Raw genomic sequence first — 144,179 nt, forward strand, 5'->3', positions numbered from 1 at the left:
AGTGAAGCTCCGGCGGGTATTTCGGAGGGAAAAGTGGTGATTTCAGCTCTGAGCGAAAAGAAGACCTTTTTTTTTTTTTTTTTTTAGTCATCCACCTAGCAATGTGGAGTGAAAAACGTGTTTTTGAGCTCTGAGCGGAAGTGATGACTTTTTTTTTTTTTTTTAGTCAACCGATCATGAAGCGGGTGAAATTTACCTGTTTTTGAGAATTCTTCTCCAGTTTTGCTTGTCTGAAATTTCTGAAAAAGTGTCCTCTTTTTTCATTTCCGAAATATGGTAAGCCTAATATATGAACGGTAACAAAATTGCGCATGATTTAGACCAGGTGTCGGCAAACCCAGGCACGCGTGCCGTTTGTGGCACGAGAGATGATTTTCCATGGCACGCAAAATGATTTGACCCAAACTATTGTAACCATGTTTTTGCAAAAAATGAAACAGAAGTTTTCAAAATGTACAAAGGTCGTAGGTGATCCAAAATTATTTTGTAAATCAACATGTCTTTTAGGGCAGGTTTTACTTATCTTGAAATTATTTTCTGCCCTTCGCGCGAATTACTGAACCTGATGTCTTGAATATAATGTGGGAACCCCCAGTAAATAATATATATATGGATATAGAAAATGTTTTTAAAAGCTATGCATGATGTACAGAAATGTGTCAACCGTATTAGCAGTTATGAAACAACGTCAACCGAATATCGCATGAAACCGTTTGGAAGCTTTAGGTCCCTATTCAAGAAACCTCACTCAGTGCGCAAACTCATTTTGCGTCAAAATTGCGAAACAATCGGTATTCAGAGAGCCCAACTCATGAATGAGTTTGAGCAGGACTGGTGTCGTACTTCGCGGTCTGTTGAGTTCGACTTCGAGCTGTTTGGTATTCAGAAACGATGCGCGGTAGCTGACGAGCTGAAAATTTGGCATTCGAGTGCGTATTTTCTGGGTCAAGCCTGGGGCAGTCTCAAGGCTTTACTCGAACGCTTTGCATTGACTTTTCTGGTAGTATGCTACGGGATGGTGGGAGTGTTCTAGGAGTGTTCTCTCTGCATCCTACGGGAGCGCAACTTATGAACCGGCATTCCGGCGCTGGGCATTTTCACGCTATCGAAGACACGACCTGGACATGAAGTTTCGGACAACATACGACCATGCGACTCCTGTGCGGTGTATGCGTTGCCAAAATGATTGTCGGCGATAAACCTTGAAACAAAATAACCGCCGTATGCTGGACAAAACGTTCGACATTGATATGTCCGCTGTGCAGGCGCAGAAATGACCAGCGCCAATAGTGCAGTGCCCGCAGCGTGATCCGCATGTATCAAGTATCAAGTGAGACCTGTGAGACGTGTCGAAATGCGAATTTGGAATTATGTTCGTCTCTCAGAAGGGGATATTCTCTTAGTTTCGACGGGTGACAAGCGATTCCAATATATCTGGAGCAAGGACAATCTTTACCTAGGGTTACAATATTTTTAGAATCTGAAAAGAGACTTACAATACCGCAGTAAAATTTGAAAGAATTGGTAAATTTGTTGCGACTTGTATTAAGTTGACTAAAAAAAAAGAAAAGAGTCAACTTTTCGGCTCAACTCTGGCTCAAAGTCCCGCCGGACCGTCACTTGAGTACGGATCTCCTATATCTCAGTTGAATTTTATCATGCATTTACCCAAAATTTTCAAAACGGAGAACAAATTCTCAAAAAAAGAGAACCTTTGCTAGTCCTCCGGGGATACTTTCAAAAATGTTAAAAAACTAGGACAAATCCTCCTAAAATAGAACGTATGGTAACCCCACTATACCGCGACCGTTGCAGACAAATCTATATTGTCACACCAACCGTTATGTGACACCAAACCGACTTGAATGATACAGGGGTGGGCACATTTTTCATCATCCTCAGACCATGTCATCGTGACAAGTGACAACACTGATTGGCAGAGGTGGTCAGTAACGAAGTACTTCTACTTTTTGAAGTACTTGAAGTAGATTTGGCCTACTCACACTACTTTTTAAGTAGTTATGATTTCAGACGACTTCTACTTCTACTTAACAGTTTTCAGTTTTGTAGGCAAAAATAAGCGTAGAATACCTACTTACTTACTTACTTGTGAACCACCACTCCTACTTCTACTTGAGTAGAAATTCCGGCGTTAATTCTACTTCTTCTTGAGTAGCGACGGTGACTACTTTGACCACCTCTGCTGATTGGCCTGTCACTTATTGGACATGCGACCGAACCCAGTGCACTTGGAAACGACCAAATCAACCACAGAAGATCTATCATGGTGCGACTCAAAATATATTACGTAAATATTACGTAAATGTAAGCGATATGGCAGATGCCGTTGTCAGCTGCAGAAAAACAGTTGATGGTATTCCTTACTTGAAACGTTCAATATTAATAAATTGAATGTTTGCCAGCAAGCTGGTAAAAATTTGACATGTTTTGACATTTTAACACGTTGCACATAAAAGGTTGGCAGTCCCTTTTTTAGACTTTATTATCTTTTAGATATTATATTCTACTGGCGCTGGCGATTACCGTGCATTGAGCAGGACTATGACTCGGGGCTAAGAAGGTGGGTCACACAACATTTTCAAACTAGAAAATGTCTCACGCCCAAAAAAAGGTTGAGATCGAACCCTTGGCCTAGGCCAAGTCGGGTGTTTGATTTTAAAGCCTACTCCAAGTCGTTTCGAGACCTTCCTGTCTTTTCATTGTATCGCAGTTTTGAGGTGTTTTGAAAAGATGAAAATAGTAATAAATTGATACTGATACTATGAAAAGCAGCTTTGTAATTTGATAAAATAGGTTCATAATCAAAGAGAAGCGCTGCGAGCAGGGTTCGAACCTGCGCGGGAATATCCCATTGGATTTCAAGTCCAACGCCTTAACCACTCGGCCATCACAGCTCGATCGACACACGCTCTCTCTTGATATATCAACATCACATCAATGTAATTCTCTCGGATTTTGGAATTTGCGTTGTTATAATCGTGCATTCTTTTTGCTCATTAGCAGTTTCGTTGGGATATAATCTGCTTATCGTTGTGCAGTACTATTACATTATTACTATCACTGTCTCGGTCTGCTTCTCATTGTGCAATGCTGCGAAATCCCAATTATTGGTCGTGAAGTCCTCCGATAACCTAACGGCTAACCGTTGACATCGCTGGCCAACCAATTTCCAACGCTAAAAATGTCAAATACCTTGGTGTATTACTGGATTCGGACATGTCTTGGAAGAGTCATATAGAATCACTCAAACCACGACTATCGAAGGTATATGGTCTGTTTCGCCGCCTTAGCTACACTCTGCCAGTTACGGTTCTGTTGATACTCTTCAACCATAGTGTCCTATACAGTAGGCTTACCATACGTCCTCTTTTAAGAGGATTTGTCCTCTTTTTTGACTTTTTTGAAAGTGTCCTCGGAGGACGCCCTTTTGTCCTCTTTTTTGAGATTTTGTCCTCTTTTTTGAGATTTAGAGCAGATTTAGAGCAAATTGCGAGTGATATGCCGCATATCAGCACAGAAGTGAAGCTCCGACGGGTATTTCGGAGTGAAAAACGGTGATTTTAGCTCTGGGCGAAAAGATGACCTTTTTTTTTTTTTTTTTTTTTTTAGTCATCCACCTGGCAATGTAGAGTAAAAAACGTTATTTTGAGATCTGAGCGGAAGTGAAGACCTTTTTTTTTTTTAGTCATCCACCTGGCAATGTGGAGTGAAAAATGTGATTTTGAGCTCCGAGTGGAAGTGATGACCTTTTTTTTTTTTTTTTTAGTCAACCGACCGCAAACTGGGAAAAATTCACCGGTTTTTGAGAATTCTACTCCGGTTTTGTATCTTGCAAATTTCTGAAAAAGTGTCCTCTTTTTGCATTTTCAAAATATGGTAAGCCTACTATACAGTATACTAGGCTGATTTTGGGGGGTTCCAGAACCATGAATAGAATAAAATATATATTTTCGTAATCAGTACAGCAGCAGCTTTCCATTGATGCCCGTTTTATCGAATTTTGCGCTCGGCAAGCCGGTTAAAAATGGCCGTAAAGTTGTCTTTGGTCAAATTGAAAGTTTGACGTAAGACAAATGCAGTGAGCCGTTGACTCTCGCTGTCTCCACACCATATAGGACCCTATGCTTCAACTCAACACTCTATTTCTATCAAAGTTACAATACGGAATTCTTCGTTGAGGTGCTGCCTGCAATAATATGATTGACTCACTGCAAAAACTTTAACATCGGATCATCCGTATCATTGCCAAAGCCCCACGGGGGCCTGGACATGCAACTGATAAATCGCTACTCAAAAGATTTGGTGTTCTGAACATAGAAGATATGAGGAAGCAAGAAATTGCCAAGTTTATGTATCAGTTCCATTGCGGTCAATGTCTCTCAAATTTCAACGACTACTTCACCTCGGAGTCAAAAGCGCACAAGAAGCCTACAGCACACGCGCGTCAACGAAGAACAACTAGCATCTGATCAGGACGAAATACAAGAAAACGTATTGCTATGCCGGACCCCAATTGTGGAACAGCATCTCGCCGGCTATCCGACAGTCGTCGAGCATGTCCGTATTCACGTCGAAGTACAAAGAATTTCTTCTGAATGAATACTAACCAGCCTTCAGGATTATCGGACAACGACCTAACATCGACCTCGCCTTCCGCCACATGCCACCTCATTTTGTCGCTTGCGTCTGATATTCTCTGCATTACTTTTTATTCAGTGTGCATGCCTCTTCTTTACTTCGCCTAGGGCCTAGGCCAAGATGGGTGTCCGATCCTAAAAACTACTCCAAGTTGTTTCGCCACAGGTTTGTTGGAGATGACCCTTTACGCGCCAGGACACATGAAACCACGAAGTTTTGGCTAACATGTGACTGGAAAATGTGTGGTGTAAAAATTTTCGGTGGCGATGAAAACTTAGCCCAAAATGACCGTCGATGGTTGGCCGAAAACTTCGATATTGATATGTCCATTGTCCACTTGCCCCGTCGTCAAAATGGTCGACACCGAATAATTCCGTTCTTGCAATGCGAGCCCCAGAGTATAATTGTGACCTACATAGGAAAATAATCCACCCCAACGTGAAATCGAGTGCGTCAAGCGTTACACATAGAACTGCGTTACGTTGCGTACAACCACCGCGTCAACACCTGCTCTATTCCCTAGCCTACATGCCCGCAAAATCTTAGGATAGGCCTACTACTTAGGGTTACCATATTTTGGAAATCCGAAAAGAGGACACTTTTTCAGACTTGCAAAACCGGAGAAGAATTCTCAAAAAACGGTTGGCTAAAAAAAAGGTCAACTTACCGCCCGGTTCCCGAAATACCTGCCGTAGCGTCACTTCGGTGCTGATTTACGGCATATCAGTCGCATTTTGCTCTAAATATGACCTAAATTCTTAAAAAAAGAGGACAAAATCTCAAAAAAGAGGACAAAAGGGCGTCCTCCGAGGACACTTTCAACAAAGTCAAAAAAGAGGACAAATCGACTTAAAAGAGGACGTATGGTAGCCCTAATACTACTAACATTAAAAATGCATCCATTACTATGTGTGAGTCTTTGGTCGCGAGATGCCGAAAGGCAATAAATCTTAGGTTTAGGGCGCGGTCTAAAAAGTTCAAGAACAACTGGTACACAAGATCTGTGCATTTACGCATACTGTGAGTGCATTATGTACACATGCCCTGGACAAGGAATGTACAGAAATAGCCTTGTAAGGCTTATATGAAGTTACATGCGCAAGTATCGCATGCTGAAAATTGTGTCGTGCTGAACCATCGTCTTTCCTTGCGTCATATGCTCAAATATCGGGCAGCCATCGTGTTCCAGCCAAGTCAGAAGTGAAAGTGATGCTTTTATCGCGAAGTTTCATCTTAGTAGTGTTTTGGATCAAGATTAAAGTCATTTCTAATTAGTGAAAAAATATGACGCTGGTTATCTGGAAATTAGTCAATATTGTTTATATAGCCTAGTTACAAATGGTGATGTAATTCACTTTTTCCATCCCTGTTTTCTACATTGAAATCGGATGACAGTAAGTGAACTGGTAATTGCCATTTTTATGCAACACTCTGGCATGCCCTAGCGGCTAAATTTATAGCTGATCTTGTTCCATTCGTGACCGGCAGATGGCGTACAAATGCTGCTGACAACTTCAGCAAATTCTCCATAATATCGCCATGTTGTGAGTCGTGACCCAGGTACAAGGTTTCGAGGGTTCGTAGGGTAGAAGAACCTACTAAGGCAGTGGTTCCCAACTGGGGGAGATCGATTCTCAACTAGTGGGGTATTTTTTAATATTTGGGAGGAAATCTGGCTTCAGGATTGTAAAGTGATAGAACTGTAAAGTATGAACCTATAGTTCTTTTCAGATGTCCCTCTTGGCTGATTTCGAGCTCGATATATGCCTAAATACTATTTGAAATCTTCGTTTTCCCGTCATGACCAAATTGCTCGCGAAGCAGCAAAATCATAGTGAATCGATCTCAACGAATGTGATGTTTAGAAAGTGCTTACCCTTCTCAAATAAACGTATTTTCCGATCGTGAAAAACATGCCAAATTCGTCGATTTACATCAAAGTCATCGCAAGCGAACGTGATGATATATTTATAGTCAACAGCTACCCGATCGTGACCAAAAAACATGCCAAATTTAGAGTGATGTTGCCGTAACCGAAAGTGAGGGCCTATTTTTTTTGGTATACTTATTTACTAGACAATAGTAGCCTACACCGAGTGGTGAGTAATTGAGACTGTAGTGGTCAGTGGTACCTTAACAATCTCTCATGCGGTCCTCATTAAAAATACTTTGGGTATCTCTGTCTTTTCGTTTAGCCTACAGATGCTTGCGCGGGAACGACGACCTTTTATAGTCACCCTATTGATTTTTCGTTGGGGGAATTTCAGCTCAAACATCGGTCGAAGGGTTCACGGGGTGAAAAAGGTCGGGAAACAATGTACTAAGCTTTTTGCGAGTGCGAACTCCTGAATTTTCAAGGACCGCATATATAACACGAAGCTGAATAGAAAGTTCGCATTTGCGCCATCACTAACTAAAAAACGTTTGCTATACTACAGAGGCCACAGTCCTACACAGAACATTATTGCACATTACCCGAACTATCTAACCCAGCGGTCCTCAACCTTTTTGTCGTCGCGGACCCCCAGTTTTAGTTCAAATTTCGCTCCACTACCGTGCAACCGTGGTCTGTCTTGTGCAAATACTACCTATATGCTAGTGACGAACAGCAACAAAATGACCTATTTAAGACCTATTTATGACACTATTTATGTAGAAATTGGGAAGACGTTTATTAATTCAAAGCGACTTATGTTGCTGCATTTCTTGAAAGACACTCCCGTGTTTCGAAAATCCGCGCCGTCGATTTGATATGAACGAGTGGCGAAAATCCATTAATTACCACAAAGATACGCGGTGATGAATGTAATAATAACGCGTAACGCTTCCAACTACACCTTTGGGTCTGATTGCAACAAACATGGCCCCATACATCATCATCATCATCATTTTATTATTATTGATGTAACGTCCTTCAGGGGCGAAGCAGCATATAGGCTCTCGTTGAAAATGCCGCCCAAATTTTGAAATAGTTTCAATCTATTCAATTATAGTTACGGTAAATCTTGTGTTCACTAAAAACAGGTAATCACTTCGCCTCAACTTCCGTACTATAATCCACCTGTTCTAGTGCTTCTGTAGTGTTGACTGAAAAAAGGTCATCACCACAAATCTTGCCGTCCATTATCAGCCTGCCACCCATGGTGCAGAGCCATATTCGCCAAGTGGCTGCTACGCCACTGCGTCCAGCCTAGCCATTTCTATATAGCAGCTCATCTTGGAATTAATCTGGAATAGCGGTTATGTATATCACAGCAGAAAATGTATTTTTTTTTCAAGCGAATTTTCTCCGAAACCCAGACAAAACATCTGTAAATAGCAATATGTTCCTGTCAGTAGGCTATTGGCAAGTTGACGATTAAAATGAGTTTGCGCAGTAGAATACTTCATCTCAGACGGCCATTCTGTTTACGTGAGTTCGTAAGTTTTAGCAGTTATGAAGCGAAACTGCTTCGTTATTTCCAGGGCCGTAACAGCACTTCGTCAGGCCCCCCCAAAAAACGTTGGTCTTGGGCCCCCCATAGGGCGATAAACCGGATTTCTGGGGGGCTTCGCCACCCAGACCCCCCTCAGCTTATACCAGTGGTTCCCAACCTTTTTGCACCCACGTACCATTTCGAAGTTTTATGCAGTGCTCGCGTACCACCTACATACGTTACGCGCGGTGAAAAATGTTTCCGTGATGTATGACGTCAAAATGACGTATTTGACCTATGCAAGGCGTAATAGCATTATCAGCCAGGGTTGGTGGGATGCATGGAATTGTTTTTTCACAACCAGTCACAAGAAGAACAACATAATGAAATAACAGCAAACAACAAAGTCAATTTATTTAATGCTATGGCTGCATCTGCTTATTTTCCTTTAGTTCAGCGGTTCTCAAACTTTTTTTAGACAAGCCCCCGTTTATTATAGTGAAAAATTTCGCGCCCCCCCCCCCTTATCGTCATATCACAAAATGTAACCAGAAAGCTATAGCAATTCCAGCGAATAATTTGATGGCATGGACGGGTATGACAGTTGATAAGAGAATTCTGAAATGTGCAATTAGGACTAGACACAGAGCCAAAACAATGAAATGAAGGTAAATCGCGCGGACCCCGAAAAAATTTTTCAGTTGGCCGCAGCTTCGCGCCCCCTTCAGATGCTTTCACACCCCCAGTTTGAGAACCACTGCACTAGCTGGTCGATGCGTGGCATCTGTTTGCTCACAGCTAACCGAAAGTCATGCATGGGCGCAACAAGTCGGTTTCGTTTCTTCGACTTGAGTCATCGGAGATTAAAATCCTGGCTCCTACGTAGAAGGTAAAATTAGCAGCTGGGGAATAGCATGAGAAGCTAGAGTCGAGTACGAGGAGGCCATGCTAAGCCTGAAGTTTATTGCAGAACAATCTTTGCGTTCAACCCCACCTGATCTAATAAACTCCCGTCGGTCGAAAAAAAAACAGAATCTATGCTCGCGTACCACCTGGAAGACCTTCGCGTACCACAGGTTGGGAACCACTGGCTTATACGTTGTTTACCGCTGCTTATCATATATATTCGGAGTCCGTTTATTTACTTAGCTTTTCTCGCATAACCGCGCGAAGCGCGAAAAATTTTCATCATTCATGATTGAATCGGTCAATATGATCGAGAATTGCTTATATATTGCTATCAATTTTTATCCTTTCTCTGCTCACGTAATCAGATTTACCGCTAGAGCGGAGTGAGGTGAGTGAACAGTTAGGACCACTCAATAATAATTAAATATCTTCGGGCGTATACCTGTTGGCAGGAACGAAACGCACTTCGTCAGACCCCGCAAAAAAACCAAGGTCTTGGGCTCCGATAGGGTGATAAACCGACGCTCCCCCCATCACGTTGTTTACTTTTATCGCGAAATTAGTTGTACTATTTAGTGAGCACGCGCCAAGCGCGAAATTTGTCAATATTTCATAATATAATCGGTCAATAAGATCGGGAATTGCATATATATTGCTATCAATTTCTTGTCCTCTCTGCTCGCGTTATCAGATTTACCGGTAGAGCTGAGTGAGGTGTCTTGGAAACTGTAGGGCTCGTAAATAATAGGCTAATTAAACATCTTCAGTCGGACGGACCCGTTGGTATGAATTCGTTACATGATGTTATTTCGTGACCTCCGCTATATCAAAAAATATATAATAGCATAAATGTACTAAGCTAAAAGACGCACACGATTTCAAATTGGTATTTCTTCACTGGCGTATAATATTTCTCTGTGGGATGGTATTTATCTTGTGAGGTTCAGATTGCTAATACAGGAACATTCGGCGTCGGTCATTTAGGCGCCTATGGGCACTTAAACCTATACCTATCAGCATAAGCGCAGTTCTTTTTGGCCAAGGTTTTCTCGCTGCCGATCATTCTAGCACGTTTCTCGGAGTCGCATGTTACATGGCCTAAAACTTTATATCTTGGTGCGTCGTGGCGCGGTAATAGCCAACGCCGATATGCCCATTTCTATAAATCTTACGTATTTTTTCTTGGGCGAAGAGTACCCAATAACCAAGATATTTGATAACTTGATATCGCGCGGAGCGCGAAAAATTTTTGAAAAAGCTGCATATATTTTGAAAAAATACTTTATAATTTATGCTAATTCACGAAATAATTTTGGGCCCCCTTCGAGCTCGCCCCCCCCCAATTGGGGGGTTTGGGGTGCGGCATTTACGGTCCTGGTTATTTCTCTAGTTAAAAAAAAATAGAAATTAGGATATCACACATTTTGCAAATTTGGAGGTCTCGCGGACCCCCGGTTGAGAACCACTGATCTAACCCCTATATGTAAAAATAATCATCATTCACACACATTTGAATATTTTTACTTTCGCAAAATAAGTTACGTTACAGTGACTAGAGATGGAGATTAGTGCCCCACCGGTACGTAAGTCGACAATAATGCCGCTACACACGATCAAAATGCAGAACTGCACATCGCAATTATGTCCAGGAATACATGAAACATAAAAAAGCGTGACAAAATGCAAAACAAAATAAAAACCTTGCTCAAATTGATCGCACTGCATTTACCCTCACGACTGCATAGGGAAATATGGGTCTGAATAATTTGGCTTACGTAGTTTGTCCGAAGCGGCACCGTAAAAATGCACAATCCAGCTATAGAATATGGAATAGGTGAGATCTATTACATATAACAATAGTGATCGACCAGGTATTCTTGAGATTCCTTTAACATTTTCGAATTTTTGACACTCCCAGTGTGTGTACTAACTGTACTGTACGTACACTACTCAAGTACATCGTTCGCCATTCAATCATGTGAAAACGTCTAACAGCTATACGAAAATGCCATCTTTTCTAGTATGAGAGTACGTAATAGGACCTGGTTTCAACAGAGGTAACTGAGCAGACTGTGCCGCACGCGCCCAGCATTGCTTCAGCGCGACAGAATTCTCCCAGTCCGATCCGGAATCTGTGTCTGAAGACGTCGTACTGTCGCAGAGGTACGCGTCGTCAAAGTTCCGCGACACGCGAGTCCATAATTTACGCTTATAATCTTTGCCTGCGTTGCCTTGCGCGCTGGAGTGTTGACCCGACTTTTTACGGTCGCCTGCTGTTTTCACTGGCCCCTCGTTCGAGGCCTCATTGCCCGAGCAGTAGCCTTCCGACTTCTCGGACGTTTGCGGCCTAGCGTTTTGATGCGATTTGCGTTTGTTCGCCAAGTACCTGGCTTGCATAGCGTCGTATCTGCGCAGGTAATGTCTGTGCCTTGGCGTAAGCGGCGGGAAGAGCTCGCACGTTATCGAGTCCATGCTGGTGGTTGTGTTGTATTCATCCGAGTCGGTACCGGTTGAATAATCATCTTCGTAAGTTATGCCGATGTCGTCTACGCGTTGAAACCCGATACGCGTTGAAAACCTATTGTCGATTTCAGATGTGGTAGGCCTTCTTCCTGTTTTGCTAACTACAGAAAAAGCGGAGACGGTAGTATCCGGCGAATCTTTGTTGTTGTTGTTGTTATTGCTCAGTCTTACGTTTAGCGGATTTACGGCGATCGTGTTTTGATCACGTGACGCTGTCTGGTTCAGAGAAACGTTCTCGTCGTTAGAGCGACTGAGAGATGAGTTGATATCCGTACTGGACGACGGCGGCCTGGAGCTTGCGGATGTGGAAAAATAGCGGAAGTCTCCTTTAGATTTAGATTTAGATTTATTCGCTTTTGTATTGCTCGACAGCTTTTCAACATTTGGTTCGCGTGATTTCGTGGGCTGTAACTGTATTATGTTTGGGTTGTTCGGCTGTCTGGTCTCAGACAAGGGGTATCCAGTAACTGCCGCTAGTATCTCCCCGTTTCCTTGTTTCAACACTGTTGTTTTGTATCGGAGATACCCGGTGCCGCGGGTATAATAATCCCAGCTGTTGCGGCCCATAATTGGCATGACAGGTTTATGGTACATGGCCCCGGCTGGGTTGTGCGTTTGGACTGTGAGTTGCTTCTGTGGGCGCGGGTGGTCTGCCGTGTATTTTAACGACGGCGTCCTGCCGAACGATACGTGCCTTGTGTATTTCCCAGTATCTTTGTCTTTCTCTGTACCGTCCGCCGTTTCGATGTCCGTTTGTTTGGACGCGTTTTCACTGGATTGCGTGTCGGTGCTAGACTGTGTGTTGGTACTAGATTGTGTGTTTGTAGTAGACTGCGTGTTCGTGCTGTCGTGCGTGGATTCGGATTGCGTCGTTTCGTCGCAGACGTGCTGGGAAGTGCTGGACGACTCGACGCTCACATCGTCGGACTTCGGAGGCCCGTGTGATTTCAGAGTGAGAGCTCTCGTGACTCTTTGAGCCAGGCTTTCCTTGCGTTTTCGTTTGTAACCGGTAGGAAAGTCTCCGGTGCTGTCTGTGTATTCCGAGTGTAAGTTATCATCGGAACCGCATACGTTAACCTCTCCCATTTCGGTAGTGATCATGCTGAGCTTGAACAACTTCGCTTTCGTTAGACGGAGCTGTTCCGTGACGGCCTTGTAGCGTCTTTGTTTCTGAAAAGCGGATAATTCACAACGTGACTAGAGCGCTTTAATTGATCAGGAAAGCGATGGCGCTCTACCTTCTCATAAATTCAATTTACTTCATAATGACGCTTACGTTAGCTATAATTGATGTTACAGACATCCGGGCGTATGCCCAGTTGCCCACTTGAGGTATATTATGATCTATCAGACTCGTGTTTCCATTGCCTGTATGATTATACCCTAAACGCAGTATCATACTCAAGTGTTACGATATGAATTATTATATAGGACTTAGGTCTTAGGTCTTATTTGCTTTGCGGACTGTTTTCTTCAAAATGATTTTTTGTGTTTCGCTCTTTAAAAAACACAACTTTCAACGCAATGTTTTGATCAATTAGCAGGGTAGGCAACCTGCGGCCGTAGAAGGAAATTTGTGCGGCCGTGACTCGTAATTTAATTAGTATGTGTTGGCGGCCGTCGACAGGCAAATTGAATTTACGACTCCCGACTGTTTTAAAGATTTTAATTAATCTTGAAATTTTCTTCGGCGCTACGCGCGATTCAATGCCATACTTCATTTTTCCATTTTAGTATAGTAGCGCTCTTTGCAATCTGCGGTTTGCGCCCCACAGCACCACAGATGCGAACAGCAGGGGGAAATGATGCACCCGATATAGAGATACCAACTTGGAATCGTGTGCTTCTCACGAAAGAAATTTGTTTCTGGTACGTTTAGGCGATTCCGATATATTTCCACTATAGCCTACAGACAATCCTGATGGGAGGTCAAGAAATAAAAGCACGTAACAAGGTGACTAATAACAATTGGTCCACCCAGATGCATCATAATGTGTAACTCGCCCTAAATTTCCGAATACATTGCCACTGAGGTATGCTACTTATTGCAATTCTCATACCTCATTGACCTCCTTGCGGAGAGACGCGTTTTGGATTTTCAAATCCCGTATCTCTTCTTCGCTATAGTCGTGCTGCTTTCGAGTTGCATATTTCGAAAAGCTTCGCGTCAAAATATCATTTCTGTTATGACGCCGGATGAGAATCAACTGAAATAATAACGGGAAATCGTCAACATGTCGCCATGTCCGTGCATCGCTTAGATATGTGATACGGTGTACTTTTTTATTATTGCAATACCTTCTACTTCTGGAAATGGACGCAAGGACCTGACTGGATCCAAATGTAAATTCTTCAAACCATGACTTATATCTGCTATTGCTGAAATAATTTTAATAGGCATAGAATTTTCACCAAGATTTTACAGAATTCAACTTGCTATGCGGATTTATTCGGTGTTTGATGATGCTCAATAAAGTTAGAGCTGGTATATGTTGACTTGGATCCGAAACAGCATTTAAAGTGATTATGAAATTGGCACCTTTGTAGATCGTCTATATCCGTGTCATAAATGAACAATGATTTCGATATGAAAAAAAGATTTGAAGACTTATTCGGATTTGGAGTTGGGATTTTTCTGAAGAATTCAAATTTCTAATAATATTCATTATATTATTTATATTGACTGATTTTCGTTCATAACTGGACTTGGACGTGACACCAAATGAATTCTTGGATCCGACTAAATAAAAATTGAGAAACGACGTTAACTATCAGTAACCCAATTACCTTGGGAAGAAAATGCAGCAGCATCACAGTGATGAGAGGTACGAAAATGGCAAGTGAAAAAATGATATATTGTATGTTCGGCCACCGTTCCAGCGTGGCGACCAGAGGCGCACCGATGCAGAAGCAAGAAAGAGTGGTAAAAATTCCTATGATCAAACCACCGGCGTCCTTCATCGACGGAAACGTGACGTAGCGCGTCGCCCAGGCTACGTATATGATATAATAGAGAAGGATCCCCTGAAAAGACAAGTTTATGCGTATTAGTAACATGCAGTTACAATGAGAGGTGGCCGGTAGCCGGTACTTCTACTAAATCGGAGTAGCCTACTTTAGTTTTCTTCAGAACAGATGCAAAACAATTTTGGCTCAATTCCAACTAGTAAAAGCGGAGTTATTTGAGTTTTTCGTTGATAGTTCTCGGATTATCCTTGATTGGTGAATGGCTGGAATCCGGGAAAAAAGGTTATTTTTGAACAACCCGGTCTGGTGATCGTGATGGTAATTACTTTCGACTTATATAATGGTAACCGGTTCCAATGTAACCAGTCTTTAGCGAACACGAAACGTAATATGACTTCAATCTTACCTTATACAAGCACAGTATCACCATCCACATCGGCGCTAGTTTCGATACGCATGTCAGCTGATATTCCGCGACGAAACTTAACGATGACGCGTCGTCTGTTTCCGCCGACGGGGGCGCATATGACATGAAGCCTGTGAGGAAACATTTTTATCTAATTGGTACGACAGAGCGCAAAGAGTTCCTAATTTGGAGCTGTTTCAGTACGGCTATCAACTACAAGTATACTTCACATATATGTGAGACGGACATTAAACGTGGATAATCTTCATGAAATTTGCAGGGCGCAATTTTCGGATTAGGATCAAGCATATACTGACCTGGTACTGTAGAGGTAGGCACGGCTTTACATCTAGGCGCGTCGACCCCAAACCATACGGAAAGAAATCCGACATCGACAACAACAAACAGCGCCACGAAGCAAAGCAACTTGTCGTCTTTAATGACCTAAAATTTGAACAGGAGTTTAAACGAAGTTTGCGGAAGCTTAGTTAGTCAACATAGTCACCAGAATATAGGTATATACGTGGTGTTGCATGGCCTACGTTTCAGTAGGCAATGGGTGTTACTGTGAAGTGGTGGTTCTTTGTCAAAAACATTTACGCAACGTTAATCTTCACAAAATACACTGATTTATGTTGATCCATGAAATAAATCTGGGCCCTCTTTGAGTTTTGTTTGAAAAGTTGCCTAAAAAGTTATGTATTCCACGATATTTTTCTTCGGGATCGTGATAATTTTTTGGAAGGTGATTCGCGGACTGCAGTTTGAGAATCACTGGTATAGAGGTTCGCGCAACGAGACATAGAAAAATTGTAACGCCAGTAAGTTATTGATAAAGCAGTGGGGTCAATTCATTGTTACATATCATTATTGAATCATGTAAAAAGCTAGAAGTCATTACGTTTGCGATGCCAAGTGGAACGGTGACAACACAGCATCCTTCGATATTTATTTCAATTCGCATTCTCGCTGCGCATCTAGCAATAGCGGTGGGTATTAAACTGAATATCGTCCGCAATCCAAGGTCCAATATGATAAGTGTCTCACCCTGCCTTTGACAGCGGCGTCACTGAATATTCGGTGCACTCGCCACGTTTTGGCGGCTGTCGGCGCAAAAAACAAAGTGAAGGACACGCTTCCGAGCCAAAGTCCAGCGTGCCTTAGCATACAGACCGCGTTCATAGCCTGCAAAGGTAGTAAACGGTTACCACTGAAATGAAACAAGTTTTACCGGCGTTGTAAAACACAGCGATCAATCGTAAAAAGGTCGCAGTATCCCGTTACACCTTTTCGTTATGAAGGAAGTTGGCCCGCATGCTCTTACCTCGGGTGAGGGATTGTCCGATAACCACGCCGGAGAGCCAAACAACCCAACAGTGATACACGATAGTATTGCTCCGCTCAGCATCACTAGATTTAAATTGGGACTTGTCATCTTCAACAGTCTGTAAATAAATTGTAAACTCAAAAAACGGATCATCAAACAAGCGTCACATCACCGATACCCATATGAATAAATATATGCTGATTCTGTTTGCAAATCAATTATATATACTTGTGCAATGTACATGTACTTACTTGTATTCGCGAAATCGAATGTTCGCAGCGAGGAACAGCGAAGCCACAAGAATCCCGATTACCGCCATCGAAGTGATGGCAAAAAATGTGATGTTGCCGATGTGAATTAACACTGTATTTTCTGGTAGGGGTTCCATCCAAGATTCTAAAAAACGCGGAAGAAAAATTTGAAAATATTACTTCAGTCATCGCTAATTCACCTTTGAAGGAAATTCTACAGCTAAGCATATACGCCCTGGTATGGTTTTTATTGTACTTTCTGATATTGATAACAATATATATGCAAGAACCTGGAATTTTTAATTCGAGTATTGGCACCGTACTTGCAGCACCCGCCCGTCGCCGGCGTGACCTAACATTGAACCAGACTAGACGATTGCGATGTTTTACATTGCTGATTTTTCAGAAGCGCGAAATCGATTAGCGCAGCATTCGTACAAGTTTCAGTTAGGATCAGCGGTTGTTGTGAAAGTTTCATGTTGTGATGTTATCAACTTGTATACACTGGCGACATCATCAAAGGCATTTCGGTAGCTGTCACATCACATTACTCAATCGTGATAGGGTTCACGATTTCGATGATCACCCGTCACGTGAGTCAAGCGTAGAGCCCGCCGCGCAGTGTATGAGGAAAGTACTCTATATTGCCCTCTAATGCAGGGATGGGCAAACTTTTTAGCTCGCGGGCCGCATTCAACATTTGAATCCATTCGCGGGCCGCACTATATAAAATTGGGATACTGAGCCACCATTCAAGATTGTTATTTGATCATGTGACCGACAACATGGAAATAATATATATATATTAGTATATTTAAAACAAATCAAACATTGATTTGATGATGATAACGGTTGCCCGACATATGAGCATGCGACACAATGGAAAACGACAGTTCAGCATGGAACACATCAGCATGCGTCACTTCAGCATGTGACTGTATAACCTAAAAACTTACCCTAACCCGAAACATAGCCTAACCTAACCTAACCTGGCCTAACCTAACCTAAAGCCTAACCCTAACCCAACCATAAATCCAACCCTAACCTACCCCTAACCCGTAATTTAACCCACATGCTCATGTGTCGCATGCCAAATTGTCGCATGCCGAAGTCTCGCATGCTGTAATGTCGCATGCTCATATGTCCACGGACCGATTATAACGTAGAAACGTCAGAAACATTGACGCGAATTGATTAGCTGATCGTCCTCATTGTCAAAATTAGGGAGAGATTCGGTTATCCCGATTCTAAGAATTAGATGTAAATTTGAATCCGTGAGCTGCGGTCTGTTCATAGATTTGCTGATACTTTTGATTTAACTCCTGGACACGCAATGCTTACATAACCATGTTCCCTTTAAATACGCCTTTACAATATATAAACAGTATAAATATAAATACTTCTACACATACTAAGAACGAATCTCAAATCACACTCCTTGTCCGAATTAAGTCATTTACGTTTCAGTTTCCGTGATGTTTAGCAATTGAAACCTTTCGAAATGCATGGGCCGCAAGGTAAGAATATAACTTATCATTATTATATTGAAATATATTAAGAAATAGTATAATCAAGTATACCCACAGTATTTTGAATTTTAGTGCGCATTTTATCTATATTTTCACAGCGTTTCTTCAGGCATTCGCGGGCCGTACGACACAGTGCTGCGGACCATAGTTTGCCCACCCCTGCTCTAATGCAACACGCGCGTGTAAAATACGGAAATAGCGACTTCGAAACACACACTCATTCACTGCGATCCCATATGTTCAAACAAGACAAAATGAAAATTTAATTACATTTGTGACTTTTCAAACATAAGTGTCAGCCAGGACAGCCTGTCATCACAGTGACGTATATATGCTTAACGTATATCCCATGGTTTACGTTGTTGGACTAAATTTCTGTATGTGGCCGACCACAATGACGTAGTTATTATTCCACATAGCACATAGCCTACTCCCAAATCAAATTGAACAAGAGGTAAAACACGCTAGATGAAAATAATTTATTCCAGGAAGTCGGTAATCTTTTAAAGGAGGAGCTGTTTTGTCAATTTAAATTCATTGTCCTCGATCACATCCACACTTCGTAGACGATGATCTCGTCTGGCCATTTCGCTTCACGTTGCCATAAACGAAATTCTCCACTCGTGTCGGGGCGTGAAGTTTTACGGTAATCGCGTAAAACTTGGCGAGGAGCCTAGAATTAACGTTTAATTTTCGTGTGAACTCTCGGTACATCTCACTCGACGAATCTGATCCATGCGCCTACGCTGAGGGCGCAGCTAACACGGCGATAACGAGTCGTTTATAAGGCGTATCATATTGGCACTGGTGTCGTTATCTAAATTTAGTTCCATATCGCCGTCAATTAAAGTTTATGAAAATATAATTGGTGTGAAAGCGGCCGGTGGATCAACATCTGCATGTTGTTAGCTGCCCACAATTGAGCATCAATGCGGCCTCATATAGTCATGCGCTTTGATACAGTTTAATAGATGTTATTGAAGCAAATGTCTGAAAACAACTTATATCTATCCCGTTCGGAATCTATTATCGGTATTAACTTTACGTAATGTCTCCAGATCTTACTGATAGCGCTGGATTGGGCTTGGTGATTTATGATTGATACCCAGTTGACATATATTCTGTTTCTATATTGATGAACGGAAATATATCAAATAATGGAGCGATGAAACGATCCGAATTTCGCGCCAATCGCGACCTAACATGACTCTTGTGGAGGTGCGAATGAAATAGACTTTTGGGTTTGCTTTTGCCAGATTAGGAAACGGTAACGCAATCTCGAATGAGGTGATACGTACGATTGGGTGCTGGTATGTGTCTGCAAAAATACACTAGCATAGTAAGAGCCGCTTGCTGACGGTACCTATGATATCGACTTAAGCAATGAATAGATTTCATTGGAATTCATTCATACATTCGACTTACTATAATATTATAATTTATCTCAAGTATGGATTCACGAAGAGAAATTCGAGGTATTATTTCAATACTAAAAGCAAAAGTCATTTCCGGTGCCCGAAGACATGCACTAATATGCCAATGTACCTTCGTGATGCCGATTATTCAACGTGACGGCGGCAGCACTATTTCAAAGCTGTTGCGGTCGATTGTGAAAGTAAACAGGATTTTAAGAATGTCAAAACATTACGGGTAGGCTATACAGAGTCAACTATTGGCTGGGTTGATTTCCTTGGCGACTGATGCTCGTTTGGCGATTTCTTTTTCGGAACATTTGACGCGTGACAAGAAAAACAGCGCAAAAAATACAGAGCAATGTTGAATGATATTACAGTACATGGCTCACCTGTTATTGTCCGATTTCTGCCTTTTGGTTATGAATGGTATTAATAGTATCAAAGGGCACCCGAAGTGTCAACACGGAACACTCCAAACTAAACAGATATATCCCTGCCAGGAGCTTTTGATTAGCCCACAGTATGTTGCGAGTCCAAATGATTCATTATCCCGAGCACCGGTTTGATTGAAATTCGTTTCAATGAATACTCCAAGAGTACTAGCACATTCCGCGTCTGTATATTTTACAAGTCCTAGATATATTAGTGCTCTGTAAAAACGATACAAAATTGGCGACCTTTGACTTCTGTTGATTATGCGACTCCCCAGGTCCACATCCCAGACAATTTAGAGGGTCCTGATATTTTTATTAGTTTATAAGACTCCAGCGTAACTGACTAAAGATTGGCTCAAGTTTTGCAACAGCTCCATACAAAACATTGGAACACGGTATGAAGCGCAAATATATGTACAGTCCCGAAGACTTGTTTTACCCACAGAGTGGTTGCTATAGTATACCAAGATGCTGTTTGCCTGAAAGATAAAACTCAATTTAACTGTGGTGTTGCCACTCATCCCCTAGCATTGTTCGCTATGGCGTTTCGCGTTTTTACGATATCTTACGCGCAATAAAAATCCCCTCAAAACACATCCGAACAAATATTCTCATGCCATCTTCTGTAATGTTACCACGAGTCAATCACCGGTCTGACAAATCCAATATCACAGCACAAGCACGCAGGGCACTTCGTGTATCTGCAAACTCACCTGCCTAGACACTAAACAAGTTGCTTGTATAAACCTGATGCAGGTACGCGTGACTATCAGTCATTAGAGAAAATATTCAATAAGTGCATGACAAAACAGCTCTTACCAATGTTGCGTGACCCACGAGGTAGCTACTGCTCGCTGATAATCGAGTGCTTTAACCCATTAAACAACCTTCGTGACTGCTTTGCTGTAGTTCGTAGAACTAACCTACCCGCAGAACCAATGTAATGCACATCAGGGACGCGATTGTCAGTTTTTGCGAGGTACGGACTGCACAGCATCGTCTCTGGGAAAACAGACGTATTTTTATGAAGTTATGAGACGTGAAAGACTTGATGACCTCGTTATGTTCACAAGGACGATTGTACCGCAGCAATTAACCCTTTTTAAACACCGCCCACCCAAAGTTGAATAATATAAATTACAATATCTTGGGTTTTAATTGGCTATGAAAATTGTCCGTTTCGTGGGGATTACGTCATTTACATTTCGACACTTCCGGTAATACAAGATAATGTTGGCAATTCCGATCCCTACAATATCAGTTGAGGCGGTCAAACGTTGTAGAATGAATACCGACTTTGTATTGCATACCGCAAATGTAGAATATTTCACGACCGATTATGCGAGTCTGATATGAAGTATAACTTCAAAGCTTGTCAATTTAGGACAAAAACTAGAAATTTCCCCCATTCCAAGCGTGATATTGAGATAAACGTTTCCAAACTAGCCAATAATCACTGCGCCGAGTAAATTATGTCAAATATTAAACCCTAATTATGACCCAAAACTGTATTCCAGATAATCAAGGTATGGGAAAGCACGATTCGGGAAGCTACAATATAGTATTACAGCATAAGCGCTCACCATTTCGAAGAACGCAATTTGTGATGAGGCATTTCAATTCTGATGCAATTTTTTCATGGTGTGTCAGTAATTTTGAAATCGCAATGTCAATTTTCTGCAGGTTTTTAAAGTACATTATAGCGTGCATGACATCATGATAGAAATGTAGATGCAAAAGGTTATAGTTACTCTCTTTACACGGAAACATTTATAAACTACGCGGATGTTGGTCGACCGTATTCAATTGTGTTTCACAAATAGATTATATAAGTTATATGGTATTAATCAAGTGGAGGTGTAGAATTTGAATTGTACTTGAATTGTTGCAACGGCTAGCTGCGATGCCCTAACTCCAAATGACTGGTACAAATACGACATCACAACGAGGAGATTCGGGTTGCATTCCTTTCATTTATCGCCTGGGTGTTGAATAGCGAATAAATGACAATATTTGGTTTCCATTAAAATCGTTACTGCAAGTCATACAACGCGACAAATTCCGAATCTCCCCAAAACAGGTTCATGATGTAACACGAACAGCTGAAAATATCCCCCCTACCCCAAGTTTAAAAAGTGCAAATTCAATTTTGACTGACGCAGCGTCGAACTGAGAGATTCTGTTTCTCGAACGGATCACGCGCTCTTCGAGCGAGGGATTATGGCAGATTATTTGCGGATTGCTCCAGATGTATGGCGATTTATCCGTGCGTTCCTCGCCTAATTCCACAAAGTCTGCGAGTTCAATGCGATATACATATAAACGCCATTAGTTTTGCACGAGATAACGCGGTCGAATTGTCACATTGACGCAGCTCAGATCGTAATCCGACAGCTTCATATCTCTTTGTGACATTGCAGCGCTAATGAGAAATTTAGCAGTCAAAAATGAATGAACTGCGAATCAGTTGCACTGATATCAACAGCTCTGGGTATATACTGGTAATTGGGTTATCACAGCACACCTATACATATGAATAGAATACTTGACTGTAAAGGGTATCACTCTAGTTACGTACGGGCATTCGAGCACCCGTCTGCAATCGCAGTCATGCTGATTACCGCGTTACAACACCTGTGAATTGGACAGGTGCTACCCATGACTAATACGTCGATAAAACCCTCATCGTCAAGGATAATAAATTAAATTTTAAACGCCGTGACCTTACTGCGGATTTCTAAGTGTAATCTAGTTGAAACGATTTTCAATCCATAACCTTGTACGTGAAGCACGCGATGCCGTCAATCATGATATCGATGATCGGAACTGCGTAACCAGCCACTAACCGGACATCCATCCATCCATATGCCTAATTCTAGATATCCCTGTGCGTAATATGCGCCGCAAAGCCTTGTATTATCCGAATAAATTTAATCAATGTATCTAATTTTTGTATTATCTATCCGAGCATTAATGTGTGCATGTGCAAATTGTGCATAGTATACAAAACTAATTATAATCAACATAGAAATAACTCTCGTCCTGTATTCTCGTAATTGCGATATGATCAAGATTACTGGCAACCCATTCACGGCATTTAACTCCCTCTTTGACATCGTTCTCTAAAACTAAAATACCCGGCGGGATATATAGGCTGAAAGTGCCACATTAGCCTTTCCACGTCTTTCTAATTGAAAAGACAGTCACGAACGAATGCAAAGCACTGTGACGCTATCATTATGCTCGAATGACTATGTAAAACATTGTAAATATGAGGTCTCCGTGTATAACTTGATAGATTTAGGTATCGAAACCTTTACTACCGGCCAAAGAGTAATTTACGAAACATCGCGATCCACGTCGACGCAAATTTCAGTACTCATTTTCTGCCTGTCCTTTGCACGTTTCCATCTCTTATGACTTGTATAACGTAGGCGCATTTGATATTCTGAAATTTCATGAATGCACGTTGGGTTGGCGCATACACTGTACGTGTACAGTGTCTATCAAAGCTTACTGTTTCCGATAATGATGCTATCTGCTATAAGCTATATGTAACCACAAATCACTTGACAATCTCGAGTAACGTCTCAATGCACCATAGTAGTAAATCACTAAATGCAGCACAGGATTATAGATTATACTGTGGAGATCATTGACAATTGAGTGATAATTATAATTACAATCGCGTACATGCAAACATTGGCGTAGGGGTGGAAGGGCATTTAGGGGTACCAGGAAACTTTCATTTTGTTAAATCCTGTCCGAAACAGGATGTTTCCTTTTCCCAACAACAATACGAATGATACACTATTATCCGTGCAATACCTCCAAGACAATAGCGATAACCTCAAAATGACCTCCGCTCGATTTTCTCCTAAATTTCTCAAATAGCTCTCTATTTGAATATAGTAAGATGCTTTGAATTCCAGTACAACCGCCTGTACTTCCATCCCTTAAACTTATGCCTTAACGCCACGTCCAGAGCTTAAATCAATTTCGGTTTGGCAGAGTATTACCCTGGTATACGATATAGATAATTATATCTTGGAGGCTATTATCCTTGAACGTGACGACCGCCAACCATCCTGCACATATGTTTCACAAACTGTTTCAATTCTATCCCATCATATCCAACTTGATTGTTTTGATTAGAAGGGAACGCAACCAGTCTTACGACAAATGTTTTCATTAATTTGTCCGCATTCCCATAGTTTGCATACAGTTGGGCTGCTATTACTGGTGTTTACTGTTCAATTATAGAGCTTCACATGTGCTTACGCCAAGCTCACAATGTCTTAAAGACTTAAACACAGTAATGTATTTATATATGATTATGTTTACGAACAGTGCATCGCACGTTAATTAATGGCATAGAGTCAGGGCGTGAAATATACCCCAATACGAACCACAAATAAGTAGTAGCGTTGAAGTCGGGTGGTTGTATTTTGTGCTATCATTGTGGTGATAATAGACACAGTATAGACAGCGCGGTAAATTATATACTGTCCACTGGAATCAGTATGCCTATATTGCTATATCTATTGCACGTTGGACAATAAAACATCTTTATTTCTAACTGTTGGATACTATGCTGTGACTCACACTACCGTACAAGGCGCACATGATTTCGTCTTCGTACGAATTACTGATAGTACTAAGCGATAATTTTACGTCGTGTATATATTTAGGGTTGTCCAAAATTTGAAAAATCTTACAAATCCCCCGTTGTAATGTCTTATTCTATAGATTATTGATAAAAAACGACACTGAGCCTGAAAGAAGCTCACAGGAAGGCCGTTAAGATTTCGTGCAAAGCGTTTGAAAGTAGCTGCCGAAGAACGGGCGTGCCACCGACCATAGAACGGCGAGAATACTAGTAATCACGAAACCACGGCTCTTGATTGGCTTATCGGCTATGCTTCAATGACCACGACAGCAGCAGCTTGCTGATTATGTGATCAAGGAGTCTGCTACCGGCGGCGATTCTGAAAGCGCATTGTATGTAGGCTGACAGATAATGATTTAGGATTGATTCAGGGTATGTTGAGGTACGAAATATATGATGAACAAACAACAGCTGCTTCTCAAAAACGTCTAAAGCATGACTGCTTTATTGTGAAGGAAGCCTCCGTAGCCTATATGCCTTGTTTTCAACGAGGGAAAGCATAGGCGCTTATGCAAGTGGCGACGGATTCCTAGTTTCAGAAAGGATATATAAGTATTGAATACATATATAAAGCTTAGCAATGACACTATAATTTGTGTGATCTTATTGGGCTCAGGTTGTAGTACATAGTTGAAGTTTTGAAAGCTCTAAGGATCGGCTGAATCAGCGGGTTATGTTAGGCACTTGTCAGATGCTTTATCAAACTGTATTCACTTGCAAGTGTTGTCAAAGTCCTTGATGATGACGCAGAAAAGAGGTGTAAAACTGAGCACAGACTATGCTTGATATGATATACAAACTATGCTGGTTACTGTGCACTATGCAGCATTGTCTGTGCTTACCTTTACACCCCTTTTCTGCGCGATTATTAAGGACTTTGACATAACATATCCAGCATAGTATGTGCTCACCTTTACACCTCTTTTCTGCGTTATCATCAAGGACTTTGACAACACTTGCAAGTGAATACAGTTTGATGCAAGCATCTGACAAGTGTTAAGCATAACCCGCTAATTCAGCCCATCCTTAGAGCTTTCAAAACTTCAACTATGTACTACAACCTGAGCCCAATAAGATCACACAAATTATAGTGTCATTGTTAAGCTTTATATTTGTATTCAATAATGATATATTCTTTCTGAAACGAGGAATCCGTCGCCACTTGCATAAGCGCCTATGCTTTCCCTCGTTGAAAACAAGGCATATAGGCTACGGCGGTTTGCTTCACAATAAAGCGGTCATGCTTTAGACGTTTTTGTGAAGCAGCTGTTGTTTGTTCATCATGTATTTCGTACCTCAACATACCCTGAATCAATCCTAAATCGTTATCTGTCAGCCTACATACAATGCGCTTTCAGAATCGCCGCCGGTAGCAGAGTCCTTGATCACCTAATCAGCAAGCTGCTGCTGTCGTGGTCATTGAAGCATAGCCGATAAGCCAATCAAGAGCCGTGGTTTCGTGACTACTAGTCTTCTCGCCGTTCTATGGTCGGTGGCACGCCCGTTCTTCGGCAGCTACTTTCAAACGCTTTGCACGAAATCTTAACGGCCTTCCTGTGAGCTTCTTTTAGGCTCAGTGTCGTTTTTTATCAATAATCTATAGAATAAGACATTACAACTGAGGATTTGTAAGATTTTCCAAATTTTGGACAACCCTAAATGCTTAGATCTTGTATATTTATCTGTTCTGAACTAAAATCCACATAATTATACCAAACCTTCTGACCTGGGACCAGGTACAGATTGAAAGTTAAGGTACTCAGGCATGTAGTCACATAATATATCGTAGAGTTACCATACCATAGGATTTGTCCTCTTTTGAGAACTTGTCGTCTTTTTGAGAATTTTGGTTAAATGTACGTGGAAATTGGACTGAGATATAGGAAATCATCGGCAAAGTAACGGTCCGATGGGTTTTCGGGACTTAAGTCAGAAAATTGACCTTTTTTAGTCAACCAACGGAAAATATATTAGAAAGCCGGAATTCGGGATTTGAGCCGGAAAGATGACATTTTTTTATTTTTAGTGAACCGAATACAAAGTCGGGAAAAATTTACTATTTTTTCAGGATTTTACTCCAGTATGATAAGTCTGAAAATTTTGAAAAATTGTCTTCTATTCAGATTCCCCAAATATGGTAACCCTAATACATCGGCACCACGTAGTTATAAAAGTAGTGGTTTATTTCTCTTGCGTAAGATTTGACTTGATCGGCGTTTTCAGATAAAAATTATTCAAACTATGCTGAAGTTCAGTGACAGGGATTGGTGCATCATCGAACAGATCTTATAAACGGAGAGTCGCGATTGTTACGTCATTTGCACAAGGCGGCGTCAGTCGTGCGTGACTAAATTGTTAACAATAAACAAGTCGGACGTCACCCATAAGCTGATATACCCAAAGTACATTGTGGATGATATATAGCTGCACTTCTGAACTCTATCTGTTGATAATCGCGGCAGTAAAGACAAAGCATGTCGCCGTTGATAGATATCAACCCAGACGTTTTCTAAGGTAGTCACCACGTCATTAACGGTGAATGCAGTAAATTATGGCAAAATAGCTTTTCAAGCATAATTCATCGGATGACTGTAGTCTGGTATTATTGATGGGCTTCATAATTAAAGACGGTTGCCAAGTGCGAAGCGTATACATTATACATTGTATCTTATCAACCGATCATAGAGATTAAAATGCGCGGGCTACATCTACAGCAACAATGCGAGCTGGATGTGATCCCAATAGTGTCTTCACAATGTCCTAATGCAAATTCTGAAAGCAACAAAAAGCGCGTTCTCGCACTTGGCTACGTCGGAAGCTGAGTCTGTTTCTGGTATCATATTTGATGCGCTATATTTCGTTAACGATCATTTTCGGTTTATTTACATGTGTAATGATATTTGCATCACCGAGCATTCATAACACTGAAAATTAGTACCAACCCGGCGAAAACGATTGGATATACCAGGGGTCGACAACTCAAAATGGATCGCGGGCCACTTTTCAAATTTCGTAGAGGCCGCGGGCCGCATGAATTCGATATCGATGAAAAATAGGCAACAACGTTCTAAAACTCTACTTATGTACAAGGGTGAGCTACCTAACATAGGCGATGGGCATATTGACCACAAAAGAAATTATATTTTATTAAAAGAATACAAATACAACAAAAAATCATTATAATCAATTTTATTTTATTTTGAACTGTGAGCTGTGCACGATACCTGGAAACGATTTTCAGCGACAGCGATATTGGGACTAGCGAGATACGTGACTAGCTGAAAGACCATCTTCACGTGAAGCTTGATCTTGTGGGGAAGCCCTAAGCCAGTGGTTCTCAAACTTTATTAGACACGTCCCCCTTTATGATACTGAAAAATCTTCATATCACAAAATGCAACCAGAATGCTAGCAATGCCAACGGCTAGTTTGATGGCATGGAAGGTTATGACTGTTGATAAGAGAATTCAATAAGATGAATTCCGGACTATACGCAGAACAATAACTAAGAAGTACAGGTAAATCGCGCAGAGCGCGAAAAGTTTTTCAGTTGAGCGCATCTCCGCCTGCCCTTCAGATGCTTTCGCGCCCCTCAGTTTGGGAACCACTACCCTAAGCCGCTTTCTGAGCGTCGCGCTCTTGGCAGTGTTTGGGCCATTGAAAGTCAAGACAGTATGCCCAATTGCCCATTGGTATCAGCTGATTCTCCCTCGATGGAATGTTGTTGCCAGCCCCACAGCCGTTTTACATAGTGACGAATAGTGATATTGGGCACAAGAGAATAGCTTATTTTGAAACAACAACATGTTGAAACTGCAGTCAATTTCAGCAATTCAAATTGGTTTTCTTAGCGTTCTTCCGAAATCTCAAATCAGGTCGCGGGCCGCAGAATATGACTTGGCGGGCCGCGTGTTGGTGACCCCTGGGATATACCCTCAATGTATTATTTTTGAATAATAATTTCATGGACAGATCTAAACCCTAAAACTGGTTCCGTGCATGGTGCAGTTGCAGATACACAGAAGAATGAAAGAAAATTCTGATATTTACATGCTCAATTACTGGAAATACACTGTTCAAATACATATTCTGTAGCTGCCTTAAGATACGAGTGAGGGGAAAAATTCAGTACATATGTTGAATATTCAACTCAGTTTTCATCCACTCGGATTAAATTCTGATCGTAAATTGCAATTTTCATCTGGCATATCCTACCTGTCGCACTAATCGAAGCTTCATCCTGCCGTCTAGGAGAAAGTTACACGTCACAATGATGTCAAATTGACAACAATCTTCTCTGCCTTACTCTAATGGCCGCATCATATTCTTATAAGATATTCAGACGATCTATCGTGAGGTGTTGCGAAAAAACTAGCTGTCAAACGCGAACAAATTGATAGTCTTCGTCTCTTTTCACATAGGTTAACGGCCATCTTTTTCTCATGATGATCGCTTAATAACGAATATAAATAGCTTCGTTGATATGGCGTTATGAACCGTATTTCGTGACTCGCATAACAAAACAATGCAGCGGTGCATCAATGAGATGCGTTGGCGATTACGGCGCTAATCGTATACGCTGAGACGCTCTAATCAACAGTATTTATATCATGATTAGAATTTCCTGTTTGAAGTCACATATAATCACCGCCACTGTATCTTTCCTGCGCGTTTAATCCTTAACATGGCGTAGATAGCAAACTATTACTAACTAACCAATTTACCCCACTATTTACAGCCAGCGTTTGGCGTCTAACCTCGCATGTTGTTACGAGATGAATCGGCCTTCCACATGCATGCTAATAATCATAATCCTGAGAACCAAAAATCGATGCTCAAATAAATCGAATTCCCATTAGAACGACACCCATATAAGTTCCAATATTGCATAATTGGATTATCTGCATCTTCGATTGTCACGCAAATCTATAATTGCTCAGCAGCGCCACATATCATATCCTATTTATGATCAAGTTTCTTACACAAACAATTACTGTCAACCTCCATCCAGTCGATATGCAAGAATATAACCTTTATATTTTGTGTATTTCAATGATTGATTTTACACAAGCAATCAGTTAACCTCTGGAATCTAGAAGTACATTGAAACGAAAGTCACATCTTCCCCCAGAAACACTTTGTCACAAAGTATGGGTAAAATATATCCTTGTCCCCCGCCTACTCGGCATTTGCGATCCTCAATTAAATTTACGATAGTATTAGTTACGTGTTTCCAGTATCGCTTGCAATTTATACACCCCAGTATGATAACTTCTAAATCCGGAGCGAAGGGGATGCTACCGTCGGAACGCTTGCCCGCCTACTGACCGGAGTTATCGTAATACGAAACGAGAGATGCGATTGCCCCGGGGTTACGATCTACAAGAAATTATCTTGTAAAATCTCGTCTTTTATATTCCTAAATAGACTTAAAGATCGGGAATCAGTGTTTGCAAACTGAGATAACGGATTTCGCGGAAGACGATTTTATTGCAGCGAACGTGTATCCAAAATTAAGTGGCGTTGCAATCGATTCGTCACAGGGACGAATGCGTGAAATTGCCTGCAAGAGAAGCACCACATGGAAGTATTTATGTGATAAGACCACCGATGTTTAGACTTTTGTCCCAATCTATTCCTCTCCAAGTATTGAAGGTAAAGTTGATTCCAACGAACCTCGTTGGCGGTATCGCACAGAATCCTAAAATGTAAGTAGACCGTGCAATAAAAGGCCTCGCCATCTCATCCATATAAGCGGTGTCTTATAAAAGCCTAGAAGTGGGCCGTGCTACAAGTCGGCAACTACGGAATAAAATGAAAAAGAAAATTGGCCTGGTGTAAATGACCATAGTAGTCGATAAACACCATGAATACCACAAACAACAACAGCAATATTTGATAAAACCGAAAAATGAAGTTGTGTAATGTGGTATACGTGCAATGGTGCATGAAGAGCAAAATGCATTCCAGCTTGGGTCCCCATTAATTGTATCCCAGATCGGCTAATTCCCAAGATATTATATAGAAATCTGGCGACTGATACCATTATTTTTCCAAATCATGTAAATATTGTAAACCAATGTTTTAGCGGTCGTCCCTTGAGCTACCACTGATTTTATCGAATTATTTCAATGTTATTAGCTTCCGTCGTTAATTGTACAATAGACAGGGACAGGGAGTACGAGAAAATGTGTCTAGAACTTACGCGCCGAACTATGAATGCATAGTGCACACACTAGAACAGTCTTGCAAGTTCCTCAACATTGACAGCACAAGACCAATCAGACGGTCAATTTACTGATGAGTTTTTGGTTGCTGTTTTTCGTCAATGACCATCATGTTGAAACGGGGTCTGCACTTCTTCGTGACATTAAAGTTAGCTTACTATTTTTTCGACCATACCCATGTCATTGCACTTATTGACACTGATGTGCGTTGATCATGGATTAACAGAAAGCAATTTCCACATACTTACATACAGATTCGTACTACATATTTTGGATGGCGTGATACGAACAATCGACATTTTAAGGAGTCCCGGATGGCATCGAAATTATAATTCTTGTTGATAACATAACTCTTCGTGGGAAGGGGCGTATAATTTCAATATTCAAAAGCATACGGTCTCACTCGAATCATTACAAATAATATGCCCGATTAGGATCCGAGTACTCGAACCGTGGTGACCAGGCCTAACGAAGTACTTGTTACGCATTCCAAATACTCCGAAACAGCGTTTAAGTTACAAACGATGCCTCAGTGTAAATCCAATGAAGATTAGAATAGGCTATTGGTAGCGAATCGAAATACACAGCATCGAAAGAGTTGAGAACACTAAACTTCGACCCCAAGAGTCATATGTGTGGCGAGATAGCGTAGTGGTATAATCCATAGCTGCAACACCAATGGGTTGTGGGTTCGAGTTCGACTCCAGAATTCCTACCCAAGCGTTGGAGGTTAATCTAGGCTCCTCCTCGCCATCTCATCCGCGTAAGCGGTGTCTTATAAAAGCCTAGAATTGGGCCGTGCCACAAGTCGGAAGAAACGGAATAAAAATGAAAAGAATTGGACTGGTGTAACTGATCATAGTAGTCGACAAAGACCATAACTACAACAACAACCCCAAGAGCCACACGAAGCCACGCAAAGAGCCGAAGGTCGTCCATTCCTGATCTATTCGATATTGCGTAATGTAAACATTTCGTTTAATATAAAAAGAATCACCATCTCCTCTGATTAACGTGAAAATCCTTCAAACGTAATCATCGTGATTACGGATTGAACGCCTTTGCCCTCTGAAAATTATAATCTTTAAACGCGTTATTGTGTTTGTGAAGCCAAGAAGGAACTATGACATCATCTATCCACCTAGATTTTCTTCAGTTTACAACAAGGTTCAACATTGTAACCCTAAACATATCTCGTGAGATCTTTAAGTGATTGAAAGTAATATTCCACGGGTCGCGAAAATCCCACAAAGTCATTTTCAAGGTTTTGCGTTCCATTGTGCCGTGTCGATAAATTTGTAACTTGATGTGCGAGTCAAAATAGGACTCTCATGACTAGGAAAGGCGATACGCTCTCAAGGTGGGATAATAAGGTCGTGAACTTTGTTGCTTGATCCCATAAGCTATTCAAGCACTTGACAAGCTCGATTCGACAAAACTTGAACTGATAAACTGTTTAGTCCTAGTATAGCCGACACGGCCACGACAGACGTCTGCATCATAAAGTTTCAACGGTAAACAGATGCCTGGTGGTACCGTCATTAGTAACAACATTCACTGTGTGAGATAACAATATCATGACTGAGGGAAAAATCATAATATGTTATTAAATTCCGCTAACCGTGTCTTTCCAGGTGTCCTATAATGTTACATATTGCAATGGTCCGTTGTTTGTCGGCGACTCTGACACTTCCATGGCGTAAATGTAAGTGGGAGGTACAGCTTGCCAGATATCTTAGTTCCAATATTTCTCCTCTGGAGGAGAACTGCGGAACATTTACCGACGTACTAAGTGAGACATATGAGTTATAAATACTTTACACCATAAATCAAGGTTGTGACCTGTACCTTATTGTAAGTGACCCCGAGACAAATTATAAACAAATCACGTGTTCGCAATTAATAGGGCCTTCCCGAAATGAGCACTTGACATATATCATTGCAAATATTTTGAGATGCTTCTGGATAACAACATTGCTCAAAACTTCGATATCGCATATCGGACTAACTTATTGATAATTCGAACGTGGTCACCACAGTGCTGTTTTCAACGAGCGCCTGACGTAGCCATGAAGACCGCTATTAAATGGATGCGAAAAATAACATGTTCGTTTGCGGCCCGCTTTTAGCACTGATTCGTACCTAACAGGTTCAATCACTACATTCCATCAGAGTAGTCGAAAAACAGCTTCACATATACATCACAATATGACAAAATCGTTACTCAAGTTTCCGAATCATGATGATATACCCTGGTACATAAAACGTCAAATATATTCTATTATTTACATTATGAAGTGTTGAAACGACCAACACAGTTAAAGGGAACCTACATATAGCTTCGCACGAAGTAAAGATCACAATTTCACCATTCCATTTCAAGAGGCGGGTTAGTCCTGACATGCATTGACATACTGTAGATCGGAAGCAAAGATTTTGAGAAGGGAGCTTCCCCTGTGGAAAACGACGTTCGATCAGCCAATTCGCTGTCTATATATGGTACCTCATACCAAATCAACTAGTTATTTCCTTGCTTTATTTTTCATCAACTTGTCTGACCTTTGGTCAGCTGTTGTCTTGTGTTGTATTCGGAACATCTCAGAACCATATAAGAGTTTCCAAAGGAGATGTACTTCAACACAATGCAGGCATAGATATCAATGAAGTGAATTTACCTCAATGAAGTTAAAGTTAAAGATGTAACATCTGATTAGGAACGAAGCGTGCGACACGGGCTCTATTCGGAAGCTACGAAGCCACGTAGCACGAAGTTACGACATTACCATATTTAGCTTTCGATAACTGTTCGAGTGACTATGCCTCAAATATTACCACGAATGAAATCTATATTTGGCCCAAAATTATCTCTCACTTTATGATAATGTGTCCGGTGATTTATCGTGCACATTTCGTTTCAGCTTCAACTCACTCTAAAATCTAGATTACTTACGACAGTACTCGCGTTACGATAAGTTAGACCGCCATCGATGATCAAGATCATTAACCAAACGATACATGCCTGAATACTTTCTGCATATGCTAAGTTGATCGCCTTGCTGGTACTTGATACATGGCTGATGCCAGATGAAAGTGATCGCTAATTAATTGAGATGAATTCGATTCTGTGGGCGATACGTAGGAACGTAACGTAGCACATGCTAGTTCTTCTAAAACAAGACTGTTTCTCCTTTTCTGTCCCCTCTTTCATCAACGCGCCCGTCTGATTATAGGGAAAACATGATGTCGCGAAAAATCTTAATCCGATTATAGATGACATGTGAGCTTCTATTCGAAGCTCGCTTTTTCGGAAGCAGCAGATAGATTACCATCTGATTATGCTAACTCGTGTTTAGATGTTATGAAAGTGCTCTGTCAATCTATGCCATTGTTGCGAATTACGATGCGGAATTGAGCGTCTAAAGTCGCTTACTGATGTTTCGCGTTGACGTGAGGATTCGTGAGATGATGGATGGTCGGAATGTTTCGTCTGCAGTGTATAGTTCTGGGCGATTCAGTGTGGATGCATGTGGAAGGAGAGCTTCCCGGAAATTTCATGAGGCGTACATGAAAGATATAAAAAAATCGGTAGTGCGTGTTGGCGCGCAACTGGGTGAGATGTTCGAAAACATATTATGCGTTATGACATCAATCAATTGACGTTGGACTGAGCTTTATTGTTGTTATTGTGGCTAGACCGGGCCTGCATAATACGTAACACTTAAGCCCCGGGGGTCATCATGTTATGTTCGCACGTCTTAAATATGACATATCGTCAACTTGATTTCCACTGAGTCTCCCTCTGTGTGTATGTGTGTGTGTGAGTGTGTAGTGTACTTTTCTACGTATACGCTTCCCTATTTATGGTCCATGGATCCACTTTGTAAGGGTCGAGTTAATCCTTTAACTAGCCATTCAAACAGTCACATGTTGTGGAGGTCCTACAATCCGATTCGAATCTATATATAGTGGGCTCAAGAACGTGGTGTCACCATTTCTCAATGTTTCGTCTGAATGGAAGCAAATTGTATGTTTGGTACGCACACATCGCTTTACGTACTGACCACAGTCTTCTTTAGAATCAGGTACTTGGATCGAGTGCTTAAATCATTGAATTACTGCAATTATTGCGATAACTCGGGGATGTGGTAATACCAAAAAGCGTCGAGACTCGAGTTGGTACTAATCTTCAAGTATTCTCGTAAAGCTTATGGTCGTTGACCCGATTTACCTGAGACATACAGGGAATTGGCGATTCTTACGCATCGTAGCGACAGATTACATGATGACATGTATGTATAGATATCAATAATAACATAGAACATTTTGAAAATGTTGTTAAATGCGTCTCCAGTGTCAACGAAGTCTGGGAAACGTCATACAATACAAACCAGTAAGTTCTTGCGTATAGCGTAGACTCATGGCCGGTTGTGGTGTAAATAGACTCTTGCGTAACGATGGCGAAGGGGTGGAAAACAGGAAGTCTCGGGACAATACAAACGAGCTTCGGAGTTCGTCTGCTCGTGGCTGATATTTTGTACACATGCAGCTTCAACGTGAAGAGACAGAATTGAGATGGGAAATTCTGAACCGCACGATTCCATTGTATACATCACAAACACGAAGGGCTTATGTTGGCCAAATGTCATTATAGGGGAGTGTGTGCTGCATCGGAGCATAGGGTTAAGAGATCTTAATTCGCTTGCTTAGACCAAAGCGGCAAGGCTCGTATGTGATTTGTGATATGGTACCAAGATGGGGATTTGCGAGCTTTCTCTCCATATGAACACAACTGACGGTCAAAGTAAATAATAAGTATGCATCTGAAGCTGCGTAATTTGCAATAACTGGAGATTGGTATTCTTCGGTTTAACCTCAATATGAATAGATATTTCTTTCGATTATTAAGCAATGTGAAAGGTTCTAGACCAGCGGTTCTCAACCGGGGGTCCGCGGACCCCTAGGGGTCCGCGAAGCAATTTCAGGGGGTCCGCGAGACCTCTAAATTTTTAGAATGGCTGATAACCTAATTTTTATTTTATTTTTTAATTTGAGAAAGCATGAGGCAGTTTCGCACCACAACTGCTAAAACCTCATTACTCATATCATCATAATGTTCGTCTGACATGGACTATCGTAGTGTTGAAACTCGTTTTGTTGGGGATTGTGGGAAAAATAAAAATATGGAGATAGTAACGTCAATCAGGGTGACTTCGTAATGTCTGCGAAACCTCAATTTGAAGTTGTCAGTCTCATCAAATTAGTGAACAGTCGTTTGAAATAAAAATTTCCGAATTATTTCCATAATTTGTCCCAATAATGCAGGGAGCAGCTTCTTGGAGGTACAGGACTTTAATACAATTGAATATTCGTATTGAAATGGACCCGAATAATTTCGGCTGACACTCGTCACTCGTCATAAATCAATTATCAATGATATAGGCCTACCTGCTCTTTAAGCTCGGCTATAAGATTTTGCGCATTCTTATTGCGGATGCCTTATCGACAAGGCTGATTTTTTGATGAACAAGGAGTGTTTCGTTGCTATCAAAGAATTACGCTCCAACCCTGAAATCCATATGACCAGTTATATTGGTATGCAGCCTGGTCTTGTTAATGTTCAATTGTTTATGGTCGAAAATGTTTGCTCGTAAATATATATGTAAACCCGAACAGAACAAGTCGTTTCATGACAGTGTTTCTCTGGTTGGAAAACTTGGATCGCATCCTTTGGAGCATAAATATTGTCTATATACTATTAGATTGGGATTTCACTTTGACGGTAGAAACACTCTGCGGGCCGATAAAAATGCCGTCGCGGGCCGAATCCGGCCAGCGGTCCGTATGTTCCCCGTCCCTGCGCTAGATGCTGGACGTGATATGTTCATAAAATATGTGTTTCTTCATTTTGGTGCCATAAATGTTGCAATCACACCAAAAGTATCGTCGGAAGCGTTATGCGTTAATATTGCATTAGCCTCCATCTATCTTTGCGGAAATGGTTTTCGGCACTCCTCGTTCATATCAAAACGAAGACGTGGATTTTCAAGACACGACCACGTACTTCAAGAAATATAGCAGCAAAATTAGCTTTGAAATAATAAAATCCCACCAATTTCTACAAAAATAGTATGATGTTATGTTCAAGAAAAATCATTATTTTTCCGTTAATCAAAGCCTACAGTTCATATTTGCACGAGACAGATGAAGGTTGCACCATAATAGAGCTAAATTTGAACTAAAACTTGAGGGGGTCCGCGAGGGTCCGTGGCGGTTAAGAGGGGTCCGCGAAGCCAAAAAGGTTGAGAACCACTGTTCTAGACATATCCATGAATTCTAGCCATAGTCAAGAAAACCATTGCATTGGTCAAACCGCGATTACAAAAGATAATATGTACCAGGGGTTGGCAAACTGAGGCTCTTCTAGTCTTTGATTGCGGCTCTTTAATGATTGCACAGTTGCACACACGCTTCGCCATTTTGATTATAAATTGATGCATTTTATTTCGTAGTAACAATATGTGTAGATTGCGTGTTGTTTCTTTCCTTATGGTTTTCGCAAAACTTGTAAAATTTAGGAAAAGGAGGCAGTACAGGTTTAGAAATTTGCAATTGAACTCGTGAATCGAGTTCACAACTGTTTCACCATAGTGTCCTATATGGTGTCGACACAGGCAAATATCACGCCTCAGTGAAATTGTATCACGTCACAATTTCCATTTGGCTACAGGCAATTTGACGGGAATTTTTGACCGACTTGCCGAGCATTAAATTTGGTAAAACAGGTATTGATCGAAAGCTGACTCTGCACTGATTACGAAAATATAAATTTTATTCCGCTCGTGGCCCTGGAACTCCCACAATCAGCCTTGAATTTTTCATTGTTATGGAGATTGGCATCGGGACGCAACAATGCTGTCTGGCAAACGACAGAGTAGCTCAAGAGAAAAAGAGCCAGTCAGCATTGTTCAGCATTTTTGCGTCCCAATGCCAATCTTCATAACAATGAAAAATTCGAGGCTGATTGTGGGAGTTCTAGGGCCACGAGCGTAATAAAATTTATATTTTCGTAATCAGTGCAGAGTCAGCTTTCGATTGATACCCGTTTTACCAAATTTAATGCTCGGCAAGTCGGTCAAAAATGACCGTCAAATTGCCTGTAGCCAACTGGAAATTGTGACGTGATACAATTTCACTGAGGCGTGAGATTTGCCTGTGTCGACACCATATAGGACACTATGGTTTCACCCTCAACAGTGGATGCCGCGTCGTCAATCAATGATAAATCATTGTATCACAACAATGAACTTGATAATTAATTACGCCAGTGTATGTCGCAATCATTTCCGGACTAGCAATGGTGAATACGGCTCCTCCATTTTATTGTAAAGGCTAGCATCTCATCTGCGTAAGCAGTATCTTACAAAAAGACTAGAAGTGTGCCCTGCTGCAAGTCAGCAGATATGGAATCAAAAATAAGGAATATTGGCCCGGTGCAAACGACTATTGTAGTCGGCAAACACCATGAATACCACAAACAACAACTGTAGTTTGGCCAAGAAAATGTCGTCGATATTACCGAGCTGTAATCATCCTTAAATTCTTATCCAGACTTGAAGAACCTGCTCCGCACTGCTCAGAGACGTCATATTAGCCGGATTTCAGACACCTGGCAGCCAAGGTGAGACGCACCGTGTCACCACACAATAATAAACTTCATTTCTTTGTGATGTCATAAATTAGTATTTTTGAATTTTTGTGTTGTGACGTTTGAAGCCGAGATTTTTGACATGAGGATCGCAAATGAAACAGGTCAGCCCAGTGCCCACCCCTGCTATATACTATTATACTATGATATTACGTCCAACTCTCAGTTGCCAGTGACGTATACAACAATCTATACAACTTTGTAGTTGCAAAATGACTTGTACTGCCAGCCCGATGTGATTACTGTTGACCACTGCAACTTATAGACGCAAACAAGATAACGAACAAAACCTCAACACGTACCTCCTCATGCTGCAACGCGGGCCCTGTTGCTGCCTATAAGGCCAGGCATATTTTGAAAAACATAAAATAAACTTTAATTTGAGCTAAAAAATCCCAAATGCAATGAAAAAACGCAAATAAAATCCGAATCTTGAATGGATCGCGAGTCGCGACGCACCACTCGCAGTAATGACACCACGATCAGCACTGACGTTAGATATCACTTTCATCGCGTAGAGCAGAAAGCCAATCTACAGTGTCATATTTAAGCCGTATATGAAATTCATCTCCTGGTAAAATGAAGAAATTATATATCTTAAGCTATATAGATCGGTAGCGCGACAATGCATGGTATAAAGGAGCGAATCGGTTTCTTTAATGGGATAACGTCATGAAGAAAATTTGAACCGCGTTGTACACAGCCAAACGAAAGCTAAACGAGAATAAATTAATATCGTCGACTCCGGGCAAGTGGATATATATGCTCATTGCTCACCATCAGATTGCCGGAATAACTGAAACGCGTGAAAGCAATCACCATATGCTGATTTCCGAGATTCGCCGAACGATATTGTCCCGAAAATGTTTCCACGAAAGAATGTAGCGTGATTCCGGGAAAATTTGCGGTTCAATTGTGGCACTATGGATTGAAAAGGTTCTCAAAAGGTGTGACCCTGCAACATAAGTATTGCTGCAAAGGTAACCTGATTGCTAACAAGGCTAGATCCTCGAAGTAAAACCATTGATATATCAAAACATAGTATATACTCTACATCTGTTAGAACTGAATGGTTTTGCCCAACTAGAATTCGACTTTTCGCAATCTCCGCTAACACAGAATATTAAATATACCCTCTGTCGGCAATAAATGTCGCCAATGGTTGTAGCATATAATCCCTTTACTCCGACTTGGATTTATCTTCAATTTCGCCACGCGAACCTAGTTAACCTTTTGCAGACACTCACTAATAAGCATAAGCAATAAGTATAGTGCAAAGCGCAGTCGGTGAGGTTGTTGTGGGGCAATACAGTAGGTTTGGTTATGCGTGTGGTCAGTTTTAAGTATGGCGTATTTGTTGATGTACGGCTGTGACGCGTAAGATCCCAGCGGGTGTTCTCCAGCATGATTGTATGTATAATGTATGCTACATACAGCGCGCCTCTTCGACAGGAGCCAAATCCAATGAAACAGATAATCCCCGCATATTACTTCGTGTGAACTGACATTTTCTGACATGCCGATGGCGACATCATTCACCACTGATGCGATGGGCGTTCTTGGCGGGCAGTCGATGACAAGTTATGTCAGATATGCTCAAGTGTTTGTGACGACAGACAATATGAAAATCACAAACAAAGGTACTGGTATGAAAAGGATTGACATATGTAGTGTAGGCCTACCCTACAGTGAGAGTGGTAGTCAGTTATGCTTAAAGATGGTGCCTTCTTCCTCAAGCATTTCGGCACCGCATGAACCGCATTGCATTTCAGCCGGTAATAACTAGATTACCTGGATTGGCGACAATATTTCTCGATCGTGGTTAGAGTATGGTAAAACTCTGTGAAAACTACGTAAACAGTACATTGTTCGAAATTAACAGTCAATAAATGACCGATTTCCGACTGGTAACGAGATCTTGATCATGCTGGTTAGCATTATCTATTCCTTATGCCAATGTATATAATTCTATATAGGACCATTCGATCAGACTTGGACAACTAGATAATTCTAGTTGTCTAATTTCACTAAATTAGAGCGAAATGCCAGTAATCTAATTCTAATCTAATTTGTGAAATGCTTCCATGCTCTAATTCTAATTCTAATCTAATTTGTGAAATGTTCTTATGCTCTAATTCTAATCTAATTTGTGAAATGTCCGTATTCTCTAATTCTAGTTCTAATCTAATTATTGTTTTCCTGAAAATGCCTCTTTGTCCGAGGCATATTGCACTATTGCAGTGAGTTAAAAAGAATATCCCTCTTGCGCAGGGAAATCCAGTGCCAAGCCGCCATCGCCTTACTTACACCGTGCAGTCATAGTAGATATTATGACAATTATAGCCTGCTAGAGTAGCTTGTAGTCTGCGAACAACATTCTAGTTACTAAAACTTTACGTTAGTACATCGCCATTCTGACTAACATGGGCGATGCCCACGGTTACCATAAAAGAAGTAATATTTTATTAAAGTATAGTACAAATCGAGCCAAGCTTGGTGTACAGAAGTTAACCATTCTCATGTTTATGGGAATGCACTGTTGTTGCTGTTGTTTATTAAACAAAACTATGTGGCGCTTATCGCCTCACGGCCTTTTGCACCACGCACTGTGATTTGATGTGAACTGCATTTTGCTGTATTCATTTCCCATATACAATTTCATTCAATTTCCAAGTTTTTGCGAACTAAGTGGCTCTAATTCTAATTCTAATCTAATCTGGAAAAACCTTAGTAGCTCTAATTCTAATTCTAATCTAATTTGAAAAAAGCTGTGTAGCTCTAATTATAATTCTAATCTAATTTGGAAAAACTGTGCAGCTCTAATTCTAATTCTAATCTAGTTTGAAAAAAACTGTGGAGCTCTAATTCTAATTCTAATCTAATTCAGAAAAGCTGAAAATTTTCTAGTTGTCCAAGTCTGCATTCGATACAATCGTCTCCCACTCAACTGCTTCATATGGCAATCTCTTTGCATGCAATGTTCTTCAATATTCTTGTCCAATTTTCTACTAGTTGCTGACGGTTACCCATGACAAGTGTCGGCCGAAAATGTTAGGGTTTATATCAACATCAATATACTATTCACCGTCTCTTTGTTCAATGGAGACATGATTCAGTTATATAATACGCTTGGGCCGTATACCGACCGTGGACTGTTGCTCGCATCCAACTCAAATCGCTTCTTATGTAGAGCGTATGATTGGCTTTACTAAAATTATTACATAAATTCGTGCATTTGTAAATATACAATTGAATAATATCTTCATGTTGAAATACACCACGATATTTCCTGCTGGCCCTCTACTAGTTGCTGACGATTATTCCTGACGAACGCCAGCCGAAAATATTCGAGTTTATTACAATAACAATATATTCTTCAATTCTATACTGGAGTTCTGTATGTCCAAGAGACTCCGAAAACTTGCAAATATCTATCTGTCTGTATATTTGCCACTGCGTATCACGACAGACACCGTCCCGCTGTAATTCTAACGAAGGACATAGTTTCCAAGTTCGTTCGATGGGTCTGGCAACGCGCAATGTGGGCGGAGATTGAGCAATACAATAAGAAAAATAATATTTTTTCAAACCATACCTGACTATTATATCGCTTCACTGACATTGTTTCGTTCCGTGACTAACGCGAAGGGTAACCCGTTTGATAGGATATGAATCAATCGGCAAGCTTTAATTGGAATCGTAAGGCCATTGACAGAATCTCGCGTCGTGGAGAAAAGCCTATCGATTGACCTCAAATGTTTTAGTAACACCAAGTATACTGCATAAGTAATATTAAACATAGTTATATAATTGTAGTAAAGTATTTTAAATGCAATTTTAGTTCGCAAAAACTGCTATTTGACATACTTTATGACATTTGACCAGCTCGTCACTTGTTGATGACTTTTTCAAGATTTAAGGTTAAATTTTTCAACTGTCTGACATTTCCTTGGCTATATACAACAGCTGTTCGTCGATAATTAACGTTCTGCGGGACGCTTGCGGCATTTAGCAGGGTATTTAAAACTAAATGCCCTTTGACCCATGGAATATGATACATCTATAAATGGTATAGGCCTATGTGAAATAAGAACCACATAGTGGATAGTACACTACCATACAGATAAAACAGATCAAATTATCTGGTTACGGTAGGGAGTATCAATTGTAATAATTAGATTCGGCCAGTAAGAATCTACCTTTCCAAGAAACGAGATTATACGAAATTTTCGGTTAGAGTTATTTTATCAGCGGGAAAATTCTTTTCTAAACTCCCGTCCGATAGTGAGAGCCTTCGAACTGGTCGTAACACAGCGCCCTCAACAAGTTTCTGAAGACTACCAGTATCCATGCACATTGCACACGATATCTGTGATCTACCCCAGCATTTTCTCAAAGCATCATAAATGAATAGCCATAATATTAACTGGCATGGTTTTTCTCGTGATCGAAAAAGGTACATATTTGAGCATCCTTAGTATGCCATCTATTATGACGTCACAATAAGTGTTTCTCGAATACTCGACTAGAAATTAAATCACTCAGGTACTCGATACGTCGCCATCCACAGATTATTAATATCAGGAATAGCTTACTTACGGTTCTCTAAGTGAATCAAGGTCTGACAAGGGTGCAACTAAGTATGTCTGCTGCCTGCTATGCAAATCATACATTGGTGAGAGAATCCTGTAATCGAAGGACAATTGATTTTCGTCCGGTTGAATACAGTGCGAAGTAATATATTACCTCCAAAAATGACTATTATCCTTTTTTGGTATTTCTTTTGATGAGTTTTGCATTCTTTACATCATATTTTTGTATTTCTTTTACCCGACTTCAAACGATCACGATTTGGCCACTGATAACGAGTCAGTTTATTGACTCAACAAAGCGTGCTTTTCTCAACCTCAAAATGCCTCAGTAGAAAGCGTTCTTTAAGTTTATTTTTTGAGAAGTCGTGCATGATGTCCAAAATACCTTCCTCAAGAAATCACAGATTTGTATTGTACCGAGCTCCAACTTTTTTGGCGACCGGAACGCGGAACTGAAAGTCCAGGCGGGATTATTGGGTTCGGGCTTGTGACTGAAAAAAATTTTGGATTCGAATCGGGCCTAACAGCGAGTCGCCGATCTAATTATATGAACTTTCCCCTAGAAGGGATTCATTTACTTTTACTCCCTGACTTTTGCCTGTTAATGAAAGTTAACAGTCACATAGACTCCCATGATTTCGATTCCGAATGAATCGGAAATATTTCTCGCGGCGGTATGATACCGAATATAAACCAACAACATCATCAAGACAAGGAGATGATATCGCAGTAAAATAAATATAAACAGTTGAACAGAGTTTAGGAAAAATATGCATTTGATACCATTTATCTTGGCGTTCGTGACCCATGGCGGCCGGTCAACTGCCTCGGCACAGTTTATTGACAATATACCAATTAGACCAATCTGTCAGTGCTGCACCGAAATAGTATCCTGAGAATAGCAACTGTTACATTAAATTATTTATAAAATCCACAATGTGTGGGCTGAATAGCCCTAAATATATAAACCAGCACCAAAGCGATAAGAATATAATTGAAGAGCCAAGTGTAGACATGGAGTGTACTGTATGTTATCGACTCGGAAACTAATTTCTACCATCAGAATGAGATACGATCGGTATGCAGCGATAATTGTTGCCACAATTTGCACCGCCGCCGCGAATTGGCACATCGAATAATATTATACAACGTAATGTGTTGTCTAAACTCGGGCTGAATTTCTGCGGGTCTTCAAGCGTTTCGCGCCATTCATGAAAGAACGGCTGTGCTTCTAAACGAGCTCTTTGATTTTATCGGGAGATTTCAAAACCTCTTTAAAATTTAGCCCGCTAGAAATCCCACGAGATAAATATTTTCTAAATCTCAACTATTTGTACCGATGCCGACATCTAATAAAAACAAGTTAATTTCGCTTGAAATTGCAGTTACAAATCGCGACAACATATCATATTCAATATTAAAAATATCTCATCATCTCAATCATCTCGACAACCTACCATAAAAGATAAGTCATAATGGTTTCTGATTGCATGGAATCCCTGTATGCGAGTTGATTGCTGGGGAACCATATTCCACATATTCGCAGTGTACTGTTCTACATTCTAGCCGCAGCCTGATAACGACGATCGTATATACGTCACGCGGCCACCACGAGGATGCCATACCGTTTGAAGTTTTAAAGCTTATGGCATGTGTTAATCCGCCGATATGTCGAAACCGATAACAAGATCAAAATCAAATTCACTGATACTTTCAACTATCACCGAACCTTACATGAGAATTCACGTGCAATAAGTTTGAATCACAGTGCGCTGTATTTACTTGAGGTATAGGTGGACAATGGACATGTAGTCAATTCTAAGCTGTCAACATGAAGCACAGGTTATACTCAACCTATACAGGGATTTTTGTGTAAGCGAATAAGCTCCATGTACTATACCAGTAGTGCCAAATGTGGGCGATATCTCCCCCAGTGGGTCATTTTGAGAAAGAAGGGGACGGAAATGCCTAAGGGAGGACTGAGGGGCGATAGGGGGGGATAAAATGTTAGAACGCGCAGTGAGATCTATTTAATTAAATCGGTCAAAGATGCACGCGACGACGGCTTTTTCTGCATAGGAGCCGTAAAGAAGGTCAAATCAGCGGAAAGTAGACGCGGAAACCAGTTTTCCGAGCTCCTACCCCATCGGAGTTGGACTTTTTAGTATATTCACCAGCGATCAGAGTTAGGTGAATAAATTTCCCGATTACATGTCCTCTTTTTCGGATCTGTAAGGTGGTGGGGGGGGGGGGGCGAAAATTTGTGTCGAGATGAACAACGGAGCGATGAGTCGAAAAAGGTGAGAACCACTGTACTATACAATGTACTGTACGTTATACAGCTTGGATAGCGGTGGCATCCAACACACAACTCCAACGATTGATCAGTGATTTAAAGTTGACCTAAGTCCACCACCCCACAATGAGTTTATACAGAGAAGTAACGTTAATACATAAAACACCTCCGTTTTCAATAAAAATGCGTCGACTAATCCTAGTGCAAAGCATGATGGATCATTGCGAAACTTCAATAGCGGTGGTTTTATACTTCATATCTGAAGATCATATCGAAGACGGCAATCCCCCGTTGAAAACTATAATCTTTTGTCTTATCAGCAGTCAGCACACGTGCTTAGGTTTATCATCCCGAATTCTGCGAAATTATGCTGTTACAACCGGAAAGTTTCAGCTGACGTCATATCTATTAGATATTGAACGGAGTGCGTTAAATTAATTCCTGGGGTATTATAGCAAGGTCATCTTATGACTGCGGTTTCAAAAACAAGCCATTCGCGATGAATACGCTGAGATTGGCAGCAATATAGTTGATAGTGTTTAGGCAGGGTTACCATACGTCAAGGGTGGCCAACCTTTTCAGCCAAAAGGCCATATTTGATTGACGAACTATTGCGCGGGCCACTTGCCGCGCCAAGCGCGAAAAGTTCAGAGGTCAATAATATTGTCACTTGACTATATTGCGGGCCTGCTGTATATCGCTGGGCTCAGTTTGCAAGGAATGGACTATTCCGCGCCTGGGCATATTGATATCGAAGGCTTCGACCAACAGGTGCCAATCATTTTGTGACTAGGTTTCATAGTCGACGGTGTTTCTGCGAGCGGAGACGCCAGGTTCCATATGCTGAACGACACTTTGTCTCGTAATCGCGAATATAGTTAGACTCAATCTGATACATTAGGCGTTCTTTCATTTTCAGAAAGGGGTAACAATATTAAAAGCAAGAAATCGAGTGACAACATGTTGCGCGAAGCGTGTAGAAAATTTTTACTTTTGATAAATCTGTCGCAAATTATTCTGCTTCAAGTAGTGTACGAAGATCTACCAAAATGTGACTGGCTCATGGATCTGCCAATGCGTCGGAACTGATATTTTAGTCATCACATCTCGAGTGTTGCGGCCAGACTAATCAAAATTATGGTTGTCTTTGCAAGTTCACAATTTGCAATCCATTTTTGATAATATTACTAATTTTGGAAATTACCTCGCGGGCCACTCAAAACCTTCACATGTGGCCCGCGGGCCTCGGACTGGCCGGCGCTGCCATACGTCCTCTTTTAAGAGGATTGTCCTCTTTTTTGACTTTTTTGAAAGTATCCTCGGAGGACGCCCAAATGTCCTCTTTTTAAGACTTTGTCCTCTTTTTTGAGAATTTTTATTAAATATAGGATAAAATTCGACTGAGATACAGTATATCAGCACTGAAGTATAACACCCCGGCGGGGTATTCCGGGAGCTGAGCCAGAAAGTTGACCTTTTTTTCGTCAACCAACCACACAGTGGATTTTACTCCAGTATTGGACGTCTGAAAATTTTGAAAAAGTGTCCTCTTTTCAGATCTCCAAAATATGGTAGCCCTAGTTTAGGAAACTACAGACATAGAATCATACCTCTTCATCGACTTGAAGCAATATCATTCCATATCATAATATGCCGGACAGTACGAAACCACTCACCATGTGTACTGTAGCCAACCGAACCATACATACATTTCGAGAAACAGTTATATCACTTATCGCTAATTGAGTATGGTAAATAGTGCTATTATGATTAGGTGAAATATTTCAGCGGATCACATCCTAAGTAACACGACAGTATCAAGTTACATGTTGCGGTTTCTTTGACAAGAATTTCACACTATTACGAACATATCATGTAGTTAACAGCACCGACTAATTGTTGAAACCGATATATTTAGAATCAAAACAAAGAGAATCGTATACAGGAGAATGGCACGCAGTGTTGGATTAAACTAGTCAGAAGCGTATATTGCCGAATGCATTAGCGAGCTCTACCACAACAAGCATTCTACGGATTCCAGCAGCCAACATAGGACCTTGAACATGGTATACTAAAGTGATCGTTATCTTTACATTACCTCGTATACCTGGTCTGCGTGCTTTGAATTCATCTTGCTAAATCCCTTGACTTTTCTCCTGTCAAATTCCAGAAAACAAAACTTGGTATGGAAGAAGCATGTTCTATCAGAGTAATTCAACTTGCCATAGTTGTAAAACTGATCCTGTTACTTCCTTAACTCACAAAGCCCACCGCCGACAATACAAGATGTGATGTTCGCAATCAGTCGCGAATAGCTTGAGAATAAACATGCTGCCCAATCACGCTCCAATACATTATTTGTCAACCGCGGAAGTCGTAAATGCCACTCAATATCGCGCCTTGCTCTTGAACATGACCGAACGGATATTCTGGATTGCGGTTAGCCTATCTGTAGTACTTTCGTTTGGGAAATGAATATTTCGATTGATTTAAGTAGCTTGATCCTCAGTTGACGAAGCGATATAAGGCTCGTGCAAACTGTTCACTGTGTTCAGTTTTCACTTACCAACTGGTCTGCTTATTCGTTCAATTTTTTGTAGTGACTCGACTGCTGCATCTATTAATTATAATCATTGATCATATTCATATGGCTTGGTCATTTTTGTGAGTCGTTGGATGCTGCCGGTTGCACGGCCTACTTTTTTTCTAGGCCTTTCAAAGTGAATGACGGGTAATCGAGATGATTAGCTATATCTGGGAAGATTGACTAAAATTACAATGCAAAATTGACAACAATAATCACATCCAGTGCTATGTATGCATATAGTATATTCATACTGTATACAGTTTGGGCGAACGGGCAGCATGTTGCGTTTGTATCGGTGTGCGTATTGGTTCACATAGGACGGCGCAATGCGCATATAATATATACCTTCATGATATCGCCTAACATACGTCGAAGAGATCACTTTATGGCAAGCTGATTTAGTCTTGTTGCTTGCGCGAAGAATTGCATTTAAGGCCTCTAATAAAAATGAAATGTAGAGTGACTGCAATGAGAGATTAAAAGGTCGATGTCATGCTTCCAAACCGAATTACAAAATGCACGCGGTTTAGTCGCGGTTTGCATTGATCTTAGTGAATATTACAATATTTGACTACCGGCTTGCATATACGCCGTAACGAATATAAACAAATGGGCAGTGGATTCACATCGATCATACTCAGTTATGACACATTGATATGCTACATTCTGGACTGGACTTACGTAATATTTATATTCGTAGCACATCCACTAAATTTAACACAAAAATATTACAAGCAACAAAATTACATATTAGATTACACATGGCAAAGGCCAAATATAGCGCAGAACCATTTAACGTGATACAAAAGTCACTATTAGTTCCAGTTTTAGATTTCATATACGTGGTGTGTTTGAAATAATTTTAAAGAAGCGACAAGATTCTATGATTTGTCCAACGGCATACAGATTTCAAAAATGATAGTAGTCATAGACCTGTCACGACATAGTATCGAGCTCTCGTCTCGTAAAAATACTCACGTGTATTAAGAACTATTATTCCACTCAAGACTTGAATTATTATGACGAAATATAGCTTAAAAGTAAGATGATTATGAACCATATCGGCTTACATCTCACCAATGCTAACTCAACAGCGACATCTACACTGTCTTAAACGATTGAAAAGCAAGCTCATTTATTCCCACGGATGGGCTGATGTAAATTCGAATCCAAGTTCGAGTAAAATGAAAACATGCTTCGTATCATATTATATCCTATTTCATGTCCGATAATTGAGTCTAGCTCAATTGAATATGGGAGGTAATTCTATAGCCAAATGCAACTACAGATCCAGCTCGGCAAAGCTGCAAATATATGATCCGTTCGAAATTACCAAATCCGGTATATTCAAATCCATGCGTATCGTGTTTCGACCCAATGCAGGACGAATACAACGAAGAGAGCCTGAAGAAGCCTCAAGAGAAAGACAGGTAAAAAGATCAAGATCGAACACTTTTGTATCAGGGATTAATGCTAGTATAAATCTCAATAGACCAAGGTAGATGTTACATTGATAGACCGTACTTGATCGTTTCGAGACCCTCCTATCTGTTCAGCACATCTAGGTTTGCATTTAAAACAAAAATCCATTCAAAACAAACAAGTTTAAAATATGACCCTTGTTTAAAACATGATTTCATTGTTTTTCCTTTTGTGTTTTAGCCGTGACGTCACGCATCTTTATAGGGTAAATATGGCTCCTTCGACGAAAAGGGCTTCCGACCACTGTCACAAACAGACCAAAAATATCTTTAACCAGGACTACATCGCTATCCAGCATTTTTACGGTCGGCGGGGCTCATCATCAGAACACCCATTCGGCACCAATGATCTATATCTACTTGCTATAACTGTTGAACCGACGACGATTTCGAGGCTTGCAACCAGTCCAAATCGTACACGTCGACTATATTGGTTGCAAATCGTCTGTAGGCTCATATTACTCGATTTTCGAAAGTATTTACACGATTATGGCATAATTAGACAACGTTTGGAAAAAAAACATTTTTCTTTGTTTGTTAAAGGCAAAAGTGGCAGATACCGTACAAATGCAACCATAATTACATCGCATTGAGTGTTCTTTATCGCATGACACATTGTTTGTCTTAGGTGGGTGAAAATGATATGATTGCGTTTACAGCGTAGCATAGCCCATATCTCATAATCTATTCAGAAAATTGCACCTATTTGCGTTTTGCGATTGTAGTTTTATTCTTCGCTATAGTCACTCACAACGATTACTATTTAATTATGAAAACTTTCAAAGATTGACTGCTGAACATATGTGACAAGCCCCGTCCAAAATTCCATCAAATGCTTACATGACTAATTATTATCTGATCTAAATTCCTGCACTGACTGAAATGAAATTTTTTGACAATTGCTACAGCAGGATAATAGAAATTTGTGTTTTTTTCTCATTCAAGCATAATTGGTGATAACATTGATGACCTCTACTCAAAGCACCCCGCATTGTGAATTATAAAAAATGTTACTAGCAGGCCTAAGTACCAAACGTCTCATCGCGACAGGCCACGAATCTACAACGTTTAGGTAATCGCAACAAGATTTGAACATGACATTTCTGAACTTTCGACTCTTCATTGGCGTAACAAAAATTGAATACAGGATGATATTTCTTCAACATTTTTGCAAAGCAAAAAACTGTGAATATCTAATTTTCAGAATTGTCCTCGCGGGTAGCAAGAAGTCACACGCTGGCCGTTAATTGGTATCATCGGCGGTTCTACGAGTTTTATCCGCTCCAGATAGACAATGTACAATGCGATACGATACAAACAATTCGATGGTATGCACAGATGGATGTTAAAACGACCAAGTGCAGCTTCTTTAATCTAGCCTCCATATCGGCATATTGCCAGATATAACAGTGTTTGTTCTTGGTCAATCTCTTCACCTGTCTTTTAGACGCTTTTTGTCACTGTATTCGTCCTTGAACGAGCCTTTTATCAGGATCTTTTTTGCTACAACAGCCACGCTAGCCATACGTCCGTAAGTTACTGCTCTGCACTGATAGAAATATACCTGTCGCTACTGTATAAGATATTCCCTCTGACTCTGAGAGATGCGGAAACGGCCATGCATCAAACTGACGATTGTAATTACTGCCAATGTTCATCAATCTCAATCCACGATAATTCCGAAACTACAAATCATTCGCATACCGCTAGTAAGTGTGTTTGCCATCGCAACTGCATTTCTAGCGATCTAGTGACCTGGCTGTCAGAGCATTAAATTACACAATATGCTTTGGATGACAGAAATTGATTTTATTAGTGCTTTACTATTCCCAAAAGATGCCCCATCCTATGGTCGATACAGAGAAGCCATATGTTTTCGACAATGTAGAGGTGCTTGATATCTCAATGAAGATTATCTCAAAATATCTATACTTGCGAACGAATGTAATCCGCTTTAGGGAGAGCTTTGAGACACCATATGTCCGATCTTAAGCCATTTGTTTTCAACAGATATTATACGGAATTCTGATTCAATTTAGACAATTTCGTCTAAACGAATTAATATTCAGATTCGGTAGTACTAAAGGCCTGCTCGAGCATATAGGCTCTAAAGCAGTGCTTCTCAACCTTTTTGACCTCGCGAACCGGCAAAACTTCGGAACATATAATGCGGATCGGTGAACCTTCAAAAATCAAAATTAACCCCAAATTAATTTTCGACATATATATGCAACTCAAACTAACTTCATTTAATGCTGCCAGTTTGATAAATATTCATACGCAGTTCTATTGAAGTTTCTGCAGGTCGAAGCTCGCGAAGTCCCGCGAAGTCCCACTAACTTAATTGCGATTGTTCGGTATCTGTTGACAGAAATGCGACCTTGCTGTTTGCTGTAGCCTCTATTAAACTGCAAACTTTCGTATAACTGTCGGAACTAAACCAAACACTGTATCGTTCCAAACTTCCAAATTAATGGACAAGCGTCCGACTTCGTGCATTTTTTAATTGAGATATAAAAGTCTAATTTGGCGGACCGGCAGGATACTTGCCACGGACCAGCGGTTGAGAACCACTGCTCTAAAGATCACACTCGGCCAACCCAATATGAAATAGTACATTAATAATAACTTCAAGAGGTTAGCAGGAATATCGGAACGAAACGACATATTCACGTTTTCCTCAACCCCAGTAAACAGGATACAGGTTTAGATGTTTTATCGATGCCAAGTCTTATTTATACATGCTGGCCTAATCACTATAGTTCAACACTACTATGATTTTAGAAACATATATCCTGTTGCCAGTAGCAATTTCTTGACAGCATCAACATTATTATTAAATTTTCCCACCTATATCTGCACAGAAATAGTCTCAACAACTTTCGATATTTTATTAGCATTATCTTGTCATGCAGCTGTAACAGAATAACGATTATTGACTGAAGGAATGAACGATACTTATACACGTACAAGATGATTTTAAACTATTTATGGCCACGCATGTAAACGACGTCCGCAAATATACGGTCGCCGAAGATTTAATGTTGCTCCGTTTCACACGCAAACACTTGTAAATTGCCACCATAGTCCATTATGGATTATCCATGGCTTTGCGCTCGACTTATATTGAAACGAACCGAAGTTCTGTATCTCCAAGAAGCTCTTCAACTTACATTGTCCGAAATTTATATATACCCTTAGTAGCTTACAGGCTACTTCGATTTCACATTACGGATTATAAACGATTTAATACTTTTCGAAGACATCGATACTTTTGCTCGGTTAATTTATACGGTGATTGGGACATTTCATTGTCATTCACTGAACCTAAAATATAATCGCAATCTTTTGATGTCAAATTCTTGCTGTGACACGTACCCAAACGTTCTGAGAGCTACTCCAAGTCAGCAATGTTTTGTCGCAGCGCGAGTGCGTGAAATAATTGTAATTGAGTAGCAATTTATGGCATTACCTCCACTTTAACTGTACTTCAAGAAGCAAAAAAGACTACTTCTTCCTTGTATAATTTATTGCAAATACCTTCAACTCCGTTAATAGCGTATAAGTGGTATATCTCGTGAACGGCATCGAGCTTTAGTGGTATAGCTAGATATCTAGTTCTGGATATCCCTGCGGTAGTAGTCAATTGGTGCATATGTTACTCACACGTCAGTCAATGTTATTTAGCGAAAGTTCAAAGGCTGTGGTTACATAAGCCTGGACAGTGGACAGACTATTCGTATATTACGATTGTGCCGTCAAAATCGCGCTATTCGGTGGCTTACTTTAAGCAGAACACTTAACGAGACACACGTATTCTCCAATAAAGAATTCACTGGACAAGAGATCGTGGTCAATGAACAAAGAATTATGTCTTGGTTTTGTAGATTGATCAACCATTAATCCCGTCTTAAATTCATAAATCTTGATGGATTTCATGCAATCCTACGAAGGTGAGATTTATATGCATTTCTATCAGTGTCGGTATCAAGTCGCTCCTTCAAGTTGCAAGTCATTTCGAGCTGCTGGCGACTTTGTGTCAAGTTAAGTCAAGTCAATTCAACATTTTCCACGCCGAGTCGAATCGCGAGTCAGGTCACGCAGAACGACTCTCGAATAAAGTCAAGTCATGTCATTTGAAGTATTCCAATATCGGGTTAATTACGAGTCATCAAATATTTAAGTCGCTTGAGATAACTAATACGCGGATGTAGATATACATATGCAAGACATATATAAGCTGTACCGCGTCAAACTCGTGGTATAAAACTTGGTGCTATGCTATTTCATATTTACTAATACAATACCGATCATGGGTTATGTGTTGGGCCGCGTGCACCGAGAGTGCTGAAGCTGAGCATGAACAACGATAAAAATCGCCTAATCGTTTTGAACGATTGCCTTACAAGCCGTGAAAAAATTTCCAGTTTTCTCGTTCTATTGAGATATTGATTTTCCGCCCATCTTCCCATCCGAATACCATCCGGATACCATCTTTTCCTATACAGATACCAACACTTGCTGCGCAGTGCGCATATCCTCGTCATATACTCGCACTACAGCCTTCATATATATTTTATAGTAGGTATCAGAGTTGGATCAATTACATTAACTCAGTTCAATTACAATTACAATTACTCCCTTGCATGTTTCAATTACTTTACAATTACAATTACTCAATGTTAAAAATATCAAATTACAGTTACAATTACTGTTAAACATGTGATAATTACTATCACAATTACAATTAATGTTAAACATGTAATTGTTGGTGTTCTTTGACAACTGTAGCGACGTAATTAGCAACAATCTCAAGCTATTCATGTTTCATTCATGATACGTAGAATACCCTTTAATTAAAAAAAAATCCGAACGTATTCGAACTATTCCTAATCATGAGTACTGAAAACTACAAACACAGAAAAAAACTTCGAGCGACTGTTAATAAACAAAAGTTTGAGCGACTAACAGCGAATAGGCTTTAGGGCAATCAATGAAATGTAATCAAATGATTAGGCTACTCAGAGCTGAGTGAAGATAATTAAATGTAGTTGGTAAGGCGTCAGCGATGAGGATGATACCGATAAGATGTGTAAAATCAAAATATATGCAGAAGGAAAGAACCTCCTGATAACTACGAATTACAACATTTTGGTTCGCATTTACATCTTCACTTGCTCGGAAACTGTTAGATTGAATTCGATAAACATTAGGGTGCGAAAAATTTCTGGCCCCAGTAAATGTGGCCAAGATTGGAGGTAAGATTGGGATAACATCTCAACAAATGCGTGATCAAGTTTGATGAAGCCTTGATTGGAACTGGAATTTCTTTTGGCAATTGTTGCAGCAAGCCTTGGTACTGATCAGAGATTTAAAAATAAAACTCCGACCGTGGTGTAGGAAATGGTTCAGCACAGGTTTCAGAAGAGTTTGGTTGCTGTTCATCCATTTTTGAAATATTAAGATTTAGTTTAGCCCACTGGTTCTCCAACTTATTTAGACACGCTCCCCTTTATGACAGTGACATATTTCGTGCCCCCCCCCCCCTTATCGTCATATCACACAATGAAACCAGATTGTTAGCAATCCTTACAGATAGTTTGATGGTATGGAAGGTTATGACTGTTCCTGAGAGAATTCTCCATTATGAAATCCGGACGATACACAGAGCAATAACTATGGAGTGGAGGTGAATCGCGCCAAGCGCGGAAAAAATTTCTGTTTACCAGAGCTTCACCCCCCTCCCCCCCTTCAGATGCTTTCACACCGTCCAAGGGGGCACGCCCTCCAGTTTGAGAACCACTGGATTGGCCTATATAGTAATTCACAAAGTTTTCTGTTGCTTTTGAAGTATGGGAAACAGTTTAGCATGGCTGAATTATCTAGTTATTACGCGGCACGCATAGAGCACCGATGTAAATAGACAAATTGTTACAGGTGACTACTGTGTACTAAGGCAATTGTACAATTACACAAAATAGAAATGCTTCAATTACAATTACATGAAAAAATGTAATTCATTACATTCAGCTCAATTACAAATTACAATTGATCCAACTCTGGTAGGTATACCGATAGGCTATAGGCTATACAATGCCACACATGTTGGCTTAAATTACTGAATCGCCATTACTCCAAGGACTTTATTAGCAAATTCATTTCACGGAGTTTGTTGGTCACAGCATCGGTGATAATTACACCAGGTAAATGATCAAGAATAATTGACATAAAAGTCAGAGAATTTTTAATCTTTGGTGAAAATTGCATGTTGAAGATCCCATGAATTGATATCATCACTGCCTATGCCTCATGAAAGCTGTGGATCTTCGTCACCTGCGTCCCATCCAAACAGACTTTCCACTCTTCCTATGCAGTATTGAAACAAATGATAGGGTATCCAGAGTTGGGTGTCTGTCAGTATACGAAAATGATTTAGGTCAATACACACACACATATACACATTATGGGTCTTCAAAAATGATTTTTTTCTCAAATCGTACTGGCTACTTGATAAAATTGTTAGGTTACCTAGTTTTAAGCATACTCACCAAATTTGGTTCAATTCCAACCAGTAGCCGCATTGCTACAGGAGAAGAAAGTTTCTATTGTTATATAAAAATAAATACCAAAAAATTTGAAAATTTTCTGTTCACCCCATGAAAGTGTTAGGTTGTCTATAGAAACGATGTTCAACAAATTTGGTTCAATTCCAACCATTGGAAGCAGAGTTATTGCCGTCGAAAAATTTGGATTATGAATAAAATAGTATTTACGGTGATCAATTCTTTAATTATTTATTATAGTACCGTAAATACTATTTTCACACTGTGCACTCTCTGACTGATCAACTACTCTTATAAAAGACAGCTTAATATTACTGGCAGCAGATCTGGGAGGCGAGAATTTCTCCAACATAGACAAGTTCAACTTTAAGAAGGCATCACTCAAAGTGACAGAGCTTGCTGCTGATGGACACTTGGACAGGCAGTAGACTCACGTGACTGCTGAATACATCCAAGACCATGATGATCTTCGCTCACCACAAGTTCTTCATTGTTATCCATCAGCATCAGTCCCATCGCAGGTACGCTGGCCTGCAACGTGGTGTGTTTGCGATATAAATGCATTCTGTAACTGTTGTATGTCGTGGCAACGTGATCGCACGACCCAATTTTACAGCAGTAGGCCTACGTCCGACAGGAACCATGGTCTCCGCTGCGCAAGTGACTCAGCAGGTGAAGGCGGCTAAAGAATGCCTTTGAAATGCAACCCTCAGCTGGACAAATCCAATCCATAATCCAAAAACATGCGCTATGGCTGATAGTATCCGCTGTTGTGCACTACGATAACAACCCAAATAGAGAAGAGACGTCTTTGCCTGTCTGGGAGACGCAACTTGGTTTTTGCCTTGCTAATTACCGAAATCGAGTTACGACAACACCCACGTTAGCCACGTATCATATTACAACGCAATTGCTCGTATTAATGACCACGCGCGCAGTGCGCATATACATAACCCAGTTTTAATAAAATATAGGTCCGTCGCACATTTCTGATATCACACCTCTAATTACAGAAAGCGAGTTGCGACAAAGTAGACATACATACAGCGAAGCATGAGATCTCATCGACCTCGGTTCGATATCATATCAATCAGAACCGGGGGGGGGGGGTACTACATGCTCTACGCACGAATAGAACTCTTAGGTATTCGGGAAATCCCCGAACACTTTTTATGATCGGTATTGCGTGCGGGAAGCAGGAAGCTTTCAGAATTGCAGCATAGATTTCTTGAAAGTATCCCGGCCATCTGAGAGTAAAGTATTGAGCGCATTTTGCGATTCAATGCTTTCGATAGCTCTAGATTTCATTTACAAGCCAACAAATAACATGGAAGTCGTTACAGCAAACCGCTGTATTAACGAACTTTATAAAATCTTAAACTGGCTTGCAGATAAACATTTGGGATCAGAAAGCGCCCTTACTGTTTCAATACCTGCTAGATAGCCGTGACGATGAAAACAATTACGGCATTGCCGATAGCGCAGGGTGATCGCCATGTCATAATCGGGCTGCTATAAGCAAAATTTTGAAGTCTCAAAAAGTCTTTGATTCGTTTCAAGCTCATAATTAATCAAGTCATATTAACCATCATTCCGCTCATTGTCTGGACTGCTGCTTGCACTTCAATATTAATTCCCAGAATTTGCTGTTAACAAATTTAGATGGGTAGTCATTAGTCAAGCAATCAAGGAATCCTTCTCAGTTCATTGACGTATGAAACTATGAAGAGTAAATAAGAACAAAGTGTCGGGAGCATAGATATCAATAGGACTGAAATTTATCCTCCCTTGAAAACTCCATGCGACCATAGTGTTTTGCATTATCCGTAAAGTTCATTCACACACGCATGGCACGGCTGAAAAACTTATAGTTCGTGTGACGCAGAATATCACGTAGCAGTAGCCTGCTCGACTCCATCGGTTGCAGAAATAGTCCCGAAAGATCTATATGCGTTGCTATAGTTTTGATATACAGAGGTTGACAAGTTTATGATTGCTATTACTGTGCGCATAGTCGCCAGCTTTACACATATTTCTTATAGTAATCCGCACGACAAATTCAGAGGTGGGGTCGCAGAACATTTTCAAATCGAAATTTAGGGTCGCGAACGTAAAAAGGTTGGGAACCTCTGCTCAAAGGAATGACATCTGATGCAGTGACGTGCGGTCAGGGGAGGAATGTGAGGCAGTGCACCGCCTGTCGTCAGGATGATGTATAAGTAAATTACGAAAACCTTCAATGGTCATGATATTTTCCGTCGATGTTCATGAATACCTAAATATGAACAATTTTTCATCCAACATCACCAATTTTCATATTAATTGTTAAAAAATACACCGTGAAAGAAGAGGAGAGGCACTAGTGAGGCACGGGCGGGTCGTGCCTCACCTGCGACAGTGCATTTCATCATAAACAGTTCCGAATTTATAATAACTTGTATTAATCAAATGCTATTGACGCACTAATCATTAAAATCTGAAAATAGCAATGTCAGAGCACCAAAGTCCCCCAAATTCGCCATGGAATGCGAAATTTCGCTTTATTACGTACGATCACAGCACAATAACCAGGAGAGGCACCATCGAATCTGCCTCTTTCACCATTCGCTAACAATTGGATAATCACAGAACAGTAAAACGCATTATCGATTTAGGAAACCGATAGTGTTGTATGAATCGTGGAGCTGCGGCGGCCAATTCGTAATGTAGAGCAAATACATACCCTTGCTGATGTAACTGTAATGTATTTCCCCTCCATACACGTACCTTACATTGTGGTATGTAGCAGTGTTGGGATCAAGTCACTACCTTCGAGTCACGAGTCATTTCGAGTCATTGCACATTTTGACTCGAGTCAAGTCAAGTCAATCGATTTTCGAAGGTGACTCGAGTCAAGTCAAGTCACTCGATTTTTGGAGGCGACTCGAGTCAAGTCGAGTCAAGTCAAGTCAAGTCACGAGTCAAGTCACAATTCAAGTCAAGTTGCCTTTTCGAAGTATGAGGCATGATTACGTCATTGCATTTTGCTAGCTGTCTGAAATACAGATTGAGTGGTCATTGATTCTGAGCCAATGAACGAATATACGGGTAAATATACATGCAAGAAGGCGCTGTATCGCTCACATATTCGTAGAACTGTTAAGCTACGTAAGTAATTGCCTAGGCTCAGTTTATAGTTTCCAGCCAAAATAGAGAATAGAGAAACGAATTGATAAGATGCAATACATTACCCATTTACAAATTACTATATTCGAATTCAATTTCAATAAAACAAGAGGTTTGGTTAAGGTAAAAACAGAAAACAGATATATTCATTTTTCTATTAAATTACTTTACTATACTAGTTTAGACATCGTACGCTATAAGCTTCGATGACTTAGTTTTCGGTCAATTTGATTGTGAAAGAATAATGGAGGTAGGCCTACAGTGAAACGCCCGATCATTGAATTAGTCGCTCTCACGGGTTACACGAGCGTATCGCGAGCAATCCGACCGTATGCAAGATACAATGATTTTTATCGACACCGATTAGTTGATGACTTGAAATTGACTCGTGAATTTTGCTCCCGAGTCACGAGTCAATCCACATTTTTGATACGTCGAGTCAAGTCAAGTCAAGTCATTTTAGCAAAGTGACTCGAGTCAAGTCAAGTCATACGAAAAAGTTGACTCGAGTCATCCCAACACTGGTATGTAGGGCGGCAGGCCCAACAGCTATACTTACATAGCCTGCAAAAACAATCTATAATCAAAAAACGAGCAACTTATCGCCCTATCTACCAATATGGGCTACTGAAACAGACACTTCGCCTCAGAGTGCAAAAGTGGTTAAGCCCGACGGTTACAATGCGAGAACCGACCAGTCACTATTAAGGCAAGTTTTTGTTGCACTAAACTCGCGAGAAAATTGCATTTAATGTTAACAAAAGTTGCAGTAAATAGTTGCATTTATAATTTTTGTTGAACTATTAGGGTATGAGATACTCGAAAGCATAGGCGCCGAGTTACGGGGTGGAACAGCCACCCCATGACACGTTTATGGGAGCGGCCACCCCATACACAATGCTTAAACGTCTGTTAATTAACGAGTCCATGACATCGCGTAAATCATCATCATTGGTTTATTAGCAATTTTATCAGTTCAATGCACCACAAAAATGCGATACAATGAAAAGACAGGAAGATGTCGAAGCGACAAGGAGTAGTCTATGGAATCTGACACCCACCTTGGCCTAGGCGATGTAGAGAGGAGGCATGCACACTGAATGAAAGTAAAGAAGATAGTATAGAAGAAGAATGCGACAAGAAATAGGGCGGCATGTCATGGGAAGCTAGATCGATAGGTCAGTCGTGGTCCCGTAATCTTGAGGATGGACTGTAAATGCCAACTATTTAACATTAACCGATATGCGCGCGCATAATTGAATGCACAGCTTTGTCGGCGACGACGAACTAGCGCTTAAAACGCCCCAATAAATTGTAATCTGTGATTAGTAATCACTAATCAGTCGATTTCGACATACCTGCGCTGAGAAACACCATCTCTCTCGACCAGACGAGCGAATTCACATTCTACTTCTCTTAATTAAATTGTATTTGCGCGCGTATTCGTTTACAAAATAATTCTTGAGTTAGTTTCGTTATAGTCCCTCTAATTAGATCGCAAAATAGGTCAGTGTGTTTGTGTATGCCTGCGAATTGAAAGTCATTCCTGCGCAAGGTGCGCATATTCACTACTCCAACAAGGCTTTGTTAACTTTTATCGGGAAATGCAGCAATGCAGCTCAAACGTCATTATAATGAGCAAACAGCTGTGGCGATGTCAGACTCGGAACCCCATTGTGATGTACGCAAGTAGAGGAATTGCCAATTAGATGCGCGCTTTCTCGTATGCTACCATCTGTAGGCTACTAATTCTTGTCTGTTTCATACACTCGTATTCCCTCGATGTCACTTGTCAGCGTTTGATTTGTTGTTAATACTGTTTTTTTCGTGCATTTTACGTTGGTATCGTTTGTTTCTTATTTATCTAGGATTAGTAATTACCGCCAATCATTATTTCCTCGTGTGTCGTGCTTCGTATTTATACCCTGTGTTCTGTTGTCTACTCGTCTTTCGTTTAACTGCACTCTGGATCGTGTCGCTGTCTTGAAGTCATACTGCTGATAATATACTGATTTCATATTGCAACCTCGTCGTATTGAGTTATTGTTCAAATAAGATCAAGAACATAACAAATACTGTGCACTGTGCAGTGCATGGCGTTGAATTATGTTGTCAAATATTAATGCAACGCGAGATTCTCGGTGGCGCACATTCTGAATTTATTCGATTAGTTTGAACGGACGTAGGCTATTGATTAGCGCTAATATTAAAGCAGGGCCGGCCAACCCGTGGCCCGCGAGGTAATTTTAGAAATTACTAATATTACCAAAAATGGCTTGCCCAGATTGTGAACTTGCATGTGGCCAACCAAAAATTTGATTAGTCTGGCCCCAACACTTGGGATGTGCCGACTAAAATATCAGTTCCGACGCATTGGCAGATCCATAGGCCAGTCAAATTTTGCTAGATCTTCGTACATTACAATAAAGCAGAATATTGTGCGGTAGATTTGTCTTGAGTAAAAATTTTCTTCACGCTTTCCGCAACATGTTGTCACTCGATTTTTTGCTTTTAATATTGGTACTAGGGATGGTGTGAACGTGAGGTTCACGTTCGCGTTCTGTGTGTGAACCTCGGAAATTTAGAGGTTCGTGTTCACAACAGAACCTTGGTAGGTTCTGCACTGTGAACCTTTTGATAAATTGTAATTTTCACTCCATTATAAGATCTTTGGCTCAAATTTATTGCATTTCAACTGCGGGCCACTCCATGCATGGTGCTGGCAGCATAAAAAATCAACGCTTAACGAGCGTGCACCATGCACCTCGACAACCTTAAAAGTTTTATTTGCTTTGTTGCAAAAATTTTCTCGGAATAACCAGCTTTCCGTTTGTGAATATTTAGTGACTATCTGCTGTGAGCTTGACCCGCAATCACACAACATCACGAGCGATATACGTAGTCAGCGAATGATGCTTATTCAACCAATCAATGACATTGATATCGTCTTCTGATGTAAAATATCGAACGGGCGTACGGGGTCAATCTTGACTTCATATCTTTACTGTATCATTAAAACCAAATCCTTGCGATTAAGGTGCTTGCAACTGCTGCATCATTTGTTGTTGTTTGTGGTATCGGTAGCGAGTATTGAAACCCGTTGTACACTCTGCTCCATATCAATGTAGCAATACTCTGACACCGAACACGTTGTCCGGTCTGGCTAAGACCGTTAAGGCGTAAGCTTATATTCCTTGGTAAGTCCTCGTCCAAATTGTTGGCAAAGCGACGGAATATAATGATTTTACGCAATTATTATATCCTTTGATTACCGCTGTTTGTTTGTTTTTGGGGTATTCATGGTGTTTGTCGACTACTATGGTCATTTACACCAGGCCGATATTCTTCTTATTTTCCGTAACTGCCGACTTATAGCACGGCCCACTTCTAGGCTTTTTGTAAGACACCGCTGACGCGGATGAGGAGGCGAGGAGGAGCCTAGGTAAACCTCCAACACTTAGGTATCGGAATTCGGAAGTCGACCTCGGTCGGACTCGAACCCGCACCCATTGGTGTTGCAGCCGCGGATTATACCACTGCGCTATCTCGCCACCTCGATTACCGCTGTTGATGATACACTTAGCGACGTTTAAAACGCCGATATGTACTTCAGCATTGTGGCATTATGTGGACCGAGTCATCGCTAGGTAAGGTATCGTGTATATTAATATAGGCTATCACTTCATTCGAAGATAGGGTTGGAATTAGCAATATGACGTCACGTGACGTCACGAGGTTCACGTTCGTGTTCACACAGAACCTTTCAAAAAGGTTCGCGTTCACACGAACCTGAACCTTTCAGAGGTTCACACCATCCCTAATTGGTACCCCCTCCTGAAGATGAAAGAACGCCTAATGCAGTGGTTCCCAACGTGGGCGATATCGCCCCCCATGGGGCGATTTGGCGGTCTAGAGGGGCGAAAATGACGAAGGGGGCGAAAATAGCAAAGGGTGCGATGACGCGTCATAACGGCTGACCTTTCTTTTAGTCAACCCACGGAAATTTAGTTGCAAAAGTGTCAAATTCGACATCGAGCCGAATAGTTGACCTTTTTTTTTTAGTCAACCCGCCGGTGATTACAGTTTGTATGCCCATTTTTCGGTACACAATATTTGGGGGGCGATGATCGGTGTTGAGCTTGAAAAGGGGGCGATGGGTCGAAAAAGGTTGGGAACCACTGGCCTAATGTACCGGATTAGGTCTAATTATAATCGCAAATGCGAGAGAAAGTACCGACCAACATGCGACCATGCGTTTGCACTCGCAGAAAGACCGTCGACGATGAAACATAGGCATTAAATGATTGACGCATGTTGGCCGAAGCTTTCGATATCGATATGTCCAGGCGCCGAATAGTCAAGTTCTTGCAAACTGAGCCCAGAAATATCCAGCAGACCCGCACTATACTCGAGTAACAATATTATTGACCAATAAAATTTGAAAGAATTTCGCGCTTGGGGCGGCTAGTGGCCCGCGCGATGGTTCGTCAATGGAATGTGACCCTTTGGCCGAAAAGGTTGGCCACCCCTGTACTAAAGCATCAGAAGATGTGTGTTAGGTCGAGTTATCATAAGATACGACAGGCCTGAATCATCTAAAATCGGTGCCATTACAGAACTGATCTTCAAACTTCAATCTTATTAATTTGTGAAATAGTTCGTCGTCACCGAGGTTGCGTATTCAATTGTTCGCGCGTGTGTTGGTGAATAGTGAATAGTTGATATTGAAGCGAGATCGAGGAATCCCTAATTAATCGCTGGGCTCGCTGGCAAGCTTATGCGCGCTTGTACGCGTATATTCGTCAACACGATGAAGCTTGCCCTAATAACCGTAATAAATTGATGCTAACTTGGTAAATTTGAAACAATTTCAAACCCCTCCCGTTTTCATCCTGCCACCACATGTAAAAATAAAAGTCGGCACCTATGCTCGAAAGGGTCCGCAATGCGGGAATAAATTCCCCAAAAGACCCAAACAGCATAGCGATAACCCCTACCTCTAAAACAAATCAAATGACACACCCCCAACCCAGGTCTGCAAAACTTGACCCAAGACATTTAAGAAAAATTCACTCTCGATGACTTTATCAAAAGCAATAGCATGGAAAAGGTGACACAGTGGAAATGTAATTCACATAATTAATAAAGCGATCTATTTACACATTGTTCGGGCATGGTCGTGCTTGGCAGGGGTAGTTGAACTTCTTGCTTGCAAGCCATTCTGTCATAGATAACAGTGAGATGCAGCTAACTCATCATAGCTCTTTGTTTTGCTAGAAATAGTTTATAGCATGTTATTAAATCATTCCTTTACATTTTAACGCAATATTTGATAAAAGTTGCAGTAAAAATTGGTATGAAAAATAGAGAAAAGTTGCAAAATGTTGCACTATAAAATCCCTCCAAACAGCTTAAAACATCATAGTGCATAGATTCTGCGTATCTAGGAAGCTGTCGGACGCTGTATAAAAAAGTTGCAAAAACTTACCCTAGTCATTATACATCTATAAACATAGTCGTTCATACGAGCAATTGCGTTGTGACATTATACGCGAAGACATCTTGCGCGGCAGGCCTATTACCGATGCGATTGTTCGTTCAGGCCAGCAATGATATCGTACGCGCCATCCAGATAAATTCATTAAAGTTAGCACTCTTCTTAATGACGCAAGCTCCATCTCAGTTATGTGTTCAACTCTATTCTTATACTGCCGCCGTGACACAAGCAGCGACAGTATGTCAACATTCAAGGACTTTTGATCACCGATTTTGAGATTACCTAAACCCTATGTGGGTGTAGTCACTGTCAAATCTCAGGTATAGATCTCGTTCTTGGTATTGTCTTTCTCGGTCGTGTCCATTCTCTTGACTGGTCTTTCTCGGTATTTTCTGTTCTCTGTATTGTCTTTCTCGGTAATGTCATTCTCGGTAATGTCCATTCTCCGTAATGTCATTCATGGTAATGTTCATTCTCGGTGATGTACATTCTGGGTAATGTCCATTCTCGGTTATAGTATTCTCGGTAAAGTCCATCTCGGTAATAGCATTGTGTTAGTATGGAACCTAAAAAAGGTCATCACTTCGACTCGACTCCAAAATGACCCGCTCGACTGTTCATATATTTCGCGGCATTTATGGCGTTTTTCAGATGACCGCATGCCCATTAGCCTAGCTGTCAAAGCTGTAAAGGAAGACGAATTTCCAAATAGGAGGACACTCAGGCGTACTCGGAGGACATTTTCGATTTCCCGAAAAAGCAGGACAAATCCTCCAAAAGGAGGACACATCGTAACCCTAGCTGTACCATATTTTGTTTCTATAGTTATAACGTTTCGTATTTGTATTGCTGTAAATTATTTCATGATCGTTAAAATGGACCTATCTAAATCATTAACTTTTGTGACTGGACCTTTGCAAAAAGTTGAGTATAGGCCGGATATATTTATTTGTTACTCCATATCCTCAATTCGGGACTTCGCTTGCGCGCGTCATCTTGCGTTGTCAATTACTACAATGTCTGATGGTTATGGCAAACGACACTAGTAATATACTATTAATTGAGTCATTATACGAAAATATTGCTGAACTATTAGCTGTTGTACATCCGGGAATCAAACAGCTCTGGTGGGATCCATAACAAAGCAATTAGGGAATAGTCAGTCAGTCGGTCAGTCAATGCCGTGAATATTATCATCTGTCTGTCGGAGAGAGGATCCCATGCACTACCTTATGTTCCAACCATCGATATAATAGACAGTGGTGCCAGAAGCATATTCAAATATTCTCATTGGACGAAACATGTTTCGTCTCCAAACCAGAGACTATAGCAGACTGGCGGCAGCTATTCATGATTGGTTACGACCCCTGTAAAGCGACGTTCCCGACACAGCACTGCTCATAAAAATATGACTTTTACTGGACAATGGACTGGACATGCTTTGCCGATGCATGCATGAAGTACATTACTAACTATGCCGCAATTATTTACGCAATTATTCGGCAAGTTTATCATTTCATGTGACAAGCATCATGGGTTGCAAATTGTTTGCAATTACTTATCTGCTGGCCCGTAAAGAGAAAAATATTAAATGTCCGTGGCATACTAATGTCGGAAACGGCAACCGAAGGCGTCACTCAAAACTACGTATTAATAATAATAATTACCTAATTATTCCACTCAATTACAATGGTTTTATAATGCCATTGATTGGCACGGTCGACAAATAATCTCTCTCTCTCTCTCTCTCTCTCTCTCTCTGTCGCTAAATTGCCCGTAAGTCTTGTGCAGAAATTCGCGCCTGAATTTCGTGATATAATTTCTCATCCCGGTTCCACCTAAAACCCTCCTTTATTTGTTAGTACTTCAGGTAGAATACAACAGTCGGAGCGTTGAATTCCAAAACCGTTGCCACAGAAATAGTAGCCTGAAAGAGCTTGCAAGACCACTCAGATAAGAATCGCGGGTTCTGCATGGATGCTGTTGTCTGTGGAATCCCTGCTGTTTTTCGACTAAAATGGTCAATGGTCATTCACGTCATTCTGCATTTGTCGACTTGTAGCACGCCCCACTTCTAGGTTTTTTGAAGAAAAAAACGAAAAAAAAATATTTATTTCACATGTCACGATTACTAAGAGGTGGTCAAAGTAGTCGAGCAAGCTACTGAAGTACGAGTAGAAATATGGATTTTAAAAGCACCTTAAATTGGCAGGCTTTAATTTATGTACTTGCGAAAAATTGTACGCTCTCATAGACTGTCAAGCGAACACAATGACTTGGACTCAGACTCGAGTCACAGCACTATGTCTCGGACTCGACCCTCAACTCCCTGACTTGGACTCGGACTTGACTCGGTGGTGCATTGAAAATGACTGGACTCGAGTCAAAACTATAAAGTGAGATTGACTTGTAAGTTGGGTAAGGCAGTGACTAAAAAGTCAATGCGACTCCAGTGAGAGTATTCCTATGTGATTTAATTGTGTATTCACAGCGATTGATTGGAGATATTGAACTTCAGTTTGAACTCAAAATTGTTCTACCTACACTACAATATAATCAGCTCCTCAATCATTTCATGCTCAGAAGTTTTACTGAATGGATTGAAAATCCGGTAAGGAATTTCTAATTGGAATATATCCTGGAGTCAAATCACCATGTTCTTGTGCAGTTTTCGAAGATTATTGATTTATGCTTCAAAATCGGGTATTCGAGCTGGACCAGTAGCTCACGCAAGCTTGAGAATTGAAACAGTTCACGTCTCGCAAAATTTTGGTGAAATATCACAGGCTTATCACTGAATCCAGACAGTGCCGTTTTCATCTTTATCAGCTTTCATATTTACTAGGAAGGGAAATATTCTACTCATAAATTTTGGAGAATATGCCCGTCATGGAGGCCTAAAAGGAAAATCGGTTTTCGCTACCGGAACGTCATGTCGACGGCCTTGGTCGCGTCACTGATGATAATCCACGATCGTTTGAAGCTGAGATTAAAATCGCGCAAGACAGTTTCTCTCAAAAAGCCACCACACTTTGCAGTGAGCAAGAACTGCTCAAATACTTCACAGTTCTTTCAGCACAGAATGAACCACACTTTCTAGAGATTTTGCCTCGTACAGAATTAGTCCATTGATGGGCAGGATCAACATTGTCAAGTAGCAATGGACTTTTCCAGTACTGCTGATTAAATGGACGGACGACTCTAGATTGCCCTGAGTGAATTGATTTATCATTTTACTGAATATTTAGCTGCTTTATTCATCAATCGTTTCAACACTACGCAACAGTTGCGTTCTAAACCTTCACCGCCCCCATTTGCTCTCAGCGCCCCCCTAGCGCGAAATTTCGTAGCCATCGCCACCTCCCCCCCCAACCGCACATTTCATGGCCAGCACCCTCTTCACGCTCGCGAAGGCTACCAGGCGCTGGCGCTGGCACCCACTTTGGGAACCACTGATGTAGCCTATACAAATGTTTAAAAGCGGAAAATATGTTCCACGTCTTTTGTCCAGAAGGCTTCCGCGGTGGTCTGCTAAAACAGAATCTCACGCTCAAAAGTTCTCTCTCTGAACTCATTTACTAACTTTTGTAAAAATTAAATGCTTGTTCGTACTCCGTGACAAAATTTCTCTCGGTCTCTCTCTCTCTCTCTCTCTCTCTTTCTTCTTGAAAAAATATAGTACTTCTACTTAACAAACTGTAAATAGCGTAAAGTAAGTAAGTAAGTATATCACAAACTATTACAAAGTAGAAGTAAAAGTATAGGAAAATAGATTTACTTGAGTAAGTTCTACTTATTGCTTTTAGTCGTAATTAGTAGCTCAGTAAATTTACTTATCTCTTGTTATGTTGTTAGTTTTTAACTATTATGTTTGTTCTGTTTAATAATGTTGCCCATTATTCTATAGATATTTTAACTATATTCCTACAGCTCGACCTCTGACCATTTAGTTTGTTTTCAACTTCATTATGACGGAGAGACTATTTAGATAACTTACCTACGGTAGGTTAGTTATCCATAGAGAAACAGTTTCAACTAGTAGCATGGCATTTGTACTCCACAAATAGAGCTGATGGATAATACGTGGGTGGGAGGGGGCTAAGGAAGTATTGTATTTTGATGGCGATTTTTTTATCAATAGACTGTATGTATGTCTCTCTGCAGTAGAATACGACAGTAGTAAATTACAGAGGTGGTCAGTAACGAAGTACTTCTACTTTTTCGAAGTACTCAAGTAGTTTTCCTCTACTTCTGGTACTTATTCAAGTAGATCTTTTTTCGCTACTTCTACTTCTACTTCGTAATATTTTGTGAACTACTTACTGACTTTTCGCTATTTTCAGTTTGTCAAGTAGAAGTAGTTTAATCCAACAATAGCCTAAGGAATTTCGTGGCTGTTTTCACGTAGTGGCAACATTTAATTTTCATAAAAGTCATGTAATACCCAGAATTTTCGTTGCTCTTCGCGCACACTAGATATGGCCACATTGTCGCCTACATCAAATATTTAATCACCATAAGTCTGGCCCCATAACGTTTGAAACTACCGTTTCGCAACCTAGCAATTACCTATTATACCTAGCAGCCCATGACGTACGGGGAATTTGACTTTTTTTTAACGTTAGACTTGTTTTAGCAGACCGCCGTTGAAACATTCTGGACAAAAGACATGAAATATATTTTCCGCTTTTTAGAAGTAGTATTTGTATTTTTCTTTCAATTACGAGAATTATACGTTGAGTTCTAATTATAGTTTCAGTTCTTTTGTTTGGAGAATATACATGTTGAAGTATAAAAGCAAGTGTAGTAATGCCTTATATTTTCAGAAAATAAAGCAATACACTATATGGCATTCTTACGATCTACCATATTCTTAATTAACGTATACTAATCCCGCAAAGTGTTAAAGCCGTATCAGGCACAATTTCTCCGTATTGCTCTTCGACTTTCCATTCGAACGAATTACGATCGTTTTCACAACTACTTACTTACTTGAGTTGATATAAAGTCAGTCAATTCTACTTCTACTTCAAGTATAGTTTTAGGTTGCTTATGTCAGAAGTACTTCTATTCGCACTTGAGAAGATTTTTTCCGTCGCTACTTATACTTCTACTTGAGTAGCTTTCTTGACTACTTTGACCATCTCTGGTAAATTAAGAGTTCAACACCTCTAGCTGTGGGGTGTGAGAGTAGTATTAGAGTAAGACAACTTGACGAAGTAGGCCAACATGTATTGTGAGCGTTGCGTTGTGTTTATTGCGAGTTCCACCCTTTCCACAGTTATATTTGGCCCGCTATTCAGTCTTGCGACCGACATTTGTTAATATGTGATCCACTCTTTCCGCCGCCTTGATTTGAGTGGTTGTGTCATGGTGCGACAGGTTCTCAGTTCCGTAGTTTCGGTTGGTCCGCCGTTTAGTGCTCTTCTATTTAGCGTTAATTCTGGGAGGAAAATCCCGAGAGGTAGAGTGGTTTGAAAATGCATACGCGTTGAAAAAATAAAGTTGATTGATGAGCAGAGCGGCCAAAGAACTTATAACTTAAGATGCATTTCTAGAATTTTTTAATGGTATATTCTTAGAATCTTAAAATGTGAAACAGGTCATATATTTTAGCGCACGATATGCTCAGTTTAGTGTATTATTAAATTTTTATGCAATCATTACCCACCCCACAAGATTGCGATACAATGGAAAGATATAGGAAGGTGGTGCCGAAACGACATGCAGTAGTCTTTAAATCGGACGCCCACTTAGGCCTAGGTCCTAGGTGAAGCAAAGAGAAAGGCATGCACACTCAATGAAAAGTATTATAGAATATAATATAGATATAGACAAATGAGGTGGCATATGACGGATGGCGAGGTCGATACATTAGATCGTGGTCCAGTAATCTCAAGCTCTGTCTAGTATGTTCATTATCTTTGTGTTTGTCAACCACTGCATGGAACCTCCCAAATATATGCTATAGCTTTAAAGGCGACTATAACAATCTCTATGCTGCATTCAATCCGTGCCTATATAACCTGCTTTGTGTTGTTATTGTTGTATTGAATGTTTTGCTGAATTGATACCCTTTTCAGTGTTTAAGTAAACATTATGGATTATGGCTGACCAATTCCAATACACCGTTTTCATATTGGAGTATCATGTAGAACAATTGCAATGAATGGTAAAGCCGCAGATGGGATGAATCCCGCGTCAAAAACAACATCCGATGAATCGCTACTGCAAGCTGGGATTTTTATCAGAGAGAAATGGAAGATAGTTAGTATTTTCAAATTATTATGGATTGATTACAAGTAGGCTACTTTGACTGCAATGAAACAGAACTCCCTTATGATGTTATACTTGTGCTAAAGTTTAAATAGGGATGACACCAGCGAGTGAAAGAGCCTTTATGGTATTTCTGCAAATAAGAGCCATGCACACTGAATAAGAAGTGAAAGAAGATATGGTAGCATGACATTAGGGTGGAGTGGAAAAGTTGAAAAATTTCATTTTCAAGAAGTAGTCTTGATATATGGTGCCAAATATAAAATGAAATAGGCATACTTCAGGCATGATTTTGGGCTCATGCACCCTCTAGGAGCTGTGCAAATTAACCGATCGAGCCGAAAATAGCTAATTCTACCACATCTTGACAACCGCTTGCACTACGCAAAGCTAGTTTTGCATTTGAAAAATGTGGAAATAACATGTTTCTATCACCTCCATCTCGGCATACCAAGCTTAGGCTATAAGAAAGAATTTATGTTATGCACAATTCTTTTTTATTCAATCCCGCAAACGTCTTTAAGGGCTCTTTGCAGTTGCATCTAAAATGACTCGAGCTAATATGTTTTTTTACTCCTGCAGACTCGTAAGATTGGCGGAGGAGGCTTTGGTGAGTATCAAACCTTGAATCAATTTATTCTGTACATATTGTAACTACTAACTAGTTCCAACCAATGTGGGTATTTTTGGTGAATCTGTGACACCTCTTGCAGATCAATATATTGACGTTGTACATTGCTCTGGAGCACTAACATCGATCATCCTCCAAATTATTGACCCATAGAGAGTAGATATGTAAATTAATGGTCCTAAGGGACTGCAAAGTGTTGATTGTGACTGTTGATAATTGAATATTATGTAGATATGGTCTAAACCAGTGGTTCTTAACCTGGGGGTAATTACCCCCAAAGGGGTAATTTACCAATTTTTGGGGGGTAATAGACATTTTTTTAAACTTGTAATGCTGCACTGAAATGTTTTGAAACGTAAATATGAATGTAGGCTAATTATCTTTCTGCGAGCTTGTATATATTTTGTTTCACTTAACACACCATGCCTGCTGTGATATCATATTAACCACTAGTGATTATGAATAACAGGATCGAATGTAGTTTAGTATAGTGCTAGGTAAGTCCAATTTGTTTTGCAGTAGTGGGGATCATATATTGTTACGCATGCTGGCAAATTGAAAGACAACGAGGGTCGTCTAAGTTCAGCTTTACACCTATAATGCAGTAACAATATCATAGAAATAGAGTTATCAGTATTGAAAAGTTTAGTGGTCTAGTCTAGTCAAAGAAATTAAGTCTAACATCATCACAATGCCTTCGAAGAAACGAGGCAAGATATTGGAACCTTTTGGGTTCGCCTTCAAAATGAATAACCAATCTTCGTCATCATGGGATTGAACTTTCTGATTGAATTTCATTCAACTTATTGCCGTGAAATAGGCTTTTCTGCAATGGTATCTATCAAAACAAAATATCGAAATAAGTTTGCGATCGACAATTACAGGAGATGATGTCTTTTATCCTCCCCTTTGTCTAGATGTGACCACCGAATAACACAAAAACAGCCTCCGCCTTCCCATTGACATGATCTTTGCAACAGGCATTTGAGTGTACATTATGACGTCACGTTATGATGTAATATTATGATGACGTCACGTTATTTTTTGAAAAGGGGTAATTGCATCCCATCATTTTCTTCTTGGGGGTAACGATATGAAAAAGGTTAAGAACCACTGGTCTAAACAGTGAATACATTTTGCTAGGTGATGCGAGAAAATTCATATTACTTAATTCCTTGATTGTTTTGAAGAATTTAACCTTGAGTTCCATTAAAACAATTGCTGATTGATTATTAGGCCTACCGAAGTAATCCTATTTCTTTTATATATCAAATGATAAATTGCCATTTATTGGTTCACTTTTTACTATGACGGTTGTGGAACAGCTTGCAATACCATATAATCAGATTTGCCTGTAATTATTTAAGAGATTTGTCCTTATTTTGAATCACTACTTGATTTGTCCATATCGACCCACCAGCTGTAAAGGTTGCCCTCCCTTGACTTGTACTGATTCAACAAATAATCAGTAGGATGTACTACAGAATAATGATACCTCCCTTCATTACATTATACTTTTGTAGGCGAAATTTACGAGGCTCTGGATACCACAAATGGGGAGGCAGTGGCTGTCAAAGCTGAGTCTGCCAGACAGTCGAAACAGGTTTGGCTATTGCTGGTGTAATTGTAGTTATATGCAAAGTCCAATGCCTGATATACAGGTCCTCAAAATGGAAGTTGCGGTCCTGAAGAACTTGCAAGATAAACAGCACATCTGCCGGTTTATTGCGTGTGGCAGAAATGAAATTTTCAACTATGTTGTGATGTCGTTGGTGGTAAGAGTATTTGCTTGTGCGGATTTTGATGTTACACGTGACAGAGTCTGATCTTTCTTGCCAAGTTCGCCATTAACAAAATAGCTTGTACCGGGCACTTGAAACATCTTGTGCTTTTGATTGAATCTGTAATTTTTTTGCTTCATTTTGCTAAAAGTACTGGCCTCATTTCTTGTGAGATCTAGATAGGGAGTCCCACTAGTGCAGTGGTTCCCAACCGGGGAGGAATTCCCCCCTTGGGGGGAATTTTGCAATTTTGAGGGAGGAATTCGACTTTAGAATTGTAACGGATTCCCCAAATTGTTCATGTTCGAACTGCCATGCTAGTCAACCAGTTATATCCGAACGTATGCTCCTTATGGCTGTTTTTGTTTGCTGAAAGTATGTTTAAATGCTATTTGAAATTTATTTTTCACATACAAATCCCCCCCACCCCTATTTTAACTAGTTCAGATGTGCTGCAGTTTGCAAGCCAATTTTGTAGGCCAGCGACGGCCTCTCAATCAAATATATCGTAAGCGAGTAAATGTCGTGCCGAATCCATCACAAAAAGGCCTCTATTGAAAGTATTTATCTTATATTTTCAAGTCAACATTTTCAGACAGTGACTAAATATTCCAACGTCATCGATTCAAGTCAAAGAGATCGCTAGCCTTGCTTTATTCTTAGTGAACAGCTACCCGATCGAAAAAAGACATGATAAACTTGGTGCAATGTTGCCGAAACGTAATGGGTGTCCTAAATTTCAATGAGCTCCAACAGGGAATCTGATCACGTGTATGTTATATATCAGGGCTGTAACCCAGTCACGAGGCTCCGAATCACAAGTCAATCTCACTTTCATAGTTTTGACTCGAGTCAAGTCGAGTCATTTTCAATTCATCATTGAGTCAAGTCCGAGTCCAAGTCACTGAGCAGACGGTCGAGTTCGAGTCATGGTATGAGTACGAGTCCAAGTCAACACTGTTTGGTGATATTGAATGATTTGGATTTATGATATACTAATTTTCCTCACTTTGAGCAGTTTCTTGTCGCATTGTCAAGTACCAGGATCAATAGACGAAATTCCAACAGGGTGGCCACTTTACTGTTCTTCGAAATTGCAATAAAATGTCGGTCTTGGCCGTTTTATAGTCTCGAGTCATATGGCTTGGTTCGAGTCATGCACAATGACTCGAGTCCAAGTCGAGTCAATACCCAGATTGTCTCGAGTCGAGTCGAGTTATCAGAAAATGGTGACTCGAGTCAAACTCGAGTCTGGTCAACCCTGCTATATATGAAAGTACCACTGTTATTGGCCAAATACACGTACGCAAACTTGAGAAAAAAATCGCCAGACCTGTAAATTTATGGATACTGATTTTTCACAGCAGTTATATTAGCGATTGGTGCATGGTAAGCCGAAAACACAAATGAAAGTGGGGGTCTGTTGAGTCAAGCCTTCCAGAATTTGTGTGATTGGGACCAAGACCATGGTTTTTGGAGGCACTGCTAGAAACAAACACTCGGTACCGCTCGTATTATCCTCTCCGTCAACAGGTGTTTGCGCGGTAAAAATTACCATTTTTAATCATCGGACAGATTTATCCTAAGGGGGGAATTTTGGCTAAAATTTCGGCTAAGGGAGGCACGAGATGAAAAAGGTTGGGAACCACTGCACTAGTGTAATACCAACACATTTCGATGGAGGGTATGGCCTCAAACACTATCTAAGTTCACCATATCTTGTTTTGATTTGTAATAGCCTACTTTTTATCATATGCAAGCTCTTCGTACTTGCAAAATTAAACCGCAGACCGCACCACGTTTATTTTGCTCGGCTTGAGTGGTTCTGATTAGCGATTGAAAGTAATCCCCAAGCCTAAAATTCAGGGTGCAACTTATGGTGCTATTTTCGGGTAGGAAACCTTTGTCAACTTGTCATATGCTTGCAGGGTCGTAACCTCGCAGATTTGCGGCGTAGTCAGCCTCGCGGGATGTTCAGCATAAGCACGACCATCAGACTGGGATGCCAGATCCTCACTGCCATTGAAAGTATACATGCCATTGGATATTTGCACAGGTTTGAGTTTTGTACTGTGTTTAATTGTATTTCGATGTCATCGAGATGATCAAACCACACCATTTTTGAGTCCCTGCATGTGATCCTTTTCTGACTTTTTTAGTGTCACGTCTAATTTCTAGTACGGGAACCGAGTGTTGTGTTGCTGCATTAGGCCTATGGTAGTACTTTTCTTGGCAACTCTGACCATGAAGCAATCATCCGTTACCAGCTGTAAACTGTGATCACAGGCTATATGTTGAGCGAACCTGTTTCAAATCCTACATTGATGGTGGAGATTTGAGCTAGGTGATTTTGAATTGTATTTTATTCAATTATAATTGAATTATGGAGGAATTAATGGTCGACATTTCGTAGCGTCAATTACAACAACCTATGTATAAGTAGTATTATGCTCCATATTATAGGGTTACCATTCGTAGTCCTTTCGGATTTCTCCTACTTTTTCAGGTTTTTTGAAAATGTCCTCCTAGGACGCCTATATGTCCGTCTTTTTGGCAATTCGTCCTCCTTTACAGCTTTTTCAGCTAAGATAATGGACAGATTGCATAAATGACGCTAAATAGCAAACCTACCATATCACAATCTGTTTTGTGTGTCAGACTGACACAAGTGAAGATAATTATCAATGAGTAACAACGGTCAACAGCAGTATATGTATGGTGGTGACTGGTGGTGGTCATGCTTATGGAGAGAGACAGATGCTCAGATTCATTTTGTGCCTGAATACTCAGTTGAGATCGAAGATATTTTGTGAAACCTGGGCATTGGTGCAAATATAGTAGCAGGTTGAATTAATACTTGTCACTTGCTAAATTATTGGAAAGCGGGATATTTATCAGACTTTCTTTCTCTGTTTTATTGAGTGCGCCTGATGTGCTTCCAGTCATTTGTCACTTGAATATTTTGTCTCGTTCTTGCTTGGGCATAAAATGGTAGCCTACTTTCTCTGCATCAATTTCAGAAATTTGCTGTCCCTTGAGAATGGTTTAAATCTGATTTTAAGTGAGAATGCTATTCCTTTGGGGTTTTTGGAACTTTCCTGGAATTATCCTGGTGGGTAATTGTAGCAACAAGCTAGATAAGCTACCAGACAACTAAGCAGGCTAGAAAGCGAAACTTTGTTGTAGCATTGGAATTTACTAATCCAAGACTTGTTAACAGACTTTTTATTACTACAACATTAGCATTTGTTACTATGATCTGCTGACGAATGTACCCGTTTGTGTTGATCCTGGATCATGGTGTGGCATTTGGAGATCTAATCATAGATTCATAGTTAACCATTGCTCTTTCGGCCGTCTGAATGTTGGATTTGAGTTTGCATCATTTTGCGTTGGTGGAATAATGATAATCGCAAAGCATCTTAGCATGACGGTTAGCTGGTTTAGTTAGTGTCTGTGTCTCGTAGATGCGTACTGGTATTGCTATTACAAAATGTGCCACACGCTATCAGCCAACTACCGTCTTCTACGGGGCTATTTTCATGAATAATTTCCTACTACTCAGCCGCTGTCTCGATCGTGTCTGCGGATTTATAGCTGCGGCGTGGTTTTTAACTGTTCTATCGCCAACAGGGATATCAAGCCATCGAATTTTGCCATGGGGAGAACCTCAGGATCCAATCGGACTGTGTTCATGTTCGATTTCGGTCTCTCAAGACAGTACACAAACTCCTCGGGGGAAGTGCGCGCGGTAACCGTAACAATTTAACTGGTGATCGAATCCACGCTAATCTGTTCCTTTTGCAGGCAAGACCTATCGCAGGTTTCCGGGGTACGGTAAGGTATGCCTCGCTGAACGCTCATCATAACCGTGAGATGGGAAGGCACGACGATTTGTGGTCCTTGCTTTATATGCTGGTGGAATTTGTGAACGGACAGTTGCCTTGGAGAAAAATCAAGGATAAGGAACAGGTGAGGTTCTGTGTGATTTGAAATAAGGGGATAAGGACTGCTTGAGTGCTTGTTACAGGTTGCCGGCTCTTGCTATTTTGTAGTAGGCCTGCTCTATTGGTGGTCTGATCTTGAGTTGTATGTACCGACACTGATTGCTGAATTAGTTTGCTTCTACTCAATCTGTTTACTCCAGTGACTTTATGGAATAGGGTCTATTTTTGTCCTTCTCGAACTTGAAGACGACGTGCTTTAGATTTTTTCGTGGTTTCGGGGTATTTTTGAGCAGATTGGTGGGATTTCTGTAAGTACAGTTGTCACTGCGATTGTTTTTTTAATGGGAATCTACCAATCTATGCGTTCAGGTGTACTCGAGTAGAATTATACAGCACAGATTTTGCTTCTACTTCTGTAATTTTCATTGAGTAGCCTACTTCCGTAAAATCTTGAATGCAGCTCAGACGGATTTGGTTACATTGAAATTGAATAGTATATTCATATTGAAATGAACCCGAATATTTTCGGATGACACCCGTCAGGGGTAATCGTCTGCAACTAATAGAGACTTAAAAAGAACATCCTATATCAACAATCATATCACAAAATATGACGTCACCAGCATGAAATTTCGAATACGAGAACGTTCAGTGTACTATTTTTAGATGATACACGAACTCTTTTTGTTGACACAGCCTTGGCTTGTGTATTTTGATGAAAGTCGACTCCAAGGCACATAAATGAAAGTGTGAACGACCCTTTCCGAGTACGTGAAATCTATCTTCTCGATAATTTTTCGCACAGGCGGGATTATCCAATTGGATATTGAAGTTCTGTACCTCCAAGAAGCTGTTTACATTGAAATTTATTGATTTGTTTTTTACCGCGCACTAATTTATCTAGTCTTTTATTTGGCAATGGTTGTTTTCCAAATCTCTTGCGCTGTGATATTTTTTCGACAGTATTCGGTTAGGAAATACTTCTACATTGTTTTATCAACAGGTCGGTAATATGAAGGAAAAATACGACTATCGCCTCCTGTTGAAGCACATGCCGCACGAGTTTTTGGAGCTCTACCACGAACTGACCAGTCTGAGTTATTACAAAAAGCCAAATTACGCAGTAAGTTTGAGAGCGCGGTATCAATAGTACCTTCGCGGAGTGTGATTACAGCGAAACTTTCAAACATATTACACGAACCATTTCTGCACCATCCGGGATAATCTTGCTTCCAAAGTTAAAATTTATGACGACACTGTTGAATTCTATATCTATGAATCAATAATAGTCCGTCGATGTTGAAAAATATAAAACAGCCGTCCTCAGGTACTTCTTTAAAGACTAACCATTATCAGTATAATCATATTAAAGCAAAGTCCTTTGTAAATGTCATGGTGTGACGATTTTCCTTTTTGTCGTTTTCATTTTGCAAACATTTGTACACTCATGCTAGTTAACGATGCCAACCGTGAGATATCAATTACATCAAAACAAACCTACAAGACCAATTTTTCTTCCTGTTCATAGAGATATAATAGAGACAGCACGCCCTCATGTTCCTCTCCACACTCAATCCGTGTGCCAGGCATCTGATTTTGATTTGTAAGCCGCTGATACCAGTTTTGCGGATTGGGTCTTTGGCCTGAACCGAACGGGAATGGCACCCGCGACTTCCGATCAAGGAACCGTACGCTCTACCATTACGCTATCTCTTCTTCTTCATCCAGGCCATACGAGGACTGTTTCACGATATCATAGATCGTAAAAACATTCGAGAAACTGACCTGTTTGACTGGGAGAGAGGATCGGGTGAAGGCTCGCTCACAACCACCACGACGTCTACGCCTCCGCGTGGGGACAAGCAGACAGCAGGACCTGCCGGGTGAGTGCTACCCAGATGGTAGGCGATCTCTAAAGCTGGGATGTCTTGTTCGTTTTCTCTGCGCTCAGCGATGTTGTAGACCTTGAACGAACGGATGTAGTTTAGCGGTATGGTGTAGTGTTTTGAGGAAAAAATGTTTTGCTGTGGGCTTGCTAGTCGAGAAGCGGAGAAACTTCAATTGCTTCATTGTATAGCATTGTTAAACGTGTAACATGGTGCTAGACGTGTTCACGAAGGCGGTGTTTTGGGTGGATGTCAAGACGCGGTATTGTTGCAAGGCTCTATGTCATGGTTATTGTTGAAGATATGAAAAATGAACTTTTTGCATTTCGCTCTTATACTAAACTTACGTTGTATCCTCATGGTTAGTAACACTTGAATTCTCGGCTTCAAGCTTTAAAACTTAACTTTGAATCGATTCAGTCAGATTCGGTACTCGAGTTCTCTGGAAAAATGCGGCCGGTCTACGTCTCGCATTTCACATCCATCTTGCATTTGTGGTTCGAGACAGACGCATGCAGTAATTACTAAATTAACATTGCGTAAAGCAGGTAATTGATTTGTGATCTGTGCTGCCTCCTGCGCGCCCTTTACATCTGTTTCTCAGTTCTGCTGCCTGTAGTGCAACGCTGTGACAAGCGTGATTTTCTCCCGAATTAGCCACGCTACCCCTATTCGCCATTCTTGAATAATTCATGTGTGGAAACAGACGGGAAGAGTATCTGCTAGTGCGGCCAAATACAGAGAGAGATGGTGCCATCATTTATGTTTATCCTACGCTTGATGCATTGGTAAAACGGCCTGCTGTTGTTTATCGGTATTTTCACATAAAGTGTCTGGCATTGATCGATGGTGGCAGTGTCTAGGCATTTTGTAGTATCAGCGGGATGTCACGGGATTACGATGACATGGCAAGGTTGCAATAAAGTCAAAAACACAACTTTCAAGTCAATTTTCCGCTTTTATTGCTAAATACTGCTCCTAACGCTACTAAGATATCCAACTACTTGATAATATTAATACATGATTTATAATTCAAATTTGTACCTCCATGTCCGTTGTGGTTTGTTTTTTGGTAGACGGTGTGGATTATTGACCTAGTTTGAGATGTCCCAATCCACATTTTAGGCAATGCATTCGATCAATTGCCATTCGTAGGCATTTAGTCAGCTGCCATGGAAAGAAAACCTTGGCTTGTGTCAGGGAATAATTTGATCATCCCTCTGTCCGTTCTAATCACTGTGAAATATTGGTTCTACCTAAATTTATGTTACATTTTGTTCTAGTATCATTCGATTCTTGATTCGGCGCAATTCAGCTTCGTTATTGTGAGCTATTCGCAACTCTTAACTTCTTACTTTTGTCCAGTATGGAGATCGTGTCCGGCGCGGTGGAAGCGGCCAATACTGATCATGAACTCGACGGTCCCGGCAATCTCATATTCGAAGACATTCGACCAACAGTTCCCGATCTGACTGCCCAGCCCAACAGAGCTCGTTCTCCTCCAAAGATACTGCAAGTAGGTGTTTCGTTAGGGAGATATTTAGTAGGTTGGTTTTACAACCCCAACTAAGGATTTTGACTAGAACAGTGGTACCCCAAGTGGAAGCTAGCTACGAACTGTGCGATTGGGGCGTCTGTGTTGAAAATTACTTAACCAATAGCTATATTTGTGCAGTAGTAAGAGATATATAAGAAGATATATGTCGTTCACGGCCATGCAAGGCGCTTTCCATTTGAAATCGTCACCGATGCTTGTTGTCATGCTATATTGGATATTCAAATCTATCAGTCACATTAGCAGCATTATTAGCGTGCAGGGCGTATTGAACACACATTTATAAATGCCCGTACAACTGGAATAATGAATTTTTAGGAGCAATAATGCACCACAACGAAGAGAATTTGCCTTGCACGATTTTATTTCTTGATAATGTCTGTCCTGACATTTCTGCAGAGTTGTGTCTCTCAAATAACCTGTGTCGTGCTGCTTATGACGTTTCAGTTATATTGGCGGCGCACTTCATTATTGTATCGTTGTAGTACCCCTTGCTCACAAAATTTTACGTTGCGGTAATATGAGAGCCTGTTTCCAGGATCTGAATCCCCGAACTGGTGGGACCAATGCCAATCAAGGCAAGCCTATCGCTGGCGGAAGTCCCAGACGAAAATTACCGGTGCCCAACACAAGTTTACTTCCAAAGAAAACAGTAAGTTTGCGCGATAAAGGCGTAGCAGTTCAATCTGATACAGCGATTGATTCTCTTTCATAAATATTTATGATTGATTGCGTTGGCCGGTTTTAATCAAGACTGTGTTGTACGCCTTCGATGGATCAATTTGGTAGGTAGTTCAATCCAAAATGTTCTCAACAATATATCGATTGGCATGCGTGGTAAGTCTCACGACAAAAAGGTGCCTCTGAATCGATCTTCTTATGTTCGCGGCTGTTGAAAAGCGTTCCGTTATTTCCCTAGGCTTTCCAAATGCGCCTTACAGCATGAGGTGCAGTGTACCCCCGGGCAAAAGTTTCGTCAAATTTCATGAGTTTTGAACTTCCGTTTTTGTGAGTCAAATTGTAGAACTGACTGGTGTAGCCTATCACACCATCGTAGCAAAAGTCGGAACTGAAACCTAATGGTGGGGGTTTTCATAATGCGTAATGTGTATGAAATGGAATTGAGTTTTGGGTTCGTCATTGTGTATTGTGGAAAAATAGTTATGATTTAAAACGGTAATTCTTAAACTGTGTGTCACGGCACGTTAGTGTGCCACCGCAGATTCTCAGGTTTGCTGCAAAAATTTTCGGAGTTTTGGAAAAGAACTGTATAAATATTTTGAAAAGTCCTGTAGACTAGCATACGCAACTTTTAATGCCACTTTAACTTCTTCAACAGCTCATAAGTAAGCGCAAGTGACAATGAAATCAGTTATGTATTGCATTCAAATAAATCAAGAAATCTTTCCGCAGAAGAGCAGATAGCCTAATTGATTTACGGAAATTGAAAGCCATTTCTTAAAATGAAATTGGGTGATTTTTAGCTGTCTGCTAGCAAATCCTATTCCATTATCAGTGCAGAAATAATCAATATTGTGTTACAATTTGCATCTTCCTGCTAGACGGACATGGATTTTCCTTTTGAGTGAAATTAAAAGCTATAAACAAGAGACTCGATTTCAAGGAAGTGGTCTTGTTTGCCATATTCAAAAATCCTTTTAAAATCTTGGGATGTTCATTACAAAATGCTGGTAAGTTTGCGAACAATTCAGCTTCCTTTCTATTGCCGATCAAGATAGCGTAATGGTTAAGCGTCCGGCTTCTTGATCGGTAGGTCGTGGGTTCGATTCCCGGCCGGGTCAGACCAAAGACCTGATTAGTAACACTGGTATCCATGGCTTCCCTGCTTGGCGCTCATGCATTACTGGGATAGCATGGAGGGGTGGTGCATGACTTAGAAAGTCGTAAAGGCTATATCAGCACTTCCTTGTCCAGCGGCATATGCACATCATGCACTCATGGTATGCATATGCGCAGATCGTGTGTATGTATATCATGAGTCGGTGTATATGCCGCAAAAACATCAAGGACAAAAATAAACTACGTCCTTTCCTTCCTTTCCTTTCCTTGTATATGTTCCGTTCATGTTTTCGGCCCGAGTGTGCCACAAGAGTTTTATAAAGTTCTTTCCTAGTGTGCCACAAGCCAAAAAAGTTTGGGGACCACTGATTTAGAAGAACGATATGTATGGTGTGTACTTTGCCCATTACCTGTGTAGTTGAACATGAGTTTGTCTGTTTTGTGAATTTTCAATCCACCGATTTAACTGCGGTGTCGACTTTCTATCTATTCGCTGATGGTCATCTTCTGTACATCTACAGATACCAATCACTGCCGAAAATTTGCAAAGGATAAAGGTAGCTCCAGTCATAAAAGAAGAATTGCAACCGTTTGAAAAGGTTTGTTTTTCCGGTATTATGCTCCATTTAGTCAGTCTTCTACAGGATCATCAGCTGGCTTTAAATTGAATCAGGGTAATTATTTTTGTGAGTAACACGCTATGGCCTGGTAAGTCAAACTTGCATATGCTTTGAGTCCGTCAAAGCAGTCGCACGATTCCCAACTTTCGTCTGAAAATTTCCTGACTGTGACATCAATGGATTTGAGGTCTTTAGCACGTTACTAGCTTTGATGCTTCCAATTGGAATTGCTCGTTCTGATATTGAACTTCATTATTGCGAATTCATTGCAAATATTGTTAGACCAAGTAACTGTATTGGATTGATACTGGAATACTCTATGCCAGTGGTTCTTAACCTTGCCCCCAGCGCCCCCCAGGGGGCGCTGGCGATCTTGAAGGGGGGCGGAAACGCTCAGGGGGGCGGTATGGGGGGCGCTGGAGAAAAATGGCTTCGCAGTAGATGATGTGGTGATTGGACATATCCTTATTGAGTAGGCTATTCAGAGCAAATTAACACCGAAAACTTCGTTACATATAGCCTTTAATATACATATAGGTTTAATTGTCCATGGGCGCCTAAATGACTGACACCGAATGTTCCTGTCTTGGCAATCTGAACCCCAGAAGACGAATTCCATCTGGCAGGGAAAAATTATATGTCAGTGAAGAAATACCAATCTGAAATCGTGTGCGTCTTTTAGTTTAGTACGATTGGGCGACAGGGATATTCCTGTTGGGCGATATCCCCGTTAAGCGATTCTTTATTTTTTGATATTGCAGACAGGGGGTCACGAAATAACATCATGCAACGAAGTCATACCAACGGGTTCGCCCGCCCGAATATGTTTAATTATTAGTAACGGGCCCTACAGTTTCCAAGAAACCTCACAATGTTCGCTTTAAGTTTTGATGAGTCTGTGCACTCTCAACAACTCACTGCACTGACCCTTGGACAACAGTGCGTAAAGACTAAAAAAAGGTAATAACTCCGGATTTGTTGTGCGCAACGTACATTTTCTGTGCGCAGAGACCGTGTCAGCACTGAGCACGTGCGCAGCTTAGAGGGAACATTGCACCTCACTCAGCTCTACCGGTAAATGTGTTTAGGTGAGCAGAGAGAGGATAAAAATTGATCTCAATTTACATGCAATTCCCGATGATATTGACCAATTCAATCATTAATTAGTGAAATTTTTCGCACTTCGCGCGAATAGGCGAGAACAGCTGCCTCAGTAAATGGACACCCAATGTAGATACCTAATAGGCTATCAGCAAATAGCGGACAGCCTAATGGGGGTCTGGGAGTGAAATCCCCCGGAAGTTTGGTTTATCACCCGATGGGGGCGCAGGACCGACGTTTTTTTTTTTGGGGGGGGGGGGGCTGACGAAGTACTGTTACGGCCCTGGTAACGAATAATTGTACCTGCGGAAACGCCCGAATATGTTTAATTATTAATTACGTGCCCTTTATTTTCCTATACAACAGCTCACTCTGTGCTACTGGTAAATCTGATTACGTGGGCTGAGAGGATAAAAAATTTATAGCGACTTATATATGTAATTACCACCTATTCATTCATGCATTATGGAAAATTTTGAGACCTAGGGCGACCAGGCCACACAAAATTTGCTGACCGTCAAAATCACGATATGGGGTTCGTGGGGGCGAAGCCCTCAGAAGTTCGGTTTATCACGCTATGGATGCGCAAGGCAATCGTTTTTAGGGGGTTAACGAAGTGCTGTTACGACCCTCCCTCCTACTCATTGTCTTTATTACATTCCTTACAATATGAAGTTGGGGGGGCGCTGGAGCACGATAATTTTTGAAAGGGGGCGCTGGAAGAAAAAAGGTTAAGAACCACTGCTCTATGCCAATTGCTGGATTTGGAATCGAATCCTTTAGGTCCACGAGTGTATCCAGCTCAAATGTTGATGACGAGAGGTGTGCGTATTTGCGTAATAGATTGTTGTCGACATTTTTCATAATGTTCAGGATTCCAAGCCAGTTCAAGAAAACGAAAATGTTCCACACGGTACGACGACTGTAGACGTAGCGAATGAGCGTTCGAACGAGGATTCGAGCAAGGTAAATATGCTGTTGTTAGGCTATGGCCCGCTTTGATTCAGGCTAGCTGTGGGGTCCCTAGGGTGCGTTAATTGTGTGACGAATTGATTGGCTACGGTTTTGAATTACTTGTTTATCATCAACATTCAAAGGTCATTTCTACTTGAGATTTTGGTGAAATTGCGTCGCCGTGGTCAGCTTTATATTTCCTTGCTTTTACTGTTTGTGAAGTATGGCAATGAAACAACAAACGCGAGCCTTGTGGATGCTCTTTAAATTTGCATTGAAACGTATGCTATACAGATACGAAGTGGTACTTGGTAGATCTGTCCTGTGTCCATTAGAAAGTACAATCTGTTTGAAAAATCATGCTGTTGTTTTCGTCGACCATCTGGTCAAGAATAGTAGTCTTACACTAAAAATCTTCCGCATGCGCACTGTTACGTGGTCTGCTGGGATGTGAAATAAGCCACTTACCTTTCGCAAGGCGATAGGTCGTTAGCGACTGAAAATTTTCGAGAGATTTAGGGATCAGAGTTATCTCCAGAGGCGGACAAAGTGGTCACTGTTGACACTCGAGTACAAGTGGAAGTTACGTTGCAAATTTCTTCCCGAGTATAGAATAGTTTAATATCATAACTACTTTATCAATAAGTACTAATAGGTGAAACTTGAGTATCGTTACTTTAAAGAAGTAGTACTAGTTAGTTACAGACCACCGGTGGTTTTGTCGGCCTTCCGTCGAGGTCTAATTCGATTCGACTATTTTACTACTCACTCCACAAGCTACTTGAACGGGTTTTGTGACATTTACAGAAGGTACCGCCTCATATTTCATCTACGCCAAAGTCTCGTGACGATAACAACGTACAGCCAATCGTCCTTCCAATGCCGGTTCTTGCCACCGAAGCGAAGCACAAGCCGGAACTCCAAGATCATACCGAACAAAGCAAAGAACACGAGCAATCGCGGAGCGTACGCGAACAAAAACGTGACGAACCAAAGTCAAACGAAGTCGCGGATGTCCGATCAAACTCACGCCAACTGTGTCACGAAACTCGTAGCTATATGATGCCACGGAATGCGGAAAATCGCGATAATGTAACGGCTGCATCGCAGACTGACGTACGCGAGCGAAATGATGAGTTTAAACGAGACATCTTAGAATTGAGAGACGGTTTAGCGATTGAAAGCCGCTTGCCGCAACCTAGCCATCATTTTGCAAAATTTGATGCAAGAAAAAATTTCATTTCGGATTGTACTGAAATGAAAATTGACGGGGACATAGTTTCCGAGCGTGGTTCGGGCTCGCCGGGGCGTAATCCTGGCCCTTGTCCGGCTGGGCCGGTGGGTGAAGCTGTTATTTCTGGAAGTAAACCCCCAGACTTGGAATGCAAGGAAGTTTGCGGAAGCCAAGATGCGCATCGACCTGAGGATGATAGCAAAGGTAACATTAATTATTCATGCCGTCGTGTTTTTGTTACGTGTCTCCTGTCTTTCGTCGGTGTGAGCTATGCGTTTTCTGTGTGTGCGGTTTGATTTTCTTGATATCTTGTGCTTTTCGTTTGCTTGTTTTGGTGTTTTTATCATGCGACAAGTGTATCCTGGATTTGGCGGCCCGTCATCGTAATCCTGACGTACCCCTTTTTTAATACCGTACCCAAGCCTAACCTATTCCCTAACTGAAACAGCGACCTGTGTACGCGCACATTGATTTACAGACATACCTGGTATAGAAAAATTCACCCTCACATTAGGTGAAGCATCATTTTCGAATTTATTAATACAATTTTGATGTACCAATAGTCAATATATTACATTTCTAAGGCAAAGTTCCGAATTCAACTTGATGAATTCACGAACTGCTGTGTATTACTATTGATTCTCATGCGATTCAGCCACACTTTCCTTTTCAACTTTATGAAAACAATATTGATGCTTTGCATAAATAGTAGTAATAGTTATTACATGCGATCTTTTATCGGACACTGTCCAAATCTCCGAGTCTTTTGTTAAACCCGGTAAGGGTTACTCTTACTTTTTGGGTTACGTAACTGATACGCTTTCCTTTACAGACGGGAAGGGGTCACTGTCTTCGTCTCCTGATATGTTCGCTCCGAAGTGCAAGCTGAACGATGTCGCCAAGGCTTCCAAAGGTACAGCGTTACGCCAAAAGCTTTTTGCCTATACGTTGCGGAAAGTAACTGTGCTGAGATTCACGTATGAATATTTTTTGTCTGGCTTGAATCGATAGATGGTGGGTTTTGACTAGTTGAGACTTGATAACTGTGTGCTGCGCCATGAGTAGGGTTACCATACGTCCTCCTTTAGGCGGATTTCTCCTCCATTTTTATTTTACATTTCCTGCTTGTAATGCGTATATACACTATACATTGATGAATTTTCCGATCTCTTTGTGTTTCAGGCAAGTCACCATTTATGAAAGCTTTGTCGATGGCCAAAAATAAACCGATTACGTTTTCCGACATGTCCGATTCGAGCCAAAGCAACCGAGACAACGGTAAAGGCAATCGGCCGGTGAGTGTTTGAAATATGTACAAGTAGTTTACAGTATTGACGACTTGGTCCTGTTTATGAAGTTGGTGATGGGGGTTTTGTGCTTCATTTACACTGCAGGCCATACTGGTGGCACAACTTGGGCCTCGGTAGTGCTATTACAGTATTCTAATTTGCGTCCAGTAGGCCTATCATATGGATTGATTGATTTGAGTAATGAGATTAACGAAAATAGAGGTCCTTCCCGTTAACAATCATTTTATCAGTGAGTGATACAGTTATTCTACTTCCATTCCACCTCCTAATCTTTGTTGGTCATAACTCGGCATGCAAAACAAGCTGCCCAAAGCTATTCAAACCTATTATATTCACGGAATCACACGTCTAAATAGGTGTGATGGACCGGTGGTATTGTCGCAAGCTGCTATGACGTAGTCATCGTGGTCTATAAATACCGAATTATTTTTGATTACTTGCGACTAGCATTATTCTCGTTATAGCCGCAAAAAGTCTCATTTTGAAACCTTTTACTGTTTTGATGTCATTTGGGGATACTCGATCTTGCCCAGCTATAGTCATGGCCACTGGTCAGATCCAACTGAGGTCAAACAAGAAATAAATTCTCGCTGAAATTATCCGTACCCTCTCCAGGGTCATGGAAAATGGTATTGCATGCGATATTTAACCCAGTGATTTGCGTAAATAGCATACCCTTTAACATGGTAGCACGTTTCCGTGTTGCGATATTGCGACATTGTTGAATCACGTTTGATTTTAGGCATGATGAGTATGGTTGATGAATTGCGTGATATCGATGCGTCTTTGTCGTATGTTGACGATTTCAATTTTGATTGGATCATAACTGCATCCTGAATCGATCTTCGACGTGAGATTTTGACCGGGTCCTATTCGCAAGTTGTTTTTTCAGCACATAGCCAATTTCAAACCGGTGTTTCGGCGTAAGCACTCGAAAAAGCGAGACAAGTCCAACAGCCGTTCGGACGTCATCCCGGCGTCGTCGGAGGACGAGACCAATTCGGAAAAAGACACCGTCGACACAACTTTGAGTTCGGACAAACAAATCAAGTGAGATACGACATTATCAAGGGCAGTGGTTCTCAACCGCTGATCCGCCGAATATATTACAATTCTATATCTCAATTCGAAAATGCAAGAAGTTGGACGCTTGTCCGAAATGAAACATCAGATACATCAAATTTTAAACTGATTGATAGAAATTTTGTTACTATATTCGCATTGAAATGAACCCGAATATTGTCGACTGACGCTCGCTAGGGTTAATGTTCAGCAACTAGTAGAGAATGGGAAAGAAAATGTATATCAACAACCGTATCACAGAATATGAGCTCAATATTGAAAATTTTATGCTGGTGACATTATATTTTGTGATACGATTGTTCATATACGATGTTCTTTTCAATTCTTCACTACTTGCTGGCAATCACCCCTGGCGAGTGTCAGCCGACAATATTCGGGTTCATTTGAATATCAATATACTATTCACTTATTGAAGTTCTGTGCCTCCTAAAAGGAGTTTGTGATCTACTTTGGACATGGCAAACTACACAATGCTGCAAGTGTTGTACAAAGCTGTATCAAAGTAGGCTTACCCGTTCAAGAATAGGTATACATGAATGCCAAGAAGATATTCTGAACAAAATTAGTCACATTTCGGCAGTAGAATTTAGCGACATTATGCAGTATAATAGAGGCTAGTAAACAGCAAAGTCGCATTTCTGTCGGAAGAAACTAAACAATCAAAATCAACTTAGTTTGAACTTTACCATAGCGAAAAGAGAACCACGTCTCTGATTTCGAAACGGCGGCAATGAGTGAGATTTTGTTTTGATTTGCATAGATTTGTCGTAATTACATTTTGGATTAGTTTGGTTTTTTGAACAATTACCGGTCCGCAAGCTTGAAATGGTCGAAAACCACTGGTTTACGCTGTATTATTTACGCACGACTTGTCCCTTTTGCATAACCCCGTATTGATCCGCTGTTTTTTCGCATTGATTTTTATTTTTACGCTCGGTAGATATGGATATGTTGTTCGCGAGAACAGTTGTCGTGTGGCTTACTGTGAGAATATCGTAACAGGGAAAGAATGAAAGGCGCTTCTAACGTGGATACGGCGATATCAAATCTGCAGAAGGACTATTTTGCCGCTGCCGCCTCGAGGGCTGGAATAGGGTAGGTTACTTGAGATTTTTTTTTGTCGGGTTAGTGAAGGTAAAAAATAATAATCCGTTTATACGGGAAAGGTAGCGTTCAAAAGGCTTGCTTACGTTTGATGAAATGATATCACTGACTATGCACGTATTTTAATAATTTCGCAGTCCCGAACATTCATGACGGTCTGACAGAGAGATATCTATCGATACCACGATTATATCCTGTTATTGTTAACCGCACTGTAATCCATTACCTTAAAAGCTTTTAAGCGTCATTGGTTTTCTTTAATGGAAAATATGAATCTTGTTAAATCAACAGTTTTGTTTTTACTGCGCCCTCACAATGGATGATTGAGATTTTTGAAGCATTAGAGATTATGTCCGGCATATCACTAATCCCCGTCAATCACATTTTGCTGGCGAGCAGACGGTGGATTATAAAATGCCAAGGCACAATCACAATCCTAAAAGCACTATATTCTGCGTTGCATGTGAGCTTCAAAGTTGATGTATTATTATTATGTTTGTTATTTGGGATCGTCACCGTTCGTAGAGTTAATATTCGTGTGGCAAAAAACGTGTTTAAGAGCCGATAGCTGTAAAGACTTTGACCGGGGCACCAAGTTTTGACACTAGTCTGTGCTGACACTGAAAATTAACTCGTACGTCGCGATTCTTTGATTGCCCCACTGCCGAATCTCTGTTGGTATGCCTGTCATTGTGCCGTTAACTCTCGGATCAGGGACATACAAAAAGTCTTCGAAATTTTGCTGCAGTGAATGTAGTCACAAAAGCAATGTTCTGTTGATTATACCGACGGGATAGCATAATGGTGAAGAGTTTGGGTACTTTATCGATAAGTCGTGGGTTTGATCCCCGGCCTGGTCGGACCAAGAACCTGATTAGTGACACCTAACGCTGGTATATATGACTTCTCCGCTTGGCGCTCATCATAACCGGGAGAGCATAAAGGGGTGGTGCAAGACTTGGAAAGCCTTGCCAGGCTATGTCTGCACCTTCGTTGTCCAGCATCATATGCACATGTTGCACTCATGTTATGCACATGCACAAGTCGGTGTATATGCCGCAAAAACATCAAGGACGAAAATAAACAACGCCCTTTTATCGGACTGTGATTATTAGGTATATAGTATACAGTACACACACTATATAGAAGCTGTTACATAAAATCCTGTACAAAATGAGAAATTTAATCATGTACACCGGTTCTGTTTTATGTGAACGATATAACGGAATATATTCATTACACCATTTTGCAAATCAGTAAAACAGGGTACCGTATTGTAGTCATAGATATACCGCCACGCATTATCTCGGAATATAACACAATCTTAAGAAACACCAGATAGGTTCGTGCTTCGCGTGAGAAAAGAATGATAGCCTCCACGCCGTTATGCTCTTGGATTGCATTGAATATATATACGCGTGTTAGAAATTCATTCATATACAATTGATTGAGATTCGAGTGGTCTCTGTGTCTACAAGTCGGGCTATTGCATGTCATGTCAAAGTAGTAACAACATAACCGTCTGTAGTCAGATTGCACGTCAATAACATCACATAAACATTCGCTCTGCGTTTTAAACGACTATCTCGCTACTGTAACATCCGTATTTGTGTTGCAGTTTATCCCATCTGTCGAAATACAGCGGCAGAACAGTTTTGGAGAACGGAAATGTGCCCAAAACGGCACCGCACGAAGCCCAAACCGTGGTACGTTTCTGTTGTCCATATTGCCGATTTACCCGTAGACCCCATTGATCAATGCGTCTGCGTTCTAGGAGGACGGTGATGGCGGAGATCTGCCTCGCAAGCACGAGCCACAGCCTTTGTCCCGAGAAAGGTGTTATTGACTTCTTCTTATGTCTCGACTCTAAAATCGCATTATCAATCGTGTTTTGTTGTGTTGCAGTAAGCCGAAAAGACTGGCGCCACTAACGTCCGTTGGACTGCCGTTGTTTTCGAGCTCTGTCATCAAATCAGAATCGGAAAGAGGTTGGATGTTATTGATTTCGTGCGTGCTATATTTTTGAACAGTTACTCGATTTTGATCTAAGATCGGGTGTGTTTAAAATTTTGTATTTGATCTCATATTATTATTTATAATCATACTCTTAACCATGGGGCTCCATAATAAAACCACAGATTCAGCTGTACGCAAACTACCATCATGGGCATTTGTACCGTCACGTTGTGAGTTGTGAGGCCTCAATGGTGGGAAAAGAGTGTCAAAACAATAATTGCTGCTGATAAGATAGTTATTTTTCGAAAGGGGCCTATGATTCCAGTGCTCGAAAAATTCAACTTTAGCTACTCGCATCAATGTGGTCAGCCCTCTTTGAAACTTAAAATTGATGCGATTGCAAAATAGTTGGCCGTTCAAATGAATCTAGAACATTGGTTCTCAAACTGGGTACGCGAAGCTGCGTCAACTGAAAAATTTTACCTCCAATTCATGGTTTTTGCTCTCTAGTATAGTCCGAATTTCATATTTGAGAATTCTCTCATCAGCAGATATAATCTTCCATGCCATCAAACTATCCGTTGGGATTGCCAGCATTCTGGTTTCATTTTGTGATATGACGATAAGGGGGGCGCGAAATTTTTCACTTTCATAAAGGGCAGGTGGGGGGCGTGTCTAGAAAGTCGAAGAACCACTGATCCAGAAAGTCATTCATGTGTGCAGAACATAAGCCTACTGTATGAGAAGCGGCAGCTGCATAAAGACAGAGCCAAGACTTAAAATAACTTCAGTTCTGAGGAAATTTACTTGTGCATGATTTAAAACAGTAGATTGGGTTGTTTTTGTAGCGGTTAACTAGAGGTTACTACTTTTGAAGCAAGACAAATCTTCACGACTGACGCTAAATCGTTAATGACACTGTAGACTGATGAAATTTTGTAAAATATATTCAGTTACAGACGGTACGGTGATACAGGGGCTAATTATTCAGGTCGTTATGATAATTTCACTTATTTAGAGCTATTACTAAACTACTTTCCACCTTACAAAATCCAAAATGTAGTTTGGCCTATAAAGCCTGTTAGATGCGGGAACAGATAAGGGATACCTGGTAAAAGATAAATCGTGCAATTTGGCAAAACTCTGAATCAGAATAAGTACTTCTAACCCACCGCCTTTGATCATGTCTTTCACGATACAAGTAGTGTCACGTTTGAAGTAGTTTTCGTCAACGCTTATGTTGCGTTTTCCAGATTTGAAAGCGGACAAGCTCCAGTCCATCTCGTCAGTGGCTTCGTCCGTCCAAAGTCAAAGATCAAGTCTGTCGTCTGTTCCAGGAAAGGCGTCGCCGAGATCGTCGTCATGTTCCAAAGCTGAGAAAACTGGTGAGGGGCCGCTCTTGATTTTTGTCGACAGACTCCGTCGTTAACGCTTTGCTGTTGCAAGGTTCATATTCGACTCGGCCTGACGGGATCAAAAAGGCAGATATGGCGGAAGTAGCTGGCAATTCGCATTCGAGGGTGCCGCGCCCGCCCAACGTCAGGAAACCTGAATCGCCGCAAATCATCGACCAAGCAAGGTGTGGTGTTGTTTTTGTTTGGTAGGACTGATATATCTGACTCAATCAATGTGTAGAGGACTGGGCACAATGATTCCAGTACTTGAATCTGAATCTAGTATTAATTCTAATGATTTGAGTGATTTTTTCAAGTGTTGAAAATACACGCTCCACGCCACTGAAAGTTAATTCATCAACGAGCATTATAGTTTCGATAATAGTTTTCACTTCGGATGGCTGCAAACCTTGATTGGTTGTATCTCAACACACCTAACACATTGTACAAAGCTACTAACGTTACTGGAAACGACATAAATCTGAAGTCATAATTAACCCACAACACGCCGCTAAGTGCTATTGAATCGGTACGGTCGAAAAAATACCAAAGAACCTTTAATGTAATGGATAACAGGCATTATGTGCTTTGTGGACGCATAAAAGGTACAAATTCGGACATGGACCAGGGGTGGGCAAGCTGTGGCTGTATGTGTTGGCGGCTGTGTACATGGAAATTGAAATTACGAATTGACTCCCGAATTTTTTAGAGATTTTAATTGAGCTTGAAATTTTCTTAGGGCTCCGCGCAATTCAATGCAACTTCATTTTTCGATTTTAATACGGTAGTGCCCTTTGCAATCTGAGCCCTACATTGCAGATGCAAACAGCAGTGGAGAATGATGCGTCCCGTGTAGAATGTAGATATACCAACTCGGAATCGTGTGCTCCTCATGGAAGAAATTTTTTTCTGGCACATTTGGGCAGTTCCAATATATATTTTAACTATGCTGACAATCCTGACGGAAGGTCAAGAAGTAACAGCATGCAACAAAGGGACTAATATAATAACTGGCCCTCCCAAAGATGTATCATCATTTATAACTTGCCCTGAATTTTCGAAAGCACCCCTCCGTCAACTCTACCGGTGAAGCTGATCACTTGGGCTGAGAAAGGATAAATATTTGATAGTAATATGTGACACTGCTAATAATCAGGGTTGTAACCAAGTCACAACGCACCGAGTCACAAGTCAATCTCACTTTTATAGTTTTGACTCGAGTCAAGTCCGAGTCCAAGTCATTGTGTTGACTGCTAAGTTTCCTGTTAAAGTCATGTCAAACCCACTTTTTGTAACTCTTTATGTTGATATCGGACGGTTCGCATATATATTATACTAATTTTCCTCATTTTTAGCAGTTCCTGGTTGGTCGCATTTTCTAGTACCAGTGCCAATAGACGAAATCCCAATAGTGTGGCTACTTTACTGTTGTTCGAAATTACAATGAAATGTCGGTGTTGGCCGTCTGAGTCTCGAGTCATATGACTTGGTTCGAGTCAGGTCGAGTCATCAGAAAATCGTGAGTCATCACAATCCTGCTAATATTAATGACAAAATGCGCTTGTGAATCTGAAAAATTTTCTTGCTTCGTGCAACCATAACTGATCCCAGTAACTGTTCATAACATTACCTTTCGCGAGTTCGGTGCATAGGCTATAGTAGACCGATATGGGAAGTAGATTAGTCCGAGTTCGCTGGAAGTGGATACGGACAGTTTAACATGGGTATTTTGCGTTTGGTTAGTTCAGTGCTTCTCAATCTTTTTGAGCTCCGTTCGCACCTTTTTTTTCAAAAGAATTTTCATTCGCACCAGCCAGCCGGAATTTATTACAGAAAATGAAAATGAAAAAACTTATAACTTTTGTATTCAGAGAGCTTCTTTAAGGTACAGAGCTTCAATATTTTCCATTCAGCGTATCATATTATTGATTAATCGATTCGAAAAATCACTGCAGTCGAATAATCACAGATATAGCACTGCTGTTGTTCTCGAAGTGTTAGTTGTTTCCAGGGGTATCGTGCAATGATTTCCTTCGAAGCTTAAAGGGCGAACCCAAGAACTATATTCACTCGCAATAATATCACTTTTCCACTAAGTCGGCATGTTACGTCATCGCGATGTGAATGTGTTCGCATTTAGAACGCACAAATAGTGAAACTGCACTTGAATCGTAGCATCAATGTTGCGACTAGCACCTTTGGTTCATTTTCTGACAACATTCAAAAAGATGCTTCACCTTACTATGGTATGTTAGCTGATTGGATGGTACGATGGGCGTTGAAATCGGTAATGCATTGCTATACAAACCCACACAATCCGAGTAATTGATGACAGTGATTTATGGATAGGCTTAGGCTTCATTCCCTTCTTATCTATGCAGTACACAAATCAATAAATCTTTCAGGAACAACTTGCGGCATCCTTGTGTTGTCAAAGCCAACACGTACACCTTCTTGAATAATTATAACTTACATAAGATTCATGATTAACATACAGTTATATCTGCGGGGGTTGCCAACTGCGGGATGGCTCTTACGGCAATCGTACAACATTGGCCAACTGACTGAAATAATATCAAATTATCTTTACTACCCCAAGTAATAAGTTTCAACAGTCTAATTAAGCTTAAATTAGGCTGCAGAAGGAATATCGTAAGACATACGTCTTGGGGGCTTTGATTTTGCTCTGCAGAGGGTGCTCATTGCTCAAGCTAAATCGGTAGAGTTCGTAATATTATTTGTAGTACAAAGGCGGTACGAATACGAACTAGGCAAACTTTTCCTATGTATGGATCAGCAAGCTTAGTGACGTCACCAATTAATTATGTATAAGCCTATGCCTTTACGATCTAGACTCGACCTGAGATCATCACTCCAAGAACGGGAAAGCGTGCCAAAGCCTAAATGGTGTAGTTAACATTACAAACAGGCTATTGCAATGGTCAGTAGTTAACTGCCCAGTGAATTAATAATTCGATGCAATGCAAGATTCATCGGACGTAAGACACCAATGTGCTCACACTAATTTTATTTTTAAAAGCCTCTGGTACACGAGTAAACAACACTTGTTACAGATCTAATGTGCTAATGGTTATAGCTGAAGAAACGCAGAATTCTGCTGTTAACCAACTTGAATATGTGCCAAAATCCCAATATTTTTCGTTGACATATACCAAATGTCAACGCTGGCACCGGCTACTATTACCTATATACAAGGTCCGTATGGCTTACGCGGAGGCTGTTTCCGAGTTCGAGCAACTGATACCGATTCCACTAATTCTTTTTTCCAGGCAGTGACGTAACCCTCTTGCACCGAAATATTCTCTCAAACTTTACAATATACACACATCGGGAGCGGTCCTCACTTGTGAACTTGAAAAACCCAGCTACCAACAAGTTTTTAGAATTGCTTCCAAACGACAGAAGTTACGGTCTGGCTGTATTTGATATCGTGTTAAGTTTATTTGAATTATTCCACGTCAGAAAACGTGAGAAACATGGACAATTTACATTCGCACTCATCCGGATTTTTCTTTCGCACCAATCCTCACGCTTGTCATTCGCACTCATGCGGTTTTTTATGTGCACTATTCGCACCAAGCTTGTTGTTCTCACTGAAATTGTTTTCATTCGCACAAGTGCGAACCGTCACGCGAGTTGAGAAGCACTGGGTTAGTTCATTACGGCTATGGCCTGGAATGCGACCGTAGGCTACATGAGTAATCGTGTGCAGTAAAAAGGTTGGCCACGCCTGGGCTCGAGTGTGTCGAAATAGGTGCCATATTGTCCATTATTTTGCGTACAGGAGGCGGCGATACAGAGCGATCTCGTCGTCGCGTGCAGAGCCTCTGGGTTTTTTCTCGCCATCTCGAAACGGAAACGCCAGGACATCACAGCCAGTCAATTGGAAACAATCTTCTCACCAGAGCTCGAATATGCAACCGTCTTGGAGCAAGCCGGTGCAGCCGAGGCAAGGGCTCGGCGACGTGCAGTCGCAGAAGAAAGTGGCTTTCGGCAGTACCGTAAACGCTTCCATTCCGGCCGGTAAAAGCCAGTGGAACGGAGCCCACGGCAAGTCAAACGGTTTGACACAGCATCGGAGCGATAAATCCCTGGTTAAAAGACACGATTCGGCAAATCACCCAAAGACTTGATCGCTTTAAACTCTGGCGTGTGAAATCTGAAATGTTCCAGCTCCGATGTTGATTTTGTCGACAAAATGCGATACAGCACCGTGCGTGTTAAGGTTAAGTTGCCACGAGAGCGATACCTATTCTTGCCAACGAAGTTTGTGATGAGAATCTATGGTGGTTTAGACGCCAATTGTCTTTCCTGTTTTGTTGTGGCTGTTCCATGTCCGTGAGCTCTCTTGTGCTCTGCTAAAATTCTAACTGTGACACTCGAGTATTACGGAGCTAGTTAGTACAATGCGAGCAATTTCAAAAGCAAATTAGCGATAATTCATTTTTTGCGAATATTAATTGGTTTCCTTTTTGCTCCTCGTTAGCGTTGTATGTGGTAACCTCGGTGTTGCATTCAATTTTTTGTGTGTTACCAGCGATACTTTGACAATGAATCTGGATCTATCCTCATTGTGTGCCTGACATTTTCGCATGCGGCACTTGAGAATGTGACTTGATCATCTCAAAAGTAACCCGAACCCAAAAAATAACCTTCCCCCTAGCCTAATCCTAATCGTAATCGAAACCTATCTTTAACCCAGATGCTGAAATGCTGCTTGCTATTGTGCTGTATGCTCATATGTCAATTGACTATTCTTGGTACCCCTGCGTCTGTCACAAATATCCCAATTTAATATCCACATGCGGGCAATTGTAGGAAAAATAATATTCAAACTACACTTTTTGTTAGGCCGCAATGATGTACGAGCGTGCGTCCAATCTCAACCTTGTTCGAAATATTTTGAAGTGGCCTATTGTTCCACGCCGAACACACTCTACCGTTTCTGTATCGACTTGCTTTTAGGTGTTTTCAAAATGAGTTCCCTTTGTCATCATAAATCTGTGTGTTGTATTTTCGGAAAATTTTACTACTGTAACTTAGCTGTAAAACTGTACCGGTGCACGTACCAGTGTTTGCATACTGTATTTCGTTGGTAGATTTCGTTAAAAGTTAGTGCGTTTCGCTAGAAAAACATGGCTTCATTCCCATTTCGAATATCCGGTCGCTTTTGTACGTCACTGTGTCATTCGTTATTGAGCATGCGAAAAGATTATGGTCACTGTGTGCATTATTTATTTTTTAACAGTGTTGATCGAACCTTACTGTTCCGCCACCTTTTTCGTGGTGGCCCGTGCGTTGAAACTTTGTGTAAATTTGGTGTTTTTCCTGTGCTTTCGAAGCAACGATCATGTCCGAATGCTGGTGAATTGATGTGCCCCCGTATCCGTCTGTTTACTCGTGTAATAGCTTTAACTAGACCTTCGTACGCTTCTATATTGGTATATTAATATATTGCGAGGCATGCCATTCTTTTGTTTTGTGACCATTAAAAATCAGGACCCAACACGGTTGTGTATTTGAGTTACGAGGATTGGCAGAGGGGGTGAGTAACATATATAGGTGGTCATGGTCAGTATAGAAGTACTTCTAAATTTTGGTAGTACTCATGTGCGTTTTGCCTTCCAGCACTGCTTCAGTGGTTATGTTTTTAGAATTTTCACTTCTACTTCACCAGTTTTGATACAAAATTACCAACTTAGTAAACTTAAGAAGGTGATTTTGTTATTTTAGAATTTCTACTGATGCCAGTTTTTTAGGCAAAACTTCTCGATTTTACACTTTGGGTGTCCCGGTAGAGAGTATCTTTTTGATAAGAATGGATCACTTTTACAAGTGAAATTGTTTTGAGAAACGCTTGAAATATCCCCCGTGTCACGGTAACCGAATATATTTATTATACAGAACTACTCTATTTTTCATGACTGTATCTATTGGTGGGGTATTGTAGTTGCGAAGATGGTCTTGTAATTTTGAAAGTGGCTATCAGCGATTCACATGGTTGTAATTTAACCCAGTTGCAAGTCAATCTCACTTTCATTGTTTTGACTCGAGTCAAGTTGAGTCATTTTCAATTCACCACCAAGTCCAAGTCAGTGAGTAGAGGTCCGAGTCCAAGCCAATGTCTTCAGTTTTCAGTCCGGCTCAACCGCTAAACCCACTTTTTTCAACTCTGCTCAAGTGATTTAGAATGGTTCACAGTAATATCGTAATTTTTCAAGTATCGGGACTGATAGGCAAAATACCAATGATGTGGCGACTTCACTAGTCTCGAGTCTGGCACAATTACAAAGTACAAGTCGAGTCAATACACAAATTGACTCGAGTCGAGTCATTTTACACATTTGAAAATATGATCTGAGTCATTACAACCCTGCTTTAACCCCTCGGCCACTTCTAGTTTTGGAGACGACTTAAGTTTTCAAATCGTCCATGTACTATTTCCACTTGATGTACCTTTGACATGGCCTGGAAATTGCTCCTCACTTTCATCGAGTAGAAATTTACGGTGAATGCACGACCAGTAGACCTAAATCTACCGCCTTGCAAAGTAGGCCTACAGGACAACAGAAATCTAACTACACTGTGTAGCACATCCTTGCCCTTCGTACAGCACGGCCTTGCTGCAACGACAGTACACACCTTGGATTGCGTATACAATATATTCGAGATTGCACATAGATACTCTTGTCATTTTATATACACTGATGAGTCAGTCGCAGTCTACGTCAATATATGAATATGACCTCTCGTTTAGCAGCACGACGAAAAAGATTAGAAATCACTACACTTAAGTGACACGACACTCCAGGTCCGTGTCCAATTCAAATGCAAGGCGATAATATTCAATATTGATTGGGAAAAGAACAAATTTGTCCCATGGCGACATGACTTTGAAACTGCGATATACAATTTATAGTGGGGTATATATTAAAAATCATTGAGATAACATCTGAGGATTACGGTTGGGCAAAATTGACTACCAGAATCCCGACTAAGGCTTCATGCTTTCACTTTGGCGGGTAGCGACAGACATTTCGCGATTTCCGCATTGACCGGATTTCTGCCCATCCCCCGTAAAATCTTGCCAAGCATCTCCTCGTCCGCACACCCCGCCTTGACCGACGTGTTCCACGTGTTGACCAGCAAATCTCGCATATTTTTGTCAGTCATATCTCCATGGGCGATAACCGCAGAGACCAAAGCCACTGCTACAGACGCTCGCTCGGCCGCTTTGCTCGGAGAGTCGGGAGCCACAAATTCCACAATCGGTGTCAACACTGCTTTTGCGACGTTGGATATTTCAGCGTTGAACTTTGGATCGCTGCTGTAGAGATGTTCGTTGGAGTCTACGTAATCGACTTGATATATGTATTTGCTTTGACTGTAAGCCGACAGTAAGCTCAGAGCTTTCGCGTATATCCTCATTTTCACTTCGCCGGTGAACTGACTATTATTCTCGGAAGATACAACGTTCAACAAGCCGCGAAGTAGATACAACATGCCTTGTTCTGGGTGGTCTGGCACTGTGAGTAAAGTCGAGAGGAAATTACAGATATATCCAAACACGGAATTGACCGAGACGCTATCCAACCCAGAAGCGTTGAAGTCTTTCATTTGAGTCACAACCGCGCAAAACATGGCGTTCGCCTGCGTTATGCATTTGTTCAATAGAGCAGCCTGTCCTGAAGTCAGGTACAATTTCAATCGAGTCTCGATATCGCCGATCGAAGGGATGGTAATGAAGGAGTATGCGGTGCAAGCCCGCACGAAAGCGGACGTTTTCGCCGTGTGCTTGTGCCTCACAAGTTTCGTAGCAGTCGTAGAGAGATTGTTGACGTGGTGAACCAAGCTTGCCAATACCCCGTCTAATTTGTAGAAAGAGCCACGGCATTCGACATAAAAATTCAGCTGTTGCTCAAAATCCCGTCCGAAAGAGATCTTCTGTATAACCGAACATATCGACAGCGTGGCAGACTTAACGTCACTGTCTAAAGACAACGACGTCACCGAATCATGAATTCCGCGGCAAATATACATCATACCGTTAATGACTAGGGGATCGGCAGTGTTTTCGGCACGCATTTTACAGAAATGCTCGACCAACTGAGCGCACATTTTCAGACGCGCGTCTTCTTTTTGGAACAAATCGAGAAAAGCGAGATATTTATCCATGGAAAACACTTCGGTAAAGTCGTCCATGTGGGAAAGGATACCTTCGAGGACGTTGAGCAATTCGGGGTAGAACTTCTGAAAAGCTCGGTCCGGCGTCAAATGCTTCAGTATATCGCCGAGAATCGTGTTTACTTCGCGTTTCCTGCAATTTTTACTGGCGTATTCGCACCAGGGGACCACGCATTTCATGTAATCCCCGCAATTTTTTATCGAGGACAAAAATTTCCAGGTTTCGGTGAGAAGAGATTTCTTATGCTCATCAGGCGGGCTGGTTTTTGCGACACAACGGCCAAGAGTTGAAAGCACCAAGGATTTGGAAAACTGTTTATCGTTTGATTCAGTAATTAACGTACACAGCTCCAATGCGGTTGGCGCAATTAATTCCGGCTTAAAAGACGATAAGATGCATTTTAATACCATCAAACTGTTTCCAGTTTTCAAGCACTTCTCCATGACGTCCGGGAGTTGGTTTTCGGACGCGTTGCTCGAAATGCAAGATAGAATCCATTCCAATCCCGGCACATACAGCGCAAGGTACGTAGCCATATCTAACTTTTGAGACGCGATCTCGTTTTGAACTGAAGTAATGTGGATTTGCTTGTAAGTGTCGATAACCTGGTAGAAATTTGAGAATAAATGACCGCGGAACTTAGGAGCTTGTTTAGCGCCTACGATGCACAAGAATGTACGAGCGTACAAAGCAACTAAAGGATCACCAATGCCTTTTGTCATGTTCGATAAACGGATTAAGGTGGAATTGCATTCATCCTTCTTCAAAAATTTCAGACAAGGCAATATGCTGGCCTCGGTTAGTATCCTAGGAAGTAATTCGCGAATGGACGCAACCTTCATCATCCAGTTAAGGCAGATTTCTTTTGCTTGCTCAGGGACATTGTCTGGGTTTATAGCATCAGCTTTCATGCCTGCACACATCGATAATATTCTTTCGAACACAAGCTTGCCGAAATGCTCGAGCAAGTCCGTGATCATCACGAATTTACTCGGATAATACTGCATCGCGGACGTGTTTCCGAGCATTTTAGCGCACTGGATCGCAATCTTGAGCGCGTTGACTTTTTGATTCGCTTCCCAAGACTGCGTCAAACTCTTTTTGTTGTCTAGCATTTGGTCAACGAATTGCTGTTGACGGATGGTTTTTGTTTCCGAAACGTTGCCAGTCGCGATATCGTCCAGTTTTTTCAACTTGGAGCGAAGTTGCTCGCTTGTTGATGCATTGTACATGTTACGGCCAGTGGGTTTATCCCCGGTTTGAATTATGGAAATCATTTGCGCCGACAATTTCTCATCCAAGCTATAATCCTTCAAAATCTCAAACCTGCGTTCTTTCCAGCGATTGACTTCCACAGATAAAGATCCCGCATCATCTGATTCTATACCAATCTCTACTTTTGGAGGGTCAATACTGGACAAAGGATCTGTGATACTTGTTGATAATGGATCGGAAGCAGCCATTGCTGATAATGGATCGATGAATTCCGCGGATTTCACACTCGATTTACTGCTTTTGTCGCTAGAACCAGATTTGGTCGAAGACGCAGCATCCTTCTTACGCCTTGATTTCAAGTCGGTGACTTCTGTGACGATTATCGGCTTGAGAGGGTGGTAGTCTGTGAAAGGAATCTTGTGTGGTGGCAAAGTGTGTTTTCCGTCTTGAAGGTCGTAGTCAACCTTTTTCGGCTTCCACGATGGATTGGATGATTGCATGGTCTTTGAATGACGTACCGGTAGCTTACTCTATCAAGGGGAATAAGCAAAGAAACGACAGAACCGTCTTCTGACTATATGAGCGGAGTCATATAAAATATAAGTGTGGTCTGAAAATATTACAAAATCGAGCTAATTGAAATATTTAAAAACAATATTGCATTCTTCGTTTCAATTACTGTAGCCTACTGCATTGTAGAGCAGTGGTTCTCCTTCTCAGCCTTTTTGTCTTCGCGGACCCCCTCAAGTTTTCGTTCAAAATAAGCTCAATTATCGTGCAACCGTCATCTGTCCTGTGCAAATAGTGGACAGGCTAGTGATAAACAGCAGAAAAATGACTTTTCCTGAAAATAACGTCACACGATATGTATACAAATTGGGTAGACTCTATTATTTCGAAGCGAATTTTGCAGCTGTATTTGTCTTGAAAATCCACGTTTCCGATTTGATTTGGTGGAGAACGCGTAACGCTTCCGGCGACAGCATTTGGTGTGAGTTTTCAATGAACATATCAGGCCCAGCCTAGTCATTTCTTCTTTCTATCTAGCATATAATCTTGAAGTTATTTAGTGATTATATCCAGGAGAAAATGTATTTCTTGGCGAGGTTACAATTCCTTCATTGGGACAGATTAGGAAAAAAATTCAGGAATTTCTAGTTCAAACGACCATTTACTAATTTGATGAGACTGACAACTCCAAATCCCAAATGTTTTGCAAAGATTTCGAAGTCACCCTGTTTAACCTTGCTATCTCCTGCAACATTTCATTTTTCCACAAACTCAAACAAAACATCTCTAAACAGGAATATGTTTGCATCGGCAGGCTATTGGCAATTTGACAATTAAAATTAGTTTGCACAGTCGGATATTTCATCTCAGACGACCATTTTATTGATGTGAGTCCTAAAGTTTTAGCAATTATGATGAAGCGAAACTGTCGCATGCTTTTCCTAATTGAAAATGAAATATAAACTAGGTTATCAATCATTTTACTAGTTTAGGCGCTTCGCGGAGCCCCAGATAAACTCAACTCGTCCTGGCGAAATTTCGGCGAAATCTCTGTGATCACGTGAAACACTATTACTGCGAACTCGGAATATTAACCCTCAACTCGCCGCTGGGCAATATTCCACTATTCAATAATCGAAATGTTAGGTTATTCTAAACAAATATAATATCTCTAATACCTATACATCTTCTATTCACAGTAAGACCGGCTAACGAGAATCAACTTGACACATTAGTGCCATTTTCACTGTCGCAATATTCCGCTTTTCGGACATATGGCCGCCATTCCAAATGGGCGACAGATTCCAAAGTATGCTCAGTTCCAAGATTAATTCAAGAATGTTTCGCCAATATATTTCACACAATCAACGTATTATCGGAAAGGTCTTTCATAGTACTTTAAAAGAAAAATCTACATTCAGGGTGATTATTGGCCTTTTTGTTTTCAATACGACTACCAACCTTAGATAATATTGCGCTATCAGGCATATACCCGCCATTCCAAATGTGCGACAGATTCCAAAGTATGCCCAATTCAAAGCTGAATCAGTGTTGGGATCAAGTCACTACCTTCGAGTCACGAGTCATCTCGAGTCATTGCACATTTTGACTCGAGTCAAGTCAAGTCAATCGATTTTCAAAGGTGACTCGAGTCAAGTCAAGTCACTCGTTTTTTGGAGGTGACTCGAGTCAAGTCGAGTCAAGTCAAGTCAAGTCACGAGTCAAGTCACGATTCGAGTCAAATTGAATTTTCGAAGTATATGTGATGACCCAACTGTGTGCTAACTGTGTGAAGGATAGATTAATTGGCCATTTATCTTGAATCAAATGACGATTATAAAGTTAAATATTCACTCAAAAGGGTGTTTTATCGCTCACGCACACGTAGAACTGATAATAAAATACGTGAGTAACGTGAGCTACATGCTACAGTCTGATTTTATCAGCCAATATAAAGGATCGAATACGAAGCCTCGAGAAGTTGAACAAATTGATATGGTACAATAGGCACTACCGACTTACACCTCTGTGAGAATATAAAGGCATAAACTATATTCGTTCGATTTAAATCATACAAGAGTGTTGGTAAAGGTGACCACTGCGCAATGTGAGCACTAAGCTGCCTAAGAAACAGAGATACGATGCGATTAGATAAATCTACTGCTACTACGACAATGTAGGTGTGATGGTTTCGTAAGTGGTCCATTTATTTGTGATGTAAGAATGGATGATCAGTGAAACTTATAATGATTGAAGACTGGTTGCTCTCGCAAGTGACACCGGCGTATCGCTGACAACCAAAACATACATAATATAGGGTGATTTAATCGACACCGTTTACTTAATGACTTGAAATTGACTCGTGAATTTTGCTCCGAGTCACGAGTCAATCCGCATTTCTGAGGCGTCGAGTCAAGTCAAGTCAAGTCATTTTTGCAAAGTGACTCGAGTCAAGTCAAGTCATACGAAAAAGGTGACTCGAGTCTGACTCGAGTCAAGTCATGACTCGAGTCATCCCAACACTGAGCTGAATTCAGGGGTGTTTCGCCAATACATTTCACACAATCAGGGTATTATCGGAAATGTCTTTTAGAGTACTTTTAGAAAAATCTAAATTCGGAGTGATTATCGGTCTTGTTTGTTTTCAATACGACTAACAACCTTAGATAATATTGCGCTATGAGACATATACCCGCCATTCCAAATGTGCGACAGATTCCAACGTATGCCCAATTCAAAGTTGAATTCAAGAGTGTTTCGCCAATATATTTCACACAATCAACGTATTGTCGGGAAGGTCTTTCAAAGTACGTTAAGAAAAATCTAAATTCAGAGTGATTATCGGCCTTGTTTGTTTTTAATACCACTTCCAACCTCAGGTAAAATTGCGTATCGGACATATGCCCGCCATTCCAAATGTGCGACAGATTCCAAAGCATACAAACTCCAAGCTGAATTCAAGAGTGTTTCGCCGATATATTTCACACAATCAGGGTATTATCGGAAAGGTCTTTCAAAGTACGTTAAGAAAAATCTAAATTCGGAGTGATTATCGGCCTTGTTTGTTTTTAATACCACTACCAACCTCAGGTAAAATAGCGTATCGGACATATGCCCGCCATTCCAAATGTGCGACAGATTCCAAAGCATACAAATTCCAAGCTGAATTCAAGAGTGTTTCGCCGATATATTTCACACAATCAGGGTATTATCGGAAAGGTCTTTCAAAGTACGTTAAGAAAAATCTAAATTCGGAGTGATTATCGGTCTTGTTTGTTTTTAATACCACTACCAACCTCAGGTAAAATTGCGTATCGGACATATGCCCGCCATTCCAAATGTGTGACAGATTCCAAAGCATACAAATTCAGAGCTGAATTCAAGGGTCTTTCGCCAATATATTTCACACAATCGACGTATTGCCGGAAAGGTCTTTCAAAGTACGTTAAGAAAAATCTAAATTAGGAGTGATTATCGGCCTTGTTTGTTTTTAATACCACTACCAACCTCAGGTAAAATTGCGTATCGGACATATGCCCGCCATTCCAAATGTGCGACAGATTCCAAAGCATACAAATTCCAAGCTGAATTCATGAGTGTTTCGCCGATATATTTCACACAATCAGGGTATTATCGGAAAGGTCTTTCAAAGTACGTTAAGAAAAATCTAAATTCGGAGTGATTATCGGTCTTGTTTGTTTTTAATGCCACTACCAACCTCAGGTAAAATTGCGTATCGGACATATGCCCGCCATTCCAAATGTGTGACAGATTCCAAAGCATACAAATTCAAAGCTGAATTCAAGGGTCTTTCGCCAATATATTTCACACAATCAACGTATTGCCGGAAAGGTCTTTCAAAGTACTTTAAGAAAAATCTAAATTAGGAGTGATTATCGGCCTTGTTTGTTTTTAATACCACTACCAACCTCAGGTAAAATTGCGTATCGGACATATGCCCGCCATTCCAAATGTGTGACAGATTCCAAAGCATACAAATTCAAAGCTGAATTCAAGGGTCTTTCGCCAATATATTTCACACAATCAACGTATTGCCGGAAAGGTCTTTCAAAGTACGTTAAGAAAAATCTAAATTAGGAGTGATTATCGGCCTTGTTTGTTTTTAATACCACTAACAACCTTAGACAAAATTGGGTATCTGACATATGCCCGCCATTCCAAATGTGCGACATATTCCAAAGTATGCCCAATTCAAAGCTGAATTCAAGGGTCTTTCGCCAATATATTTCATACAATCAGCGTATTATCGGAAAGGTCTCTCACAGTACTTTAAGAAAAATCTAAATTAGGAGTGATTATCGGCCTTGTTTGTTTTTAATACCACTACCAATGTCAGGTAAAATTGGGTATCGGACAAATGCCCGCCATTCCAATTGTGCGACAGATTCCAAAGCATACAAATTCCAAGGTAGATTCAAGAGTGTTTCGCCAATATATTTCACACAATCAACGTATTGCCGGAAAGGTCTTTCAAAGTATTTTAGGAAAAATCTAAATTAGGAGTGATTATCGGCCTTGTTTGTTTTTAATACCACTAACAACCTCAGGCAAAATTGGGTATCGGACAAATGCCCGCCATTCCAAATGTGCGACATATTCCAAAGTATGCCCAATTCAAAGCTGAATTCAGGGGTCTTTCGCCAATATATTTCATACAATCAACGTATTATCGGAAAGGTATTTCAAAGTATTTTAAGAAAAATCTAAATTAGGAGTGATTATCGGCCTTGTTTGTTTTTAATACCACTAACAACCTTAGACAAAATTGGGTATCGGACATATGCCCGCCATTCCAAATGTGCGACATATTCCAAAGTATGCCCAATTCAAAGCTGAATTCAGGGGTCTTTCGCCAAACTTTCAATAATAATATCACATGCCTCTTGATACGCGCCTATAGATGCATTCCTTATTATTTCATCACTTGTAAAATTCAAACATGAAGTACTGACGTGATTGATTACAAAACTCGGTAACCCGCATTGTATCACCCACAACATGGCATAATGAAATAAAATAATTTTAAAAAACACCTGCCACCCCGCCAAACGGTCGACTACTTCTAAAGCTATATCGAGTACTGACCCAAAAGAGAGAATTGCGTGAGACACTGGCAGTAAACCCTAATGTTGAACTTCCTAGACCTCACATGCACGTTAGGACGTGACAACGGATTGCTATATAATTTACTGATCTTGAAAGCTCCCACAGATTCAACTCACGCGACTAACAGTGATATGTGCAATATCGCACAAAATGAGACTATGCCATACAATCGCGTGGACTGTTACACCGAATTTTCTCAGCGAATATGAGCTGCATAGTGGGGTGCCGGAAAATGTGGCCGAAAGGGGTCAGATCTTATCAGATTAGGGGCCAATTAGGGATAAATCTTAAAGTTATACAGGAGTGCGTATATAAATAGGTAAATATTGTTGGATGACCAGTAGTCATCACTGATAGTTGACACGGCGAGCGAAGAATCTTACTACCAGCGGGGAATCACTTACATCAGATCAAAGGAAATTGTCGACCAACATAAACACTTTAAACACGAGTCATCAATAAACACGCATCATGCACTGTGCAGAAGCGGAATAATACGCACGGTTTCTATTCGCATTTAAAAACTGTACTCTATATAATAAAGAATCATTTCCGATGATGTGCTCATTGTCCGAAATGCAGGCGCGGAATGCTCTTGAATTCGGCGTGAAAGTCTGCCAACATTACAATTGAAGCGCGTGCACTTTGAAGGCGCGCCTTCCGCTAATGTGTTCATTGTCTGAAATATATTGAAAATCTTAGGGTCGAGACCAAAAGTCGAGTATTGAAATCTGAGTTAACGATATAGCCTACTGTGGATCTGACATGGGGTAATTGCGATTAGTAATCGTAATCGATTACGACGATTACATCATTTTCAAGTAATCGTAATCGCAATCGATTACATTCGAGAAAATTACGTAGTAATCGTAATCGACTACTTGCCGTATTTAATCGAGTTCTTTGTGAAAGAACTATTACTTTTTATTTGTACAAAACTATGACATGAACTGAACATTGGTGAACAAGGAAGACGAATTATACAAGTTAGTGATAGTACAAACGTCAGATTTTCAAACGCCACTGCTTATTATTGCGTCAGAAGTGGCTAATTAGCTTTGCTCGTCGTTGCATAGAAAGTATCCAGTTATCCTAATAGTGAATAGAGATATTCGATGTACAATGTACATTGTACATTGTACATTAGGGTTCTTCAAATATGACTTTTTTCTCAAATCGTACTGGCTACTTGATAAAATTGTTAGGTTACCTAATTTAAGCCTACACACAAAATTTGGTTCAGTTCCACCCAGTAACCGGTTTGCTACAGGAGAAGAAAGTTTGAATTTATTATATAAAAATAGATAATGAAAAATTTGAAAATTTTCTGTTCACTCCATGAAAGTGTTAGGCTGTCTATAGAAACGATCTTCACCAAATTTGGTTCAATTCCAACCAGTGAAAGCGGAGTTATTGCCGTCGAAAAAATTTGATTTGAATGAATGAGTATTTACGGTGAGCACAACTATAATAAATAAACAAAGAATCGGTCACCGTAAATACTATTTTATTCAAATCCAAATTTTTAAATAGGTAACCTAACAATTTTATCAATTAGCCGGTACGATTTGAGAAAAAAAGGTTATTTTTGAAGGGCCCTATTGTACATTAGTGTGAGTGTAAGAACACTCACCGTGCTGTATATAAGGATCAGCATCGGGATCGCTACTCTGCCTAGTTTAATATAGTAACTTTAGTATTGATGGTTTGTTATGCTTAGTTAAACGCAGTTTGACCGTTGCTGCTTGGCGAGCAGTAGGCCTATGTAGTACGAACGTACATCGGACAAAGGTTTGAAATTTTGTAGCCCACTCGTCAAATAAAACATTACGGTTTCCACGACGAAGCATTAAAAATCAACAGCTGCTGATATATATCATAACCGAGCCGTTTTTCGTAATGGCCACTTGCATTACATTATCTGTATTAAGTTGAAGGCAGAATTTTATGTTCACTTTCTCTTATTTTCAAATGATTCTGCTTGAAACGGGCGCCAATCGTTATTTCACAATTCTTTACCCAACATTTGGACCTGCCGTCATAGCCATCGGCTTATATGCAATGTTATTGTGACTTGTAGCTAGAATCTAGACCAAAACATAAAATATATTGGCGAAAGACCCTTGACTTCAGCTTTGAATTTGGCATACTTTGGAATATGTCGCACATTTCGAATGGCGGGCATATGTCCGATACCCTATTTTACCTGAGGTAGGCAGTGGTATTAAAAACAAACAAGGCCGATAATCAATCCTAATTTAGATTTTTCTTAAAGTACTGTGAAATAATTTTCCGATAATACGCTGATTGTATGAAATATATTGGCGAAAGACCCTTGAATTCAGCTTTGAATTGGGCATACTTTGGAATATGTCGCACATTTGGAATGGCGGGCATATGTCCGATACCCAATTTGGCCTGAGGTTGTTAGTGGTATTAAAAACAAACAAGGCCAATAATCACTCCTACTTTAGATTTTTCTTAAAATACTTTGAAAGACCTTTCCGGCAATACGTTGATTGTGTGAAATATATTGGCGAAACACTCTTGAATTTACCTTGGAATTTGTATGCTTTGGAATCTGTCGCACAATTGGAATGGCGGGCATTTGTCCGATACCCAATTTTACATGAGGTTGGCAGTGGTATTAAAAACAAACAAGGCCGATAATCACTCCGAATTTAGATTTTTCTTAACGTACTTTGAAAGACCTTTCCGGCAATACGTTGATTGTGTGAAATATATTGGCGAAACACTCTTGAATTTACCTTGGAATTTGTATGCTTTGGAATCTGTCGCACAATTGGAATGGCGGGCATTTGTCCGATACCCAATTTTACCTGAGGTTGGTAATGGTATTAAAAACAAACAAGGCCGATAATCACTCCTAATTTGGATTTTTCTTAAAGTACTGTGAAATACCTTTCCGATAATACGCTGATTGTATGAAATATATTGGCGAAAGACCCTTGAATTCAGCTTTGAATTTGTATGCTTTGGAATCTGTCACACATTTAAAATGGCGGGCATATGTCCGATACGCAATTTTACCTGAGGTTGGTATATAGTGGTGTTAAAAATAAACAAGACCGATAATCACTCCGAATTTAGATTTTTCTTAACGTACTTTGAAAGACCTTTCCAGTAATACGTTGATTGTGTGAAATATATTGGCGAAACACTCTTGAATTTACCTTGGAATTTGTATCCTTTGGAATCTGTCGCACAATTGGAATGGCGGGCATTTGTCCGATACCCAATTTTACCTGAGGTTGGTAGTGGTATTAAAAACAAACAAGGCCGATAATCACTCCTAATTTAGATTTTTCTTAAAGTACTGTGAAAGACCTTTCCGATAATACGCTGATTGTATGAAATATATTGGCGAAAGACCCCTGAATTCAGCTTTGAATTGGGCATACTTTGGAATATGTCGCACATTTGTAATGGCGGGCATATGTCCGATACCCAATTTTGCCTGAGGTTGATAGTGGTATTAAAAACAAACAAGGCCGATAATCACTCCTAATTTAGATTTTTCTTAACGTACTTTGAAAGACCTTTCCGGCAATACGTTGATTGTGTGAAATATATTGGCGAAACACTCTTGAATTTACCTTGGAATTTGTATGCTTTGGAATCTGTCGCACAATTGGAATGGCGGGCATTTGTCCGATACCCAATTTTACCTGAGGTTGGCAGTGGTATTAAAAACAAACAAGGCCGATAATCACTCCTAATTTAGATTTTTCTTAAAGTACTGTGAAATACCTTTCCGGCAATACGTTGATTGTGTGAAATATATTGGCGAAACACTCTTGAATTTACCTTGGAATTTGTATGCTTTGGAATTTGTCGCACAATTGGAATGGCGGGCATTTGTCCGATACCCAATTGAACCTGAGGTTGGTAGTGGTATTAAAAACAAACAAGGCTGATAATCACTCCTAATTTAGATTTTTCTTAAAGTACTGTGAAAGACCTTTCCGATAATACGCTGATTGTATGAAATATATTGGCGAAAGACCCTTGAATTCAGCTTTGAATTGGGCATACTTTGGAATATGTCGCACATTTGGAATGGCGGGCATATGTCCGATACCCAATTTTTCCTGAGGTTGTTAGTGGTATTAAAAACAAACAAGGCCGATAATCACTCCTAATTTAGATTTTTCTTAAAATACTTTGAAAGACCTTTCCGGCAATACGTTGATTGTGTGAAATATATTGGCGAAACACTCTTGAATTTACCTTGGAATTTGTATGCTTTGGAATCTGTCGCACAATTGGAATGGCGGGCATTTGTGCGATACCCAATTTTACCTGAGGTTGGCAGTGGTATTAAAAACAAACAAGGCCGATAATCACTCCTAATTTAGATTTTTCTTAACTTACTTTGAAAGACCTTTCCGGCAATACGTTGATTGTGTGAAATATATTGGCGAAAGACCCTTGAATTCAGCTTTGAATTGGGCATACATTGGAATATGTCGCACATTTGGAATGGCGGGTATATGTCTGATAGCGCAATATTATCTAAGGTTGGTAGTCGTATTGAAAACAAACAAGGCCGATAATCACTCTGAATGTCGATTTTTCTTAAAGTACTGTGGAAGTCCTTTCCGATAATACGTTTATTGTGTGAAATATATTGGCGAAACATTTTTGAATTCATCTTGGAATTGAGCATACTTTGGAATCTGTCGCCCATTTGGAATGGCGGTCACATATCCGAAAGGCGGAATATTGCGACAGGGAAAATGGCACTAATGTGTCAAGTTGATTCTCGTTAGCCGGTCTCACTGTGAATAGAAGATGTATAGGTATTAGAGATATTATATTTGTTTAGAATAACCTAACATTTCGATTATTGAATAGTGGAATATTGTCCTGCGCTCAGTTGAGGGTTAATATTCCGAGTTCGCGGAAATAGTGTTTCACGTGATCACAGAGATTTCGCCGAAATTTCGCCAGGACGAGTTGAGTCCAGATAACGTTCGCGTTCGCGGACCCTACAGCAGCATAGATGAGCATGGATTAGGATTAGATTTTGAAAAAACAGGATTTGTGAAATTTCGTTGGATTTGGATTGGATGTGGATCAGACATTTTTTGAGAACGGATTAGGATTTGGATTGGATTTACCTATTTTCTGGGAGATTGAAATGTCATCATCATCATCATCATTGGTTTATTAGCAATTTTATCAGTTCAATACACCACAAAAATGCGATTCAATGAAAAGACAGGAAGATGTCGAAGCGACAAGGAGTAGTCTATGGAATCTGACACCCACCTTGGCCTAGGCGATATAAAGAGGAGGCATGCACACTGAATGAAGGTAACGAAGATAGTATAGAAAAAGAATGCGACAAGAAATAGGGCGGCATGTCATGGGAAGCGAGATCGATAGGTCAGTCGTGGTCCGGTAATCTTGAGGATGGACTGTATTTATTTAGTAGTAATTGCTTGTATTTCGACTTGAATGTGGACATGCTCGTCGACTGTCGGATGGCCGGCGGGATACTGTTCCACACATCAGGTCCGGCATATTTGATGGAGCGATGATCTTTTCGGTCGATCATATGATATTTGGACGACGTGGACGCGCGTGTGTTGTACTTGTGCGCTTTTGATTCAGAGGTAAAGAAGTCATTGAAATATTCGGGGCAACGACCGCAGTGAAACTGATACATGAACTTGGCGATTTCTAGTTTCCGCATATCTTCTATGTTTAGGACGCCGAATCTCTTCAGCAGCGACTTATTGGATGGGCAGCCAGGTCCATTTGGGGCCCTAGCTATGATTCGGAGTACTTTGTGCTGTAGTTTCTGCAGTGGCTTGAGTGCAGTTTTACTGGCAGCCCCCCAACAGAGGATGCCATAATGTAACTTCGATTGGATTAAGGATTTAAAGAGTATCAGAAGAACCCATGCTGGCATGAAGCGCTTAAGGCTGTAGAACAGGCCGCACTTCGGTGATAATTTAGTTTCTAGGGACTGAATATGACTCTTCCAGGACATCCCAGTAAACACAGTACAGACCAAAGATGTAGAAAGCCGATCCTGATATAGTAGATATTAGATCTCGGCAGGTCGTAGAAAGGGGGATTTTGTGTCGACTCAATTCAATGTCTTTTCCATGTCCTTCAATAATGTAAATATTATGCAGATCCTACAGCCTTTAAACATGGTGAGTAGAATGTAGATCCTACATTAAAAGAATATCCTGATATAATAACCTGTTTTCTACCACTGGGGATAACCTGATCACGGCTGCGTACACACACACACACACACACACCACATTATCTACTGCATATTAATCACATTTGCAGTAATTTATTTCAAAACGAATTGGCAAGTAAATAATGCCGGTGTAAAAAATGAAACGAACGAAATTACTTGAAGGGCCAAGTAGCAATGAATAAAACTATGAGAACAGTCAGTAATCAGAAGGTTTCATCGTCTGATGATGATAATCCCTCTGGCGTTTTCTTTTCAACACGCTGTAGAAATAAAATGAAAATGACGATTATTAGCTAAGACATTCGTACTGCGAAAATGGCAGAGGTAGCGAGTAACGAATGACTCCTACATTTTTTTCACCCATACTTACTAAAATGGATTTGATTCTGGACTATTTCCACTCAAGTTTTCAAGTTTTTATTATTATATTTTTTATGATTATATGACTAGAGAACTGACTTCAATCGCCACTTCTACTTGATTATCAAGATCAACGGTGACTACTTCAGCAATCTTTGAAAACAGCCACTAATACAAAAAGAAGTCCTGACTAAAATTTCTTCACATTCTGTCAAAAATGATCAATTCAACAATCCAAATGAATCAGTTATTTGGCAGCTAGTTGGAGAGATATATACTAAGTCCAGAAAGTGGAATGATACTCTGCCTGGAAAGCTGAAGACCTAACAATATTGTGTACAGAGAACAAAACATTTGAGTGGCGGCACTGGTATAGACATTAACAAATTATTAGAATTGACAGCAAGATAACCAGCAAGACATTAAAATGAGAATTAGTGCAGTTTCTTAGGCTGTAGTGATACTCAGCCAGTAATTGACCTAGCAGAGAGCAAAACGTTGTAAAAAAGCGAGCGAAACCTCCGACAAATGATACGATAAAACATTAGAATCGACAGTCTTACTAGAAGCAGAATAACAATCATGAGGGGTTAGAGAACAGAAGCCCGGGAAGTGACCATCAGAAATTACTGCATACTGGCCGAACAAATCCATGACCACTAACAAATGGTCTTTTAATAGTCAATATTGATACCAAATGACACCACCCCTATTTCACCGCAACATTTAGCAAATACAGCGCTGGAGTCAACCTTATAAAGCGCTAACCAAACGCCCATTAGTTTTCCCACCTACTACTTCGCGGATGGAAATACGCATTAAAGCGAATGGACGCGACTTGTCACACTCTTGCTATTTCTGCTCCCTTTTTCTCTTCCTTCCTCTTGAGGAGGGAAACAGTCAGTCGCGTTTACGGATCGTGAATTCCCGGCTTAAGGGTGATTCTTCCTCCAATGGTCAGCACCTTGAAAATTGAGAACAATGTTGTTGCAAAATGCATGACAATTTGAAAGTTACATCATTCTAATTATTCCAGTTATTGCCGTGAATCGTTACAAGTGCGGTAACCATAAGAATTATTACTATACTACAACTACAAATACAATATATTGTATAAAATAATTACTAATTCTTTTACGTTGATCGAGTCCCAAATGGATGAAATATGTCGAAGAATTTGCTAAATTTTTTTGTATAATTTGACAGATTCCGAAATCTTCTCAAAGTGCACCTTTCAAAAATTTGATATCAAGACTCCCAACATTTTACAATTCGAAGTTGGATGGCTTAACCAATACAAGCGAACAGTTTGTATCGCAATTGACGATTATGTAGAGAACGCTGCGAGACATTTGAGTAGGCCTACCCTAAAACGTTTCTCTGACATGGACATTAGGGCTCTTAAAAAATGAAAATCGTTCTTGCTACTTGATAAAATTGTTAGGTTACCTAATTCAAGCCTACACACCAAATTTGGGTCAATTCCAACCAGTAGCCGCATTGCTACAGGAAAAGAAAGTTTCTATTTATTATATAAAAATAAATAGAAAAAAATTGAAAATTTTCTGTTCACCCCATGAAAGTGTTAGGTTATGTATAGAAACGATGTTCATCAAATTTAGTTCGATTCAAACAAGTGGAAGCGGAGTTATTGCCATCGAAAAATTCGGATTTTAATAAAATAGTATTTACGGTGGGCACCGGACACCACTATAATAAATAATTAAAGAATTGTGTCACGCTGTCATACTGTTTTACGCAACCGTTGTTATGCACTGCATTGTTGCTGTGTTCTGGCTCCATTGATGTTATTTCTAAATTCGACATTAATGCGTCATAATTCTCCATCTGGTTTTGAATTCAACTCTGTTTTGCTTCCTTTATCGTGCCGGTAGCTCTTTAATAGGCACGCGAAAAGTTCTTCGGGTTTCAATAACGTTTATCATGAAGGTACTTTTGAAAGCGGTATTAAAATTTTGTACCACCAACCAGTTATTTAATTACTATTCATCTTCAAAGTAAATGCTCATTGCATGAAGCAGGGTTGTAAGACTCGAGTCAGGTTTTTCTGTTGACTCGACTTGACTCAGGTCATCTTCTCAAAGTACTGAAATGACTCGACTCATTGCGCATGACTTGAGACTCAGACGGCCAAGACCGACATTTCATTATTATTTCAAAGAATAGTACAGCAAATCGCTATTGGGATTTCGTCTATTTATACTGGTATTTGAAAATGCGACCAGAAACTGCTAAAAGTAAGGAAAATTCGTATATTATAAATGCGACCCACTCGATATCACAAAAAATATATAAAAAGTTGGTTTAACAAGACTTAAATTGGAAACTGAGCGGCTAACACAATGACTCTGGCTCGAGTCATAATACCATAACTCGGACTCGGCCCTCTGCTCGCTGACTTGGACTCGGACTAGACTCGGTGGTGAATTGAAAATGACTCGAGTCAAAACTATAAAAGTGAGATTGACTTGCGACTCGGAGCCTTGTGACTTGGTTACAACCCTGGCATGAAGCCTCAAAAGTTACATGAGTGGAGTGACTAGACAAAGAACACAGTGACATTTGCAGCATATCATGAATGTCTCTTACTATATGTGATCTTGTTCAAATGGAGGTTGATGAAAGCGTATTTCCCATTCTTTCCGACTCTGCTATAATTTCACCAGACTGGCAACCTTCTTCATGATGCTTTTTGCTGACTGACCAATATTGTCGCCGCCAACGGTACGAGTGCAAATGTCTGATATGTCAATATAGGAACAGAATTAGTTGACTGTTCATGACCGTCCACGTTCAGAGTTGCATCTCAAAGATGCTAAAATAAGCCTAAATATAATCCAAGCAATACGATCGTCCACTTTGACTGACTGAATTTCTAAAAATAATAAACATAACAACTTGATAGCTTCCACATCTTACGTTTATATATACCGTCTACTATCGGCAAGCATTTGAAAATAACAAAACAGATTCAACATACCACATCTCTTGCAAAGGCTTTTGCTTTCATTCAATATGTCATCAAACTTCTTTAAATCCTCCTTTGTGGTGAGTGGCTTTGGAATTCTTCTAGGATCAATTACGATATCGTTTTATCATATACAATCTATGACGGAATAAAAGTTTCGGATAAGTTCTGAAACGAACACAATTTTCCACACAAAAGTCAATTGCCACACGAAATGTCAAATGCTACGGTGCCATTTTACGGTCCATTATTGCGGGTTCGAGCCTGACACGTCGCCTCCATAATTCCTACCGAAGTTTTGGCCGTTTATCTAGGCTCCTCCTCGCCATCTGATCCGCATAGCCATGTCTTAAAAAGCCTAGGAGTGGGCCGTGCTATAAGTGGGCAGATGGTTGCCGATGAACTCGGCACTTGGTGAATTCGGCCCTCGGGAAATTTTGTAATGAAGTGTATTAACAGCTATTAATATGAATTATTTAACTAATAATAGTATTATCAAGTGATTCGTCAATCTTGTAAGGAGGTCAGGGCATCCGTAGATCACGCAGTCACGGCGTGATTAGATCACGTATTGCGTAGTAGCCGCGGGAAATAACGCAGCGCTCATATACCGACCACGCGCGGTCTGCTTGGAATCGATGGCGTGAGTGACGGGCCTGTGTCGTGTAAGTTTTGAGAAGATGGATCTTGGCGTTGTATGTGAGATCGAAAATGTGGAAGATCAAGCGGCGCTTCTTCGTTTATCCATCACGACAAGCCAGTGTTCCTCATCAACAAATGTTTCGCATGATCACGTCAAAATAAATTATTTTTTGCCTTTGGAGAGACGATTCCACTATGGGGTTAGGGTGTCTCGATAACAGTGTTGAAGGATCCCAAGATTACGAGATCTACCTTTTTGATACTGTTCATTCATATTAAATGCATTTCTAATGCGAAGGTGTTCTAGTGCCAATTCCTCCAAGGGCCGAGTTCACCAAGTGAAGAGCGTCGCGTTATTTCCCGCGATTACGCAATCTGTGATCTAATCATGCCGTGACTGTGCGATCTACGCATGCCCTGACCTCCGTACAACATTGACAACCACTCAAAGTGCCAAGTTCACCGGCAAACATTCCAGTAACCAATCATGGCGACCGGTACCGCTACCAGATCTACCACGGCCGAATTCACCAAGTGCCGAGTTTGTGCGGCCGAATTCACCAAGTGCCGAGTTCACTGGTAATCGGGCAGATACGGAATGATAATAATAAGAACCGGCCTGGTGTAAAATGACCAGTGTAGTCGAACCACCACCATGAACACCACAAACACCACAAACAAACAAACATCTAACATGGAAAAGAAATTACCTTTACAGCCTTTGACAAACACAGTTACCATTGAAATCAGCAATTTAGGTCTTATTCGAAAGCAGAATACTGTTTTAGCGAACATACCAAATCAAATGTTGGAAAGTTCATGTAAATTAGCCCAAAATATTATCTTACTGTGACCATATTTTATCAATATGGTCTGGCTAGCCAAATTCTCTGGGCCAACATAAACAAGCTGCGTTTGGTTTCAACGATTAATAATCTTGTCACTGGATTCGAGGTATAATTGCACTCAAATATCAAATTTTGCTCCATTAATCAACATCAAGTTGAAAATGTCCATTCTTGCACAACTTTTATAAAATCACGAATCATTGTTCTACAGGTATGTATCCATATGACTTATATACCAAGAAAATTCAAGCATAAATATTATGATATACCGTAGGTATAGGTACCGGTAATTCAGCTGTTTGAAGCGACTTGGACAACTAGATAATTATAGTGGTCTAATTTCACTAAATTAGAGCGAAATGCCAGTAATATAATTGTAATCTAATTCGGAAAAAACGGTTTAGCTCTAATTCTAGCCTGGAAACGCTGAAACTTTTCAATAGTTGTCTACACTTGTTTTGCAGAAAGTCAAACAGCTCTAGGCGTCATATACTACAGGCAATTCGAAATACCCCATAAGCTATATGCTACTGCGTATATACCTTTAACCCGCTACCTCAGTCAGTCACAATTCCTATATATTTACGGCATTTACCATACAGAAAAAGCGAACTATGCCTGGCTGCGACCTGTTGCGCGTCAAATCTTTGTAAGGCGCGATGACGTAAAATTTGAATCGCCGAAATATTCTAGAAGTCACGCATCGATAATCATATTCCTAAACGTTCAACATCTCACTTATTTAGTTATTCTCTGAATAAAACTATTAGCCATACTCGTTGAACATGCGAGATTACCGAAAGAGCGAATATATATATAATAAAGATCATATATATCAGAAGAAAACAAAACTGTTCGACCTCAGAGCAACAACACGAATATACGACACCGGTGACATCCTCACGCAATAAAACGAAGGGAGAACATTGTTTTCTAATGGATAGAACGAAGCTACTGCATGAGATCGAACAAAACCGGATGGGAATTCGTCGTGATTGAATGTACCGACAAAGTCACCCTTTCTACGTATTTTAGTCATACCAGCGAGAGATAGAAAATTTGCATTATTAGGTTAACTACCGGATATAACGAAGCCTAATGCATGAGATGGAACAACACCGAGTATGAATTTATTCTGATTGAATATAACCACAAGACCATCCTACTACGTATTTTAGACATTCCCTCGACACTTAGAAAATCAGAACCTAATCGAGATGATCCCGGATGATCCTTTTACGGTTTTGTGTTTGCTGGGATGTTCGAGTCCAGTAAAACTCCGAGATATTTGGCATTATCTGTGTTGGAAACGGGCTGACCAGCGATATTAACGGTTAGGTTATTTTTTGAATTTACTGTCAGCAATTGCGATTTCGAGGCGTTTATGCAAAGGTTGTTCTGGGCCGTCCAATCATGGACTTTGGGCATTTGGTCACCAGTCACGGCATCCAGCTCTGCCGTCGAAGATGCGGAAGAGAGGAGGTGAGTATCATCAGCGAACAGTGTGGTGTTCAATGAGGAGGTTTCAAAAATGTCGTTGACATATAAGGTGAAAAGGACCGGTCCAAGTACTGAGCCCTGGGGCACACCACAGGTCACCGGGTGAGGAGAAGACAAGGTGTCTGAGATCGCAACCATTTGTTGGCGTCCAGTGAGGTAACTTTTCATGAGCTCAAGTTGTGGGCCCGGAAGTCCGTAACGCGCCAATTTCGAGATGAGAATTTTATGATCTACGCAGTCAAACGCTTTTTTTAGGTCGAGAAAAATGCTACATCCCACATCTCGCTTCTCCGAGATATCATAGTACTGTTCGGCCACTGTTAGGAGGGCATGAGCGGTTTGGTGTTTGTTTCGGAAGCCAAATTGTTGAGGAGAAATGACAGACATTTTGGCGAGGAATGAGGACAGGCGGGAGAGGAGCAACTTTTCGAATACAATCCCGATGCATGGGAGAACGGATATCGGACGGTAGTTGGTGACATTGGTTCTATCCCCAGCTTTGTGTACAGGGACTACTCTGGCTTTTTTTAGATAGCTTGGGTAGACTCCATTTTCTATCATGAAGTTGAAAAAATGGGCCATATATTGACCGATATGCAGGCTTATCATTTTTAAAAACCATGAAGGGATTTGGTCATAGCCGTCGGCCTTGTGTGATTTCAGTTTGTGGATGGCTACTTCTACTTCGTATTTGGTCGTAGGTTCAAGCACAATTGACTGGGATATCGATCTCACCTCTGACCTGGCCGACACAGGTTTTGTAATAGAAGAAGCAATATTTGGGCCTACGTTACAAAAATACTCATTGAAGTGATTCGCGATCGCCGCCGGGTCTGAAAGTTTGTTTCCGGTATCCGAATTCACAATTTCCGAAACAGACTTATGGCCTTTTTTTCGATGTAGGAGAGAGTTAAGTCCTGACCATGTTTTTCGAGTGTCCTTTATGTGTCTGTTGAAAAATCTCTCATTATATTTTGCTTTTGCCTTGGAAATAAGATGCACGGTGCGATTCCTGAAACGTCGAAATCTTTCTCGTTCATGTTCTGGGCAGTTCTTGGTGTCTATTCGGTTATGCCACCGGTTACGTTTACGGATAAGTTGAATCAGCTTTGTGGTCATCCACGGATTTCGCTTCAATTTTCTTTGACTTCTCGAAAGGCGCTGTAGAGGTGCAAATTGTCCCAGCAGTGATTTGATAGCAGACATAAACTCAACAAATTTTTCGTCAAAGTTGTTTACCGAGATGTGGGGGATGGCTGATGTTTTAAATTGATTGAATGCGGCATCATCGAGCGCTTCTTCGTCCACTAACTCTCGTCGTCTGCAGAGGTGATATGTTTCGGGGGGTGTCCTTTGTTGTTCTTGTGATAGAAAACCAATATGGTTGTGGTCACTGATTTTTGCCGAAATGACAAATGGAATGATTTCCATGTCGCGCGAGTTGGTATATATGTGGTCGATCAAAGTCCTTGACTTTTCGGTTATGCGTGTAGGCTCGGTGATCATTTGGTAGAGACCGGCGGATTTGACGGCGTTGGAGTATGCGTTGCCTTTGTGTTTTAGAAGGTTTATGTTAATATCTCCCGCAATGAAACACATCTTTTTGTCGCTGTTGACTTTGTCCAGTGAGCGCTCCAACGCTTTTGCGAATTGGTTCATGTTTTTCGTGGGATGTCGGTATAATACGGCCACAAGAAAAGATTTGTGAATTCCAATTGGGTGATCAACTTCCAGCCATAGCTCTTCGCAATCTTTGACATTCAGATCGTAGTCCGTGCAAATTTCGTAAGGAATTTTTTCTTCAATGTAAAGACCAACACCTCCGTAAGATTTCTTTGACTTCGGTGCCGGAGTATACTCGAAGTTGTAGCCCGATATATCAACGTTTTGCGTGGGTTTGGTTGGAAAGTTTATTTCTGAAATTGCTACGAAGCTAGGTGACTTCAGGTCAACGATAAGGTCCTTTAACTCATCATGGTGGGAATTAGATTGCAATCCTCTGATATTTGTATGAATCAAACTAATTTGTTTACCCTTCGGGGCTTGCAGAATTGATGCCGTCTCGTTGATCGATATTGAGTTACACTTTCTGATCAGTGGGAAACTATTCTTATTCGTCATGATTCCGAGTTGACCCAAATTCCCATGTTAGCTTGTCACGCAACGCTGGCTTAATCCAATTATGAGGGCGAAGAGCGCTACAAATAGCGATTTTACAGTAGCATATATCGAAATATATTAGCACCAAACCTTTGGATGAATAATATCAAGTAGAGTTTCTGTTCAAAATTGCTATGTATTTTGTCCAACGGTTGGCGAAGCTGGGTCCAAATCGGTATTGATTGTCTGACGGTTGGTGAAGTATTGCAGCCAATGGCAAATTTCCCGATGTAGCAACCACAGTTCTGTTCAGTCTTGATATCCTATCTCCAAATGATATATCCAGTTCATCAAACTTTTTTGCGTCTTCAACCGATTTCTTGCTGTATCGTTGGTGTATCAATTTGGTTGGTAAAAATTCTGTCTATCTAACTCGATAAATCGACTTCTTGTCTTCTAGAATCCTGGATTTTCGCCAATTATCATAGCTACATTACGGGAGCGCTGGAAACGCGTCCGCTCACCACGACGCCTTTTTGTCAACATCATCATTGGTTTATTAGCAATTTTATCAGTTCAATACACCACAAAAATGCGATACAATGAAAAGACAGGAAGATGTCGAAGCGACAAGGAGTAGTCTATGGAATCTGACACCCACCTTGGCCTAGGCGATGTAAAGAGGAGGCATGCACACTGAATGAAAGTAAAGAAGATAGTATAGAAGAAGAATGCGACAAGAAATAGGGCGGCATGTCATGGGAAGCGAGATCGATAGATCAGTCGTGGTCCGGCAATCTTGAGGATGGACTGTATTTATTTAGTAGTAGGCTAATTGCTTGTATTTCGACTTGAATGTGGACATGCTCGTCGACTGTCGGATGGCCGGCGGGATACTGTTCCACACATCAGGTCCGGCATATTTGATGGAGCGATGATCTTTTCGGTCGATCATATGATATTTGGATGACGTGGACGCGCGTGTGTTGTACTTGTGCGCTTTTGATTCAGAGGTAAAGAAGTCATTGAAATATTCGGGGCAACGACCGCAGTGAAACTGATACATAAACTTGGCGATTTCTAGTTTCCGCATATCTTCTATGTTTAGGACGCCGAATCTCTTCAGCAGCGACTTATTGGATGGGCAGCCAGGCCCCTTTGGGGCCCTAGCTATGATTCGGAGCACTTTATGCTGTAGTTTCTGCAGTGGCTTGAGTGCAGTTTTACTGGCAGCCCCCAACAGAGGATGCCATAATGTAACTTCGATTGGATTAAGGATTTAAAGAGTATCAGAAGAACCCATGCTGGCATGAAGTGCCCAAGGCTGTAGAACAGGCCGCACTTCGGTGATAATTTAGTTTCTAGGGACTGAATATGACTCTTCCAGGACATGTTCGAGTCCAGTAAAACTCCGAGATATTTGGCATTATCTGTGTTGGAAACGGGCTGACCAGCGATATTAACGGTCAGGTTATTTTTTGAATTAACTGTTATTATTATTATTATTGATGAAAAGATGAGTGACGCTTTTCGCCTGTAAGGCCAGGTGCGTCACGGACTAGAATGAGCGATTTACCAAAATATGGTCAATAACCGATTTACAAGTAAGTACCACAAGATATAACAAATTCTGCAACATGGGATAACATTTCGGGGATGATCAGTAGATTTTCGAGTGTTGCAGTGATTTTGAGCTCGCGCGCCCTGTCGATTAAAAAGTTCCGATGAAAATCATATCGATTGCAGTGCAGCAAAAAATGCTCGACTGTATCAGGTACTGTACAATGGTCGCATAGGTCGGTGTCGCTACATCCAATTTTATATAAATGCGCTTTCAGGCGGCAATGGCCTGAACGAAGCCGAAATATTATTCGTTCGTAAAGCCTATGTCGATGCATCGATGGAAAGTGGCCATCAGTCAATGATCTATGGAAATTTCGATAGTGACCTCCACGCTCATTTCGTTGATATTCGGCGTTCCAGGTCGCTCTACAGTATTGACGTACTTCGGCTTTCGCCTCAGCATGGCTAATTTTTTCTGGAAGCGTCTGAGAAGGGGTATTTTCGATATTGGTCCTGGCAGCTTGCCAAGCCAATTTATCAGCTAATTCATTACCACCGATATCAGCATGCCCCGGTACCCAGGCCAGGACAACAATGGCGCCTTTCTGAACCACTTGATTCAGCAAGCGACCACATTCAAATATAACATTCTGCGTTTGCGGTGCCTGCAGGTTGGTCATAGCGGATAGCACGCTCAGACTGTCCGATAGAATCAGATATGTTTGTTGGTATGAGCCATTCTGGCAGATCCATTTTAGAGCGTGGAGAATGGCTTGTGCTTCTATGGAGAAGATTGACTTAAGAGTGGAACACGACTGGGAAAAGTTTATCATCAGCGACGGGATGGTAAAGGCAAAACCGGCTCCCTCTGCTGATTTGGAGCCGTCAGTGTATATTTCAGTGGCATCCCTATATCGTTCGAATATGAAGTCCAGGACTATGGGTTTATGCGACAGAGGTGCGATATCTTTTTTAATGATTTTTGCAAGGTCTAAATCAATATTAGGTGATTGAATCAGCCATGGAGGCAAATTTGGAAGACTTTTTCTTTCCAAGACAAGGTTATTCAGAGACTCGACATTGGTGGCGATGTTGAAGGTAATGAATTTTGGGTTCATGAGGCTATATATCTCCTGCCAAGAGTCTTCAAGCACTCCTAATGTTGGATGTTCGTGAGCCTGGTAACCTCTAAGGTGACAGCGATAGTTAAGGCTAAGCTGTTTGTGGCGCAGATGGAGAGGAAGCTCGTCACATGATGCTTCAAGTGCACAAATGGGGGTGCTGCGCATTGCTCCACAGCAGAGGCGGAGAGCTTGATTTCGTATGGTGCGTAACTTGTCCAGATACTTTTTTGGGGCGAAGTAATATGCTGGTAACCCATAGTCAATCAGTGATCGTATCAGCGCCCTGAAAAGTTGCAGCAATGGTCTTTTACTCGCTCCCCATGTGGTACCAGTCACGACTCTGATTAGATTCAGTCTGTTGGAGCACTTTTTGGAAATCGTATCGATATGTTGCTTATAGTTAAGCAATTTGTCAAACGTGATACCCAAATATTTGTAGGTGTCGACAAATTCAAGTTCATGGTCACCAGTTTTCAAGATAAGTGGAGGAATTTTCCTTTTCTTCGTGAACAGCATGCCTACGGTCTTTGCCTTGCTGATGGTAAACCCCCATCTGGAACACCAGTCGCTTATTACATCGAGTGATGATTGAATGGAAGACAAGAGGGGCTGGATAAGAAGACCGCTATCCCAAACAGCGCAGTCATCTGCGAACACCGCATGTTCAGATCGATGACCTAACGAGCTCGGTAAATCATTGATCATTACCGCAAACAGCAAGGGGCTGAGAACGCTTCCCTGTGGTATACCGTTCTGCAGTACATAACTGTCGGAAAGAGTGTTTCCTACGGTCACCTGGAAAGTTCTGTCAGAAAGGAAATTTGTAATCCATCGGTGCATGTGTCCGCGTATACCGAGCTGGTATAGTTTGTACAGAAGTGCGTGGCGCCACACCATATCGTAGGCTCGACTTATGTCTAAGAAGACCGCTACCACCGATCGCTGGTGATGGATATTCTTGTAAATCGTGTCGTGGAGACGCAGTATGTGGTCCAGGGTGCTTCGACCACGCCGGAAGCCGGACTGTGAGGGATGTATCAGATTTTTTGACTCCAAATCCCATCTTAATCGATTGGTGACCATTACTTCCATGACTTTACAAATGTGACTCGTGAGAGATATAGGACGGTACGATTCCACAGAGGTAGGATCTTTGCCCTTTTTGGCAATTGGGCAGACTATGGCATGTTTCCACGAGACTGGCAATTTCCCCGTCTCCCAGGATGCATTGTATAGTTTCAAAAGATCGGTGCGACCGGAGGATGATAGATTTTTTAACATCGAATACCCTATGGAGTCCTCCCCGGGTGAAGTTGATTTTCGGCTACGCAAAGCTTGATTCAGTTCGGCAAGAGTGAATTCGATGTTTATGATCGAATTCCTGTGCCGATCTGGTTCGTTGTCAGCGGTAAGATGAACCGTGTTTTCGAAGTTAGCCTTCGTTATACGAAATCCTGCTGGGTAGTTGTCGGAGCTGCTCGTTTTTGCGAAGTGTGAAGCCAGTGTATTAGCTTTGGTTCTGTTATTTTGAGAAATAGACCCGTTCGACTTCAGCGTTGGTATGGAATTGAACGTATGCACTCCCGACATAGATTTCATAACGTGCCAGACTTTCGCCATCTGCGTACGGGAGTCCAATGTACCACAAAAATCCTCCCAACATTTGCGTTTAGCAGAAAGGATGGTTTTTCGACATTCGGCTCTCATGCGTTTGAAGGCGATCACGTCTCGAATGTGAAACGTACGTTTCATTTTCAAGTAAGCAGCCCTTTTCCTGCGCACAGCACGGGTACATCCCACGTTCCACCAAGGTACGGCTATTTTCGTTGATATTTTCGGTCGTGGGATCGACTCTCCCGCCGCTAAAAGTAGGCTATTTGTGAAATGGCGGTGAAGGTCTTCCGTTTCCCCCATAGGAACGAAGTTGGATTGGAGGTGGAAATCCGCAGCAGCCGAGAAGGCTGACCAGTTCGCCTTACTGTAATCCCATCTACGTTTTGATGAATTGCACGACGCCCTATTATTGTATGTGGTCTGGACTACAACGTGATCACTACCGATGAGCTGGTCCGTTACTGTTGTGGCACATCTCGCCGCAATGTCCCGAGACGACATCGACAGATCAAGAAGTGACCAGCGATGGACGGCATCACACGCAATATTCATACGAGTGGGTGACGATGAATTCAACAGGACAAGGTCGTTTCTATCCATTATTTCGCAGAGTTGGTTGCCACGTGCATTTGTCGAGTGGCTCCATGAAGAATGGTGCGCATTGAAGTCGCCGCATATAATGGAGCGTGATGACAAAGAGCCGAATATCCTAAAATCACTAGCTGTAGTTTCACAGTCCGGGGGTATGTAAACGTTGCATATGTTCAAGTTCCCTACTCGCACACATAGTACCTCAAAAACGGCTGACGAGACATTGTTCGAAAGAGACGCATTGAGCGATGCTCGAACAAAAGTGGCAATGCCGCCAGAGTGCACCGTCTTATCACGGCGGAATAGTTGGTACCCCCCTAGTTTTGGTGTGTACTTTTGGACAAGATGGGATTCTTGAATAAGAATAACGTCTGGTTGAATGGTTAAGGTTGACAAGTAGTGCTTAAATTCGTGTAGCTTGCGATAGATGCCCCTGCAGTTCCACTGTAAAATGACTAAAGAGTTGTGATTATCCATTTAAAGTGCCATTTGACGTCTGGGAGGGAGTGTCTTCGGTCTCACCAAAGCTTTTTGTGACATTTTTCAGAGAGACTGGGTCAACAGAAAATCCCAAATATTTGCTGGCAGCTTTGGCTACAATAGTATGTAGAACGGTACCACTGTCGCTAGATTTGCAAGCATTTACAGTTATCTTAACGATTTCAGCAATGAGCGCAAGGAGGACTACGGGGTCAATAGAAGCAAGCCCGCTTGATGCGGTTTCGACTGTGGGGTTGGCAGCAGTTCGAGCAGGTGGTGGTTGTCGCCAGTGGCACAGGTCACCGTCGTTGGGCTGTGAGGTGGTAGGCCTGTAACTCCGACCACGGGTTAGTACATTCTTATAACTAAGCCGCTGCGGGTATGGCTTTGAAATCCTGTGTACGTCAAGTCTGTTGGGGGCAGGATCGTCTACGATTACCGTCTCATGGTACTCGGACATGGTCTCGGGAGTTTCCTTGGGTTGTGGCTGTGGTTGTGTGAGGGATATATGATATCCCTCTCTAAGAGCATTAAATTTGGCTTCTTCCTTGTATATGATGCAACCACCATATGCAGCGCTGTGTTCCTCGTTGCAATTTACACATTTTTTGTTGTTTGAACAGTCGTCATACGTGTGATCACGGCCACCGCATTTGGAGCAGCAACGTTTTCCGCGGCAGTGCTTGGCGACATGCCCAAAGCGATTGCATTGGAAGCATCTCGTTGGCGGTGGATTATATTGTCTCGTTTTAAAACGAAGATAGTGGAACATCACGTGCGGTGGAATCGTGACCGTGCTGAAAGACAGCAGAACTGCAGTTGTACTAACAGTGCCATCTTTCGTTTTTTTGGTGAGTCTTTTAACATGAATTACATTCATGCTGCGAAAACTCTCTAAGAGCTCCTGTTCCGATATTTCGACAGGTACTCCAGGGATAACTGCGCGACTTGCGTATGGTCTGGGTTGAAAGATTGATGTCTTAATTTTAATGGTTGTCGATGCGGACTTCAAAATGGTGCAATCAAGGAGCTGCTTTGCTTGCTTTTCGTTGTTACAAGTGATAAGGATGTCACCCGAGCGAAGAACCTTGATATCAGCATAGCTGCCTATTGACGCATAAAGTGCCTTATTAACCAAGTCTGGATGATACGATTTCATTAGTCTACCCTCTCCACTGAGCAAAACCTTGAGATTTCCCGAGACAGGGATGGAAGACGGTACGGCAGAAGATACTTGCGAAGGAGATGTTACTTTAGGACAAGGATCTGGATTGTTAGGCGTAGTTGCATAGTCTCTAGCTATAACTTTAGCGCCATTTCCATTTTCATCGGAGTCACTCTCAGCTTCCTTAACGCTACACTTCTTGCGCTTCATACGACTAGACGTTTCTGCGTCCATGTTCTCCATTTCCTACAAGAGGAATTGGAGAACTACTGACTAGACTACTCTGACTAGTGTATCTATTGGTGATTAACTGATACGGTTAGATAATGAAATGACAAAGCGCCTCTGTCTGAACGACTCGGTGCTTTGATAGAGCTGACAAGAGCTAATCAAGAGACGACCGTACTCGACGACGTCTAGCGATTGTTAGCAATTGCGATTTCGAGGCGTTTATGCAAAGGTTGTTCTGGGCCGTCCACTCATGGACTTTGGGCATTTGGTCACCAGTCAGGGCATCCAGCTCTGCCGTCGAAGATGTGGTGATGTCGTGTGGCGAATGGCGACAATCTTTATTCAGATCAGTTATTATTGAACTTATGATTACTAAGTTATCTTGAATCAAGTGAATCGTTGGCTCTGATAGAAAATTTTCGAATCCCTCCATTGCATAAATTAGTATTTCGTCGCAGTGGAATCAAAGTGTCTTATGTCCAGTTTTCAAATTTTGAAGGTCCATTTTTAAAACTTGAAAAAAGTCAAGTTTTTGGAAGATTTTCAATTTTTTTCTGCCATATCGTGGCCATGGTTATGTCTGTTTCATTATTTCAACGTTAATCAGGGCCAATATATGGCTGAAAGAAGATGAAAACTTCACGTAAAGTCAATTTTCTCAAAATGTGTAAAATGGACATAAGTCACTTTGATTCCACTGCGACGATTTTTTCTGAATTTCCAGTTGGAATCGGATTAGGATTGGACATTGACTTGAATATGAAAAAGTTATGGATTAGGATGAGGATTTGGAATTGAAGGTTCGGATTTGTATTGCATTAGGACATAGAAATTTCAAATCCGCTCATCTCTGTACAGCAGGGGCGGGCAACTTCTCCAGCCGGCGGGCCGGATATAGGAACATTAAATACTTGGCGGGACGGATTGCTGAATCGATGCCTTATTCGCCAATTTAGCCACATATACGAGAAATAAATCGTATTTAATGAATGTATTTTAACGACAGCAATGTAACTTTCAAGCCATTTTTCGCCAATAATGACGAAGACAATGTGGATTTGAGAACAGCATTGTCATTCAAGCACCACCTTGTCTGCTTCTCTCTGATCAATCAACACACGGTGCAATCCCTAATAAGGATTTCAAGGCGTTCGATAAGCCCGGTACCCCAATTTTACGAAGATATCAATTCATTAGGGTTTAGTAGGTGAAGAGATATTGCGTGGTTGTTCAACTGTGTGGCCTATTTTATTTCGATATTGAATTCATGCGGCCCGCGGTCTCTACGAAATTTGAAAGTGGCCCCCGACCCGTTTCGAGTTGGCGACCCCTGGCATAAGCGATAAGTCTTATAAAAGCCTAGAAGTGTGTCGTGCTACAAGTCTACGGTTACGGAGTCAAAAATAAGAAATATCGGCCTAGTATGAATGACCATTGTAGTTGACAAACACCATGATAACCACACATGACATTAGGGTTGAGTATAGGCAACATCGTAAATGCCGATAATGCAAGTCTTCTCGCTTCGACTAACTCACGCGTAAGCGCCACACTCGCTCGCTGCGCTTACATGTGTATATAATAACATACAGTCACTAAAATTTGACTTATGTAAGCAAGTAGTGGGGAATCTCGGAAGACGGGTCGCTGGCCACATTATCATGTAAGACGGAAAACTGTCCGCGGGCCGGACAAAATCCCTTCGCGGGCCGGGTCATCGAACTCCAAGAAAATAGGTAAATCCAATCCAAATCCTAATCCGTTCAGAAAAACATCTTCAATCCTAATCGAATCCAAATCCGACTTAATTTCACAAATCCTGTTTTTTCGAATCCTAATCCTAATCCATGCTCATCTCTGCCCTGCGGACCCGGTTGAGAATCACTGCTGTAGAGCAACTCTTCGGGTAATTTAGTTGTCAAAAATAATTTCAACATAGTGTCCTATATGGTGTCGACACAGGCAAATCTCACGCCTCAGTGAAATTGTATCACGTCACAATTTCCATTTGGCTACAGGCAATTTGAAGATCATTTTTGACCGGCTTGACGAGCATTAAATTTGGTAAAACGGGTAACAATCGAAAGCTGACCCTGCACTGATTACGAAAATATAAATTTTATTCCGCTCGTGTCCCTGGAACTCCCACAATCAGCCTCGAATTTTTCGTTGTTATCGAGATTGGCATTGGGACGCAACGATGGTGTCTGGCTCTTTTTTTCTTGAGCTTCTCTCTCGTTTCACCATCATCGTTTCACCAGACAGCATTGTTACGCCCTGAGCTACTCTCTCGTTTCGCCAGACAGCTTGTTGCACAATTTCACTGAGGCGTGAGATTTGCCTGTGTCGACACCATATAGGACACTATGATTTCAACACATATCGACGGATACCTACTAAAGGTAATCATAATAACGGACAGACGTATTACTATGATGCAAACAACAGTTTTTATTTTATTTATCAGTGCTTATTTGTATCTTCCTTAGCTAACTTGGTAAAGCGTCCAACGGGTTTGAAAAACAAATTAAATCGTCAGTGCGACATTGCTATTCACAAGTAGAAACGCAGATAATCTTCATCACGAAATCTCTGATGACTGCAACACAGAAGGCTGTGCTACCTGCGACAAATCAAAGCAACATAACCTGGATATACCTGCCGAGGTAATAAGTCGCACGTCTCAACTCTCATCTCAGCGCTTGCAACCAGTGTTGCCAACTCCGGATGAACAAAAATCGCTAAAATTGGTGTCAAAAATCGCTAGATGTCGCTAAATCTTGAAACAAAATCGCTAGAAAAAGTCGCTAAGGGTGCGTTTTAGGTGACGTTTTCGAAATGATTTCAAAACCAGTCGCGAAAACACGACCGTTCCAAGTGAACCTGGTTTCGGTAGTGGTTTCAAAATTACCCCGTTCCGACTAGTAGTTTTCGCGCCCATGGTCTCGAAAACCCAATTATAGATAACTAGTTGCGATAACTAGGTGACGTTTTCGAAATGATTTCAAAACCAGTCGCGAAAACACGACCGTTCCAAGTGAACCTGGTTTCGGTAGTGGTTTCAAAATTACCCCGTTCCGACTAATAGTTTTCGCGCCGATGGTCTCGAAAACCCAATTATAGATAACTAGTTATCTATAACCCAATCGTCTACTTGACCGAGTAAATTCGGCCCTCGGTAAATTCGGTCCCCGTGAATATCCGCGCTATCTCCCGCGATTACGCGATCTACGCATGCGCTGACATCCAAATCACTTAATAATGGTATAATTATGTAATTAATTCATGTTACCGGTTGGTAATACATTTTAATACAATATTCTCGGAGGGCCGAATTTACTGATGTCATGGGCCGAATTCACCGCGGGCCGAGTTTACTGGCAACCGCTGGTAATACACTTGGAGTTCGGCTTGTAAAGGTATCTGTCTAAGTAGTCAGTCGTACAGCTAGAAGCTCGGTGATAATACTACATGGTGGCAGCAGTGGGATTCGAACCCACGCCATCGAAATGACTGGTGCCTCAAACCTAGGCTTACCATACGTCCTCTTTTAAGAGGATCTGTCCTCTTTTTTGAAAGTGTCCTCGGAGGACGCCCTTTTGTCCTCTTTTTTTTGAGATTTTGTCCTCTTTTTTGAAAATTTAGGTCAGATTTAGAGCAAATTGCGAGTGATATGCCGCAAATTAGCACAAAAGTGAAGCTCCGGCGGGTATTTCGGAGTGAAAAACGGTGATTTTAGCTCTGAGCGAAAAGATGACCTTTTTTTTTTAGTCATCCACCTGGCAGTGTGGAGAGAAAAACGGTATTTTGAGCTCTGAGCGGAAAAGATGACCTTTTTTTCTAGTCATCCACATGGCAATGTCGAGAGAAAAAAGGTATTTTGAGCTCTGAGCGGGAAACATGACCTTTTTTTTTATTTAGTCAACCGATCACAAAGTGGGTAAAATTCACCTGATTTTGAGAATTCTACTCCGGTTTTGTAAGTTGCAAATTTCTGTAAAAGTGTCCTCTTTTTAGATTTCCAAAATATGGTAAGCCTACTCAAACCACAACCCACAACCCTCCGGAGGAACCAAAACCATCTCTTCCGCATCAGAATAAACCGGTTGAATATTGTCTTGTAGCGTCGAAGAAACCAGGACACCATCAAGGAGCCAACGGTTCAACTGAACCTACCGGAGAGAATCCCGCGAGACGATCCTCGAGAATTAGAAATCCGCCTCAACGATTTATAGAGCAATATTGATCATACATACGTTTCAAGATCAGGGTCAGAATAATCTCCTAACCTGTTGTACACCTTGGGAGTAGTCTACCTCCCTGGTGACTCTGTCTGTTTAGTTTAAAGCTGTGTCGAATCAACACATTCAAATACGAATCAACTTGATTTGTGTAGTCAGTTGCATTTCAAGTTGACAAATTGCCACACTGATTGATTATTCTCATGATTCGTATCGCGCAACTAAAGTCAACCACTATTCCAGAGGTGAGAAAACACTGACATAGCGATCGCGGAAAGTGTCAAATTGTTTGTTTTCGAATCACCGTCTGCGACGGTTCTGTCACAAACTAATTACCAAAATATTACCAAGCGACTGATTCCTAGATTTAGCAAACTATTTCACATCTTTTTGCTGAAAGTACGACACACCGTCGCAGCCTATACCTGAAAGTACGAATCATAGCCGCGCCCATAAGAATAACGATATATTGAAGTCGCAATCACCGTAAACGTTAGGATTAACTGTAGGGTTACAATACGTCCTCTGTTTGAATGAACAGTCCTCTTTTTTGACATTTTTGAAAGTGTCCTCGGATACTGTGCAATACTGTCCAATCACTCTCACTACCCGGGACGAGTATGGCTGCAAGGCCTTCATAGTCCGAACCCGGGCATGCGGTCAGATTGGTGGCTCTCTCTCCAGGCTCATGTATGATGGCGGCGGGAAAGTGGCCGCAGACGCCCCCAGCCAAAGCCTGCTTGTGCCAACTGTTTGTTAACGGCTCCTGTGACTTTGTGCTGTGTGCAATACCACAGTCTGTCACAAGCGTTACGGGGGGAGGTTTACTGCGGTTCCTCCGGTTACCCCTAAAAAAAAAGTGTCCTCGGAGGGCGCCCTTTTGTCCTCTTATTTGAGATTTTGTCCTCTTTTTTGAAAATTTAGGTCAGATTTGGAGGAAATTGCGTAAATTAGCACAGAAGTGACGCTTCGGCGGGTATTTCGGGGTGAAGTACGGTGAATTCGGCTCTGAGCGAAAAGATGACCTTTTTTTTAGTCATCAACCTAGCAATGCGGAAAGAAAAACGGTATTTCGAGCTCTGAGCGGAAAGATGACCTTTTTTTTAGTCAACCGATCACAAAGTGGGAAAAATTCACCGGTTTTTGAGAATTCTTCTCCGGTTTTGCAAGTCTCAAATTTCTGTAAAAGTGTCCTCTTTTTCGATTTCCAAAATATGGTAAGCCTAATTAACTGGAATCCGTCATATATAATAATTTGGAATATACACATTATGTAAGGATCAATCACGTGGCTATTTACTATCTATACCTGATGCATATTCAACACCGTGCGAGAGAGACCTATACCCAGGCCGTGTTCCATCGTCCTGATCTGATTTTAATGTATATTTTCGGAATCAGTGCGACAGTAGCTTTCAGATAACATCAACTTTATTCAATTTGAGGGCTCAGGTCGTCAGCTATCGGATTGGCAATTACGTTGCGTTCAGATTGTTGAGCAGTATTTTCCTCCGAGCAAGCAAGCGTGACGACGGGTGTTGTATATCTATCCGTAGGTTAGTTATCTATAATTTCTCACATAGTCCTACTGGCCTGCATGCACTATGCAGCTGGGCCATTTAATTTTATAGTTTACCGACATGCAGTGAAGACCTCACATCTTCTCTGATTCCCTACCACCTTGTTGTGACGTCATATTTTTTTTACCTCCAATGGCCGATACCGATATTTCTTTCCAAGTGTGATATCGACTCGATATTATCGGCGAGCCGATAATCGGTCGGGCTCTAATTTTGGGGGTTCCAGTTCCATGAGCAGAATATAATTTATATTTTAATAATCAGTACCGCGGCAGCTTCTCATTGATACCCGTTTTATCAAATTTAGCGCTCGACTAGCCGGTCAAAAATGGTCGTAAAATTGCCTTTGAACAAATGGAAAGTATGACGTAAACCAAATGCAGTCAGCCGTTCAATCTCGCTGTGCCCACACCATTTAGGACACCATGCTTTCACCCCTAATGGGTGGGCTGGGCTCAGATTAAGAAACCTGCCTTTCACAAACGCTCTTCTCGCTTGTAACGCGGTCCTGTTAACACAACACCATGAACGAAATACACTATTTGGCAGATCGTGTTATTTTTGGCATATGCCAAAAATTGCTTATTTTTGGCATTTTCAAATTTTTATTTTTGGCAGTTTTGGCATCTGGCTGCTGAAATGCCAAAAATAACACGGCCTGCCTATACCCGAAAGGATTCACGACCGCGTCCATAAGAACACATGGCGAATCAGCAGAGACCCCGTAAGAATACATGACAGGCTAATCACCGCCACAGCCTATAGCAAAAAGTACGAATCACCACCACGGGTTTTCAATACGACACACCAACGCAGTCCATACCTGAAAGTACGATGACTCACCAGGGTTGTAACCAAGTCACATGGTTCCGAGTCACGAGTCAATCTTACTTTTGTGGTTTTGACTCGAGTCAAGTCGAGTCATTTTCAATTCATCACCGAGTCAGTCCGAGTCCAAGTCACCGTTTAAAGGGTCAAGTACGAATCATAGCGTTATGACTCGAGTCGAGTCCAAGTCACAGTATTGAAGTCATGTTCAACAATGTTTTCAATCCTGCTTCGGTGATATCGAATTCCTTGCTTGCCAAACATGCTCATTTTGTCGATATCAGAGTCTTGACACGTGTTTATTTAGGCAGTTAAAGGACAGGTCCTGGCCTCATCTACCGATGCTACAGATAACTTCACTAAGTTAGAACTTAAAATCAAATATCTGTCTTGTCAGTTCGATACATCACCAATTCAAGCATTCAGTTTTTATGATGAGCACATCGACGATAGCTCATAAATAGCTGATAGAGAACCAACGAATTCACGTCAAGATACCAGCTGATAGAGAATCAACAGATGCATGTTTATGTAGAGGTATTTACAACAGGCCAACATGCTGTAAAAGCGCGCATGCAGCTATGTGCATTGTGCAGTGAAAAAAACAGATACCTTTTGATATTACTTAAGGTTTTCCCAATTGCATTTGAACAGTCCTATTGTACAAACATCACGGGGCATTAGCCATTCATTATTTCTCACGTGCACAATGCACATACCTAACAAAACTTCAAATGGACAGAGGGTATGTGTGTTTTCACAGACAGCAGATCAAATCAATGATGAGTTACACTTTAAAAATGCCAAAGTGGAAACGAGCTCCTCAGATATATTAGAGCGGCATGGCCTTAAAATAAATCCACCTCTACTGAATACACGTTCCACTGGTGCACTAGATGCAGGAATTGACAAGCATTTTTGAACCACACTGAAGAGCATTATATACTCATTCTTTCGAGTCGCCCAAAAATGCAAAGAATCATCGTTTTCAAATCTACACATGAGCTTATCAGTCTCTTCCAAGTACTGGACCATCTGAGCCATTGCATTGGCTCTGATTGAACTTTGCTTCGATTGTTTGCTAGTATAATTGAAAAGTCTCAAGTAGGCCTACTTTGATTGCGGAGGATATACCTCTTCGTCACTGGATGATTTTGTACCTTGGCTGGTCACATGGTATGAATGAGTGTCAGCCTCAGTCCTTATCAACTCGATTATCTTCTGCCGCAGTGCAATTCGGGATTGTTCTGAGCAAATATTTTAGATCCATATCCCAATGGAAAGCAAATTTCAGATCGAGCACGCAAGATGTGAGGTAGATGGTTTCACCAAACGGTTCGGGATTACCGATAGGCCTATCCAAAGACTCATCAGTTGTGATCATGTTCACATTTTCAAACACTACTGCAAAACGCTTTAAAAGAGAATTTTTCAATGCTTCAACTAATCCGCGCAAGTAATTGACAGTGAGGATGTGCCTATTCGCATGGTTGTAGAGCAGTGGTTCCCAACCTTTTTGTCTTCATTCCCCACTTCAGATTTATTCCGAGCCTTCATTCCCCACTAGGACCGTAACAGCACTTCGTCAGCCCCCCAAAAAATCGTTGGTCTTGGGCTCGCCACAGGGTGATAAACAAAACTTCAGCCCCTGAGCCTGTACGCTTTCCCCCGTTACTTATCAGCCACATTGGGTCTACTGTTTAGTGCGTCGCCTTGTTTCGACTAAAGCGCGAAGCGTGAAAAATTTATATAATTCATGTTTGAATCGGTCAATATGATCGAGAATTGCATATATTTTGCTATCAATTTTTGAGCCCCTCTCTGCTCACGTAATCCGATTTACCGGTAGAGCTGAGTGAGGTGTGTTGGAAAAGGTGAGACCCCAAAATAAGTATTAAACATCTTCGGGCGGACCCGTTGGTATATTGACTTCGTTACTTTATGCTATTTTGTGACCTCCTATATCTGCTATGACAAAAGATATGGAAATCGCCAAAACAAAAAGGCACACACGATTTCAAATTGGTATTGCTTTACTGGCAAATAATTTTTCCCTGCGGGATGGCATTTGTCCTGTGGGGTTGAGATCGCTAGGACAGGAGCATTCGGCGCCAGCCATTCAGCCACCTATGGACAATTAAACATATATGTATATTGTATATATATCGAAGTTTTCGGTCAACACAAAGGCATTCCTTCTCAGCCAAGCTCTTCTCGCTGCTGATCGTTCTGGCACACTTTTCGGGGTCACATGTTACGTAGCCTATAACATCATATGTCTTGGTGCGTCGATGTGCAGTATTGGCCGACGCCGAAGTCTCCAATTCTATAAATCTACGTATTTCCGTGGGGGAAAGGTTAACAATAATCAATATATTCGGCAATATCAAATCGCGCGCCGGCGCGAAAAAAAAATTGAAAAAGTGGCATAAATTTCCTTAAAAAAAAACAACTCTATAATTTATGATAATTCACGAAATAATTTGGGCCCCTTCGAGCTCGTCCCTCCCCCAATTGGGGGGTTCGGGGTGCGGCAGTTACGGCCCAGTTCCCCATTACCCAACACTTTTGTCATCACAGAGCAGCTATTTGCTGGTTTGACTACACAAGACACACAACCACACCAGTACGCAAGACAATCGCCTATAACTGCAACATAAAACGAATTGTGAACCGATTCCAGTAACGGTCAGAATTTCGCGAAAGCGGTATTTCACGTCAAACTAGTCGTGCTGGATGCGTTTGTGACGCCATCATTGGCCATCCAGAGTTAAAAATGAGGTTTTGTGAACAACACGCAATATAATTTTCGATACATACATTCCAGAGCAGTTAACTGGTAACGTTAATTGCGCATGTGTTGTACGTGATTATGTAGACCAGAGGTCTCAAACTCAGATGTGCTCGCGGGCCAATTTCCTATTTTTGATGGCGCCGCGGGCCGCAGCACCAATAATAGGGGAATTCAATGTATTTCAAAGTAGGCCTTATTTCCGGGTTTCGAGCATAGGTCTACTGATAACTAGCCTATATTGACATTATATGTCATTACGGAAGTCAAATAGAATCAGCGTTTGATTTTCCTTCGAATGTTGGAACAGATCAATTAGAACTTGAACATAATGGATCTGTGCATTTGGGTGCAATAACAATAGAAATGTGCAATCGCCGAAGAATCCGTTGGTGTTACAGCTGTGAAGCGCAGGCTACGACTAGTTAATACTCGCCACATTAAATTGGCGAATATAACATATAGAAAGATACCCAAGACGACACAGGATGTAACCAACTATATACATCAAAGGGGCAACATAATGCCAATGTCGTTTGCCATACCTAAATGCTTGGATATCTAAATAAGCTACGCAACGCAAGCTACGACCTTTTGATATTTTACTATTTCTCCTACCAGTTTAATAGTTTATTCATAGTGTGCTACATGGTGTGGACACAAGCAAATCTCACAGCTCAGTGAAAATGGTTTTTGTCACACTTTCCATTTGGTCAAAGGCAATTTGACGGTAATTTTTGACCGGCTTGTCCTGCATTAGCCTAAATTTGATAAAACGGGTATCAATGGAAAGCTACCACGGTACTGGTTGCGAAAATATAAATTTTATTCTGTTCGTGGCCCTGGAACTCGCCAAAATAAGCCTCAAATGTTGCATTGTAAGTGAGTTTGGTATTGTGACGCAACCATGCCGTCTGAGCAGCTCAGGAGCAAATGCGCACGAGAGCGAGAGGGCTCAATCGCTTGCGTGACAATGGCCAATACGTTTGCAGCTTGTGGTGCTCCTCGCCTGCTCCCAGGCGTCATTGCTGCATCACAATACCAAACTCACATACAATGCAACATTCGGGGCTTATTTTGGGGAGATACAGGACCAGACCACGAATAGAATATATTTATATTCTCGCAATCACTACCGCGGTAGCTTTCGATTGAGACCCGTTTTATCAAATTTAGGCTAATGCAGGACAAGCCGGTCAAAAATGACCGTCAAATTGCCTTTGACCAAATGGAAAGTGTGACGTACACCAATTGCACTGAGCCGTAAGATTGTTTTGTGTCCACACCATATAGGACACCATGGTTTGTTGCGTGCGTGGTTCTACCAAGTCACGGCATTCCGAGTCAGAAAATTCCTTCTCTGATTGTAACGTTTTAAGTGACGAGTGGGCTACGAGAAATTCTACAGACGGTCGCGCTCAAGTCCAAATCACAATTTCCAGTCACGAATCATCAACAGGTCATGTTTTACCATATTAAACAGGTAATGTCACGTATTATAGTTGATCTTCCACTGAGTGGTAAGTATTAGTGAAGTTTGATGAGTAGTTCCAGGCTTCTGGAGTAGTTTTAGAGCGAATTTTAAGTTCTCAAAAATTAGTAGTAAAATATTGTCGAATACTTTGAAATCCAAAATGCCGTCGTGGGCCGCACAAAATGGTCTAGCGGGCCGCATGCGGCCCGCGGGCCGCGTGTTTGAGACCTCTGATGTAGACTGTCCCGTATATAATTTTGAACAAATGCGTCTACTCCCTACCAGAAACCATTGAATTCCCCACCAGTGGGGAATTCCCCACCGTTTAGGAACCACTGTTGTAGAGTGTGAGCAGGGTGGGTACGACCCTGATTGGCATTGGGACGCAACAATGCTGTCTGGCGAAACGAGAGAGTAGCTCAATATAAAAGTGTCAGGCAGCATTGTTGCGTCCCAATGCCAATCTCCACAACAATGAAAAATTCGAGGCTGATTGTGGGAGTTCCAGGGCCACGAGCGGAATAAAATTTATATTTTCGTAATCGGTGCAGAGTCAGCTTTCGATTGATACCTGTTTTACCAAATTTAATGCTCGGCAAGCCGGTCAAAAATGACCGTCAAATTGCCTGTAGCCAAATGGAAATTGTGACGTGATCAATTTCACTGAGCCGTGAGATTTGCTTGTGTCGACACCATATAGGACACTATGGTATCATTTTCTGTTGTTTTTGCGGCGGCATATCTGATATCAGACGAGTGCAACGAAAGCAGTGGTGACAAATAGCAATGTCGGCAGAATTCGTCAGATGTGTTGAACTGGCCATTACGATTCGCAAATTTATTCATCTTCAAGTCATATAAAATATCCTGAGTCATTGACTTGGGTCGAGTCATGCGTAATGACTCGAGTACAAGTCGAGTCAATCCAAATATTGACTCGAGTTGAGTCGAGTCATTTTCCCATTTCAAGAAAATGACTCGAGTCAAGTCGAGTCACAAAAAAATCGTGACTCGAGTCATTACAACCCTGCGACTCACCACCACGAGTTTTCCATACGAGTCACCGCCACGTGGGGGTCTGAAAGTACGAATCACCACCACGAGTTTTCAATAAGAATAACCGCCGATATCACCGGAACGAACGTCTTATCATAGGATATACTCGTTGGTGACATTCCATCTGATCGAGGTCACCATTATTTGGCTTAATGATGGATTGCACTATCACAGGCGAGTCTTGACTCGTCTCTGCCTCACCTCTTTTTCCGCCCTTTTTTTGAACAATGAATATTCAAAAGGCGTAATTTTGGAGATATAACGAATCGAAAAACCAGGATCCGTATCCAAATCATTCTGAAATGTTTTTTCTGATAGCCTCTTCGCCACGGGCCTACCATCTTTCTGCCTCGATACAAGTTGCATGCTTTGTATCACATTCATATGACTCACTGGAAAGCATGACATCGCATTACAAAATATACAATTTTACAAGTACATCCCCGAATTTTGGCGCATTGAGGCAGCGTTTATACGTACGATCAGATGTGGTGAAAGTGTATTCAATGAATTGAAGCAAATCACGATCAGGGAATATTGTTGTCGAAGTAGGAAGTGTTATCTCAGTAGTGACGAAAATAGTGTCAAAATCCAACTTTACGGCTACAAGGCTAGATATCTTGGCATCTGGCTTACTTCGACGCTGTTTAGGTAGGCTATGTATGTACCTTTCGTCCTTTCCGCTACACAATATGTATTCAACTGTACTTCAAAATAAAGCCCAAAACTTATTGATGGAAAATGATCTCTTCTGTAACTTTTTTCTGGAATGGACCTTCATGAATCCTCGTATCGGCATTTCTCCTTAGCAATGAGGTTTAAATCAAAACTATGCTCTGTACAAGAGAGTCCAGGTATATCTTACTAGCAATATCCGCATGATTTCGCGCAGAACTTCTCCATGAACGTAGAACTGAGGTCGTCCTGCGAATCTACGCAGTAGCCATTGGTAATCAATTGAGAGCAGGATGCTAATTCGTCTTTGCAGGCTGTTTGAATGGAATTTTATTGTGTAATGTTCAATTTACATACACATCAGCCCCCTCTAATGTGCTTAAGAACACATACTGGGTTACAATATTAAATAAACGGGATAAGTTTAAATAAACTGACTGCAAAATCTTGTCGATTTGTGCTTGTTAAATTCTGTTATAAAATTCCAACCACTCGCAGCAAACCTACATAGGATACCGTTCGACAGAAAGGCGGGGAGATAAAGCACGCAATCTACAACATTGAATTCTGATATTGTGACGTCATTTCTGGAATTTCATCACAGAGGGCCGCATTTATTTGCTGACATTCGTTCGCCTCGTTATTTCGAGCTTTGCTATACGCATATGGTGCATAACAGAGTTGCAGTAGTTGTAAATATAAATGTGATTATTTTTAATCAATTAAATTTATCACCCTTTGTAATTGTAATTATAGGGAAGAAATTTACAAAGTCAAAAGTCAAAGTTTGAAGAAATGCTAGGCGTACAACTCGCGGGAAAGGCGTTTGTCGCGCGACAGGATTTTAACGACAATATCCGTCCCTATACACAACCAAACACACAGCCACATAGTCCTGGACCGGATCGTGACCACATCTGGTCTATAAGCAAAGCTTTGCCAATGTGACGACATATCGACAGACACTGTGCTCATAACTCATTTTGAATTACACTAGTGGGCGCTAAATATTGTCCGGAATTTGGGTCACAGAAATATGGTAACCCTAGCGGAAATGTCATATGTCTTACCTAGGGTTAGTTCGGATATCAATAATTTTCACTATCCGGATAACGGATATATCCGGATATTTGGAATTTATCTAACCGGTTGAACGGATGATAACTGCTAAGTTAGGCAATCAATTTCACGAGGTCTGCATTAGGGATAGTGTGAACGCGAGGTTCACGTTCGCGTTCTGTGTGTGAACCTCTGAAATTTAGTGGTTCGCGTTCACAACAGAACCTTGGTAGGTTCTGCACTGTGAACCTTTTTGGTAAATAGTAATTTGGACTTCACTATAAGATCTTTGGTTAAAATATATTGCATTTCAACTGCGGGTAACTCTATGCATGGCGCTGGCAGCATAAAAAATCAACACTAAACGAGCATGCACCTTGACAACATTAAAAGCTTTACTTGCTTTTTTGTTGCAAAAATTTCTCGAAATATCCAGCTTTCCATTTGTGAATATTTAGTGACTCTCTGCTGTGAGCTTGACCCGCAACCACACAACATCACGAGCGATATACGTAGTCAGCGAATGATGCTTATTCAACCAATCAATGACATTGATATCGTTTTCTGATGTAAAAAATCGAGCGGGCGTACTGGGTCAATCTTGACTTCATATCCTTACTGTATCATTTAAACCAAATCCGTGCGATTAAGGTGCTGGCTACTGCTATATAACTTGTTGTTTATGGTATCGGTAGCGAGTATAGAAACCCGTT

General features: G+C 41.0%; 3 protein-coding genes, 3 long non-coding RNA genes and 1 other non-coding gene across 11 annotated transcripts in view; 1 reads left to right on the forward strand and 6 right to left on the reverse strand.

Moving 5' to 3' along the window:
• Positions 1 to 2,833: 2,833 nt before the first annotated feature.
• On the reverse strand, positions 2,834 to 2,915 carry Trnas-uga (transfer RNA serine (anticodon UGA)). Its single transcript has one exon. It is a non-coding gene; the product is annotated as a tRNA-Ser (tRNA).
• Positions 2,916 to 10,489: 7,574 nt separating this feature from the next.
• On the reverse strand, positions 10,490 to 22,681 carry LOC145451163 (uncharacterized). Its single transcript, XM_080329661.1, has 9 exons — positions 19,792 to 22,681; positions 16,459 to 16,603; positions 16,205 to 16,325; positions 15,928 to 16,065; positions 15,198 to 15,324; positions 14,881 to 15,011; positions 14,295 to 14,531; positions 13,568 to 13,714; positions 10,490 to 12,677 (listed from the first exon to the last, which is right to left on the reverse strand). Exons 2-9 carry the CDS (start codon positions 16,593 to 16,595, stop codon positions 10,980 to 10,982), a joined length of 2,736 nt encoding a protein of 911 aa, XP_080185787.1. The 5' UTR covers positions 16,596 to 16,603; positions 19,792 to 22,681; the 3' UTR covers positions 10,490 to 10,979.
• A 5,031-nt stretch (positions 22,682 to 27,712) lies between these two features.
• Positions 27,713 to 46,134, reverse strand: LOC145451185 (uncharacterized). The gene is made up of 2 exons (XR_013918712.1): positions 42,033 to 46,134; positions 27,713 to 39,392 (listed from the first exon to the last, which is right to left on the reverse strand). It is a non-coding gene; the product is annotated as an uncharacterized LOC145451185 (long non-coding RNA).
• Positions 46,135 to 70,701: 24,567 nt separating this feature from the next.
• Positions 70,702 to 98,777, forward strand: LOC145451159 (uncharacterized). Of its 4 annotated transcripts, none has more exons than XM_080329655.1 (24): positions 70,702 to 70,885; positions 71,477 to 71,504; positions 73,049 to 73,128; positions 73,187 to 73,300; positions 75,235 to 75,362; positions 76,940 to 77,057; positions 77,114 to 77,278; positions 78,257 to 78,376; positions 78,982 to 79,136; positions 80,505 to 80,655; positions 81,233 to 81,346; positions 83,016 to 83,093; positions 85,089 to 85,181; positions 85,977 to 86,607; positions 87,236 to 87,316; positions 87,586 to 87,698; positions 88,594 to 88,763; positions 89,799 to 89,891; positions 91,519 to 91,606; positions 91,675 to 91,736; positions 91,806 to 91,888; positions 93,110 to 93,241; positions 93,303 to 93,435; positions 97,056 to 98,777. In XM_080329655.1, the coding sequence occupies exons 1-24, from the start codon at positions 70,784 to 70,786 to the stop codon at positions 97,402 to 97,404; spliced, it is 3,381 nt and encodes a 1,126-aa protein (XP_080185781.1). In that variant the 5' UTR covers positions 70,702 to 70,783; the 3' UTR covers positions 97,405 to 98,777. The 4 variants fall into 4 exon arrangements, with proteins under 4 accessions (XP_080185781.1, XP_080185782.1, XP_080185783.1 ...); XM_080329656.1 differs by having other exon boundaries at positions 91,678 to 91,736; XM_080329657.1 differs by having other exon boundaries at positions 88,606 to 88,763.
• A 1,142-nt stretch (positions 98,778 to 99,919) lies between these two features.
• LOC145451160 (VPS35 endosomal protein-sorting factor-like) lies at positions 99,920 to 104,173 on the reverse strand. The gene has a single exon (XM_080329659.1). It carries the CDS (start codon positions 103,169 to 103,171, stop codon positions 100,274 to 100,276), a length of 2,898 nt encoding a protein of 965 aa, XP_080185785.1. The 5' UTR covers positions 103,172 to 104,173; the 3' UTR covers positions 99,920 to 100,273.
• Positions 104,174 to 114,703: 10,530 nt separating this feature from the next.
• LOC145450763 (uncharacterized) lies at positions 114,704 to 118,148 on the reverse strand. 2 transcript variants are annotated; one of them, XR_013918579.1, is made up of 4 exons: positions 117,917 to 118,148; positions 117,526 to 117,676; positions 115,707 to 115,879; positions 114,704 to 114,815 (listed from the first exon to the last, which is right to left on the reverse strand). It is a non-coding gene; the product is annotated as an uncharacterized LOC145450763 (long non-coding RNA). The 2 variants fall into 2 exon arrangements; XR_013918578.1 differs by lacking the exon at positions 114,704 to 114,815 and having other exon boundaries at positions 115,635 to 115,879; positions 117,917 to 118,144.
• A 24,066-nt stretch (positions 118,149 to 142,214) lies between these two features.
• The window catches only part of LOC145451178 (uncharacterized), an 11,328-nt gene continuing 9,363 nt past the window's right edge, over positions 142,215 to 144,179 (reverse strand). Inside the window, exons 3-4 of the long non-coding RNA XR_013918703.1 lie at positions 142,598 to 142,721; positions 142,215 to 142,536 (exon numbers count right to left, since the gene is read on the reverse strand). This is a non-coding gene — a long non-coding RNA (uncharacterized LOC145451178). The remainder of the gene's footprint in view (positions 142,537 to 142,597; positions 142,722 to 144,179) is intronic.

This window comes from Botryllus schlosseri, chromosome 11 (assembly GCF_051294905.1).
Source record: "Botryllus schlosseri isolate E-star chromosome 11, Bs_hap1, whole genome shotgun sequence".
In the NCBI taxonomy this organism is placed as follows: domain Eukaryota; kingdom Metazoa; phylum Chordata; class Ascidiacea; order Stolidobranchia; family Styelidae; genus Botryllus; species Botryllus schlosseri.

Excerpts from the sequence above, each read along its gene's own strand:
- LOC145451159 (XM_080329655.1), top strand. The coding sequence starts at position 70,784 with ATGAATGGTAAAGCCGCAGATGGGATGAATCCCGCGTCAAAAACAACA. Across the intron at positions 79,137-80,504 it reads CAGACAGCAGGACCTGCCGG|TATGGAGATCGTGTCCGGCG; the intron begins GTGAGTGCTACC and ends ACTTTTGTCCAG. Across the intron at positions 91,889-93,109 it reads CAAATCAGAATCGGAAAGAG|ATTTGAAAGCGGACAAGCTC; the intron begins GTTGGATGTTAT and ends TGCGTTTTCCAG.
- LOC145451163 (XM_080329661.1), bottom strand. The coding sequence starts at position 16,595 with ATGGAACCCCTACCAGAAAATACAGTGTTAATTCACATCGGCAACATC. Across the intron at positions 16,326-16,458 it reads ATTCGATTTCGCGAATACAA|ACTGTTGAAGATGACAAGTC; the intron begins GTAAGTACATGT and ends ATTTATTTACAG. Across the intron at positions 14,532-14,880 it reads TGATACTGTGCTTGTATAAG|GGGATCCTTCTCTATTATAT; the intron begins GTAAGATTGAAG and ends TTGTCTTTTCAG.
- LOC145451160 (XM_080329659.1), bottom strand. The coding sequence starts at position 103,171 with ATGCAATCATCCAATCCATCGTGGAAGCCGAAAAAGGTTGACTACGAC.